Source organism: Rhododendron vialii, chromosome 8a (genome assembly GCF_030253575.1).
Source record: "Rhododendron vialii isolate Sample 1 chromosome 8a, ASM3025357v1".
In the NCBI taxonomy this organism is placed as follows: domain Eukaryota; kingdom Viridiplantae; phylum Streptophyta; class Magnoliopsida; order Ericales; family Ericaceae; genus Rhododendron; species Rhododendron vialii.
The window spans coordinates 23982731-24126909 of record NC_080564.1 but is presented as its reverse complement, the minus strand read 5'-3'; the positions used below and the strand labels follow the sequence as shown (position 1 = coordinate 24126909).

The 144179-nt window shown below is 37.8% G+C and overlaps 8 protein-coding genes and 1 pseudogene across 15 annotated transcripts; 5 read left to right on the top strand and 4 right to left on the bottom strand.

Annotated features, from left to right (window-relative positions):
• Positions 1 to 5702: 5702 nt before the first annotated feature.
• On the bottom strand, positions 5703 to 16690 carry LOC131299199 (diacylglycerol kinase 1-like). Of its 3 annotated transcripts, XM_058324813.1 has the most exons (8): positions 16353 to 16687; positions 13419 to 14885; positions 12588 to 12954; positions 11194 to 11270; positions 9219 to 9338; positions 8589 to 8753; positions 8015 to 8152; positions 5703 to 6808 (listed from the first exon to the last, which is right to left on the bottom strand). In XM_058324813.1, exons 2-8 carry the CDS (start codon positions 14724 to 14726, stop codon positions 6659 to 6661), a joined length of 2325 nt encoding a protein of 774 aa, XP_058180796.1. In that variant the 5' UTR covers positions 14727 to 14885; positions 16353 to 16687; the 3' UTR covers positions 5703 to 6658. The 3 variants fall into 3 exon arrangements, with proteins under 3 accessions (XP_058180796.1, XP_058180798.1, XP_058180797.1); XM_058324815.1 differs by lacking the exons at positions 11194 to 11270; positions 12588 to 12954 and having other exon boundaries at positions 16353 to 16688; XM_058324814.1 differs by lacking the exons at positions 5703 to 6808; positions 8015 to 8152 and having other exon boundaries at positions 8611 to 8753; positions 9179 to 9338; positions 16353 to 16690.
• A 7539-nt stretch (positions 16691 to 24229) lies between these two features.
• LOC131299198 (small ribosomal subunit protein eS19x-like) lies at positions 24230 to 27343 on the bottom strand. Its single transcript, XM_058324812.1, has 4 exons — positions 27092 to 27343; positions 25447 to 25537; positions 25148 to 25331; positions 24230 to 24527 (listed from the first exon to the last, which is right to left on the bottom strand). The coding sequence occupies exons 1-4, from the start codon at positions 27197 to 27199 to the stop codon at positions 24452 to 24454; spliced, it is 459 nt and encodes a 152-aa protein (XP_058180795.1). The 5' UTR covers positions 27200 to 27343; the 3' UTR covers positions 24230 to 24451.
• A 3594-nt stretch (positions 27344 to 30937) lies between these two features.
• On the top strand, positions 30938 to 36332 carry LOC131299197 (biotin carboxyl carrier protein of acetyl-CoA carboxylase 1, chloroplastic-like). Of its 3 annotated transcripts, none has more exons than XM_058324809.1 (7): positions 30938 to 31284; positions 33870 to 33923; positions 34036 to 34175; positions 34266 to 34596; positions 35395 to 35466; positions 35943 to 36008; positions 36115 to 36332. In XM_058324809.1, the coding sequence occupies exons 1-7, from the start codon at positions 31138 to 31140 to the stop codon at positions 36136 to 36138; spliced, it is 834 nt and encodes a 277-aa protein (XP_058180792.1). In that variant the 5' UTR covers positions 30938 to 31137; the 3' UTR covers positions 36139 to 36332. The 3 variants fall into 3 exon arrangements, with proteins under 3 accessions (XP_058180792.1, XP_058180791.1, XP_058180793.1); XM_058324810.1 differs by having other exon boundaries at positions 30964 to 31284; positions 33873 to 33923; XM_058324808.1 differs by having other exon boundaries at positions 30940 to 31284; positions 35943 to 36266.
• Positions 36333 to 44025: 7693 nt separating this feature from the next.
• Positions 44026 to 45617, top strand: LOC131298681 (expansin-A23-like). Its single transcript, XM_058324157.1, has 2 exons — positions 44026 to 44146; positions 44976 to 45617. The coding sequence occupies exons 1-2, from the start codon at positions 44026 to 44028 to the stop codon at positions 45596 to 45598; spliced, it is 744 nt and encodes a 247-aa protein (XP_058180140.1). The 3' UTR covers positions 45599 to 45617.
• A 13258-nt stretch (positions 45618 to 58875) lies between these two features.
• Positions 58876 to 137207, top strand: LOC131299194 (flavonoid 3'-monooxygenase-like). Of its 2 annotated transcripts, XM_058324807.1 has the most exons (4): positions 58876 to 58885; positions 131601 to 132092; positions 134326 to 134784; positions 136334 to 137207. In XM_058324807.1, the coding sequence occupies exons 2-4, from the start codon at positions 131637 to 131639 to the stop codon at positions 136973 to 136975; spliced, it is 1557 nt and encodes a 518-aa protein (XP_058180790.1). In that variant the 5' UTR covers positions 58876 to 58885; positions 131601 to 131636; the 3' UTR covers positions 136976 to 137207. The 2 variants fall into 2 exon arrangements, with proteins under 2 accessions (XP_058180790.1, XP_058180789.1); XM_058324806.1 differs by lacking the exon at positions 58876 to 58885 and having other exon boundaries at positions 131313 to 132092.
• Positions 74435 to 75124, top strand: LOC131299196 (expansin-A23-like; annotated as a pseudogene).
• On the bottom strand, positions 76424 to 78517 carry LOC131298680 (double-stranded RNA-binding protein 4-like). Its single transcript, XM_058324156.1, has 5 exons — positions 78119 to 78517; positions 77198 to 77408; positions 76793 to 76864; positions 76660 to 76700; positions 76424 to 76543 (listed from the first exon to the last, which is right to left on the bottom strand). Exons 1-5 carry the CDS (start codon positions 78467 to 78469, stop codon positions 76424 to 76426), a joined length of 795 nt encoding a protein of 264 aa, XP_058180139.1. The 5' UTR covers positions 78470 to 78517.
• On the bottom strand, positions 83666 to 95852 carry LOC131299191 (uncharacterized). 2 transcript variants are annotated; one of them, XM_058324803.1, is made up of 9 exons: positions 95697 to 95852; positions 93232 to 93613; positions 90692 to 93033; positions 90467 to 90597; positions 86797 to 88173; positions 86074 to 86122; positions 85735 to 85982; positions 85424 to 85588; positions 83666 to 84267 (listed from the first exon to the last, which is right to left on the bottom strand). In XM_058324803.1, the coding sequence occupies exons 2-9, from the start codon at positions 93416 to 93418 to the stop codon at positions 84033 to 84035; spliced, it is 4734 nt and encodes a 1577-aa protein (XP_058180786.1). In that variant the 5' UTR covers positions 93419 to 93613; positions 95697 to 95852; the 3' UTR covers positions 83666 to 84032. The 2 variants fall into 2 exon arrangements, with proteins under 2 accessions (XP_058180786.1, XP_058180785.1); XM_058324802.1 differs by having other exon boundaries at positions 90467 to 90609; positions 95697 to 95848.
• LOC131299193 (chaperone protein ClpB1) lies at positions 118778 to 123496 on the top strand. Of its 2 annotated transcripts, none has more exons than XM_058324804.1 (7): positions 118778 to 119021; positions 119736 to 120904; positions 121022 to 121203; positions 121537 to 122159; positions 122255 to 122534; positions 122651 to 122848; positions 122929 to 123496. In XM_058324804.1, exons 2-7 carry the CDS (start codon positions 119752 to 119754, stop codon positions 123229 to 123231), a joined length of 2739 nt encoding a protein of 912 aa, XP_058180787.1. In that variant the 5' UTR covers positions 118778 to 119021; positions 119736 to 119751; the 3' UTR covers positions 123232 to 123496. The 2 variants fall into 2 exon arrangements, with proteins under 2 accessions (XP_058180787.1, XP_058180788.1); XM_058324805.1 differs by having other exon boundaries at positions 118796 to 119021; positions 119722 to 120904.
• Positions 137208 to 144179: the final 6972 nt, after the last annotated feature.

Genomic DNA, 144179 nt, shown 5'->3' with positions numbered 1-144179 from the left:
ATTTAAAAAGTGAAGTCTACAGTTAGAGACCTCGATTAGAAGGAACATATATACTATGTGAGATTAACGTGTTGTTACCCGATTAAATGGCGCCCATTTTGCAATAGAAGGGTTGTCAAGACGCGTAAAGTGTACACTACCAAAGGATCAGGATCAGGAGGGCGAGCGCATTTCCTTGGATTCATCTATTGGTCTAATCTTTTAAAATAACACGCGCTTTCGGTCTCGATCCTCGTATTATAATTATACTTTCATTTCAATACTTGCTCCGGTGAATATTACTAGTAATTTGATATGTGATTCAAAGATGTTTTTATGCGGGTGAGGTGTGATTCAAATATGTTTTCACGTGGACGCGAATTATGGTTTAAAAAAAAAATTTGGTTCTTGTTTAGATGGTTTACACTGAAAATAGTTTTAACTATACTTTATTTTTCCATTAAAACAGAGCTAAATATTTTTGAATATATTCATTTTCTAGCTTTTTTTTTTTTATCCGCAATATTCATTTTCTAGCTGCTAAATAACAAATTGACCATCGGAAATACCCAAAGTACATTTGATAACTTGCCTCCTAAAAAGATCACTCGGAGTAATTTGCTCCTTGAATTGAATTGAAAGTTGCCAAAGGGCTTGTAACTCAATGACATTTCCTTACCTCCTCTATATGAAAGGTGATGGTTCAATTCTCGTCAGGAGCGCGAGTGCTTAGTGTAGTGGTTGTGCGGTTGATGTCGTTTGGACTTATCTCATTCGTACGCTGCTTAGCAACTCCCCTTCTCCATTCATTAGGAGTAGGCTAGATATCTATCGAGTGGAAAAAAATATTGAATAGAAAGTTAGCATTGTGCCCCTTTTATTAAATATGGCATAACTATTACACATCGCATGGTTGATTGAGTTCACATCTATATATAGAGGCACCTTTTGCAACAATTTAACTCAGAGGTAGTTCCTATTGATCTTTATAGCCAAAGTGCTCTTATTTTAGTCTTTTTGGGAGTAAAAGGGTCACAACTCCTAGAGATTGATAATCATGTCCAATGTAACGACTAAGAAAAAATTTTAATACATTGACTTTTATCATCTCACCTCAATTTTTTTATCCTACGTACCTTGATGGTACCAGGGCTTTTGGTGCCTTTGGTGATGAGAAAAGAATACTTGACCAAAAAAGATCTCACTTTTAACGATTGAACTTCACTTTTGTATCCGGATTGAACGTGTCTTGTTTTTCCACTAATAGGATTCTAATTTTACTTAAACTGAAGGTAAAAAAAATTAAGAGGAAAACTAAAGGTAACACTTGAATATTGCCAAAGTACCACACCAATTCTTACTTTGTTATGATTCCTTTTTCTCTTATCAAGCATATGCAATGTTTTTGAGAAAATTGAGCGTGCAATGTCTTGAAATTTTTGTATCACCATGTGATGGTATTAATGAGGCACAGTTTCAAGGGATGCTGGATGATTGGAACTGTTCAGTTTTTATCGAAGTACTAGCTGTGATTGAAGATATCTATTACTGGGAAAAGCATTGGAAGACTAGTGCTCAATTGAGAATGCAGAAACCTTATTTGGGACTTATAATGTAAACTGTGAGTTGATTGGCCTGGACATTCTGATCCCTATATGCCATGCCAATTAAAGGGAAATTCAAGAAACTTCCTTGTGGCACATAACATGATTTCGTTAACATGCAATTCCAGGAAAAATAACTTGAACATCTTGTGTAAATTACCATCTGCAATTGTTTCTCAATTGTCTTATCTCGATAATTAATGGTCCAAATTCTAAAAAGTCTCTTTGGATAAGATTTTGTTACCCAGCTTGAGGCTGTGTCTCCGTCGATCGGCAAGGTCCTCTCGTCGGCGTGCCCGGCGGTTGGTGGTGCCCAAGCCTGTATCACGTCCGCCGTCTTCAGATGATGTTCTTGGGTTGGCAGTGAGTAGTAAATAAGGTGTGCGGTTGGGTTCATGAGTTTTTCGTTTCTTTGTTTTTGTTTTTCCAATGGGTTCCCGTTGGCTTCTATCGGCTGTTTTGGGTTTCCCTCAAATTAGTCCGGTCTTGTACTAGTTTGGTTGTTTCCCCAAATCTGGTGTGGAAGAGGAGGTGGGCAAATAATTCTAGCGCCTATTGAGGAATAGTCTGATGGTGGTGGGTTGATGGTGGTCATGATTTTGCTCTGTGCGCGTTTCTAGATGGGTTTCAACGGAGAAACTGCCTTTCCGGTCGTGGTGGTCTTCGTCTGGTTGTTGTTTGTTGTTAGCCAACCTCGCTCCGGTGGCTGATTTTGGAGTTAAGATTGGTTTGAGGAAGAGGGATCCCTCATTTTGTCCTGCTTATTCAGTGATTATGTTCCTTTCCCGTAGATGCTTAGTCTCTATTACGGTGAACGACTCTATTGGTCGAATTTCGTGTGTCGGCTCTGCTTTGCAGTATGTGCTTATTTCTCGGTGATAGAGTTTAGGTTCCTACTTGTTGTTCATGTTTAGCCTTGATCACTATATTTTCGGTGGATTCCCTGGATCGGGCTCTTTGTTATGAAATGAAACTTGTGACTTATCCACAAAAAAAGAAGAAGAGAAAGAGGGTGAATTTTACAAATGGTCCATTTAGTTTGCATGAATTCTTGTTTTCGTCCCTCTAGTACTAATTGTGTCAATTTCAATCCTGTAGTTTATATTTCATCTCCATTTCGTCCCTCTTGCTTATGCATTAGTGAAGCAAATGGAATTGAAGGGTAACATTATCATTTCTCATTACAGAAGGACTAAATTGAGATTTCATGCAAACTAGAGGGACTGTTTTTAGAATTTTACTTTTTATTTTTATTTTTACAACTAAAATTAAAAGACACCATACGTAATATATTTTTCACCTTATTTTTATATTGAATAATCAAAATATGTTGAAAATTTTAAATCTTTCATTATATTCCATATCACAAAAATATTAGGAAATTCAAAAAGCAATCCCTATGTTAAATTTCTTTGTATCGTATTTTTTCAATCTCGTTATTTTCTTTGTCACGTGATTAAAAAAAAGTTGTTCAGTAGTATTTAGGTATCTTGTAATTTTGTTTGATTAAGCTATGAAACACTATTGAATATTAAGTGATCAAATGCATTAAAATATGGGGATATTATGTTTATGTTGATCGGGACTTACTAATAAAATCACTTGTATAACAAATAAACCCTAATTGAATATTGATAGCTAAATAATTAGTCTATATTAGTCTTCAAATAATTTAATGACTAATAGCTACATAATGAAATATGAAGATACCTTCTTTAGATCAATATAATTTAGCAATATCAAAGTTGAGAATTTGACTTACAACATCACCTCCAAATCGAAAATTCACTTCATGATTTTACTAAGATAAAGTCAAAAATATGATACAAAGACATTTAACTAAGGGGTTGATTTTTGAATTTTCTCATATATTTGTAATATGTAATGAAATATAAATATAAATTTTCTCAACATATTTTGTTTACCCAATAAAAACTAATTGAGGTGTCAACTACATTACATATGGTGTCTTTTAATTTTATTTGTAAAAAAACAAAAGTAAAAAGTAAAATTCTAGAAATAGTCCATCTAGTTTGCAAGAAATCTCAATTTAGTCTCACTATAAGGAGAAATGAAAATTTTTCCCTACAATTCCGTTTGCTTCACTGATGCCATAAGCGAGAGGGATGAAATGGAGACGAAATGTAAATTATAGGTTAAAATTGACACAATTAGTATTACAGGAACGAAAATGAAAATTCATGCAAACTAGAGAGACCATTTGTAAAATTTACCAAAGAATCTATGATCCATAATTTCTTACGGAGCATTTTTTTGCATGGCCGAGAATAACAAACGACTCTCTATGGCCCAAACGTAGAATGTTGAGAAGCTAGACTCTAATGTAACATACGCAAGCAATAATATTTTCTATTGCATTTTTCTTAGGGCTATGATCCTGATATCCTTCAATAATCTCTCGTAAATAAGCTCCATTACAGTCTCATATTGATAATTCAAATTATTTATTTTGTAAGCTCCGATATGCCAATATTCTAAGCAAAATTAAATAAGTTGATCATCTATTGGTAGGCACCTAATCAAATGAAAGAGAGAATTCCAACCTTTATATTTTAAGATAAGATAAGATAAAAGACTACTGTAATTTTTTTTTTTTGGGGGTCATATTTTACAGTTAGTAAAGGTTAGCGGGAAGTTAGTCAACAAGGGGGCTCGGAGGTTATCCATAGTCCTGAAACCGCAAACCCCGCCCCTCTTGGGACTCAAACTTTGGTCTCCAGAGGGGACATGAGCAAACCATCGGTTTGGGTTTTGAGGGAGTTTTTTTTGACAGGAATGATATATATATATATATATATATATATATATATATATATATATATATATATATATATATATATGAGAGAGAGAGAGAGAATTTATTAAAAATCATGCATGGAAATTTTGAGACCGAAAACGAACAAGTCTGAGATCCCAAAAGTTTGTGACCTCACGCAATGGGAAACTCAGATTGCAGCCACCCAATTGATTGATTAGACTATAGCAAGCAGGAATCTTGTGTAATATCATCTATGGCTGGAAAGCCCAATGAGAAAAAGTAAGGTTAGTTAATAAGTGACAGCATGCATATATGCATGACATCGATGCTTTAATGCCATACAAAAACAGCTAGCACACTAAAACCAACCACAAAATACACTCCAACTTTACATGTGAGAAAATGTCAATGCGCCTAGAATACAAAGCTCATTTTGGATGGGATGGCCGGCCAGAATGAATTAAAAAAGAAAAATAACTATTACTGCGACTTTTTTGGTAGAATGATACTCTACTAGTAGTACTATAGAAGACGATATATATATATATATATATATATATATATATATATATATATATATATATATATATATATATATATATATATATATATATATGGACAACGGTCAGATATTTTATAGTATATCCGGGTGTTTGTATCCATTGTCTGTCTGCATTTCAACACCCTAATAAGTTTTGGCCTCTGGCCCGATTAGTTGTTTAACAACCAAGGGCAAAATAAGAAACTCATACAATTATACATTATTCACCTTTTATATTTCCCTTCTAAAAAAACGAAGTAGAGTGATTTTTAAACCTCTGTTCTAAAATAATCCTTCCTCCAACCACATCCGGCCACCTCTTTATTCCCCTCGTATTATATCCCACTTTTTTCCTCCAAAACACATCTCACCAGCAAACAAACCGTTGGGAATCAAAATTCCTAGTAATGTAATACGTGAAATATTTTCATTTCAGTGTTTGGATTAGTTCGGTAATCTTATTCAAGAAACATTTATTTTAAAAAATTTATTGGAGTCTAATATTTTATTTTCTTATGGATCGAGCCATGAATCCAAGATTACTAAGAGGTAAGGGAGAAATCAAATTCTCATTTAATATGAGAATATATGATTCTTGATTGAATATGTCAATAGAACCTATTATAGTAGGGCGTAGAAATTATGGTAGGTGATATCACATTCGTATTCCTCCTCTGATTCCCGCCGTCCAAATTGAGTCAATGTAATTTTCCTTGTTAAGCCTGTAGTCAAACCAGCGTTAATTACAAAGCAAATTTCTGTATACCCAAAATCCCATCTCTAAGCCCAAAATCAAAACTAACTCAACTCAAGCAATCTCTATATACTCAAAATCCCATCTCTAAACCCAAAATCAAAACCAACTCAACTCACGAATTTCTGCAACCTCCATAAACAAACCTCCATAAAGATGAATGACGGTTTAAACAAAAAAGAACAAGCAAAAGGCAGCTCATTCTTCAGCTGGTGTCCAGAGGCCTATATGGAAAGTGAGAACAAACCACAATGGAAGTACCCCATATGACTCGTTTGAGCTCCAAGCCGTAATGAAGCAACTCAACAAAGCCATTCAAGGGTCAAATGGCCCTTTGTCGCCCTATTGGGAGTCTTTGGGCAGCTGAATCTTGTTTAGCAATCCAACCAACCGTTGGGGACTTTCCAAAGTCCCCAGCCAAGCCCGTGACCGGATTTACAGAAGGCGGCGCAAAGACTCCCAGGAGAATCACGTCCAGGTGGGTCGTGGACACTGCTTCGGCTGATGCAAGGTGTCCCAGAGGATTTGCGATATGGCTTTGGGAAAAGATCAAACGCTGGCTTCTGTTGTTGAACAAGTAGAGAGGCCATAAGGTAGTGCTCGCTCTGTGTTGTTCATAAAATGTGTCCTCAACATTAACAGTAAACCCTTCTTTCGTTGGTGTAAGTAGCACCGGATTTCAACCTTGAAAAACCTCAAAAGCTGCGTCAAAACTCCCTCTTGATTATTCTATTAATCATGATCCACATACAACCCGCTTGGGCTTGCAGCACTGCCACTGAGTATTATTCAAAAGATACACATGAAATAGATAGGAACGGCTCTAATGATCTCATTCTTTTATCTTTATGATAATAAGATTTTATTTGCTGTTCAAAAAAAAAAAAAACAAAACAGAGAGGAACAGTAATATAAATGATGAAAGGATAAGAAACTCTCCCAATAAGCGCTGCAGCTCAATCCCTGAATGCTATCCAGTGATGGTGTTGATAGGCATGACGTTAGGACAGTTTCAGGGCCATTTCTTGAAGAAGAGATCGTTTTTGTGATGCAGTAATCACACGGTTTGTTTCAGCATTCTCAAGTACATCAGTTATAATGGCTGCCGCATGACCAAGGGGCTCCTCTTCTGCTCTCTTTAACATGAAGGCCTGTGCAACAAGTGAAAGGAAATAATGAATTTCACATCATAGGAACCGCAGAGAGTTTCACAGCAAATATATAAAATTCGGAAATCAGCATAGGATGCCCGATAGAGTTCTAGGCCCTGATAGCAATTGTAAAATCACTCAGCTTAATATGATAGTTTAACATATATCGTGATTATATGTGTATTTATTAACATATGCAACACAAAAGATAGGAGCTGAAGTCTATAGTTAATGAAGGTGCCACAGCATAACATGGACTATTGGAAGAGCTCAAACAAACTATTTCAGCAGATGGTCCCGACCAAGAGTACAGAAATTCGAGTTTCTACGTCAGAAGTATGATTCGCATGGGTTTCACTTTCCAATGATATACAACTAAACATTAGGGTATAATGAGGTTTATCAATCCCAATCATGATCCATGACTTAAAAGTTAATACTAGTGAGAAGCCAATAAAAGAGTAGTCCCGAGAAATATTACGCTATCACACAATGCAACTAATCATCAATTTGACTGTGAACAGAAAGAGAATACAAGAAACAAAATAAAAAATGTGAAATAGGTTGTAGCAGTGACTTGCCCGATCAAAGACGTCCATTGCTTTGTTTTTTGTTTTTTGATCGGCAAAGAAACTTCATTCATCACAACGAGATGGCCATTTCTTTGTTACAATTATACTGACGGTAAATTTTCATTACACATCAGCAAATAATCCTAAAGTCTGCTGCAATGACAATCAGGTGTCTAGCTCGTTAGTAAAATATGCGTGGTATCTTTACCAACCAGCTAGACACTTCTAAGCCCTTAGTCCCATGACTTTTTGAAGCTCTAACACAATGTCAAGATCTGGATATCTCAAAAGATCTCACTTTCTAAGGACCGAATGCTAGTCATTAAAGAGAGAAAGGGTGGAGGATGCTCCATATTACTAGTGGTCTCAATTTCTTTTTATTAGTTCCAGTAGCAGCAGTCAATATGAAGAACCACAATAAAGCACCATTGTAAATTGGTTTCTCAGACTAACAAGTTCCTAGAACATCACTGATATAAAGGCTCACAAGCAAAATTTGCATGTTAACATTTATGTATTTCGTTAAGATTCGTTACACAAAAAAAATACTTCAACATAGAAAGATTTTTTTAAGCAAAAACCCATAAATAACGCATAATTAGGTTGCGTGTTGTGTCAGGGAGAGAGAGAGAACCTGCCCATGGTGAGAAATGGTCAGTTTACATGGCTGATGAAACCAAGGTTCCCCATCTATTTGAACAGGCAATGCAGCGAAAAGCTGAATCTTAATTGACTGCCCTTGGGCAAGCCTTTGAGCCCGTGAAAGCCCCACCTATTGACACAGAAAACAGAAGCCCTGAGAATTGCAAGAAGCAATAGCTGAAAAGTGCATTGATGGCTCAATTGTAACAAATTTTCCCAAGTTTGAGTTGAGACAAGTAACTACATGTCTATCAAAATCAACATACTAGGGATAAAGACTATTTCAAATGTAGATTATTCAGAGCAAAGATAGACCTCGAATATTTTAACCAAGTTAAACTCCTAAAAAAAAAGTGTGACACATGGTTTCTGCGCCACGTCATGCCATGCTATGCTCTTTGAAATATTTTTCTGAAGGTTTCAAGGCCAATTTACTGGAGTATGAGTTAGGTAAAAATGTAGTAGCATATAATTCTGAAGCACCATGCAAAAGAGTTCAAACTTCAACAACAAAGAATTAGACAGGAACAAACGAGTTGAAAAAAAGAAACTAGTAGCCAGAGAACCTGAAGTTTTCCAAGATGCCACGTCCCTGATATGCTTACAACCTCCAGCACCTTATCATGCATAGACTGCGGATCAAAATTATCATGAGTTTCATCCTCATTATGCCACAAATCTACTCCACCCATATAGCTTCCAATATTAGCTACAAGAACACCTTCTGCATCCTGCAGAGCACATGAACACTATTTAGTTGAAGCACAAAATTCAATCTACAAAAACATCAGTGAATAAACTGTTAACTACCGCACAAGATCAAAAACAAAAAAACTGGTAACTACCGCAATCATTATGAAATACCAAACCGTAGAGAAAGAAAAATTTTAAACAGACAAAAAAATTATTACGGAACCAGCACCACTAAACCTAGTTGCACCTGAAAAAGGGGGAAAAAATGCATAATGTAAACACACACAAGTAAATTTGGGAGTTAAACAGGGGACAAACACTCTCACTTTGGAACAAATTGTTAAAAACAATTTGTAGATGTCTTGAAACTACTTGATGACCAATTCATCCACAAAAGAAGTGAAAGAACGCATAATATAGCTCAGCCAGCATAAGATTTGATTTCTGAAGCATTTGCAAGAACCTTAGATCTTCACAGACAATTAAGCAGCTTGCAAACCCACCTCAGGGACTTCTATCTCCACTCCATCCACCTCCAACCTAATTTGCCAAGGAAAATCTTCAAATGTCCTGTCCATTATAGTCTTAGCGCCTTCTCTTGCATAAAGAACTTTGTTCATAAACTGCAGTAAAATCACTCATAAAAATCAACAAGATTAAGGAATAAGAGCTAGTAAGCAACTTGCAATCCTCATAAAAATGTAGCCAACCCAGGCAAAGAGGCAAACACCTACCAACACCAACACAAAAAAAGACCATAAAGAAGAGAAAAGTGAAAAAAGGTAAAATGAAAAAACAGAAGCTTGTCAACTACTACTGAAATTATTGTAATTGTGCTCCATATTGGGGGAAATGTAACTGTAGCAGACTAAAAAGGACAAAACTCAAGCAAGTATTTCTCTCAGATAATTAGGTGAAGCCTTGCAGCTACATCAAATATTAAACGACAACCAAAGCTATTCAAACATTCATTAATTTGGTGATGTCATCTCTCTAGTAGAAGACTCCATTTTCCCACAAAACCAGGTACCAGAAGTGGTGGAGGACATAGTTTAAACAACTTAGTGACATAATACTCAATCCAGTAGGATTGCGACTACATGTTGTCAGACCAAGAGGATGAGAGTTGGCAAAACAGAGAAACTAAGGTAAGAACGTGGGTTTGAAATGCAGTTTACATTTACTGGAGTCTGAAATGCCAAATTTAGCCCATCACTCCCAACCATGCAATGTTGCATTGCCCAATCCAATATCTTGAGGCATCCACACAATGGCCTTTGAAAAGATCTGAAGCCTCTATCAGCAACTCAACTAACTATCCCATAGCTGCATGAAGCCAAAACAGAAGCCGGGCAGGGATGGGAACGGGAGTGAGCCGGGGGCAAGGAAGCCAGGGCACATAGAAGAGTCTGCGGTTGGAGCCTAAGGGAGGGGCTTCAAGTTATCCATCTATCCAACATATATGGTCCGAAAGTTGTCTTTTTCTCAATTCTAATATCTATACCAATATAAAGGGAGCACATCCGTTTAGCAGCTTCTTATCATTGACAGCTGCAAAATAAGATCATTGCTTTTTTTTTACTGCAATCCATTCCCAAAAACTGAACCAGCAACTGCCAGTTGATTAATAACATAATGGCTTAACGGACGAACAACCCAGAGACCCGGACAAAACTTCAATAACTGCTGAATGCAATGTAAATGCAACATCTCAAGGTATGTAAGTCCTTCTGATATTCTTCATTATGCTTAAAAAAAAAATCCATCAACAAATTTCATCCATCTAGTTAAACTGCAACTCTGCAAGGTACGCAACTCTGCACACGCATCACACGTGCCACAACATCTAAGTTAAAATGTGAATAAATATTGGTGATAGGTGTCATCTGCAAGTTGATTTAAGATGTATATTTTGTGAATAAGACAACTAAAATAAATTTGAGCATGTTTTTTTTCCCTATAATATGATGACTAAAGCCTAAATCCTAACTTCTGTTTTTCTTTGCAGCTTTTCTTTTGTTAATCTGGGAATTGCATGTTGGATAGCTCCTATCCTGGTCAGGACCCAAGTGGTAGCCAGTGCACCATTGGTTTCCCATCTCCTTCGGCCCCAACTAGCAACCAGAGGGGGAGTAAAGGTATCTATAGGTTAAAGGCAGTAGGAGTGCTCGCAAAATGGGGTATCTAAGACCTTTGGAAGCCGAACCGTCCAATTGTATCTGGTCCTGAACATTGAACTAGAGAACTTGAATTAAGCTCCCTGTAACGAAGAGAAAGTTCTTTCTCAATGAAAGCGAGGCTTTAACTAGATTCTTTAATGAATCATCGGCTGAGGTGCTAGAGAGGTTTCACCATATCCCATAAGAGGTTCTGCAACAAAGAACTATCCCCTGTTTTGAGTCTCCATAGAACCTTACACAATCAACTAGAACATTCTAAGTTTAGTTTATATCACTTTTGTAAGTAATTTTTCATTACCTGGTTATAGAACTTTTCCGGGTTCTCCTCCCTTAAATTATGGATTTCCAGGGCAACCTTTGCATCACACCCAACGCCTGCAACAATAATTATGTGCTTCTCACCATATTGCACAAGATAGTCCTTGACAAAATAAGAAAATTTTAAAATGAAATGAAACACCAAAAAATAGAAAATGAAAGAAGGCAAGATGGAGGAAGCACAATTCCCTATCATAGAGCAACATACTACTGGGTACTGCCGTATGGAAACTCATTCAAGTCTCACTAGAAGACCAATAATGGGTCAAATGTAAAACCTCATTTGCCAAACCCATATTGTTGCTATACATAAGGGAAAAAAGAATGTAAATTGAAGGAAAACGGTGGCAGTTGATAGTTGCCATGATCTCAAGTCCATGGAACCACTATGTAATCTCTGACTGTTAGTGGTAGCGATAATTTCACTGCCAGTTATATTTATACTTCCTTTGTAGTGGATCTAGAAGTAGTTGCGAAAGCAAGACTTCTCAAGAAAAAGAAAAGGTGAAAGCAAGAGTAGTAGTAGAAGAAGTTAAGATCCTGCAAAAAATCGAAGGATTTTGTATTCTCTCTAATTCAATTTCCAATGGTGAGATGTCCTACAAACATGCATTATTATCATTGGAACCATCATACTTGACTACCATCGATGCATACATTGAGGTCTTCTGATGGTCTGCTACTAAGCACGTGTCGTCCAAGGTAAGGACATATAACTATGTCTAATTTTTGTAGTACAAATACTTGGGTGAGGTTTTGCATCCAGATATGTGAATGATCCTGTCTTCTTGTAACTCTCATCTCCATGGGTACTAAGATACTGCTATATTCCATGTTTCGTAGACAATTAGGTTTAGGCTTTACAGTTAACCTAGCACATTTTATACTTAAAAACGGATTCTATGCATTGTTTCCAAAGCAAACTCAACGGGAAACAACATCTCTATACCCTTGCGTAAGTGACGAGTGTCCAACATAGGTAACTTCACAAGTTTGTTGGAATCTATGTAACCTAGATGTAAAGATGGTCACATACTTCCGCAAAAGGAGCATTCACAGAAAAAGAAAAAAGTATTTCACCATTTATCTAAACCCAGCAGACAGTTCCACCTCAAACGAAAACAGCAAAGTTATGCTGAAAGACTGTTTGGATGAGTCTTTATTATTTTCGAGAAATAAGATATGATACCACTTGACAATCTAGATGCTAGACATTCTCCTTGGTTATCGAAACTTAAAATTTTAAAATCAGAACCCTGTTACACTTGCGTGTCGGGCATGCGTGTTTGTCATCATAGAAACCAATTTCTAACCTACATCGCAATATACTCCACACTACCATGAGTGGTCAGAAAATTAAATGTATGGAGTTACCAAGGTAGTTGTTCATAAATTTGGGTGGTTGAAGCTTTTTTCCCTGCTGATTTAGAATTGCAATCTTCCATCTATCAAGAATCGTTACCGCAGCATGATCTATGTGGTGTAACATTGCGCAAAGGCCACCTTGTCTTTCTACTGAACCCAAACCACCTCCCCAAGAAAGAACTCTGGCCAAGTCATTTCCTGTTCCCGCAGGAAGAATCGCAACTGGAGGAGGAGATACAAACTTTTGTTTGTCTATGGCATTCAGAACCCAGCCAACTGTACCATCTCCTCCGCATACAAGAATTCTGAAGTGGGGCACTCGCTTGAATAAGTAGAGACCAACTTCAGGCCCTTCAGACGAACTCAACTCAAAAACCTATAAGAAGGAATATTAATGAAAGAACATAGTAAAGAAAACTACGCGGATCCAGTTTTCGTCGCGACTACATTCAAGATTATTGTTGAGAATATCAATAATAAAGTTGCCCTTGTCTCTAATAGCTTAAGCTTTTAGATGAGTTGATGGTTAAAAATCCAATATGGTATCAGCGCAGGCAATACCGCAATAGATATTGTGTTCGAACCTCACTGCCTACCTAATGATTAAACTTCACATGTGTTTAGCCCGCTTATGGAGGAGAGCCTAGCTACACATGAAGGGACATGTTGAGAATATGAATAATAAACCCCTTTCTCTAATAGCTTAAGCTTTTAGATGAGTTGGTGGTTAACAATCTAATAATTATTAACTAATGATAACAGAGGGAACACATACTCTGGTACCATATGTATTCACTCAGGGGGAGAGGGAACAAATCAAAGCCGTTGAAGAAATCTGACCTGAACAGGATTCAATAGCATGTTCAAATATTGCCTGAGTGAATCTGCTCGCTGAGCCCCGCTCTTCTTGTTAATGAAAACTAACAAGGGTCTTGCATCTGGTAGCAAATCAATCAACTCGTATCTGTGTTTTGATCCGGCAATCTGAGACTCACCCTTTTGGCTGACTGATGAACTTCTTTTCAAAATAGTCTTAGAATCCAATATTTTCACAGTATCACCATCTTGTTGCTGATCTGCACTATTAATATTTGTGTTGATATTTTTACTTTCCTCCTTTCTAGGAGAACCACCGACTGTGTAATGGGTTTCAGCTGTACTTTCTGCGGATGTAGGGCTGACTGCATCTGAAAAAACTTCATTTACCCATGTATGCTTCTTGCTTTGACTCCTAATAGTAGCATGCACAGAAGATGCAATTTCACTAGCTCCAAATGTGATTGACCTCAAAATTTTACCAGAGGAAGTACGTTTCAACTGTTTAACAAAAAGTGGGGATAAAACCAGCCTTTTTAATGGACCCAAATTGCAGATATCACCTGTTTCTGCGGACATGCTACTGTGGCAGTCAACATGTACAAGCCGTTGACACCACAAGCAACACCATATGGGAGATGCCCCGAGGAAAGACCCACTGCAAGGCTCTTCACAATATATACAAAAAGAAGATTCATCAGCTTGATCTGTGCCCTCAGTCTGCCGGACAGCCCATTGGTGCATCACATGCCCATACCCAACCATGGACACACGCTTGCAATTCTTGTTTACATTCGCAGAGCAGCCCAGGTGCGCTACCACACCACATATGCTACAGGAGTGTAGAAAAGTGTCTGAGGCCACATTTGGTCCGTCAGCTTGAGAGGGAGACACTGACACAAAGCATACACAGCAGTTTAAACTTTTTCCTCTAGACATGGATTCTGACATCCATGAATGAGGAGCAACAGGAACCTTATTGTTTGCATTGGGGGTTTCCTTTGACCTGGCTATGGCTTTCATCCAACTCAAGTTGAGGTTTCTTCTCCATTGGAAGGCAGTGTAGGCAATGGTCAGGATCCCAATTAAGCCAGTAAGAAGGCAAGAGACCATAAAGAGAATAGATTTTGTCATCTCAAAGGGACTCTTGCTAACCCAACTCGGAAGCAATGCCTCGGGTTCTATATCGTCATTCATTCTCCAAAATCGAAATTTTGCATTTACTTGCAAAAAATGGAGAGAGAAATAACATTTGAGAACCCATATAAAAACCCTCTGCCGTGCTCCCATACTCAACCTTGACCACACAAAAAATGGGCTATTAGCCTGCATGCAATCATAGACTTACTAAAAGTGCGACAAACTTCAGAAACGCCAAAACTCAGACCCTGCTATCTTTGCTTTCAGAAGAAACCAGAATTAAGAGGACTTGTTATTCATTCATTCCCCGAAGACCAAAACATCAGCCTTGAAGCTGTCATCCTCGTAAATCTAGAACAATTACCAGCCAAAAAGTAAGAGTTATGAATAGAAGGAGAATTACAATATACTGTTTAATACCTCGAACAGATGATGATGTGGTGTCAATATCAATTACATATTCACACATGAATATAGGAGAAACACAAATACAGAGACTCTCTGAAATTGCTGGTAAATGAAGTTGGTTGAAATCAAATTTTTATCGCACTAGTGCGTAGTAGCCCACGTTGATACAAGCTCAACAGTGCTAATGGCTTGAAGAACACATCAAAAGCGAAGCTCCTCTAACAAAGACAGTAAACTTATGACATGCAATTGAGGTTCAAGTTTCCAAGATACCTACCCAATATTTAGAACGAACATTGCATCAACTCCAACAAAATTTACCACAACCTCAAATGTTTCTTATGCACCACATTTACAAAATTCACGCGTAAAGATCATACAAAATCCACAACAGTATTACAGAATCTGGCATAAAGTAACTTTTAAACTTTTGAATTTTTGGTTTGGGGTAAGAAATCAGAAAGTTTGACAAGGGTGGTGAAATTAGTAACGTTCAACACTTTTTTTATTTTTTTCGCTCAGAACCGTTCAACACTTTTTTCCATCTATATAATGACCCCGCATGTCTTTCATCACTGAAATTTTTTATTTTTTATTGATTGGCAATCACTGTAAATTTTAGGATGACATTTCAAATAAATAATGTTCCTGAGATACTTCAAGAGTACACCCTGTAATGGATCCTTGATAAGGAATTTAGATTGTGCTCATTCCAATTACCAGACTCCATCAACCCGGTATTGTTATTTATTGTGCCTTGTGTGCTCATTCCAATTACCAGACTCCATCAACCCGGTATTGTTATTTATTGTGCCTTGTGACACACCATGCCGTGCCATGGCATGGCATGAAATTACATACCCGTTACATGTCCTTCACTTAGGGCATGTTACATGTCATTCATTTTGGGGTGTGCGTGCTGGATGGGGAACAGATTTTTTAAATTTTTTTTTGATCCGCAATGGGGAACAGATTAGGAATGCAGGGCCTTCCCTGGCACGAAAACTATGATACCAACACAATCACCAAACACTATATAACGCATTTAGACAATTTTCCTTTCCCAATAATCTGTGTACCTGCCCTTTAAGCATTATAAGATGTATCAAAGTTGGACGTTTTGCCCACTAATTTCGTTGACACTCAACCTCCTTCGAAGAAACTAAAATTCTTAACTAGAGAATGGTTATTCCTCACCAACAAAAATCTTGGATATGTTCAGGCAATGATTCAATACATACAGAGATGAGAGATATGCAAATATCAAGTACCAATATAACAAACCAACTAAACCTAGAATTGATTAAAAACAACTGTGATTAAATAGATCAGTGTTTACAAATTAGCATTTGCTCTGCAACCTCAAAACAATGTGATCAAAATGAAGAGAGAGAAAAGATCAAACAACACCTGCAGTGGCACTTGGCGGCTCGAGACTGTTCGTTTTTTTGGAGGGTTCTGACCTAAAACCAATCGTGGATGAAATAACCTCTAGATTATTTAACCACGCTTTGGTGACTCGGGTGAGCGATGAGAAAATGAAAACAAATTACAGAGAGAGAGAGAGAGAGAGAGAGAGAGAGAGGAATTCGAATGAAGAATCAAAGCAAAAACTGGAAGGCACGAATCAAAGATTTTGTTTGGGAGGTGGTGTTCTTCTCACTCGTCTTGTCTCCTTTATTTACTTGTTCAAAGATTACTCTGTCGCTCTCTCTGTACTGTGGGCATCACCATTCACCAAATGGGTGTCAATTGTGGGTGGCAAAAATACAAGTAAAGTGGTGAGTACAAAATAATGGAAGTTTGGGTCCCGCGTTCCCTGGTATGGCTACCGGACATTGGACAGCTAAACTCGTACATTGAAAGTCAACGGGCTTGTAACCTAATGCATTTATTCGCCTCTTTCACATGGAAATTGACACGTCGATTGCTGCCAAGAACACGAGCACTTGGTGTAGTAGTTGTCAAGTTGATACCTTTGGGCTTACTTAACTTGTACCCGCTTTGCGATATCTTTTTCTCATTCCATTCTCGTTCTCCTTTTAATTCTTAAAAAATAAGTACTCATTTATAATTTTTAAACTTAAAAATAGTAGGCTTAGTTGAATAAAAAAATATGTAATATGAATCTTGTTTGAACCTGAAAAAAATTTAAAAATTATTTTTATAAGTCCATTAATTTTAAACTTAAAAATAAATTTTTATTTTTTAAGTACTTATTTGAGAAAATGAAAAAGAAATATGCTAGACATCTGAGTGATTAAAAAAAAAAATTCTTACATTGATGGAGTGTTTGTTAAAAGAAAAACTCGTGCATTGATACGCGAAGACAACGTGACAGGGCGGTGTTGAGATGTCAATCCCAAGCACTTCTAATCTCCATGCAGTCTTATTAGCTACATAGGTGCCATTCCGGTTTCTAAAAAAAAAAATTTGAAGAAAAAGAAAGTAGTTTTAAGGTCAAAAATTACGTGTTTACGTAAATAATTTTCTTACCAATATGGATCTTGTTTGATAGATCTCATTAAGATCTTTTAAACGATGCAAAAAAAATTAAATTATTTTTTTTCATTTTCGTTATATTTGAGTTTAAAATTACCTTTTTAAAAAAAAAGAAGGTTTTGAGAGAAAGCGGAGCGGGGCCGTATTACTTCTGACAATCCCTACCACTTTAGGTTAAGTTTTAAACAAATTAGTTAGAGGTTAAAACTGGTTTAAAAAAAAGAGTCAAACGTCTTTCTTTGTTTTGTCCTTATTCAAAATTTTTATGTATTTATTAATTTTACGTCAAATTTTTATAAATTATTGATTCGTTTCGATAAGAGGAATAAAAAATTATAACTTTTACCCAATTTTTTTGAAAAAATATCCAAAATTTAGCCCCAAAAGCTAGGGTTTTTTTGGTCTAAATAACGGATACTTTCAAAAAAAATTAGGTAAAGTTATAATTTAAATACAGTGTTGATACGGTGTGAGGCATACGTATACATGGATCCATCTCATGGTAGTGTGGGCAACGTGCCCTAAAAACATAAGGCGGATCAAGGGAGCACTGTGTAGACGAGCGCTCAATTCAGAGTCGCCACTTGGGTTTGAAAGTTCGACACCCAAGGAACCGAACTTGAAACGCTTTCTACGTTGTTTGATTTGAAAAAGTGAAGGCACCAGTCCGTCATAATCATATATGGGTTCGGAAGCCAGATTACGAGAGATGAAGGATTTTAAGGCACCCCTCTCGTTCAACCTGGAGATCGGTTTTTACTTAGGCATTTGCAAAAATATTTGCAACTGTTTGATTAATCAATTATTTAGCTATTTAGGGGCGGAGAACAGTTTAATGTGAATTAAAGCTGTAACACGATTTGCAGGATGTGAATGGATAACATGCTTGAACAGTTAGTGTAGGATGAAAATAGACTCATGTGGGAGTTTTAAGCAGACTAGAAGGCAACTGTTTTGGAGTGTCGCATGTAGGAAGAAACCAGCATGCACTGATCAAGTCACTGCATGCTGACCAGACCTGTGCGCGCTACTAAAAGACATGCGCGCGCCCGTAAGCTTAAGCCCACAGCTCTTAATTCTCAATCCTCTGGGCTCTGAAAATGACCAGTGCAAACCGAAGACAAACCAAACAGTTCATAGGCAGTTATAATACGGTTTAAAGGCTGAAAAGCCTAACAAATGAACAAAACACCCCATAAACAATGTGGGGGACAAAACAGTGGCCTAAGGCCAAGTTACTCATGCAAAGGCCAACCACTGGTCAGAGGAGAACCTGCATGCGCGGGGGTCGTCCACTGTCGCACGCATGTGTCAGCCTGCAAACCAGTGTTTAGTTCTACACTTTTCTGGGTTCTAGGACATGTCTAGAAAGATCTCAGGGGTACTTTAAAGCAGCAGGTATGAATATTGAACTACAACTAACAGTTTTAACAAGAGAAAGCAGTAAACTGGTTTTAGCATGCTTGCAGTAGTGTATATAGAAAGAAAGGCATAAAACAACAAGACCCCATGCCCCACGCAAGATCTGCTCCGCAGCCATAGAGTGGCACGCGCGTACTACTGACCAGCGCGCGTTGGTCCTTGCCACAATGATTTTTGAAATCTTACCAGCTTTAGGGCCAGAACTGATATTGATTACCAGCATTGACCCTGTCAGCCCCCCCTCAAAGATCAGAACAGTAAGTAAAACAAAGGTGTTATATCTTTGATTTTTTGGTTTGAATGGTATTTGAGCTTTGAAGTTTGAGGTGTTTGAGTGATGGTTGAGGAAGAACAAGCTGTATTCTTGGGTGCCCTTGTATCTCTTTGGTTTGCAAAGAAGAAGCAAAGTTGGTAGCTAAATGTGGTAACTCTAGGTGTGAAAAATTTGTAACCCTTTGAAAGAGAAACAATATGGTGTATATATAGGAGAAGATGAAGTGAGAGAGAGGAGTTCAGCCAATCAAAGGGCTGGCCTTGCTTCCCTCCGAAGGCTTCCCTCTCATTGGATGAGAGGAAAAGGTAAAATAAAGGTGATATGGATAGACTTGACCAGTGCGCGTGGGTCTCATACTGGCGCTCGCTCGTTAAACCAATATGCGCGTGGATCAACTATCAAGCTTTGACTATTGATCAACACATGTCCATTTGACTCGTGTGCGCTGGTTCTCAACCAGTTCGTTCTAGTAGGGTTTTTGGCTAAGGTTAAGGGTTCCTTCTGCAAGAAGACTCAAGGAAAAAGGAATTTTTGGAACTTGTGCCCTTTTTTTTCCTTGTAATAAAAGACCAAGCAGGCCTAAGTAAATTGCTTGTACTGTGGGCCTGATTGAGCTGCTTATGCCATATGGGCTGCATGAATGTCATGTGTCCTTGCTTCATGTTGAAGGATGACGGCCATTGTTGCTTCTCAAACATGACTAAGCAGCTTATGACCTTCTTGACTTGGTTACCCTTGAGCTGCTTGTGCAGGCCTGATTGAGTAGCTTCAACCCTTCCTAAAGAAGGCAATTACGTGAAGGTCATTTTGTTGACTTTGTCAACCTTGAGTGGTGGGGCCCTCTAGGTCTGAGACAGTTATTCCCTACTTCTCATTCCACCATATGACGACCTCCTTATTGGGCCAAAATAATTCTAGACTTGATTAATCTAGGCCTTAACAAAATAGGCCCAAACCTAAAAAACGAATTTGGGCCTTTAATGAAAGCGGACCTTTATTGATTTGGGCTTGGGCTTTAACTAATTAAGCCATGCTTCAAAATATGCGGCCCAATCAATTTTCAAACTCTATTTAGCCCTTCTAAATTCAATTCGGCCTAATTGTGGCCCACTACAAATTTGGCCTAATTCTTTTTTAGAATTTGGCCAAAATTGGGTGTAAACACAAAGTCTTCGCATTTCTTTCATTTTATGAGTATCTCAATAATAATACTGACATGTGTGGATTTATGTGTTACACGCTAGGTTCGGAGGTGGCGATGAGTACCAGACTCCACGTAGGGTGTGAGCTTGTGTTGATATTTTTTTGCTGGGCTTCGAGGTGGGTTTAGCTATTTTTAATAGTGGAAGATGAGACATTGTGTAAAAGTTATGTTCATATTGAAATTGTTATTGTTTGGCTGGAGCCGATGTTTTTATATATATCCTAAGAGAGAATATGATCGTAGCCTTAGTGAAGTTATAAATATGGCCTTAGTGGCATGGGTATAGCCTTAGTGGCGTGATTATGAATATTGCCTTAGTGGTGTTACAAGTACTATGTTGGTGCTGTTATAGCCATGGCTGAGAGCATATAAATTTACCAGTGTATTAATGAAGTTGTTATTTGTCGAGCTGAATATTGTTATTCAATTCATTTTATAGCGTTTTTCAAAATTGCTTCCTTTATTATGGATAAGAACATTCAATTGACATGTTGATAGCTCACACCCCCACAGTGTTTTCTTTTCAAGTGTGTGATAGACACCTGGGTCCACTGCAGAGTCTAGACAAAAGTTGTGAATAGAGTACTCTAGTTTTTTTTTTTACTCTATTGGTTATGTGCCTATTTTTGGAGCTTATATATGTTGTGAATACCTATGGGTACGTATTATATGACAGAATTCTCCATATATATGCAAGTTAAGATTTCATGTGTTCGACACCTAACTGGTGTATTTCATTTACAGTTTGAATAGGGCCCAGAGGGGGTGAGGGTCCATCTCATTTGGAAAATAATTAAACGTGGTATTTTTTGGGATGAAGTGTGACAGTCTGGCTAGCACTTTTAAGAATGTTACAAGATCTGATAGAACTCTTTGTCGTCAATGCCCAGCTTATGAGCTTCCACATCGTGCCTGTTTATATTGCTATCTGACGTAGATCTAGAGTAATGATTCATTTAGTGTCCAAAGCGTTGCAGTCTTTAAAATACTGTTGTATGCAATTGCAGGCTTGCAGCCCCTTTTTTTGTTTTTTTTTGAGGAATTACCATTTATTCTCACTCTTTTGGCATGATTTGTACTAGAAGCCTTTTAAGTCTTGTTTATTTAGCCCTTTTGGGTTATTTGAATTGGTCTGTAAAACAAATTTAGTTGGAATATACATATGGTATTTGTATCATTGTCTCGTCGTCCTAACAGATGGTACTGCTGAATCACCTTGTCTGTACAAATGCGTTTTGGACAGATATCACATGCCTCGCTGTTATACAGGTCTTGAAGAGTTGATATATCATATACGCATTCGGTGGGCCTTGGTTTTTTGGCTTTCTTCTTCTTGTCCTCCTCGTCCTGTTAGCTCTTGTGCTAATTGTTGCACGGATGAAATTCGTTCGTGTGGATGAATTACCAGGGCCGGCTCCCAGTCCCACTGAACTGAATGAGGTTTTCCTCCTACCATTCCTGTGTTGCATGCATGTACTCATTGCGAGCAGTTACTTAAGTTTTGTTGCCTCCGACCTGCCTATGCTCGTCCTCGTTTTTTTCATTTTTTTTGTTATTGTTATTTAAAACATATATTTTGTGAAGTTGGTCTCTACTTAAACTTTTTCCTCGAGACACGGATTCTGACATCCATGAATGAGGCGCAACAGGAAGCTTATTTGTTGCATTGGGATATTTCTTTGAACTGGCTATGGCTTTCATCCAACTCAAGTTGATGCTTCTTCTCCATTTGAGATGACAGAATCTCATCCCTTTATCGTCTTTTGCGACCCGAAATTCCTATGGGTACATCATCTTGTCCGGGACCCATTTTGAGGCCTCACACAAATATTTCGAGTCTGTCAATTTGTTCAAAACATTTTTTGAAGAGTTCGTTTAAAAAATCAATTCAAGCTGATATCGGTAAGTACTTGATACATACGTTATTTTTTTGGTTCGTACGATTAGACATCAAAACAAAGATTGTACAGATCAAGTACTTACCGATATCCTTTTGAACTGTTTTAGATTCTAAAGGGGTCCTTTAAAAAAATATTCTGAACAAATTGAATGGCTAAGATTATTTTTGTGGGACCTCGAAATGGTTCCACACTAAGTGGTGTACAAGTATTATACACAAAAGTGTTGTACTCATAGCAGGGCTCCGTGCGACCATCCATTTTTTCGTGTGAAGTAATTTCTCTGATACTCAACCTTCATTACAGACACTAATTCAATCCATACATGCAACTGCATGTTTGTACAAAGAGATGCAACAAATATCAAAAACAACTGTGACTAATATGAACAGTGATTAGAAATTAGCATTTACGCACTCTGCAACCTGCATTAGAAAAGCGCATTTAGTTTCAAACAGGATCAAAACGAAGAGAGGGAAAAGATCAAAGAACACCTGCAATGGCACTTCGCGACAAATGTGCAATCACTGAGAGAGTACAATCACTAAGAAGGGAGGAGATCACACAACACACAAGAGAATATTATTGCTCAAGTTTGAGTAGAATACGACGAGGGCCTTCCGAGGCATCTACAACATGGAAAGTGACATCACCTACACCTAGCACATGCCCATGTCTTTCACTAAGACTTGAATATATTCTTGGGTACAATTATATCTTACACTCCAGACTACATTATGAGATTCCCCATCAATATTTTACATTAGGGAACCTATGTCATGCAAGCTAGCAAACAAACTACATTACTATTCTCCCTAAGTGAAAGCAAAACAACAATTATTCTTGCCACTTTTACTTTATTTTACTTCACACTTATTGCGCATAACACTCCAAACTTAAAAGTAGCGCAAAAGGTCGAGACGATCAAAACAAAATGAGAGAGAGAGAGAGAGAGAGAGAGAGAGAGAGAGAGGGGTCCAAAGCAAAAGCTAAGGGTGTGTTTGATAACCTTTTTCAGTTTTCAATTTTTAAGAAACTAGAAGTAGAAACATGTTTGGTAATATTTGTGTTTCTCAAAAAAAAAAAAAGAAAAGGAAAAAACTCTTTTGTAGTTTTCATAGTTTACAAAAGAGAAATGATATTGGCACTCTAAAAATTTATGCAAACACTTCAAAAAAACAAAGAAAAGTGGCTATGGAATTACATTGATTTTGAAGTGCATGCATCAATTTTTGTAGTGTCAATATCATTTCCCTTTACAAAAACTCTAAAAAAGTTTATAGAAAACATAAAAGTAGAAACTTGTTACCAAACAAGTTTTCTTCATTAATTTTCAAAAAAGTAAAAACAAAAACCAAAAGGGTTAATAAACACCCCCTAAGGTTTTTGTGAGGTTTTGTCACTTGTCTTGTCTACTTTATTTGTTCAAGGTTTTTGTGGGTCTCTCGCTCTCAAATTTCCGTGGGATCACCAATATGAACGCAGTGAGTTATGGGAAGACTGGGAGTTTAGGTCCGCCGCTTTCCCCTGTATGGGTACCAGACATTGGACAGCTAATGGTTGGCCTAGCAATTCAAATATGCAACCTCATAGTCAAACACTTATGTAATCTGTCGTTTATTGTTTCGTCTCATTGATTAGGCGATCCAAATAAAATTGCAAGTTGATAAGACATCAACCATGAAATCAAAACAAGTTGACTTCCATTACACGGCTACAGATGTCTGATCGAACTTTAGTTTCCTACCGTAATACACTTCATTATCAGTATGTGGGTCACGTAGTGAGGACAGAAACGAAAAAGGCCGATTCAGATCAAATATCGAAGCACTACCCGGATATTTGACTGTGATACCAAACCAATTACGTCTGTCATGCCATACAATGAGTTTACCTGACAAATTGGCCTCCAGAGGTCGATTGATGAACACAGTCGCTTCTCATGTTCAGAACTAGGCGAGCATCAAATAGGATGGTAAACAGGAACTAATCCACAACAAAACGGTTTCAGGAACTTAATAACACTAAAACCAAAGTTCACGAATTTTTAGATTTTAAAGAAAAAAACACGTCCATTATGGTGAAATTATGCAACCAAGTGCAAAATTGATTGACAATACGCTAAATCTACTCCCAATCAAAATGTCTAAGAGGGTTCTAACTCCAAAGCAATCAAAGTGTATGCATAGATTCCTGAATCCCCCATCTCTCAAGGAGCAGCAACCACAATCCTCCCAGCAACTTGATCAAGATCACGCTGCCCACTTGATGTGATTCTCCTTCCACTGATATGCACAAGAACATGGCATTTCAGTAACAAATATACAAATTGTAATGGCATAAAAAACATTGTACACAACACTGATCACCATAAAACGATTCAAGACAAAACCTTCCAATTGAATTTAAAAAAGGACCTTTATTGTTTCATGAGTAAATCAACTACCTTTCACCATCTACGACTACTCTTGAAAGAGATGCTTCTTTTTCTCACAGTTAGGGTGTACAAAGGTAGTACTTTCTAAACATTAATCTACTTGAATAGAGAAGACCAGACACCTTAACAATGTCAATTTCTCATCATCCCATGAAATATTAAACGAATGTGGCAACTAGATTCAATTATCTAGCAAGTTTTCATTACCATATATCTTACGTTCATTTCTTGCACCTACAATGTTCCATATCCTAAGCGTGCGGATTGCCGTGTTGGTGCACAACAAGAAACACCAAGGGAATGCTAGCGCCAACTTCTCAAACTTTCCTAGGGCCCCATAGCCCGCAAGTGAAATCCTTTCCCCTTACTCATGCACATGCTTAGCAGAAAACGATGCAGTGTCCAACATTCATGACCCACAATGAATCATAAATCATGCAAGTCAAAAGACGGGTGAAACAAACTCACCCCTTGGGGTCGAAGTCAACGATGTTCATGTTCTGCAATTGCTGAAGGATGTGTCGGGCAACTGAACCACTGCTCTTGCAGAAGTGGGGTGGGCGACTCCCGTTCCTCTTGCTCCCACCATAGATCCTCCGGAAAGCACCAACACCAAGACCACCCCTCAGATAAATTTTCCTAGCCATAGAAGCTGCCGGGCAAATTAATTAGTACAAGTCCTTCATTTAGTAAAGTTTGGGCATGTGCATGCATACAGCAAGTAGTTGAATGAAAGACATAGAAAAAATAAAAAAAGAATCACACACCAGCTCTGATGTAGTACCAATCAGGGTCATATGGGGCAAGCTCCTTGAATGTACCGGTTTTCACAATGTCAGTCCATTGAGGAAGCTCCATCTATCAGGAAACGAGAACATATCAAAAGGTGACACAAGAAGGCACCAAATCAAACTGAACAATCATTCATCTAGCACACCGTAGCCTAGTCACCAATTTCCAACTTATAGAATGATAATGAGATGTTAATAGAAATTATATCCTCCTAACAACCACATAGAGCCAAAACACGCACAAATATCAAAATGAGAAATTTTAAGCAATGCAAAGACAAGATAGACAAGATAAAATCAGTTCAATTCATTAACACTACCATGAACAATATAATGGTATACGATCTCATCACATTAGTGCCATATATTTGTATACTGGTGGACTATTACAAAGAAAGAGAACAAAATTACAGTGATAATCTACCCCACAAAATCAACCACCAAAAATCCCCGAGTTTTTGGACGGAAAAATATCCATATTAGATGTTCAAATTGTTAATGAGGAACATTGACTCGTGCAATTAAAATGACTGAAGAAAGTATACAGAGGATGAGCAAGTGAGATGTAGATCCATTGCAATTTGCACCACAGACGTACACACACTGATACACTACACCATAGATGTAGACAAACTGCACAAACATAACTCCTACCAAAAAAAATTGTAATTGTATCTGTCATAAACTTCTTTTATTGTTCTGCGACAGTTAACCATTATACTAGTTTCGGATAACACTTGCATGACTACAAATATCTATTCTGGAAACGCACAAAGCATCTTAAAATCACTAAGTTCATATACTTGCACAAGGAAGCATTCTTTTCCTTCTCTATAGGGTATCCATCTCCCACCCATAATCCACAACCCAAGACACGGTGGGAAATGAGAATCCATCCTTGGTACCACCCCCAGGATTTTCCAGCCAAACTAGCAACGACCACCTTCACCGCATAAACATTTTCCATACCTAGTATAAACGATAGTACACTGCTCTAACATATGATTCCTTCCCGAACATGCAATACTCTAGCACCATTGTTTAATTTCAATTTGGGGTCTAGGAGGCATAATTGCATTCCAATATGCAACTGAGGTTGTTCTTAACGGAGCATTAGCGGAAATGCATAAAGCATGGAATCGCAGACCAAAGACGTATGAAAATTGCCACCCTATAACAAGAGTAGGGTAAACGCGTAGTGGTGTTAGTAGCTCCTGTGATAATCCCCGCATGAAGGTAAAGAAACGCTAATAATAATTAAAACGATAAAGATGTGCATACATCATGTTCAAATCATGCACTATACTGTTACGAGGTAGGAGCTTGATACCCATTTTGGTTGGTTGGATTGGGGCTATGGTAAAAGCAAGTTCTTCAACAAAAATACCCCCAAAAAAACCTCAAAATATAGATCACTGAAATCTCATGAGCGCCTTTACCACCCCACCAATCCGTTACGGTCATGATCCGGCAACCTCCAACCCCAAATCAAGCTTCCAGACAAAATCGTTGACTACACAGGGGACCATAAACGTACGTGCAACTATATATAGTTTCATAAACAGATATGTATATGTTTGCGTATGTAGAGAGAGAGAGAGAGAGAGAGAGAGAGAGAGACCTTGCCGGAGCGTTTGAGGTGAGCGGAGTAGGCCTTGACGAACTCGTGGGGAGAGACATCTTTCACAGTCCTCGAGACTTCTTTCACACCAGTCCTCGCTGTCTCCATTTTCTGCTGCTGCTGCTGCTGGGGCGCGCAGATCTCCCTGAGATGCAGCAAGGGTTTGTGTGTGCAAGCAAGAGAAATGACCAAGGTCACGGCTAGGGTTTATAGTAGCGTAGTTTGTGTGGCCTAGGGCCATAATTAGGGCTTCAACCAAGGTGGGCCGACTCATGCTCAAAGCCCTATAATGGGAAGGCCAGCCCAATCCATTCTATAGGCCCATGTGAATTTTCTTTGTTTTCTTTCACTGTGTACCTTTTTGGGTCAACGAGGTGCGTTTCCGTCAAGCTAAAGGGACTAAATAGGCTAAAACCCGTCATTCAACATAAATAATTTGACTATTGCTATTACCATGTAGTCCATTTAGATTAACGGAAATGCAACCTTAATAATACGAGCTCAGTATCCTGTGGGCACGGGAGTGTAGAAAAAGTTATGTTATATTTAATGGTATTTATCATTCATCTATTTACAATTTTGACATAAAATATGGAATGTTTGTTAAGAGAGAGTTTGAACACAGGGAATGAGGGGAAGTTTGAGAACCTTTTTTTTTCCCCTATTAAGTGGAAAATTTTGTTTTTGTTTTTTGCCAATATTGTATAATTAGCGGAGGTTAGTGAGATGTTAGTCAACGGGGGGCTCAGAGGCTATCCAGAGCTTTTGAAAACCCCCAAACTCTGCCCCTCGTGGGGCTCGAAACTAAGCAACCACGGAGGGGGATATGAACTTACCAACTGTGATAGCCTGGCACTTTGGAAAATTTTGGTTGATCAGGAGGATTTTTTGTGATTTTTTTCTTTTTATGTGATTATTTAAAAAAATTCAAAATATTTTTTTCGGATGATTTTTTTTTTTTTTTTAAATTGTCGTTTGTCATACACGTGCGTTATATATATGATGAAATGATGGAGGATAGGTAGGTAGGTAGTTACCAAAAGGGGCCGGTTAGCCTTCTTTTATGGTTTTTGGTTAGCAAAGGGGTTACTGAAGTGCGAAATAACAAAACTAAAGTTTTAAGGATAAGTTGGTACTTAATGACTTCCTTAATGTACATCCCCATCACAGACAAATGATCAGTTGTAAACCAATACTAAATAAATGTTTACGGATATAACATAACAAGGATTGAGATTTTTCTTCATTGATAACTTGGAATGTTCGGACCAGTTTATGCGCAGTACTTCAATTCAATCCATCTTTGAGTTTATTTTTCTTGTATGTGCTCGTTCTATTGCTGAGACAGTTTACATAAAAGAGATAACTTAGTTAACTTGAGTCTAGTGGTGTTGTAGCTATAACAGATTTTGGCTACTAATCAGTTGGGCTCGAACATAATTCTAAATTAGCTAGATGGACGCCTTTGCCACTGCGTTGACCACCACCTTAAACAAATAGTCCTAAAACAACCACTTAAACCCAAAATTATACTGTACTGTAGTATTTTGATTCGCGGCCGTTCTGCAGCTCTGATTACCCAACGAGTTATTGGTTCCCAAACGTTTATTTCCCGCCACAACGAACATTCTCGGTAAGTTAAAACGTCATAGAAATCAACACTCTTGTGCTTCATTTACCGATGTACTAATTTTTTTGTATAAATTTATAGATGTTAAAACACGTCATTTGATTTAGGCTTACCTAATTAAATTGTGGCCATGTGAGTTGTGAGCCCCTAATACCATCGGAATTGCTAACGTGTGATTTTGTGAGTTTACGTTTACTTTCATTTCATGAGTTTTATAAAGGGCAAATTGACTTATGAAACCAACACTTTTGCCTAATTCCCCAATTCCATAATTCTGAATATATATATATATATATTGATGTTAAACGCGTCATTTGATTTGGGTTAATTTGCATAAATTGCGGGCCCTAGTCTGGTCGGAATTGTTGACGCATGATTTGGTGAGTTTACGTATACTTTAATTTCATGAGTTTTATCAATGTTTATTTGCATAAATTGATGTCGACCTTTGACTATAAAAATGCTTAATTGATGATTTTTACGCCTTCCATATGTTATGATAATTGAATAACATTTTTAAATGATTTTGTGACATATTAAAACTATGATGTTGTGAGACTTGATATGACAATTTTGGTTGAGAGGTTTCAACTGGGAATTCATAAGAGAACTTGTCATTTAGGCTGGCGAGTTTTTCTCTTCATGATAGTTTACGTTGTCAACATTGCAACTCTTTGGAGCATTAATCTATTTGCATTAGTAGAATCGCTTTATTTTCTATTTGCCGTATGTGTAGGTTTACGTCAAATATAAGTCAAACCACGTATACATCGGTCTCTCTGTGATTTTGCTTGTGATTTAGTTTCTCCACAATATGTTTTGATTTGTTTTTCTTTTCATTATCATAGTAGCAATCAGCGATTCATATTGTAGTACAGTTGAATCTTTTGGGGCCTATTGCACGCAATTGTTGAAGTTGACCTAGATCCAAAAGTGACTTTCCATCGATATCATAAACCCTTGATTTGCACACTACGAGCATCTCCAATCCTACCTTTTTTTTTGTTTGTTGCTCGAATCCAAATTGGAGCAAAAAAACCTTGAAACTCTCTCAAATTCTTGACTTCAACCTATACCATATTGACTTTTGCTTAAATAGAGGGAGACGAGCCCGATTATTTATTCAAATTTTCAAAAGTCATTTCGTTCCCTCAAATTTAAAATTATGCCATTAAGGTTTTATTCAATTTTATACTACTTAATAAAATGAACTGCTTCATTTCAAAATAAAGTTCTTACACAAGATTATATACAAAATAAAAAGTAAAAGTATGAATCATGACTAGAGATGCCGAGTCTCTCATAAACTGTTGCTTTGTCTCTCAACTAATAAAACCTTAAATCTCCAACCTGCTTCAAATGTGGGGATATTAAATTTGTTGAAGGCCTATATATTTGGCAATTTGACATGTTGGCATACTCAATCGAACCAATATGCCAAATTTCTTATTTAGGTATGTTTTCAAATTAATTTTAAGTTTTGGGGAGTAAAGTAATTGTCTAGTTGAAAAGAAAAACATTTGACATCACATGTCAAATTTGATATGAGAGGAAAACTGCCAAGTGACACCTAGACAATTAACATTTTCAAATGAGTTGTCTTAAATGCCAATTCATTCACTTGGATGCCATGCCAATTTTGACATCATTGATTGGAGATGCTCATAAACTCTAATTACACAAGAAATGGGGTCACTTTGATTAATTATTTTTATCATTAAAACCCACAACTCAACACCGAATTTAAGCAAAATAGAGGGACAACCAAGTGATAGACGGTTATTGTTCAAAAAAACAAAATGTGATAGGCTGCTAATACTCCTGAAGGTTCAAACCTCACCAGTCTCATCCCCTTCCGCCTCGGTGGGGCTGCAAATGAACTGAGCTACTTACTCGCCAGCAGCTCATGGTTCGGTTCATTTAGTAATCGAGCCGAACTCAAATTTTAGGCTGGTTTACAAGATAAGTCGAGCTCGACTAGCAAAAACTTGGCTTGCACGTACCCCTAGATTAGTAGCAGAATATGGTTTGTTGAAAAAGAAAATTCAAAAAATGCTGATACCACTCTATTACCTCAGTGATAAAAAAATGTGTTGAACATTGATTAATTAGTTGTACTTGCATATATAGTGAAAAGGGCAACAGTTTAAACTCCCAACTGTCTCATAGTGGGTGCAGTTCGTTAAACCACCAACCAACTGTAGGAAACTAGCAACACAATGAAACCTCCCCCTGGCCCCCCTCCTCCCCATCTCTCTTTCTCTCTCTCTCTAAAAAACATCCATCGTTTGTATCGCCTCAATACATACCACTACCAGTATACCTCTCTCTCTCTCTCTCTCTCTCTCGGTTCTCTATTCTTCCCCAAATCTCAGTGTTATATCGACTGGGAATTGGGAAGAAATCGATTTGAGCCATGGCCTCTCCCTCCGTCCCTTGCCCTAAAACCGCTTCCCTATTCGTCTCTTCTACACATCCGATCCCAAAGCAACACCAACACCGTTTGGTTTCCTTCCAATCGAGCTCTCCGGCATTGCTCACAGGATCCTCCCTCAAATTTCAGGTTCACTTCCACCATCTCCATTTTGTCTCCTCCACTATGCTTAATTTGTATCCAATTGGTCTTTCTTTTTTATTTGTTTCTCTCATTTTTTCGGTGGGGTCAACATCACGAACCCATATTAATCTTCCAAACCATTGATCTCGAACATTTCGTGGAAGAACATTCTGGTAAAAAAATAGCTTAATTGAACATCGATAAATACGTGAATTACTTGTATGGAGGGAAGACAAAATACAACTTTTAAAGGTGATGTTATGCCAACTAAAATAAGTATTGTTAGAGAATGACCTATCTCATAAAGCGGAAAATAAGTACGTGAAAAACAATAACCTTAGCGGAACAGAGCCTTAAGCTTGTCATTTTGTATGAGTTATTCACATATCCATCAATGTCCAATAAAGTTGATGTTTTACTCGATTGTTCTTTTCTGGGGAATGTTGGAGATCTGCGGTTTGGATTACTAAAGTGGATACGAGATGGGCCTGCAAAAGGGATGGAAAAGTACGATGGATTGAGGTCCGGAGGGGAGCGGACCCTTTTTTAGGTAGATTGTGGAGGCATTTTGTTACCCGTGCCTACATAGATATGTATAGGTTTTGGCTTGGTTGATGGTCTCTACGAGTTTTTTTTTTTAAAACTGTTTTGAACATCGAAGTGGGTAGGAAAAGACTCACAGGGCTAGGAGCATCCAGTCCCACAAGGGGATCTGAAGGATCCTATTCCAGTTAAAGAAATATTTACCCAACTTGAAAAAAAAAATCAGAATTATAAAAATTAGACTAAGAATATTTGTTTTCACAGATTTGTTTCTTTAGTGAGCTTTTATTATATTTTTGGGCATATTTTTAAATTATTTTAATTCAAAATGGCAACTGGTTGGTCGAGATTTATAGTTATGGCTAACAGAATTTTCTGTCAAGGATTATGTTGTGGTTCTATTTCTCAGATTGAAAAATGGGCATTCATGGTCCTTTTCTTTTTTCCCCTCTGAAGAAATTCGTTTCCTGTGGCGGTTTCAGGATTTTAGTTCTACGGTTTTTATATAGATAACTTTGGATTAAATAAATAAAGATATTTATTTTGGTTGACAATCGAATTGGGCCTGATTTATTTTGTTTTGTCTTGTTTAATTTTATTTACTTTGGCTTAATACGAATGATCAGACAATTAAAGAAAGCCAATTACAGGATGCGGAAAAAATCACAAAATTTTAGAGCATTTTTTGGACCCAGAACCCCTTCATAACAGAGTAGAGCAGCCTGTTCGTTTCAACTTTCAATTGGGCAACATGCCAACATCAGTTTGTATGATTTTTTTGTTTGTTTGTTTGTGCATTACTCTTTTCTGATTGGGCTGTAAGTAGTAGGTTCTTACTAAATGGTTTTTGTACTTCGAATGTTATCAAGGCAGGGAACTTGGGTTTAAGAAGTACTTTCAAACACTTTAACTTCATCAAATAGAAGTATTAACCAACGTTATCATTGTTCTTGCTGAACATACATCAAAACTGATTATATAATGAGCTGAATGGGGGCAGAGAGGTTACATATGTAGGATGGTTTACCTTTTTAAATGAACAATACCATATGGTAATTGCTGGTGCAAAGTATTTCAAATTCCTAGAAAGTTGTGTTCATGCGGAGGTTCTGTCAGACTAACAAAAAATGAGATGCCATGAAACAAGAACAAAGAGTAGAGGAATTGAAGTTGTATTTACCATTTATATCACATGGTTTCTTCTAAGTAGATCAAGAAGACAAGAACTATTGTTCACACTTGACACCTTGAAAAGAGTGGGATATGTGTCAATTCCTTCCTTCGGATACTTGTTATCTTATCGTATTTAACACTCATAACATGTATATCCGGTTGCATATTTGCTACAAATGCCGTTATATCCAGCAAAACATACTCGACTTAAAAATGTGATCTTTTTTTCAGAATCCTGAATCCACGTAGCTTTTAATTAGAGGCTTGATGGGTCCAACCCTTAGAAACACACGCACCCGACGACATGCCACCATACCGAGTCCATATAAATTAATGTAGCTTGTTAATAACTTTGTGTAAAAATGTAACTTTTAATTTGCAAAAGTGAACAATTGTAATAGAAGGGTTAATAGTTGGAATTGTTTTCTTATCCTTTTCTTTCACCTAACCTATTGTAGCAAGGGAGAACAGAAATGCAGTTCTCCCTTGAAATGAGTTTGTATTTTTACTCTCTAAAAAACTTTCCTCATAAAGCATCCAATCGAAAACCAATTGGCCATCCATGAGTATGGAGAGGCCACCAATATACTAGTTTTTGAAGGTGATAATTAATCAATGTGGGACAAAACTCTAATAGTCCCTAGGTTACCAATAATGTAGATTAACCACTTTTGATCCATCAAAAGAAGGAAAATGAGCTATTTGGAAATTTGTGCAGTTGCAGTGAGTGCCACTCCACCCCTCTTGTTGTCGATCCAATTCTCTTTATCCATTAGTTCCTGCCAGTTCCTTATTCCCCTCTTTCCAGACCAGCATGTGCCATCCAGTTTTTTCTAAGACTGTTGTCACAATGCTTTTTTTATCTTCTGTGGCAGGGGTCAAGGCACAACAAATCTAATGCTTCAAAGGTGTTTGCCCAGCTTAATGAGGTAAGCTGTGCATTCTTATACAGTTTTTACACTTAATCCCCACACTTCTATCTGTGATTTCCTTTCGTATATTGATGTCTGCCCTATCTGATACCTAACCCCCACATCCAAGGTTGCTGTCATGGAATCTTCAAATTCTGCACCAATTCCTGAGACAGAGTTGGAACTTGCAATAAAATCTGCTGCTCTACTTACTGTTCCAGATGCATCATCCATTTCAGTTTTTATGACCCAAGTGGCAGACCTTGTAAGGTGCATTAAAAGGAACCCTTCATTTTCTCCCAGGGTGTTTGTTTGCTGGATATATTTCCTCATTCACTTAAATATTATTTTCCTTATTAGGCTTGTGGATTCAAGAGACATCGTGGAGCTGCAGCTGAAGCAACTGGATTGTGAACTCATTATAAGAAAAAAGGAAGCTTTGGAACAGAATACTGCTACAGCTCCTGTTGTTATGATGCAACCGCATTATCCCCAAGCTATGGCTCCATATCATCCACTGCAACCTAGTGCTCCTGCTCCTGCTTCCGCTGGTCCTGCTCCTTCACCTCCAGCTTTGTTACCAGCACCACCTGCCCCTGCTAAGCCAAAATCATCCCATCCTCCATTCAAATGTCCAATGGCTGGAACTTTTTACCGTGCTCCTGCACCAGGAGCTCCTCCTTTTGTAAAGGTAAATTTCTTTATTCGTTTCAACGGTTTGTGCATCCAGGTGCACACAAACTGATTCCCATGCTTGAAGAATTATTTGCAGATGTTAGTTCCAATTCTTGAAGAAATTATATTGGTCTAGTCTATGTAGCACCGGCATGGACATGCTATACAACACCGATTCTCCTGAACATATTTGGACACAACACAGCATGCTGGGTGACACGTTAATTTTGATATATTCTCATGATGTAACAGATGTTTTAATAGGAATCATGGAAAACACACCAAAAATGAAGGGAAAAAGAATTTGTTAAAATACGACGCAAGTTTAATCTTACCATAATGAAGTAAATGTTTTCATAGGAATAGTGAAAAATACACACAAAGAATCATTAAAATACAAGCTAAGTGTTCGAAAAGTGTCATGTGCGTGTCCTTGGAGTGTCTGAGTGTTAGGAGAGTGTCCAACAGAAAATTTTGGGACACTTTGAAATCAAGTGTTGGACACCTGTCTGGAGCCCAGACATTTCTATGTCTGGAGAGTGTCAGACACTGGTACGTTGCTTTTGGTGAAGTGCCTGTACTGCATAGGTGTCAGAGTGTCCGTGTTGTGTCCAGTGCCGGTGTCGGTGCTACATAGGTTCAGTCAACCAGAAGTCCTTTCTCTAGGAATGCAAGTATTCGCCTCTCTAGCATGTATGAAATTGCAGCATCCATGTCGATTAGTACTTGTAACAAAATATGTGGTAGCTTTTTTTCTCAAGTTGAAGTACAATCATAGTTTACCTGTCTCTGGTTCCTGGTTGTGCTTCTGCAGGTAGGAGACACGGTCCAGAAAGGTCAAGTTCTTTGCATCGTTGAGGCCATGAAATTGATGAACGAAATTGAAGTAAGTCTCTTGTTTATGTAACCATTTTCTTATGGATCTTAGTTTCAATCTTTATACTAATGTATGCTTGCCGAGAAGGGAAAACAGATATAACATATTGAGATACCTAATTGTCTGGTTTGCAAAGGTTTCTCCATGTGTAACATAGCTCGAGACCATATGATTAGATTTCTTGGGGGAAATGAAACTGGAAAGCTCCAGTTGGGACCCTTTATGAGATGAGACACTATTCTGATATAGGCCGTCCATTTTAAAATTTTGACCTCCTTTGTAAATGTGACAGAAAGTAACTTTGATTACATTGTTTAAGTGTGAAGGCTTGATCTTACATTCTGTATATGGGTTGAATCCTTTTTAATTAGCCAAATAATTCCCATTAGCCACTTCACCGAAAATTTGCACAGTAGCGCAGACTGTTTTTCCTAGATGGTTTTTTGATAATCAATTGATTTTGACTTCATGATGCTTTGTATCAGGCTGATCGATCTGGAACTATAGTTGAGATAATTGCAATTGATGGGAAACCAGTTAGTGTGGACACGGTTTGTATTTCTCTCGTCTCTCAAATCAATTTTTTCCTTGACCTTTTTAGTTGATTATAATTTTCAGAGTCTATGATTGCCTAAAACATTCCTATTCCATTTGCAGCCCCTGTTTAGTATTGAGCCATGAAGAACTAAGCAAAATCTTCTTTTGTGGATACTTAAATGCAAGAATGGCACGATAAGTTTGGGCTTTCGTCATTTCTGTTGTTACCAGTTTGAACTTAATTAGTAGATTGATGTGCTCTTACACCTGAAGTGGATAGAACATTTTTGGACAACAACAAAAATTATGCTGGAATGTCGTGTTCATCGAATTCGATCTTTGTCTCTCCCTGAAAAAAGGGTCTTTCATATGCTACACGATTTTTCTTTTGGGAGAAATACGTGAAGCTCTGTTCTCTTTTCATCTTTGGCACCAAATTTCATGTTCTTGTTTCAATGCTTGGCGATTAACGTCATAAGGAAGTGTGACAAGCTTGAAGCTTTGATTGACTCAAGGGCGTGCATGTATTTTTCTTCACTAATGCTTTGGTGACAACATTTTGGATACCATGCGATATGTCACTGTTGTATCAGTAGAGTACACCTCACTTGTCGTGTACTCTATCAATACAGTAATGACACATCACATGCTATCTAAAATGTGGTGACCAGAGATCGATGCTATCTAAAATGTGGTGACCAAAGATCGATGGTCACCATAGTATTGCTCATTTTTTTCCTTTACTAGTTGCATGGATGACTTGGTTTTGTGAAGAGGGGGAAAATGGGAACGACATTTTGTTTTGCAGCTTTGGAAGTTTTAGCTTAAAGCCTTCCAACCTGGAGATTTTGAAACATGCTCATGCTTTTGGAAAATGTCATGGTTTAAATATCCATCCTCTTTATCCATGCCATGTAAAAATTCATCCCGCCCTTTTTCATGCTTATGTTTTCATCCTTTCAGTGTGTGAATTATTTTTCTTACCCTTTTCACTATGATATACAAATATTATGTTATATTGCTTTCCTAATTTAGTGGGATTGGATTGGAATGTTTTCCCAATTTAGTGGGATCGGATTGGATTGTTTTCCTAATTAAGTGGGATTTGGTAAATTTAAATATGATTGATTACTTTTATTTTTTATCCTATTACTTTTATATTTCAAATTGAATCGCATCAAAACAATCATAGTTCATATTTTTTGGTAATTTTAATATGATTGATTACTTTTATATTTCAATGATAATATTTTGGGAGTATGTCATGTTTATTAAATCGGTTTCAAGCTAGATTACGAATGGTCATGAAATGTTGAAATCGACATGGTAATTTAACCATAAAACGCTGATCACGATAACACTTGTTTTGATGGTAATTTAACCATATTTCATAGAATAAGATCAATTAAAAATATGACCTTTTTTGGTTAATACATGAGCATTTTAACATTATCAATACATTCAAAAATGTGGTCAACTTATTATGTTAATTTCATAAAACATTGTCACTTTGTCATGTCTGGTTGGCCAATACCGATAATCCACAAACCTGATGGCCAAAGGCCTTCATCATGAACCGTTCCGATCTTTCCATGAAATCGAATAAAACTAAATAAACCAAAATTATGTTTTCTCGAAAAAAACCCAAATCTTTTCTTTAATTTCATCACTATTTCAAAACAAACATATTTCATGATAAATAAAGTAAATAATTTATCATGAAATCGCATAAAACTAAATAAATCAAAATCATGTTTTCTCGGCAAAAATCCAGATCTTTCCAAATACAACAATAGATCCAAAACCAAATACAACAGTAGATCCATTAGCACAATCAAAAAATTGAAATATTTGACCAACGTAGTAAATGAAAAAAGGGTAAATTTCACTGACCTCCCCTGAGGTTTCTGACAAATGCAGAAACCTCCCCTGAGGTTTCTGAAATGTCACTGCCCTCCCTTGCTTTTGAAAATATTCTATAGATTCCCCCCTACAACTAACTTGACTTAAACGGTGTCAACTTTTGGAAGCAAAAGTCCTCAATGCCCTCTCCTTTATTCTACTCTTCCTTTCCTGTATCTTTCTCATTCTCTTTAACCTTTGTTCATTTTTTCCCCGTGTCGGAAGTGGAAAGAAGCCACCATACACTTTTACGAGAGAAAGAAAAATAAAATAAATCATAAAATCATACTTGGTTTTATTTTGAAAAATGAGTTTTTAATATTAAAAAGTTATATAAGGTTAATTACGCGTTTTTTTTTTTGAATTTTTAGTCTAATTTTTTAATTTTCAAACTTTCTTACTTTTGGGTATATCTAGTTTAACCACACTTGAAAAGTAAAAGAATGGATAAAATTTGATGAACAATGAAAAAATAGTCATCTCTGACTTGACATTTTGAAGTAATTACTGTATTTTTTCTTTCAATTTTAGTAATTTCTTTTTTTTAGAAATTCCTTTACTTTTAAGAATGAGATAGATGACATATAATCACACAATTTCGAAAACATAATAAATTGGAGTCTTATAAAATATTTGGAGTTTAGGCATGTTAATATTATGAAAAATTATTGGCAGTTTTTTGGATTTATTTGATTTTTAAGTACGACAAATTTTTTCACAGTTTAGTTAAATCTTTTGACTTTTTTGGTCCATCTTGTGAGAAGAAAAAAAAGATTGTGAAAGACTTAATTTAATCAAGGGGGTTGCAATTTTTTTCACTTGCTAAAAAAGTAGGTGGATGATACTCACTTTAGGTGAGTATGGGATAATTAAGTAAAAATAAATAAGCTCAAGTCCATACCTTGAACTGAATGCAGATTGGGTGTGGTTGTGGGAAGTTGATGATTGGGTTTTGGGTATGATTGTTAACATTGCATCCCCAAAGTATCAATTTTGTCTTTAAATAGTTACTGCGGCTCACGCCGTTCCTTCCCTACGTCAAAAACAAGGGCAAGCTTGGTATTTCACCTCTCTCAACACGCCAAACCCCTCTCTCCCTCAAAACGGTGTCGTTTGGTTGGAAAGATTGATTTTTCTCTTCCATGGTTCTCTTAGGGTTCTCATTGAAAGCCTTAAAGTCAAAAAAATAATTATGACTCTTTAGGATAAAATGATCAAAAAATTAAGATCTTCACACATGTTCAAACAGATTGAAAATTTGAACATTTAATTTTTTTACCATATTTTTTAATATATAAATAGCCTAAAAAAAAATCAAGTGTTTCAATCATTTTATCCTAAAAGGTCATAATTAATTTTTTTATATATAAATAGCCTAAAAATATATAAGATTGATTTTTCTCTTCCATGGTTCTCTTAGAGTTCTAAGTCAAAAAATTAATTATGACCCTTTAGGATAAAATGATCAGAAAATTAAGACCTTCGCATCGGTTCAAACAGGTTGAAAATTAAAACACTTGATTTTTTAAGCTATTTATATATTCAAAAATATGGTGAAAAAAATTAAGTGTTCAAATTTTCAATCTGTTTAAGCCTATGCAAAGATCTTAATTTTTTGATCATTTTATATATTCTAAAGAGTCATAATTTTTTTTTTTGATTTTAAAGCTTTCAATGAGAACCCTAAGAGAATCATGGAAGAGAAAAATCAATCTTTCCAACCAAACGACACTATTTTGAGGGAGAGAGGGGGTTTGGCGTGCTAGGAGAGGTGAAATATCAAGCTTGCCCTTGGTTTTGACAGAGGGAAGGAATGGCATGAGCTGCAGGGACCATTTAAAGACAAAATTGATACTTTGGGGATGCAATGTTAACTATTGGAATGATATTACACTTTACCGTTAAAGACAAAATATCGAATGATATAAAAGACTCTATGCAATTGCATTAAAAACAGACTTGCAGTGCAATATCGAATGATATAAAAGACTAAATTAAAACCCTCCTTAACACCAATTAGTTTGTTTTCCTTTATCTTAGTTATTGTCATTCTTGGTTAAAATGTCGATATATCTATTTTGTGAATGTATATACGGTGAAACTTTAAAAAAAATTGTTGACAAAGCCGAACTAAACTCGGTGGCTCCTCAGATAAGAAAATACGTTGTCTTTGGACATTGAAAACATATTCACTGGAGAAAGAGATAGACAATGAAAAAACAAAGTAGCGTGAAAACTATTACTACTAATTTTTAGTACATAAACCAATTAAAGTTTCCTGAAACTATACAATTTCACAAAGTTTTCAAAAAACAGAAGTTAGGCTATTTCTTTTCGCTGTACATAAAAAGAAGGTATAGATCTAGAATAATTTTATGGAAAGTATGGCATACTACATGGGAAGAGAAAAAAGAGAAATGAAAAAAAAAAAAAAAAACGTGATTTGGTTGGTGAATGTAATTGGTTTGTTTTCAAGGGTACTCTTGGCATAAAACAAAGAAGCAATGCTTATGTCACACTTTACCGTTAATGATTTAACGTTATGTTGACAGAAGGGGAAGTGTGGACAATAATTCAAAAAGTAAGGGAGGCCAGTGACATTTCAGAAACCTCAAGGGAGGTTTTTGCATTTGTCAGAAACCTCAGGGGAGGTCAGTGAAATTTTCCCATGAAAAAATTGGAAAAAAACCATATCTTTGCACTGCCATAGTTGGATCAGTGGCGGAGCCACTTGAGGACGAGCGGGGTCATGCGCCCCCACTGAATACTCTTTTTTTTTTTTTTTTTTCAGATTTTGTATTTTTTCCCTGTAATTGGCTTCTTAAATTATTCTTTGTTTAATTACTTTAATACATTTTGTATATATTTCATTCGCAACTTTTTGTTTCCAATATTACAACAATTCTACTACACTTGCGAAGTGAGATGTTTAATGAATAAAAAGAGTCACCACTCACCATTTGAAACTCCTCAATACATAATGTCCAAATTTGTAAGTGGCTAAGCCATGGGTTATATGCATTGTACTTCATTAATTATTCACTATTTTGAAAGTAATATTGTCTTTGTCGATAGAACTCACAACGCGTGACGAAATTAGAGGTTTAAGCATAAAATTTGAAAAGAAAAGCACATTTTTTCTGATTGGATCAAGATTGCTAAATATTACTAACATTTTAGTTATTGTGTATCTAACTGCTATTAGACTTAGTCCATTAAGACAATTCAAACAATTGATTATTTTGATAGTTTATGAAATTACTACCTTCCTTACTAAATGTGTTAGCTTTTTTTTAAATTATTTTTAGCACAAGCATTCTTTTATTATTTTGGTGTTGCTAATTATGAAATTTTTTTTTTTGTTAAAGTGTGTTTAAAAAGTGCCCCCACTATCGTTAATTCCTGGCTACGCCATTGAGTTGGATCTTCGTTGGCTTTGGCTTCAAATCAGCGCAGGCCTGGAGAAGGGGATGGCGGCCGCTGGAAGACTCTCCATCGTTGATTTCGTCCTTGAGAAGGGGACGGTGGTCGTTGGTCTCCTCTCGGACGGTGGCCGCCAGATTCCAATGAAGGAAAGATACATGGAATGCGTGGTTTTGTAATTGGAAAGCTTGTATTATGGGACTTGATATCCCATAATAACAGACAGACAGGACCATGAACTTTAAGATTTCATCCAAAAAATCTGTGATATATATATATATATATATATATATATATATATATATATATATATATGATACCCAACGTATTATATAAGGGTACTATTGGGATTAAAAAAAAGAGAGGATGGAAACTTAAATGTTTAAACTGACTAGGATGAAAACATAAGTAAGTAAGAGAGTAAGGATGAATATTTAAGTCTCCCGTTGGGCATTTACCCGAACACATACAGTAGAACGAAGAATAAAAGTATTAAAAGATCAACAAAATTTGAGAACCAACAAATTTGTTTGTCAAAGCACAGAGATAGGTGTCTTCTTCTTTTTTTTTTAGATTTCGTCGAGAACGTTTGTCATATCAACGCATGTACGATGCAAAAACAAATTTTGATCATTCAGTGCTTTATAATTTATTTGTTCTATTTTTGGCAATTAAATATATTTCGAGGACATATCAATGCGGTTTGTGATGAACACAATTTTTGACAACTCATATATCTCCACGAGGTCTAAATAGTGGACAAGTCCGACTGTTGAAGTGAGCTCGATCGGAAAGAGTTCACAAATGTATGCACCTATCCAATTTAGTTACTCAAAGGGACCGGAGAGAAGCCCAGCCCTTTCTAGGAGGAGTTTTCAGAAGGGGTCCTGTGACTGTGGTGTGTGGTCCGCCAATATGGATCCCTTTCATCTTTTAAACCTCGAAGTGTAACCAAATGAAAATTACGATGTTTTATTTTTTTCAAGATGGATATGATTTATGAAAGAGAGAAACTTATTCACGGTTCCGCACAATCTCAGCCGTCGAAAAGTAATTTGGACAAAAAACAATTTTGGACAGCCGAGATTGAGTGCCGTAAACTTTATTTATGGCTCCTCCGTAAATAAGATTTTCTCTTTATTAAAACATCAATCGATAAACTCAATTTACCTTTGTAAATTTTTATTAGTTAGTGAACCAAATAAAATGGTGTCAATTTCGCACTTAATAGGCAAGCCTCGTTCTTTATCAATTATACGTTAAGCTTTTCAATTTTGGCCATCCACTTAACCTTTTTAAAATAATATAAGTCATATGCATGCTTTTGTGCAACTTTTTACAAACTAGAATAAAAGGTTTAAAGTTCAAACTGTTTGATTAAATAAGTTATAAAATAGCTTATTGTAAATTCCAAGCAAGTCTAGATTGACCTTCATAGTTTTGTGGAGCCACCCTTGAATTATGTGTTTCTACGCCAACGCATTTTCTTTTTTTTAGAATCGGATGTTCGAGCTAGCTTACATTTACCTCGACTAATTGCGGAGCCCTGAAGGTAACGACCAGACATATCCCCCAGTGGCCCTAAGGTTTGGAATATTTGACCTCTATGGGAATGGAACATATAACCTCATGGAAGAATACTTATTGCTTTCTTAACTTTATACAAGAAAAAAGCTACAAATTGGAGCTTTAAATTATTTTTTTTATTTTTTTTCAAATGAGCTAGAAAATCTATATAAGTGACTTTCTATAATTGCTACTTCTCGGTCCCTAAATAAGTTTCCGACGCGCAAACCTAAGTCTTTCAAAAGATGCATTTGTTTTGTTAAAAAGATTAAATTTTTTTCACAAATCAATAGATAGCAATGAGTTTGATCTATTAGATTGTGAAAAAAAATTAGATTTTTTAACCAAAAATATACATCTTTTGTAAGGCTTAGATTTGCGCGTCGGATACTTTTTTAAAGACGGAGGGAGTAACAAACACCATTCACTAACTTTTTTTTACAATAATAATAAGCTACGTACATAACTTAGATTATATTATATATATAAATGCTAACAAACGGGGCCTTATTTCTTTTGACTGTACACGCCAAATCATTTGATTAGAAATCATGGAACTCAAAATTGAAAGTGAACGTACTAACCAATATTTTTTATGTTGTATATATGAAAATGATTGCAACAAATTAAGCATATTAATTGTGGTCATCCATGCATCGATCAGGATCATCAATGGTTAATTAATTAGACAAATGCACTGTAACTTATTTAAATAGAAAAAAATTTACCCTATGGTTTGCCATTAAATAAATGTCTATATACTGCCATAACATATTTGGAATTAAATTTTTTTTGTTCTAGAATTGGATTCTCTTAAAACTTCGAATTTACCACTAGATCCGGCATTCTAATTAATTTCTTGGTTTATTTACAAAAATTCTGATTAAATTTCCATTCTATATTTGAATTACAGATACCATAATTTGGTTACATTAACAGGATAAGAATCTACCAAGACTATATATATTTTGTAAATATTGTTACCTTATTGGAAAGAAAATTAAATATGTTGTCTTATCCGCTATTGACAAACAATTTTTTCTTGTGCCTATAAATATTGACGTGAAGCCCCTGGTTTTAGCTTTGAGCCAAAAAGAAAAAAAAAACACTTGTATTCTGCATTGATTGTTAGAGCCAGACATGGCAAACCCTAAGTTTGTGCTGGTGTGTGTAATGGCAATGGCTATGATTTATGTAGTGGCTGGGTGGGAACCTGCGCGCGCAACATTTTATGGTGGCCCTAATGGTGAAGAGACTCTGCGTAAGTCTTTTCCTTTTTAAATATTTTTTTTTTGTTTTTCCTTATTTAAGTAGAAGTTCTGTCTATTTTGAAAAAATGTGAGGTTTTTGTTTAAAAAAAAATTTGTCCTTTTTTGAATGGTTATAGTTTTGGATATTTTTTTTCTTTTTCGATTTGTCTCATAGGGAGGAATTGAGAAACTTAAAAACACGTAATTGGGCTTACATTTTGATTTTTTGATGTAATTCAAGCTGAAAGCACAGTGTTAGCCTTAAAATTTTTTTTTGACTTGTACATATTTTTATTTTTTATAACTCAATAGTAAGTGGACAACCAAACTTGAGATCGGGCTTGGGCACCTCAACTCAACTCAAACATAGGAGTTGGCACTGCTAGTTTTGTCCTTGGATGAAAGGGTCAAGTGGGTAGACACGATTGTCCTACGCAAATTTATTTTGCAATTATAGTTGTTTTTTTTCAAAGTTCTAAATTATAGTTTTTAGATATTAACTTTTGTGTAAATAATTAAACACCAGATCGATGCTCTGCTTAACTAAAATGATGCACAAGATTATGCAAAATATATCTATCTTGCGTGCACTTCGATTAATTCTGGGGCTTGAAGGTAACCGGGCATAATCCCGGCTCCAAGGTTCGGAATGTTTGGCCTTCGTGGGAATGAAACTGTGATTTCATGGAAGCGCGCTTATTATTTTCTCACAACTACTTGGCCAAACCCCTTCGGGTTATGTATCTATACCATTTTTAATCGTATAGCTTGATTAAAATTTTTGTAACAATTACATGAACAAACTTCAATACCCTGCATCTGCTTTTCTGTTTTGTGCAGAGGGAGCTTGCGGATACGGAGACACAATCAAGCAAGGTTACGGCCTCCAAACAGCAGCACTCAGCACAGCCCTCTTCAACCACGGCGCCGCCTGCGGCGCTTGTTTTGAGATTTACTGTGTGAACGACCCCCAGTGGTGCAAAACACCCGCCGTCTCAATCAAAATCACCGCCACCAACTTCTGCCCGCCAAACTACACAAAAACAGTAGACGTATGGTGCAACCCTCCCCAGAAGCACTTCGACCTCACCTTACCGATGTTCCTCCAAATCGCCTACTACAAGGCCGGAGTCGTCCCGGTCTCTTACCAGAGAATCCCCTGCGTTAAGCAGGGGGGAATGAGGTTTTATATGAGTCCGAGTGGGAATCCGTATTTTATCCTCGTGCTGATTTATAACGTGGGAGGGGTTGGCGACGTCGTTGCCGTGAGGGTGAAGGGATCGAGGACGGGTTGGATTCCCATGCAGAGGAACTGGGGACAGAATTGGTTTACGTCGACGCAGCTGAAGGGGGAGGCGCTGTCGTTTCAGGTGACCACCAGCGACGGGAGGACGGTGGACTCGGATAATGTCGTTCCGGCAAATTGGAATTTTGGACAGACTTTTGAAGGGAAGAATTTTTAAACATGCATGGGGTAGTGTAAGAAGTGGCGGAGCCATGAATGAAAATTTCATTCAGGAGAAGCACCTCTCTATAATGAACTTAAAAGTCTCTACAATTAAATCTAATAAAGAAATACTTCCTCCGTCCCATTTTCTTTGACCAAAATTCTTCTTTTTTGTGTACCAAAAAAATTGTCTATTTGAAAAGACAAAGGCACAAAAATTCTTTATTTTTTCCATTTTACCCTTCTCTCAAATTGGTCAGATCCAATACAACTACCAGAATTATTTAAAAAACAGGACAATGAAAAGATAATTTGTGTAACACCTCGATTTTCCACGGAATTTCGGAAGCATTAACCCTAAAATATACTAAATTTTACAAACTACTAGGCCCCTATTTGTCGTTGTACAAAATTTACATTTACAAAAAAAAATACAAAAATTCTAACATTTATTTAAACATCTTCAGAGCGACTTTAGTCTTGATATAGATCTCAAGCGTACTCGGTCTTCGCCCTTGTTATTCATCTTGTGTCAAACAGCTCCACCATTGAACCCTGCACCCTCTGGCAACTTGATTACCGAAGCAACAAATCTACTAGGATACATATGTATTCGTGAGTGATATTTCACTCAGTAGAATAATCTCAATCCTACCAACCCCTTACTCTACAATTAGCATTCAATAATAACAATAATATCACAATTGATAATACACAAGAGGTACAGAATAATAGCACATCGTCTTTTTCTTTACTATCCATCATCTTACATGAAATCTAAGGATCCTCTCCACGAGATCTTTTCCTCCCACATCCACTAACTACAACCGTCTCATGGGTCCACCATTCCTCTTGTTTATCCTGTACCAAGGTCCTAGGTGAGCGCACCTAAGTTATGTACCTAGCATGTTCTCACTTAAGACCATAACATGAGGATCGAGTCATCACATGACGTATCGTACATTAGGGTCGGACATCCACTAACCACGCTAACTATAACCTTCTCATGGGACCTATTCCCTTCTCCAAAGAGAAACTTCCCATGACGTATCATACATTAACGTCTCACTAATTATAACCGTCTCATGGGACCCATTCCTTTCCTCGAAAAGAAACTTCCCATAACGTATCATACGTTAATTAGTGTCACAACATATCTCATCACTGGGCCCCGTAGGTAACCCATTTCAACACAGGGCCCCATTGGTTACCCTTGCTATAACCATGGCCCAAATCACGTCCACAACCTCACAGTTTACCATTTTCTATTTACTTAACATCGTCTACATGAGTTACTACTCGTAACCACCTAGTGAACTTAAGTCCAGTCTAGCACATACAACAATAATACATCCAATGACAGCTCAATTCATAGTGTGATACATTTCAATGAGATAACAAGTATAACAATTAATATTTGAACGAACAAGTAAATTAAAGTACGTAGTGTTTTATGATTGAACTGATACCTTTAGATATTTAAGTTTTGTTGAATCAGTAAACTAGTCACAGTTTATTAACTACAGTATTTATCAATTTATTTGATAAGCATACGGACTGTCTTACTTAGTAATCATTCTACAGAACAATAATCATAATGGACTATCAAATAATTTAATTAAAGGTATTTGGCTGTTCGTTACACGAAAATAATTTTATTCTTCTATATACTTTGTTGTATCAAAGAATATCCAAATGATTCTTTAAAGTATTTATATACATTGTTCTTTTCTCAAATAATTAAGATTTCTATCTTCTATAACCATTATTTTCAATTTAAACCAAAGCAATATGATTATGAACTTATTTATCATTTGCATGTATGAGTACAAATTAAAATCACAAGTGGACAAAACATGTCATTTTGGGCTAAAATTATAAACTGAAGAAACCCAGGGGAATAAGTGTAATATCAACATCATTTTTTTCAAAATTCAATGTCTATTGTACAGTAACTATTTGAAAAAAAAACAGGGGAATACCGTGCGACACGGTGCGACGTCGGGCTCGATTTCTCTTGCTCCAAAACGTTAAATACCAATACGTAAACACTTAGTATACTTAGGAGAAAGTAGGAAAGCGATTTATCTACCTCGGTTCTGGCCCAAAAAAACGGTTAACGTGTTTGGACGGTTTCAAAAAAATCGGTGAAGATGACAGAGCAACGGGATGCCAAGGCTGGCTTCGGATAATTGGGAATAGGTTCGGAGGTGCTCGGGATCGTGCTAGAGTTGGTGTAGCCTTGATTTGTGTTCGGATGAGTGCAGAACTGGAACCCACTTTGTATTCTCTCTCTAGACCACCATTGTTGGACCTTAGAAACTTTTCTTTCTCTTCTATTCTTCTCTGACTTTTCAGTGGTGTGTGGTGTGTTTATAATCTGATTTTCGGAGAGCAAGAGAGGGTATTATGAAAGAGTGGAGGGAAGGTGGGCAGGGACGGAGCTAAGAATTTTATTACACGGGGGAGATCATGTATGCGAGACAAAAAAAGAGGAATTTCTCAAAAAGTAGGTTCGAACTTAATTTAGTCCTAACAAAAATATTCTTTTTTTATTTCAGTCATTTTTCTAGACTTTTCATGCATTTTTACTATTTTTTCATTTCTTCTTAATTTTTTGTGTACATGTCTATTTTTAGTAAAATTTATATTTATAGAATCAACTCCTGACCCATATTATTTCGGACAAAAATACCCCTGACTATATGAACTGGCTATGAGAACTGCCAATTCTCATAGCTAGTTAACATAATATTTCGGACAAAAATATCTCCGCTAATTCACATAGCCCGAGTTAATATATTATTTTGGACAAAAATACCCCTGAACTATGGCTATGAGAACTGGGGCTATAAGAGCTACTCCCTCCGTCCTTTTTTTTGTGTCCAGTATTTCATTTTGGGCTGTCCCTTAATAAGTGTCCATTTTGTAAAGTTAAGGGGGTAAAAGTTGGTGTATTGTCTATTTTGTCCCTAAAAGTAGATTTTATTTTGAAAAGTTAGTGAGTAAAAGTGTAATGATGATGGGTAAGTAGGGAAAGTGGAGGAAAAAGTTGATGTGAAAGGTGTAATGATGATGTCTTTTTAATAAGTTGGAGTTACGAAGCAGAACACTTAAAAATGGACGGAAGGAATATATTTTTAGAATCAATTCTTGAATTATATTATTCGGACAAAAATACCCTTGGCTATGTGAACTGAGTTATTAGAACTGGCTATGTGAACTGCCAATTCTCATAGTCAATTCTATGATAATTGCCAGTTTTCATAGTCAACTCTATGAGAATTGGTTATGAGAAATGACTGTTCTTATAGAGAACTAGCTTTGTGAACTGGTTATGAGAACTGTATTATGTGAACTGAAAAATAATCAGTTCACATAGTCTTACCACACACTAAAATACACAGTTCTCATAAAAAAGAAATAGTTCTCATAGAAAATACACGGTTCTAATAGACGGTTCTCATGGACAATACACAGCTCTCATAGAAAAATACGTAGTTCTCATAGAAAAATACACAGTTCTCATAGACAATTCTCATGAACAATACAAAGTTCTCATAGAAAATACACACACGAACAAAAATTGAACAAAAAAAAAGGTAATCAAAATCAAATATAGTTATAAATGTTCTCACCACCATGTCTTAAAAAAGTAATCAAAATAAAAAAGTAATAATTCACATAGAAAATAAATTGATTTAGAATTGAATTTTTAACTGTCAAATATCATAGTCAATTCTATGAGAACCGCTCAGTTCTCATAGAGAACTGACTATATGAACTAAGGTGTGAGAACTGGTTATGTGAATTGGCAATTCTCATAGTTAGTTCTATGAGAACTACCAGTTCTCTATGCTATGTGAACAGGCTATGAAAACTGGGCTATGTGAACTAGAAAATACACAATTCAAATAGCCTCACCACACACTAAAATACACAGTTCTCAAAAGCATTAACGACTTACCTTAGCCTATCTAGTAAAACGAGTCATTTTCAATTGCACTCGGCGCTCTTTTATGTCATTAAAAGCATCGATGATAGAATTGAAATCAAACATTTTCGCAATATCCTTCTCTATGTAAGGGATTTAGAAATTTGTTAAAAGTTCATCCTCATCCTGTTGCAGAGTCTAGTATTCACATATTTCATAAACTTAAATTTCACCAAGATTACTTAAGATTCCCGAAATCTCTTCTCCTAAATTCTTATTTTCTTGAAACTGTCTTCAAAGTCTTGACGATTTGAGATTCTTGTGCCGAGAGAGAGAGAGAGAGGGGTCTAGTGTCCCATGGAGATTTTTTAGGCAGAGAAAAAAAGGTGTGATTCCCTCTTAACGATTGAGGATTTTTGTGGGTAAAACTAGAAGTTAAATAATTGAGTATTCACTATGTTAACCCTCAAATTTTATGTTTTGTTATATTTAACCGTAGTGTTTAGAAATTAATGTTGGTATCCTTGTATTTCAAAGATTACTAACTACTTACTACCATTTGATTTTAATTTTTTCCTAAATACTAGAGTGGGGCTAGCCTCTATACTTTGATAGGAAAATTTTATTTTACATATAATAAGTATAATTTTTTTTCTTCTTGCAGGGGCGACCGCCTCTACTGGCCTCTCACTGACTCCATCCCTGAAGGTGGGCAAGTATGGGAGTAAATGGGGGAGGTAGGAGATGATGATGGCTGCTGAAATTAAAGAGTAGGAGGAAGAGTTGGTTTGGCCAAGGGGTGTGAGAGAGAGAATCGGCTGGGAAAGGGAGAGGATAAACCAATACCCTTATTTCTAGGAAAAGATACATATACATATGTATTCATAGGTATATCAATTAAATTATCGGGACAATATAATTATTAAACTAATTAGTTTAACTAAATTAATACAATTCGGAATAGCAATATAAATTTTATTTGAAAAATTTAGGGCCAAAATTAGGGTCGTTACAATTTGACTCCAATCTGAAGTGCATGAGCAACAAATTCAAAATGGGGCCAAATGGCGCCAAAATTTTTTCCCATCAACTCAAAAAAGTTACTCAAGGGTGTTATTGGAAATGTGAAGTTTTGAAAAGATAATCATGATTTTTCCTTAAATTTTTAGTATTTCGATATTGAACAAAGAAAATGGGATGGAGGGAGTACTAAACACAGAAATTCAAACGTTCTGCATTAGGCACAAATGTTTGTAAACATTAGTGCAAAAATCTAAATATTAGTTATATAGTAATTGATTTTACAATTGCCATAGACGAGTTTTCATCTTTTGAAAGTTCTGCATGATTGCTTCGTTAGTAATCCCATTAAAAACATCTTGCTCTATCTATGTATACCACCAAATCGTTGTTCAACCGCCGATCATTCATGAGGTTTCGCAATTGATTGTTTGACATTTATTTTGAAAAGCTAGAAAATGAGTCAGATGGACTACACATGTCAAAAAAATTAGCAATTTGCTACTTAATTGGACCCGACTGTGTAACCCAAACTTTTGGGGGAGCTACTGCTGCTACACCAGTCACGACCCTCCACTTACTTCAGGATACTCAACCGGTAGAGAATCGAACTCCAGACCTTAAGGAGAACTCCAGACCTTAAGGAATACTCCCAAAGCCTGGACATTTGCCTGAACCACTGGAGCAACTCCTGAGTGTATCACATTCAAGCAAACTTGTTTGGGCTTTTTATGCGTTACAGGAATGTTTGGAATGTCCTTAATGTTTACTGTTCATCTTTTTGTCAAACACACCATGGAAGCCCAGGAAAAAAAACTCTTCATTACCGCACAAAAAAAAAAATCAAGAAAAACAAGAACGAGTTATTTTTACGGATTCATGCAAGCAACAAGCTACAAATTGGAGCTTCAAACAATTTTTTTATTTTTTCTGCCAAACAAGTTATGAAATCTAAATGAGCGATTATTCATAATTACTCTTTACCAAACACCATTAGCTTTTTTATATTAATATATAAGCTACATAAATTCTAGTAACAAACGAGACCTTATTCCTTTCGACTGTCCACGCCAAATCATTTCATTGGAAATCATGGAATACAAATTTTAAAGTCAACGTAATAAGTGATTTTTTTACTAAAAATTAATGTTTTAGGATTATAATTTGTCCAAAGCATTACCATGCAGAATCAAGTTACTTAATTTTTTTTGGGATTAAAACTATTTACACTGCCAATATTGTAACCATTTGTTTCCTCCAAATCAATTACATTGCGCCACGCACCGTCTCTAATTCACTATGCATCTCATATTTGTACATCCATGCATTAGAGTCATCAATGGTTAATTAGATGACTTATTAAGTAGTGTAACTTATTTAGATAGAAAAAAAAATTCCCTATGGTTAATTTGCCATTAAATAAATGTCTACACACTGCCATAACATATTTGGAGTTAGATTTTGTTCTATAATTGGATTCCCTTAAAACTACGAATTTACCACTAGATCCGGCATTCTAATTTATTTCTATGTTTCTTATTCTGGTCATGTACCATTACTTATGCCACAACCTTGCCTTCAAATATAAGGTGGAAAACCCCAAGCATAGGGCTAGATCGTTGACAGCATAATAAACCGGTAAGACCGGGATCGTACCATAGGAAATTAGAGATAGCTTAATTGGATTGTAGGATTTATGTAAGGTTCTTGGCGTTTCAGACGGCCAACTGTCTGTTTTGCTTTAGTAAATGGAAATCTATTGTAAAAGACTAGAAAATAGGTTTAAACTTAGATAAAACAAGCGGCAAGGTCTAGGGGCTAAAACAGCCCGATGACTTAGCCGATCTAACCGTTTCTTTCTAAAAACTCCAAGCCTGTAGACAATCTTAACCCGAAGCACTCAACGTTAAAAGCCGAGCATAATCATGACATTAACTTAGAAATGACTTAATCTCATTTTGGAAGACCTAAATCAAACGCCGGGAGCATTGAAAGCCCCAAGCCCCATGTGCAAACCGAAGGTAAAACTCCGAGCAACACACGGTCAAAGAAGGTATTAGCCCTTTGGTTTGGCCGAAAATTAGAGATTAAGCCTTCTCCTTACTAAGGCCTTAATCAAGTCATAGAAAAACCATCCAAACAACTAAGCCATGGGAAGGATATCACCCCGGCCATGACCAAGCCTAGAAGACTACTCAACCATTACGCAAGAGTTAAACATGCTAGGAAATTGAGACATTAAATTTTACCCATAAAAATGGAAATAAACTTGAGTTTAGTAAGGATCTAGTCCTTAGCTACAACTTTAATAAATGGAAAAACAACAAAAACTTACTTGAGTTCTTGAAGAAATTAGCTAAAAAGCTTGGAAAGCATTAATGGAGTTTTGCTAGGAAAGTGAAAGACTTAAAGCTAGGTAGGTGAGATACAACTTAAAGGGAGGAAAGGGGTATTTATATTGAACCACCTTTCTCTCTCTGAAAATATCCAAAACATGCCAAAAATGGCAAGTATGCCATAAAAGGAAAGTTGGAAAAAGAGATAAAAACGTAGATATTTTCTCCAAGCAATACCGGTACTAGCCAACTCTCAGTACCGGTACTGGGTCTTCAAATGATGGAAAATCAAAACTCTGTCAAGCGGGTACCGATACTGGCCTCTTCCCAGTACCGGTACTGGGTCTCCAGAAAACAGTTTTTGGACTGCCCTTGGTTCGAATGGCCCGACGACAATCCGACCACCTCTCGCCACTCAATTAATCACCCGATGGGACTTGGTGGGGAGCCGCCAAGCGGCCTTGGATACTTGGATGCTTCCGAGAGCAATTCATGGCAACAAAAACCGTCTTAGTTCCATGTTTTACCTGAAACTATCAAAAAGTAACATTTTGTAGACACCTCCCGAAAGTGGGGCATCGCCATACAGATTGATCATCGCTGTTTGTTTGGTTGTTTGCTTCATAAACCAAGATCGTGGATATTCCCATGGCTAGGAACATCGCCACACGATAGCGGTTATCATCAAAACAGAGTCGCCACCTAGTTTATAAAAACTAGGAAAACAGATAGAGATTCCGAGTACGGGAGCCAAAGGTACAATGAGGGGAAGGTGTTAGGCACCCCTTTCTGCCTAGTCGTTAGACTGGCCCATGGTTGTTCGACATAAGATTAATACATGCACTATTTAATTCTAACACATAATCTGTTTATTAGCTTTTAAACAGTTAATGGTGAGCCAAGACAGCAATTGAAACATGCATCAGAAGAAGCAAAATAAAACAAACTGTCCCAGAGAAATGGATCTCGTGGCTGGTGAATAGATGTCACGGCTGAGAGATCCTCCTAGTTTGATGTACTAGTCGATGGATTATGACTAACAGAAGATCAGAAAGCTATGATTAAACATAAAAATAGAAAATAAATTGGACCAAAGGCCCAGGGCCTCACCACCTTAATCCCTCAGTGGCATGATTGCTTCGGATTGAGGGTGATTAATTGATTGCTTCTTAAAACCCTAGGTTTAGGGTTTGAACTTCGGGGTTTGATCGTTGGATCGTGGCTGCCTTTGGGAGGTTGGGGCTTTTGTAGTGGGGGTATGAGAGAATATATGTGCAGAGTTTTGTGGCTAGAGAGAGCGATTGAACATATTAATTTCGAAACCCTAAGGGCCCTTTATATAGGCAATTTGTGACTCATTCCGGCCAATCAAATGGCATGAATCAAAAAGGAATTCTAGGGTAATAAGATCTCTAGTCACGATCTGATGCGTAGCCTGAACGCATCGGAGTTTGGCTGTTAGGGTTTGAGGATCGGATCAAATGATTGACAAAACGTTCCAAAATCTGGAAAATAGACGATCTGGCGGCCGGTTGATGGATTTGGCGGCCGAGTGAACGATTGAGCGGCCGAAGGATAGACCTAGCGGCTGAAAGATCAATTTCTCGGAGAGATTTTCAAGCAATAGGTTTCAAGGGTGAAGAAATGATGTTGAGGCCATGAGATCGATGTTACGGCCGAACGAAAGATTCTCCTAGGATTCTGTATTTCTGTCTGAAAGGCTATTTGGCTCTGGATTGGGTCCTCTAAATGGCTAGAAGTACTCACCAAAAGTCCACGGGTTTACGAGAAGTCAATCAGCAATCACTATATCCATATCATCATCGGGATGGTCCCCAAGGTGGGACTTGAAATAATCGTTAGGCCAAATTGGGATGTCTACAGATGCCCCTCTTTGACTGAACTTAGATGGATCGCGAGACATGTTTAAGTAAGAATCAAAGCTGTAAAAGCAACTCAATTTGGTCCAACCACTATTCCAAGGGTTTTTTGGAAAAATGTTTTAGTTATGGTTGGGCCGGGAGGCTGCCTACGTATTCCACAGGAGAAATTCAGACCAACCATAGTTCAGAGGCAATAAAGAAAAATAAAAAGTTTGGAGGGTTAGAAACAGAAGACGTACCTTTCGGGCTTAAAAAGCCGTAGTGCAACGTACCTGGGCAATGCCAGGATTTTGGCGGAGAATAGTTGAAGGAGTGTGGGGCTGCCCGAGGAAATTTTGCGGAGAGCGTCCTTAGTATTTTGGGGTAGATCAATACACAGCGGGTGAGTCATTTGCTTTTCTTGATCATCCTTACTTTGACTGAAGGGAGCTCGGTAGAGTAGCCTATCCTTGCAAATAAGCTTGATGGAATAGATGTAATTAGGTGGAATCCAAACCATCTGCTGGGGATGAATCAGAAGTTGATTTTGAGATATAGGGTGGAACCTAAGCCATCTTTTGGAGACAAGTTAGATGCTGATTGTTAAGCTATGGGGGCACAAGGCCAGTAATTGAAGCACAAAGCGTTGAGATGAAGGAACAGAGGCGTGGAGCCGGTTGCAGTCATGAGGCGAGAGCCTGAGGAAATAGAGCTTAGAGTTTAAGGTGATAGAACCGAGGCGCGGAGCCGGTTGCATTCTGAAGGTCTATGCACGGAGCTTTCCCATCATAAATTTTTGGCGTAGAGCCAAAGGATCGAGGCGTTGGACCGATCAATAAAACCAAGACATAGAGTCGGTTGCATTCGTAAGGCAAGAGCCTGAGGAGTCGGAGCTTAGAGTTTGTAAAGATAGAACCGATGAGTATAGCCGGTTGCATTCTGAAGGTCTGTACACTGAGCTTTCCTATCATAAATTTTTGGCATAGAGCCAAAGGATCGAGGCGCTTGAGTGATCAATAAAATCGAGGTGTAGAGCCAGTTGACTACAGGATTGACCTGTTTCATGAGTGAGAGAGAGATACAAAATAGGTATGTGTGATGATGATTGGTTAGGTATGAGCAGATATGTTGTTAGTGATGATGGTTATGCAGACTCGATGTGATTGATGGTGATGCAATATGTGCATGGGCCCATTCGTGTGTGTTTGCTTTAAGCGTAGAGCTGTTTTCAAGTTCAGGACTTGAGCATTCAGAGCGTAGAGCTCGAGCATTCGGAGGGTAGAATCCGAACATTCAAAGTATAGGCTTTGAGTATCTAGTACGTAGTGGTTGGGCATTCAAGCGTAGAGCTTGAGTATTCAAGAGTATAACTTGAGCATCCAGTACACAGTGGTTGGGCATTTGAAGAGCGTCGAGCATTCAAAATGTTGGATTTTGAGCATTCAAGCGTAGAGCTTGAGAACAGATGATATCTTGTTGGTTGGGGTGGCATAGAACCTGTTGAGAATTGTTATGGCGTAGAGCCTGTTGAGATAGTGGACTTAGGGCCGCTGAGATAATGGGCTTGGAGCCGCTGAGTAGTGGGCGTGGAGCCGCTGAGATGATGGGCTTGGAGCCGCTGAGATGATGGGCTTGGAGCCGCTGAGTAGTGGGCGTAGAGCCGATGAGTAGTGGGTGTAGAGCCGCTGAGATGATGGGCTTGGAGCCGCTGAGTATAAAACTGTTGAGATAGCGAGCGTAGAGCTGCTGAGTAGATATAGGCGTAGAGCCATAGAGTTACTGAGATGGTTAGCTTGGAGCTGTGGGGATTGCCGGGCGAGCTTAAAGCTGCTTAAGTGAGCATAGAGCTGCTAAGGTGGAACTGTTGAAATGGTGAGGGTAGAGCTACTGAGTGATAGAGAGCACGGGCGTTAGAGCCGCTGAAGTAGCAAGCTTAGAGCCGTTGAATGTAATGGGTATGAGCATGAAGCTACTAAGCGTAGAGCTGTAGGGTTGTTGGGTGAACAAAGTTGTTGAGATGGTGAGCTGTTGACAGTGAGCTTGCGAGCTTAGAGTTACTGAGTAGCTGGGCTGTCAGGATAATAGTGAGCACGGGCGTAGAGCCACTGATAGAATTGTATGGGCGCAGAGCCACTGAATTTACTTGATAGTGATGAGCTCAGAGCTGGTGAGTGGGCTTGAGCACAGGGCTATTCGAATGATAGAACCGCTGGGTGATGGTGAGTGCGGGCATAGAGCTACTAAGTGACAAAGATAATGATCATGGGGCTGTGGAGCTTGAAATGGTTGAGAGCTTTATGATAGTGAATTTGGGGCTCAAAGCAATAGAGCCTACAGAACTGCTTGAGATGGTAAGCCTGATGGCAATGAGCATGGGGCTTGGAGTTGCTAAGTAGTGATTATTTGCACAGGACCGCTGAGACGATTACATGCATAGAGTTGTTGTGATAGCTGCTGCTGATGATGAGTTCATGGGCCTAGAGCCGCTGAGTTGTTGGCTTAGAGTCGTTGAGTTGATAAACTGTTGGGGATGGTAACTTTGAAAGCTCGAGGCTGACAATCCTTGACGGTTAAGCAACCAGTAATTGTGAGCTTTGTTGTGATAGAGAGAGGGTTTTGATGGTGCTTGATCTTTCTCGTGCTTGGGTATGGCCCCAAGGTTAGTTCTGATTGCATTGTATTTGTTCGGGGGTGCCCCTAAGGCTATTCTGTTGGTTGAGAACCCAAAATATTTGAATTTGGTGCACTGAGCAAAATCTGATGTGGCTGAAGGAAATTGATTAAAGGGCTAGGAGATTGATTCAGCAGCTGAATGATCGATGTTTCGGCCGAGTAATCGATGACTCGACTGTGAGAACGCCAACAGTCAGGAAATCGATTTAAGTTCGGTTTAATCGATTTCACGGCTCATTTGATCTTTTCCCTTTCTCTCTTCTCCTCTCATTCGAGATTTCTCCGTCTCCCCATTCCTCCGACCACCGTCATCCGGCCACAGTTCGTTGGCCACCGTGATTCTTGGTCACCACCACCGTCGTTTTCCTCCTTTCTCCCTTGCTTTTTGGTTACCATGGCTTCTACCATTTTGCCACCGTCTTCTTCTACAGACATTGCGGGTTCTTCTTCACACCCTCCATGCAGGTGTGAGTATCCTTCTTCCGACGAGGAAGTAGTTGAGGTGTTTGTCCCATTCGATGTTTCTATATACATGCTTCCTTCGCATAGGTTAGGTTTTGGCGGATTCTTGCAGTACTGTCCTCCTGTTGGTGGCCCAGACGCCGAGTGGTTCGTAGAGAGCCTGAGCAGCACTTGAGCGTCCTCAATATACCAGTAAGTCTCTTGAAAAGTAAAAAGTTTACTTTAGTTTGGAGTTTAATTTCATATGATCAAAGATGAATTTTATTCTCGGGATGAAATCCCTTTTAGCTAGGGGCATGAATGAGAAGGACTCGTTGTTTGAGTCGAATTTGTTTTGCTAAAATAATCGTGCCCCCCTTTTTAGGCAATGCATGCTTTTAAACGTTTAATCTGATGCCCCTAGCTTTTTATTTGTTTATGTAATCATGAGATTAATCCCTGTTTGGATCTATGCGGAGAAATAGGAGATTGGAGGCTCGTGGTGGAGGCTGGGAGGTGCACAAGTGGTTTTTGACGTTGCCAAAGCAGGCTCAGGAATTGGTATGTGCTGCTGGTTTCGAGACATTTGCTCAGGGCCTCAATCTTCCGAAGATTGATTGGTGTTTGATGACTTCACTGGTTGAGAGGTGGTGGGATACCACTAACACGTTCCACTTTCCTTCTGCCGGTGAGATAACAGTCACACAAGGTGATTTCTCTCTTCTGACTGGCCTGCGAGTAGGTGGAGTCCCCCTTCGGATTGATCCGAAGATTTGGTAGCAGGAAGGATCTTTGGAGCGGTTCTTGGGCAAGGTGCCCCCTCTTCACTCACGCGGTCATCTTTATGTCTCTTGGCTGAGCAAAACCCTTATGAAAGCCGATATTCTGACACAGGTGAGTGTCGAGCAATTGCCATGGGCCTTTCTCCTCTATCTCCTTGGGCAAACGTTGTTTGCCAACAAAGATGGTTCGGTGCATATGCAGTTCTTGGCCCCTTTGCAACATTTGGAGACCGTTTGGGAGTTTGACTGGGGGGCATCCGCTTTGGCCACTTTGTATGGCAATCTTGGAGCTTGTTCGCGGGACAAGAGTTTCATTCTCGGTGGTTGTTACAGAGTGCTCGAGGTATATTCTTCTTTCCCTTTCTCCTTTCTTGTTTCGGTTTCTCCTGATACTGATCCTGTTTGTTTATCCCATTTTTCAGTTCTGGGCTTTAAAGCATCTCCTCCAATTTCCTCCTAACACTAAGCATGAGGATGCGCACTATGTTCCTCGCTAAGAGCGATGGTTGGCGGGCCAACGGAAGCAGCGATCGCCAGTTTTGAGCCTTTTTAAGTGGCGGCGAGTTTTGGACAGATTGACGGTCGATCAGGTACGTCTCTTCTCCCTTTGCATTCCTTGTCTTTAGATCTCCATATCCTTGTGTCATGGTTGTTTTGACTTTGTTTGTAGGTGAGGTTTGACCCGTGGAGTGATGTACCAGAGGACGCTCCTCTCGCACGCTCCTGAGTTTTGGACTATACTCGCAGCTTGCTTGAGGGTCCCTTTTGCCGTGCCTGGTACTTAGGTGATCGAGTGGCTAGACAGTGGTGCCCACGCGCTAAGGCGCTTCAGTTTGTTCCTCCTCCACCTCTGACGTCAATGAGATCTACTTCCTCAATGTCCAAGGAAGATTTGAAGAATGCTCAGATCAGAGATTGGGCGGGCTTGCTTCTCCAGGCAGGTGACTACACAGAGTACTGCCGTCTTTTCTTGGCTCCAGCTGCTGCAGCTCCTCATGTTGCTCTTGTTTGGCCACAGGCCCCTTCCTTTGTCTCTTTCCACTCTGATGATGGAGAAAAGGAGCGCTTGATGCTTGCCCTTTGTTCGACCCAGCTTTACACACTACCAGCTGGAGTTCCCTAAGTATCACTTTATTTTTTATTTTGCTTTGTCATTGTATCCATTGTTCCAGTGTTTTGAAATACTTGGTTATTTGCACAAGTGCCTGCTGAGATTGTACAGGAATGGTTAGGTGTCTATCAGAGTGCAGAGGTTTTGATTCGGAGACAGCGTCGTCGAATCATTGAGGTATGATCATTTCATAGGTTCCTTTGCTTTGTATCCCTTCTTGAATCTGAGTATTTGTGTCCTTTTCCTTGTAGCTAGAGGCTGAGCGGGTTCCAACTGCTAGTGGAGAGGATGTGGGAGCCAGTGAGCAATTCTTGTCCTCATCTCGGAGATTGTCTCGGAGACACTGTTGTGATTAGCTTTAGGAGTTTCTCTTTTCATGTTCATAGCTAGCAAAGAGACAAGCAAAAACATGTATTTTGTATAGTGAAAGCAACCAGAATGATGATTTTGTAACCAAGTTTTTATTGAAATGAGAAATGTCCTTCAAATGTTTTGGGTATGCATGTGATAGTCAGAACATGGCTTTTTGAACAAGTAATTGTTGTTTTCTGAATATTCAACTAGAGTTTGGAGACATATAGAAATTCCTGTGAATATGAACTGTCGGCCGAGGAATTGATCACACGGCTGAAGATTTTATGTTGCGGCCGATTCATCCAATCTACGGTCGTTACTTCCATTTTTCGAAGGGAGCTGGATTTTGTTTTAGCCAAGTGGCATCCTCTTTTTTCTGCCTTCTTATGTTTCGTTTTGATTTTCTGCCTTTTGCTTTTGTCATGTCCTATAGCCTCATTGCCAAACTTGGGAATCTTTTGAGATATCTTGTTATTGTGTAAATGACCTTCAGGTTAGAGGGGATGAACAATAATTCTCATGTCTTTTGCCGTTGCCAATTCCTTGAGAAAAGCATACTCATCTTTTGCGAGCTCAATACGCAGGGTTAGCTATGCCTATCATTGAGTACAAATCTATTGATGCTTTTCTTTCTCTCCAAATGCTTGGGCCGCATCTCAGTGTGAGATTGCCTACATATCTCAATCAGGGAATCAGGCTTTTTACGTAATTCCAAAATCACCACCTTTGAGGTTGGGTTTCCACTCTTGTTTTTTTCTTCTTACATGCTTTAAATTTTGCCTACGTTACCTAATGGAGTTGAGTCCCTAGCGAGCTTTTGAATGCCTTAACTTTTGCCTAGGTTGTGCTTTTGCAGTTTCTTGTCCTAGCAGGCTTTGCTCTTACTTTTGCTTGGGTTCTTGGATTACCCAACGAGCATTTCTCACAATAGGGTTTCTGTGTTTTGGAGAGGAATTTTGGGGAGATATTTTTCTGAGTCTCCTATGTGTTTGTACTTTCATGATGGGCAAACTTACTCTAAGTGTTCTCACGGAGATAACGTCTTCTTTCTAAGTTTTGACAAAAACCTAGTTTCTTAAGCAACTAAAGTTCATCATTTCTTTCATTTTGTCGGTGACACAAAGAACTTGATTCCTTGAAGTTTCCCTTATTTGGCAAAGAGACTGTAGCGCATGGCAATTGCAATTAGATTATTAAATAAGCATAGTTTAGAAGATGAAATAGGAATTCACTTGGCAGAAATAAAATGCCCAAATAAGGGTCCAAAATATGTCCTAGTTTGACTTAGAAAATAAAAAGCAATGTTTAATGTTCTTTGCCATGTTATGACTTCTCAGCTACTGCAGCATTTCGGGGCCGTTTCCTTTGCCTTTTGCAACTTTATACTCTTTTCCACCCTCTTCTTTGCCAAATAGAGCCTTTAAACTTGATCCATTTTTGAAGTTCGCATGGTGGCTACCTTTTTGAGACATGAACAGTCCCCAGATGGAAATATCTGCTCGGGTTACTTCTCTATTGGTTGCGCAGTCATTAGCTAATTCCATTTGATCAAATAGCGACGCCAAAGAGATCCCATCAAGCGGATCATATTCTCCTTCCATTTCGTCAAAGCTACCTTATTCTGTTTTGTATGGATCTGTGCATATGAAGTCTAGATCTTCTTCTTCTGCCCATTGACTATAGTCGCACTCGTCGTATGGATTGACCCATGTCTGCATTTGGAACTCCTCCACTTCTTCTATAAGGTTGATTGTTTCCTAGACAACTGGAGGTGTTGGGATTCTCGGGCGATTGATGGGTACCACTATTTGGGCAGGTTCGAAGCGGGCAAGCCTTCTCATCATGATGACCCTCTCCTTTTCCTTCTTCCTGTTTTCAAACCAGATACGCAACCAATCATCATCCTCCACGAACGGAATGTCGGGATCCTCCAAATTGTGTTTTGCCCAGGAATGCTCTTTCAATTTCCTTAGCTTTGCTTCCTTTGCTTATTCTTCTCCGTCACTATTGTTAGACATGTCGAGATCGATCACTTCCGATTGATCAGACTCATTATTTTCTTCTTCCTCCATCATAAAACATCCATCCTCCTCTGGAAAGGTCAGGGTTGGCTTGGCTTGGGTGCTTTGGACAATGTATTGGCTGGGATTGTATATGAGGTTGTGAGACAAAGTTATGAGATTGATATTTTAAGGTGGTTCGGTATTGTGGGGTGGTTTGGTTTATGCATCAGGCTGTAGGGGTTTTATGGTTCGACTATCAATGAGATCTTGAATGTCATAGCGAAGTCGCATGCAATTGTTTGTTGGGGTCATGGTTTGGGCCATAAGGTGGCTGAGGAGGTGGTTTGTTCAAAGGTTTAAGATGCCCCTGACGGCTAAGAATAGTTAAGGCTTGGGAGAGAGTCATGTAGAGAGGATTAAAGTTGTGGCGAGGCCAATTTGAATTTCGGGAAGGATTGGCTTGGAAAGGGTCTTGTGGCAAGGTCGAATCAATAGTGTTTATAGAGGCATGAGATGCGCGAGTTGGGAAGGTTTTCTTGGATGGAGAAGCTTCTTCCTTCCCAATGAGTCCCAGTTTGATCCCTTCTTCAATCTGTAGCCCAGTAGCATGTAAGCACTTGAACTCAATTATAGCTTAAGTGTAGTTGTGCTTTAGATACTTAGGCTACAGATTCTTGACAACTATTCTTACTTGATCTTCCTCGGAGGGACGGTTCTTCATCTTGGCAGCCTTTTTCTCTCCATCTAGCCACAAAGGTAACAAAGGCTTCGTTCGACTCCTGCTTGGTCATCTCCAAATCTTGGGTGGTTAACTCAATTTGGACATTGTATGCGTACTGCTTGACAAAAGCATTGGCAATTTCGGGCCAAGTTTGATAATGCACAAATTCCAAAGTGAGGAACCAATCAAGGGCGCTTCCAGTGAGAGTTCGCTGGAATAGTTGAGCAATGAGCTCGTCATTCAAGCCCATTGGCTTCAAGGTGTTGATAACATGGCGGACATGGCTGGTAGGATTGCCTGTTCCATTGAACTTCTCAATGTTTGACATTTTGAATCTTTCAGGCAATTGAGAATCTGGGAAGAGGCAGAGTCCCTCAAAGTCTAGAATTTGGTCCCCCTGTGAACGGACTAAAGCGTGTTTGATCTCCTTAACTTGTTTGGCCAATTTAGGGTTCCCTGTTGTTATTACTCTAAGAGGATTCTCATCTTTTATCGATTTTTCTTCGTCCTTAACACATAGTTATTGATATCGTTCCGTACCAGCTGGTACGTACCGTTTTGACGAAGAACCGGTACCCTAACCCCCCAATTTCGTTCCGGTCCCAATACCGGTCGGTACCGGACTTTTCGGTAAATACCGACCGGTATCGGGATACCGGAAATTCCGGCCGAAATTTTGCATTTTTTTTTTTTTAAACTTTTTCTGGTCCCAAAAAAACAAAAAAAAAAAACGTTTTAGGCCTGTTAAAAAACGTTTTTAAAAATTTTAGCAAAACATGGGCTTAACCATAGTACATGCGCGAGGCTTAAATCCCGGATTTACACCCCCATGCTCACGAATAACCCGTGACGTGCACCTGGTTAATTGGTTTCCGAATCAGTTTTTTCAAATTGCCTTCGGCCACGGCACATTTTCCCGAGCGCGCGAGACCTCTTATTGGGTTCTCATTCACAAGATCACTAGTGTGCAAAGTTATTTAAAGTGGAAAAGAGTTTTGTAACTAAGCAATGTGGGACTAGAGAATCTCTAGTAGAAATATTTTATGATGAATTGTATGATATGGGGGATTTTTTTGAATTATAATTATATATAATTATTATATATATTGTAGTTGCGATAAATCCGAAACGGTACCCGGTACCTAACCGGTACCGATACGTACCGTACCAGTAGGAAAACCGGTACCCTGTCCGAAACGGTATGCAGAACTATGCCTTAACATCTCTTGCTGCTTTCTCTCCTAGCAAAGTAGCGATTTGAGCTTGGAGATCGGCAATAGTGGCGTCATTGTCTGCCATGAAAGTGAGAGGATTGCTTGGTGAAGCTTGGGATTTGATAGACGATTGGGTTTGTTGAGAAGATGACCGCGAAGTCCCCGGAAGTGATTGAGATTGTTGCGGTGAAAGTGTTTTGACAGCCGAAGGTGACAAACGATATGCCTGCAAAGACCTCTATGTGGCGTGACTTCGGGTGTTGTAAGAATATAAAATTGGCTGTGGTTGCTTTCTTGGCTTACCTATCGTGTCTGCTTTAAAGTAAAATACCTGTAAGTCAGTACTTGGCTGTATAGGGTTAGGATTTGGGCTGAAAATCCCAACCTTTCTGCACAGAAAAAGATGTTACAACAGCAGTTTACATAGGGTGTGAGGAAGAACTTCAAAGCAAAATGCAGCAAAAATTCTTAACCTGTGGGTTCCTGCCTTATTTTGATAAGTTTTATGGCTCTCTAACACATGTAAGGTTTGGGTAGTCTCCAGGGTGCTCCGTTGTCAAAGAGCACCAGTCCTTTCGCCAGCCCATCATAGGCGGTGATTGGGTGATTTCCTTTTTGATTTACCACTAGTTACAATTGACTGTGGAGTTTGCTAAAACCCCTAACATAGTCCGTGTCATGCCAGGATATTAGGTGAACGCAACAAGGTTGCCGGCTCGATGCAAACGTTAAATGAATCAAATAAAGTATGCATTAGTCCCATGTCAAACTTTCTGGTTATGGCTCTCAATTCTCCAGCAGAGTCGCCAAAAATTGTAGACACCTCCCGAAAGTGGAGTATCGCCATACAGATTGATCATCGCTGTTTGTTTGGTTGTTTGCTTCATAAACCAAAATCGTGGATATTCACATGGTTAGGAACATCGCCAAACTCATCAAAACAGAGTCGGCACCTATTTTATAAAAACTAGGAAAAACAGATAGAGATTCCGGATACGGGAGCCAAAGGTACAATGAGGGGAAGGTGTTAGGCACCCCTCTCTGCCCAGTCGTGAGACTGGCCCATGGTTGTTCGACATAAGATTAATACATGCACTATTTAATTCTAATACATAGTCTGTTTATTAGCCTTTAAACAGTTAATGGTGAGCCAAGACAACAATTAAAATATGCATCAGAATAAGCAGAATAAAACAAACTGTCCCAGGGAAATGGATCTAGCGGCCGGTGAATAGATGTCACGGCCGAGAGATCCTCATGGTTGATGTACCGGCCGATGGATCGAAGACCCAACTGATGTTCTTCCTCACACCAGACTTTATGACTAACAGAAGATCAGAGAGCTATGATTAAACATAAAAACAAAAAATAAATTGGACCAGAGGCCCAAGGCCTCACTACCTTAATCCCTCAGTGGCTTGATTGTTTCGGATTGAAGGTGATTGACAGATTGCTTCTCGAAACCCTAGGTTTAGGGTTTGAACTTCGGGGTTTGATAATGGATCGCGGCTGCCTTCGGGAGGTTGGGGCTTTTGCAGTGGGTGTATGAGAGAATATATGTGCAGAGTTTCGTGGCTAGAAAGAGCGATTGGACATATTAATTTCGGAACCCTAAGGGCCCTTTATATAGGCAATTGGTGACTCACTCTGGCCAATCAAATGGCGTGAATCAAAAAGAAATTATAGGGTAATAAGATCTCTAGTCACGATCTGCTGCGTAGACCGAACGCATTGGAGTATGGCTGCTAGGGTTTGAGGATCGGATCAAATTTTTTTACAAAACGTTTCAGAATCTGGAAAATAGATGATCTGGCGGCCGAGTGAACGATTGATCGGCTGAAGGATAGACCTGGCGAGTGAAAGATCAATCTCTCAGGGAGATTTTCAAGCAACAAGTTTCACGAGTGAAGAAATGATGTTGAGGCCACGAGATCGATGTTACGGCCGAAAGAAAGATTCTCCTAGGATTCTGTATTTCTGTCTGAAAGGCTATTTGGCTCTAGATTGGGTCCTCTAAATGGCTAGAAGTACCTACCAAAAGTCTACAGGTTTACGAGAAGTCAATCAGCAATCACTGTATCCATATCATCATCAGGATGGTCCCTAAGGTGGAACTTGAAATAATCGTTAGGTCAAATTGGGGTGTCTACACATTTCGTGCAATATCAAATAAAAAACGCTACAAAGTGGAGGACATTAAGCACCAAGATTATACAATCTTGGGCGCTTATCAACCATAACTCGGTTACTTTCTTGGTTTATTTACAAATATTCTGATTAAATTTTGTTTCAAGGCAAATTGAATTTCCCCTCTTCCATATTTGAGCAATAGATACCATAATTTGGTTACTTTCTAGGGATGAGAATTTACCTAGACCATATTTTCACTTTCCATATCTGGGTTTTGAATATAGTTACCTTATTGGGATGACACAATTTTTAAATACTGATGGGAAGCCACTGGTTTTAGCATTGAGCAAAAAACACTTGTTTTCTACTTTGATAAGTTGAACCTAACATGGTAAACCCGAAGTTTGTGATTGTGTGGGTAATGGCAATGGCTATGGTTTATGTAGTGGTTGGGTGGGAACCAGCACGTGCAACATTTTATGGTTTCCCTAATGGTGAAGAGACTTTGCGTACGTCTTTTTCTTTTTAAGTATCTTTGTTTTTCCGTATTTTAAGTAGGAGTTCTGTCTCTTTTGAAAAAGCGTTCAATTTTTGTTAAAAATAATTTTTTTCCCTTTTTTGCATGGTTTTAAATTTGGATGTTATTTACTTTTTGATTCTTCCCTGATTCTTCCCGAAGGGAGAAATCGAAGAACTTAAAAACACATATACGTACTGTCACATAGATAAGGTACAAAAGAATCCACTAAAAAAATTTAAAGGCCAGCCCCAAAAAGTAAATTTTGACTTAATTTAGTCTTGACAAAAATATTTCTTCTTAATTTCAGTCATTTTTCTTGACTTTTCATGTATTTTTACTATTTTGCTCATTCTTCTTAACTTTTTGTGTACATATCAATTTTTAGTAAAATTTATAATTTTAGAATCAACTCTAGACCCATATTATTTTGGACAAAACTACCCTTGACTATGTGACCTGTCAATTCTCATAGCAAATTAACATAATATTTCAAACAAAAATATCCCCGCCAGTTCACATAGCCTGAGTTAACATATAATTTTGGACAAAAAATACCCCTAAACTAAGGCTATGAGAGCTATATTTTTGGAATCAATTCCTAAATCATATTATTTTGGACAAAAATAACCTTGGCTATGTAAACTAGCCATGAGAATTGCCAAGTCTCATAGTCAGTTCTATGAGAGAGCTGCTCAGTTCTCATAGAAAACTAGTTGTGTGAACTAAGTTATGAAAACTGGTTATGTGAACTGTCAATTTTCATAGTCAGTTCTATGAGAATTGTTAGTTTTCATAGTCAATTCTATGAAAATTGGTTATGAAAAGTGACTGTTCTCATAGAGAACTAGCTTTGTGAACTGGTTATGAGAATTGAACTATGTGAACTGAAAAATGCATAGTTCACATAATCTTACCACACACTAAAATACACAGTTCTCATAAAAAATATATAATTCTCATAGAAAATACACGGTTCTAATAGACAGTTCTCATGGATAATACACAGTTTTCACAGAAAAATACGCAGTTTTCATAGAAAAATATACAGTTTTCATAGAAAAATACACACACGAACAAAAATTGAACAAAAATAAAAAAGTAATCAAAATCAAATATAGTTATAAATGTTCTCACCGCCATATCTTAAAAAAATAATCAAAGTAAAAAATTAATAATTCACATAGGAAATAAATTGATTTAGAATTGAATTTTTAACTGCCAAGTCTCATAGTCAGTTCTATGAAAACTGCTCAGTTCTCATAGAGATTTGGCTTGTGAACTGACTATGTAAACTGAAAAGTACACAGTTCACATAGTCTTACCACATACTAAAATACACAATTCTCATAAAAAATATATAATTCTCATAGATAATACACGGTTCTAATAGACAGCTCTCATGGGCAGTATACAGTTCTCATAAAAAATACGCAGCTCTCATAGATCCCAACCCTTTGTTTTAGCTTAGGTTTTAAAATAGTCCTCTACATATTATTTTTACCCAATCTTTTTAAAATAGTCTGACCCATATTAATTCAAACAAAAATACCCTTGGCAATGAGAACTATCTCTATGAGAACTGTCTATGAGAATTATCTCTATAAAAACTGTCAATTTTCATAGTCATTTCTACGAGAACTCCCAATTCTCATAGTCGGCAGTTCTCATAGAAAAATTGGCTATATGAATTAGGCTATAAGAACTTGCTATGTGAACAAATGCACATAGCCTTAACACACACTGTTCACATATGTGAACTGCGTAGCTCAGATAGCCAACTGCACTGTTTGTTGACATTCGCAGTTCTCATATACAATTCAGAATTCGCATACACGGTTCACATACGATTTGCATATACATTTCAACTATATACAGTTTTTCATTTACACTACCGAAAACGAATCTTATAGCGGGCAAGGAGTAGAGGTGAAGCTTCTACCTGTACATCTTGCCCCAAACTGTTATCATTGAATCATCTGGACTCAGAAATCTTTCTTATTCTAACTCTAAATAAGAAGTTTTTCTCATAGGATAGGTACAGATTGGTTGGATTTTCAAAAATTGAGAGAATACAAAACTGCTCCCCCATTCAATTTTGCCCGAAATTGTTTTTCTCATAAGATGATTCGTTGACTCGAAGGCCGCGGACTCGGAGGAGAGAAAAGATCGCGTTGAGGACGAGCCGTTAGAGTCGCCGGAGATGGACGTCATCGGGGAAAAAACGGTTCATGATTTGAATATCAACGGCGACGTTGAAAGGATGATTAGTCCTCATTCGATGCTGCTAAAGCCCGAGGCACCACTGGGGTGACGTGCTCTTCGCCGAAGGCCGCCGCCGTCGATCAGGATGTTCATACGGGAGAAGAGCAATGGAAGAGGCATGTTAGGAGTGGAACCGGCTGTCGTGGGGGAAGTCCCCGGTGGGATCTGAGGGGTTCTCACCCGGCCTCGTCACCGACGGCATGATCGTCAGGAACATTGGATGAGGCGGTGCAGAGGGGGTTCCAGAGTGAGATAGGAGAGAGAGGATTTGTTCATGACCGCGAGATGGAATTGGCGAGCGAGCGGAATAAAAAGGGCAAAAAAGCCATGACATAACATATTCGAATCTAGACAGGTTCGGGAATAATATTCAAGTTGAGATCAAACCATACATAAAAAATAGGGCCAGCCTCTAATTTTGTATTAGAGATGCTACATACACTATCATCCATTCACTACACCATCCACTACATTTTGTGTGGGGCTCATCTTGGGTCCCAAAAAAATACAGAAAAATATCCATAAATTTTAGACTAATATTTTATGAGGCTCTGTAAAAAATCAGCTCCAACGGATACTGATAAGTATTATTTCTTGATTTGTAAGGCGAAACTGTTCAACTGTTCAGTTGCGCCCCTACGAATCAAGAAATAATACTTATCGATATTTGTTGGAGCTGATTTTTTTACATGGCCCCATAATATATTATTTTAAAACTTATGAAAAAAAATTCTGTATTTTTTTGAAACTCGAGGTGAGCCCTACAAAAAATGTAGTGGATGGTGTAGTGGTCGGATGTAGTGTACCTAGACTTATTGATTTTGTATTTTCTTCACTGACTTTTTTCAATTTTTTTTTTTTTGCCAACCATAATTGGAATTTCTTTTAAAATAAGTTTTAAAAAAAATTACCAAAAACTGCTAGCTAAGAGCTTCCAGAAAAACAGTGAGCTTTGAAGGGTGTACTAGTTGTGACTTTTCCCTAAGATATAAGGGTGAATTGGGTAGGGGCCATTGTCCTACCCAAATTCAAACTTATTTTGCAATTTAGTTGCTAATTTTTCAAAGTCCTAAATTAAGCTCATTTACTCAAGATCTTTTTGCTATAAATATATATTTTGTTTCATGAAAGTGTCTCAAGCCCAGCTTAATTTAGGTACTAACTTTTGTGTAAAGAATCTGTAACGCCCCAAATTTTGGAAACGTTAAATAGATATTTTCATTGAAAATCTAAATAGAGTCTGGCTCAATATTACATCATAATTCTCACAATAGTACTTTTATTCAACAAAAGGAGGGGAAACTAGGGTTCCTATCTACTGCTCCGCCTGCTCCTCCATCCTAGCCAACTCCTCGGCTCTGAAAGTCTCCAAGGTGTAGAGTTCTCCCTGTTCATTTACAAAGTCTGACACATTATACCAGCGTCGCCACCAGTATAATATGTCAGGGTCTCCAAAGGTAACACCATGAGCTATGAAAGCTCAGAAGAATAATCTCATACCCGCTAACTCATAACTTACACATAATATGGCATAGAATCAGTGAGATCCACATAGTACTTGCGTATTTAACAAAACAATTAATAATGACACATCCACATTCACTATTCAACTAACATTGGTGTCCGTGATTTTTGAGTTTCTCCTACGCAATATCTCGTAAACTGTGTCTCCATTTTCCACTTTTCATTTTCCAAATCAACATTTTCAAAATCATTTTTTTACACACCCAACCTCGGTTCTGCTGCTCCGGGTTCCCGAGTATCCGCACAATGGTACCGCCACTTCGAGGTTCCCATTGGCACATAATTGGCATTGGCACCTCTCCGCGGTAACCAAGCAACACACCCTACCTCGGTTCCACCGCTCCGAGTTTCCCGGTATTCGCATAATGGTTCCGCTGCTCCAGGTTCTCATTGGCACACAAAACACACACTACACAATGGGCTACCACGTCCGGCCACATTGCGATTTCCAAAATATTTCACCTTTTCAAAACACATCTTTTCATTAACCACACCTTAGGTGTCATGTTTCTACTTTCTCGATTTTTGTGTCTCGTATTCATGCAACGGCTCCGCGGTAGGACTTTTCACATACGTAATCATAAATCATTCATTGTAATCTTGAAAGTAAACTAGCAAGATCATCCAACTCTATATTACTAATCATACTCAAACCACTACTTGAAGCATAACGCCACATGTACGAACGCCTTTGAAGTGAAAATCACTTATACTTTACAACAAGACAAGTAATACAAATAATTCATAACACATGCACATAACCATCTAAAGATTAAAATATTAAGGGCATATTTTCGTAGTCGTCTCTTTAGTTTTACGGTTGTCTCAATTTCGTCCCTCTAGTTTCAATAGTCTCAATTTCGTCCCTGTAGTTTGTTTTACGTTCCAAATTGGTAAAATCGTTAACACCGTTAATAAAACTAACGAAAAAAATATGATTAAAAAATTAAGTGCTCTAATTTTCAATCCGGATGAACTGGTGCGAAGATCTTATTTTTCTGATCATTTTATCTTAAATAGTCATAATGAATTTTTGGCTCTAAGGCATTTCAATGAGCACCCTAAGAGAGCCCTGAAACTAAATAAGGAGTCTTCGGGTGCTCGTTAAAAGGCTTTAGAGCCAAAAAAAATTTACAACCATCTATGATAAAATGATCAAAAAAATAAGATCTTCGCACCGATTCAATCGGAATGAAAATTGGAGCACTTAATTTTTCAATTATATTTTTTCCGTCAGTTTCGTTAACGGTGTTAACGATTTTACCAATTTGGAACGTAAAACAAACTACAGGGACGAAATTGAGACAATTGAAATTAGAGGGACGAAAATGAGACAACCGTAAAACTAGAGGGATGACTACAAAAATTTGCCCAAATATTAATACTTCTATCAATGATAAAGTCTTGTCTTTTGAAAAACCGTTCCTTCTTCCTTTGTGGAAAATTTAAAACAATACATGTTTATTAGAGTAGAAGTCGATTATTCCAACATGCTCATACTTCCATTAGCGCGAATAAGTTTACTAACTATCATGCATTTCAAACCTCATAGGCGATAGATAATCTTATATACTTAAAGATAGGGTATAAAAAGATTCTACGTTATACTTTCCAACATATGGTTCTATGTTATACGTAAAATTAGTGGACAAAGGGACTCTACCTTACTTCTTGACAATTGGTCGATTTTGAGAGTTAGTCGTCGGTTTTGCAAATCGGCGGCGTAACGGCTCCGAAGTGCTTCTAAAGGAAGAGAGATGGGTTTTCTCTTCCTAGAAACAACTTTGCTAACTAAACTAGACTACTTTAAAGATCTAGGGGTGGTTTTTGGAGGTTGTTTGGTGGTAGCTCTCAAGAACTTCAAGAAACTTAAAGAAACTTGAACTTTGGAACTAAAAAAGTTTAAAAATTCTAGAGAGAAGTGAGAGCAAACAGTGAAGGTGTGAAAATGACTTGTAATGAGCTTGCTATTTATATGCTAAAGCTCCCTCTCTCCTCTCCCTCACCCGAATCTCTCTCTCTCTCTCTCATATCTTTGATTTTTTTTTTCTTCCTTTTGTCATGTCAAGGCATGGCTTGATGGGTAGGTTGAAGGGTAGTGTACAAGTAACCATCAATGGAAGACTAGATTTTGTACTTTGGGTAGATTTTAGGAAGATTTGATGAAGGAAGGAAGGGATGGTTCAAGATTTGGTCTAGTAAGTTATGTATAAAAGGACAATGGTGGATAGATTTGACTTAAAGAAATGCATAAGTAAATCATAACAAGGTACTCTCCCAATCTTCCCCATATCTCTCCATATCTTTCACTAGTACAAGGTACCTATACATATATAACTATGCATATTTAAGTATATTTAAGTACATAGGAAATCTAGTCTAAATATTTTATTGGCATGACTATCTTTTTATTACCTAAGGGATAAAACTTTCCCTAGTAGTTATTAACCAATGGTTAAGACTTTCCTAGAAAATCTATATGTCCTTTAGACATATATAGGCATGCCTAAAATAATCTATGAGGTACATATATCTACATATAAGTACCTAGAAATATCTAGAGAAGATATGGTCAAGATTCCTAGAAATAAAATAAGCTAAGAAGTACTCATATCTATATATAACCATATATGTGTACCTAAAAATCTTAGTACAATATTTTTGGAGGTCAATGGCAAGTCTAGGTTTTCTATTATCCATGGGGTAAAAATTTTCCTAGTATTTATTATCCAATGGGCAAATGTTAGGAGTATGGTCTAAGATTCCTTTAGAAATATAATAATGACTATGAGGTACATGTACCTATATATAATTTAGGTGTACATAGCAAATCTAGGAAAAATAACTTTATAAGGTTATTTGTGTACCTAGGAAATCTAGTAAAATATCGTATAAGGTACATATATCTATATATGTCCAAGTATATATAGAAGTACACAAGGTACTATGTAATCTAATAGAATTTTCAAGTATCCAATAAAAAATTATAAGGTCGAGATTTTCTAATAAACTAATCTAATAAGCACATGTTCCTATTACATTATTATATTAGAGTACTTTAGTACACATATTTATATATAACAATATCTTTAGAAAATCTAGGGCAATAGATTTATAAGGTACATATACATATTTAAAATATATATATAATCACATGGAAAATCTAGGAAATGACTATTTAATAAAATCCTAATACTTGTTGGTAGACTAACCTTATTATCCAAGGGGTAAAGTTTACCCTAGCATGTATTGACCAACGGTTAAAGGAATGAGGTATTATATACTAGAATAATACTTGAGATGACTATGCTTATAATAATCTATGAAGTATATAGGAATAATCTTATATGTGTACCTTAATAAATCTAGAATGGTACCTTAGGTGGAAAATCTAGGTTTCATATTGTACAATGGATAAAAGTTTTCCTAACTTTTATTGTCCAATGGGTAAAGGTTCATCTAGGGTTAGGTTTCTCCAACTAATTGGTTAGAATCTAACTATACTTGCCAAATAGAATCTTTAGCCAAGAAATATAATTTAGGAGTCTCAAACCTAATTATGAAGGATTATTAGAAACTAAAAAGGAATTTCAAAAGCAATCCAAGTAATTTAAATAAAATTCAAATATTTAACGAAATTTTTATTTACCAAAAATCAGGGTCGTTACAGAATCAAACACCAAACCTGTTTGAAAAACTAATATGAATCCACAAGATTATGTAGTATATGTTAATCTCTATGTCTATTACTATCTGTAATCGTATAGCATTGAAAATATCTGTGAATTTTTTCACAGTATCTTAACAATTCGTATGAACTTTTTCTCTCTTTTCTTGATTTACCCATATCAAGTTTATATTTTAATATTTTTTTTGACGATAAAAAAAAAAGTTCATATGAACGACATCAATAAGTTCATCTTTTATATTTTATACATAAAACTTTTCAAATAATATTTCTTCAATTCAATGGTGATACCATGCATCATGCATGTTTCCATTATGCCCACAAAATAGTGAAAATACCTTCTTATTATTTGTTTTGTGCAGAGGGAGCTTGTGGATATGGAGACACAATCAACTGATCAAGGTTACGGCCTCCAAACAGCAGCCCTAAGCACAGCCCTTTTCAACAACGGCGCCGCGTGCGGTACTTGTTTCGAGATTTACTGCGCAAACGACCTCCAGTGGTGAAAAAACCCGCCGTCTCAATCAAAATCACCGCCACCAATTTCTGCCCACCAAACTACTCAAAAACAGTAGACGTATGGTGCAACCCTCCCCAGAAGCACTTCGACCTCACTTTACCAATGTTCCTCCGAATCGCCTACTACAAGGCCGGAGTCGTCCCGGTCTCTTACCGGAGGATCTCGTGCGTTAAGCAGGGGGAAATGAGGTTTTACATGAATCCGAGAGGGAATCCGAATTTCATTCTCGTGTTGATTTGTAACGTGGGAGGAGTTGGCGACGTCGTTGCCGTGAGGGTGAAGGGATCGAGGAGGACGAATTGGATTCCCATGCAGAGGAATTGGGGGCAGAATTGGTTTACGTCGACGCCTCTGAAGGGGCAGGGGTGTCGTTTCAGGTGACCACTAGCGATGGGAGGACAGTGGAGTCGGATAATGTTGTTCCTCCGTTTTGAAATTTCGGACAGACTTTTGAGGGGAAGAAGGCCCTGCAAAGCACCCTGTAAGGCGCACAAGTCATCGATTGGCAATGAATGGTTTGATATAATTTGAGCTTCTACAAATCCTACTCATCCATTGTTTGAATGAAAATCCAAGCAGTTCATTGCCGAAATGGACGGCCGGATTGGCCGGACTACACGTGTAATACGGAAGGTGCACTATAGAACCTCGGGTCCGTGTAAAGGGAGAGAATTTTCATACTCCGCCCCCCTTTTTGTGTCCTTTTTTTATGTTCGTTTTAGTTTTCAATTGTTTATATCTTTTAATAGGAATCTCCAAAAATATGCAATATGGATCTTGTTTAATAATTTTCGATTAGGTCTATAATACAAAATTTTCAAAATTCTAAAAAACATTATAGATTGCTAGCAGTTAAAGAATGACACGAATAACGAAAATGGACAAATAAAATGGAACGAAGAGAGTATCTGGTTTGACTTTGGTAACTGATTGTAATGCTCTGCTTCATTTCGTATAAGCTTCAATATATCTAACCACATTCAAGCAAACTTGTTTGGGCTTTTTACGCATTACAGGAATGGGAACCGGGGGTGTACTGTGCAATCTCAACCGTCCAAATGTGTTTTGGATTGTTCAGATTTAAATGAAACTTTTTCGGACCCCAGAAAATTTCAATTAAATATGGACTATTGATTGTCGAGATAAACAGTTCGGATGCTGCACAGCAAAGTCCCTGCTTCCACGGGAATGTTTGGAATGTCTTACTGTTCATTTTTTTGTCAAACACACCATGGAAGCCCTGGAAAAAAGTTTTCATTACCACATCACACAACAACAATAACAATAGCAGAATTCATACAGTCCCCAATTATTGGGGGTATGGGCTGGGCCGCAGGAGAAGATTGGAAAAAAAAAATTCAAGAAAAACAGGAGGACACGGCACCAATGAAGAAGAAAGATCGCGGAAAGACAAGAACTAGGTCTTCATTACCGAAAGAAGAAGAAGATGGTAAATTGGAAATCTAAAGTGAATAGTGATTTGCGTAATATTATACGGTAATATACTTAATTATCCTTTACCATCAATATTCCTTGAAAATTTTGCCCATAAATTCATTCATGATCCAAACACACTTCTTCGAATTACTAAATACTACTACTGTAAATTACTAGCCCTGAGTGCACAATCAATAATTGATATCATTCCTTGAGATGCATGTTTATCCCTACAAATCCATGATCCAATTAAGTACTACAATATTCGTAACATGCACGTACGTTACTGAATGCTAAACGCGCGACTAGCTAATTGCGAATAATGCGCACCCTCTTTTGTTCCCCATGCTTGATTAATTCAAGTCTGCGTTTCGCAAGACAGCTAGGTAAATTAGTTTTCCCTTCGGAGTTGAAGCCAACAGCTGGATCCTATAGCGACAAAAGAGGGGGAAAAAATATATAGATACTTATTAGTTTCGACGACATAAAGTTCCATGTCCAGGTTTATGATGAAATTCTTAAGAGAGAGAGCATGCATGCATTACCCGCAGAGTGTTAGCGGTTCGCTGTTGAGAAGAAGAGCCATCTGAAATGAAGGAACCATTTTAATTAAACTTGTTAGTTACTATTTTGTACAATTCAACCAAATGCACCTTCATGAACAGGTATAGATTATACCTCTATCCAATGAGTCATGAAGTTTTCTCTTCGCCTTTATCATATCACTTACAACAGTTTTGGCATCAGATCCTGCAAAACAGACTCCAAATTTTTCGACGATCAGAGAGAGATAGAGAGATTATTGGGCATGCCAATCTATGGAATAATAACATGAATCTGGCCTACATTATGCAAAATGGCTTAAGTTTGTTGTCTCTACAGTATTTCTTTGGTTAATAGCTTTTATGGCTTCCCCCCCCCCCCTTGTTTCTGAACTATTTTCGAGCGCGCGTTTCCATAAACTTTTTTCTTTTTCGATTCATCTGACGAAAAACTAGAAAATGATCCCTAAAAAGCGAAAATAAGCCGAGTTGGAAAAGATGAGTGAAAACGTTTCAAAATAAGCCTTTTTTAGGGTAATACCGAGAAGTGATTGAATGGCAGAACGCGCTGCCAGCTGCTCAGCCACTTTTTTGCTTTTGGCCACTTCACCGGTATAGGTTTTACCATCAAAAACCAATGAAGAGACAAAAACTGGTTGCGGATTTTCTGACGGGGGAGTTGTATATATGGGAGGAGTCAAGTTCATCTTGGTAGCAAATTCAAGCAGTATAGACTTGCAGAAGACGGTGTCCTGTCAAAACCAAAGAGGATTCCATAAAATAGTATCTGCCAAATAGCTAGAAACAAGCAAACACGCAAACGAACCGGAACATCATTTTAATGAAGAAATTGAATAAGCTACAATCATAATTCTAGCAAGTATGGTAATGATCACAGGACACATTTGCTAGCTCACTGGCGATTAAGAATTTAGGATTTTCACCTAATATAAATTCGTGACGCAAGTACTATCTATTCCTTCCAAACTTTGAATTCAACTTTAATACCAACAACAAAAAAAACTTCACATTCAACTCATTATTCTACACGCCAATTGCCTAGTTTATGATTTGCCGTTATAGCTTGCAAATGTTACAAAATAACCTCAGCTATTTAGATGTGCAGAAAAGTCACCAGATTTACTTCATAGAAATAAAAAACCTGCAGTATCCCAACCAAATGTGGATGATTTGGTGCCTATAGATCTATATTCAAATCAGATGCTTTAATCTAGATAAGCAAACTAAGTAAACGGGGCCTTAGTACTGAATGGCAACGCAGAGGGAAGGTGCGGATCAATTATAATGCAACTAGACTCAAAAGGGTAAAAGTAGCAAAACAGAGAACTGAGCTTTCGCGAGCAATACCCCATGAAAGAGCAATCATAGTACAAATAGGCTCGCCACGAAAGCCAATTAAGTTGAACTGATACCTAAGTTTTATGAGAAATCAAACACAAACCTGATGAATAAGCTTGCATCTTTCGTCCTTTATCCTTCTCATTATGCAATCAAATGCATATTTCGCCACCTCCTGCTCGGCTTCCTTTTTATGCGAGTACATTTGCTTAGACACATACTCTTTCCCATCAACCAACACGGCTGATCTGAACTTTGGTGCATGAGGAAATCCTTCGTTGGTACTTTGATAAACTGGAGCCGGTAAGCCTAATTTCTGAGTGTGTTCTTGTAATTGGTTCTTATGCATCAAGTGATCTGGGAGGTCTAAACAAACTAGGCATAAGTTCTTGTCATCAACGAGAAAAGAATCAGAAAGGCAATCTATTTGTATGACAAATACAGTGAGCCTCATGCTATACAAATGAAAAGCAAGCTGACTTTTCAATTTTGAGCCACTATCAAAGGAAAGAAATTTTTGCAATTGTAATAGCAAACAAGAGCGAAGAAATATAAAGAACAACGTGTCTGGTGTAGAGAATGAGCTGCTATAATTAGTTGGCTAGTCTGATTCATCGATGAAGTGAATGTCGCTAAGACTGTTTCGTACCAGACAACCACACGCATATGTTGTTGAATCCAATGCCTGTAGTAGTAAGAACCATATACATCTTCGATTTCATCTATTCGCCGTCCATTTCCTTGACAGAAAGTAGAACTTCCAAAGTTACTCTAAAAGCAGAACTTCCAAAAGTACTCTAAAAGCATGGTTCTCTAAAAGTACTCTGCCAACTTGAATTCAAGATTCATAATGAGTCTTGCTTCCACTCATGGAAAAATGTCTTAGTAAGGCTCATGTACTTCTTTCAAGTCCACGTAGTTCTTCTATTAATTATCAACTTCCAATCAGACCCAATAAGAACCCATGTGTGACATGTCTTATATTTTCTCACAACCCGAAAGCCAGCAACAAGTAACGAGGAAAGTAAGATAAAATCACGAGACCGAAAAGAACGGAAAATTTGCATTTCGAAGGCCAAGATTGTATCTGAAAAGCCTCTCATGTATATTCAATTAAGGCTTATGATCTCATCTCCTTTGCGTTCTATCTGATTTAGCAAATTATTCAGAACCCAATAGATAACTTAAAATTCCAAGTTATAAGTCCCTCTCATCAGGTTTGAGGAGTTTATATGACAAAAGTCCAATTAGGGCCTAATCTGATATTCCCACTTTTCGCCTTAAGGGCCCAATTGATGGGGGGGACTTAAAAAGCTCTGTTTGATTTGGTTTGGTGTCCTTCTGGGGGATGTTGCTGCCAAGCAACACCGAGCAATTGACGGCTCGGATCTTAACTGAGCAACGGACGATTCAAATTTGTATGCGCTCAAACTCGATCCGAGCCGTCTGTGCTGAGATGAACGGCCGGATCGGCCTCTTTGCACCCACTCAGCAGCATTGGGCCACTAGCCTAATACACATTAACTCATGAATGGACTAATGCTCAGAAAATTTTACCATGTGTAACGAGTCCCACACTCTCCCACTGCACATCCATCCTAAATTACAAAGCATATTGTCACCAAACCAGCTCTCAAAGGCTCTATCATGCAATCTGGGACTGTTTACACTTTTGCAGCATAGCTTCTTTCTCTCAAATGGAAAATTTTGTTAGGATAGGTATGGAACGGGGTCGGCTTCTCTCCGTAACCCATCGGTCAAAACCCCTCTGTATTCAGATTTTTTGGGGCCTACAAACAATATCCGAACGGTTCATTTAGCAGGACTTTGTGATAAAGAACATGTCTCAGTTGGATCAGATATCAAAGGATATGTCAATAAGTTGCATTTTTAATAAGCAAATTATAAGGTTTAAGTTTAAAATGTGTTTGCCGTTCATTTTACGTAACAAAACGCAAATTGTTCTTATGTCTATTGACATCCGATCAAACCGGCTTTTTGCAGGCATATATGTTATTTTCCACTTGTTCTACGAGAGGATGGTTCGGATCATAGTTGTGTGCCGGGAGTTGGCTCATAAAATAAGAGTACTGAGGAGTATGGAGAGGAGATGCTCCCGCACGGATACACCACGCGTTTTGGTATTGCAAAGATCAATGGGCTGCGACAAAACGATTTATTATTGACAGTCTAACCAAACCAAACTGAGCCTTAATTCCCAATCAATTGGGGTCGGCTACTATTATTGACCATCTCTAGCGGCAAGATTAATCTCAAAAAAAAAAAAGTTACCATTCTTTAGTCCAATGAATCCCTACTCTTTAAAAATGCATATGCATCGCATTTCTATCAGAAAAAAAAGATCTTATTCCCTCTGTTTCACGAACACTTTCAGGAACGTTATTTCTAGTAACTGCCTAATGAAATGTGAACGTTGGAATTTTTAACACAAGAAAGTTCAAATCCTAGTAATGAGAGAAGAAAGTTTGTGGGGGTAGTAAATAAAAACTTACCGTTTTTGGATATATATTGAGGAGGAGTCATTTTAGTGGAGCAAATTAATAAAAATTGCACCAACCAACGTCCCTTGGCAAGAAACTACAAACAAATCACGAAGCCTCTGTTTGTGAGCTTACCAAGAAGCTACAAACAAAGGAAGGAGAGAGAGAGAGAGAGAGAGAGAGAGAGAGAGAGAGAGAGAGAGAGAGAGAGAGAGTTTTAACTGATAGGCATGTAAAAATTGTGAGCCCATTATCAAAAAAAGAGTACAGAAAGGGAATTGACTTTGTTCCCAAAACATCTGAATAGTTCCGGTAGTTTCTTCTCTTTAACCGGCCTCTCGTAAATAAAGTTTACGGTGGCCAGTCTTGGCCGTTTAAAAAGTGTTTTGGACAATTTAGATTAAAGACAAATTATTAACGATAAGAAATATTTTTTACCCGTAATAGTTTAAAAACGTATCTTAATCGTTGATTGCCGAAATGGACCGGTGACATTGCGCGGAGCTATTCACGGCTAAGTTCCCCTCTTCTTTTTGTTTTGGGTAATTGCATGACAATAGAAGCGTGAACTTGTATGCACAAGGTATTAATTACTACATCGAACATAAAGTTCGTTTTTTGGGGTAAATTATTTTATAGAAATGGCCCTCTACAAGTCACTTGACAGGGAGAAAAATCCCAAAATTTTTAATCTAAGAAAAACTCCTCAAATTCCAAGTCATCAACTGATTTTGGGTCTGTATGAATAATTTTAAATGAAAATAGCTCATCGTATATATACACAATTTCGTATCTCTTGAAACCTAGAAATTAATAATATATCCTAATGGAATCTATTTTTCACACATGTATGTCTTCTTGTATGAGAATGAAAATATTACTCCCTCCGTCCCTAAATAAGTGTCCGGCGCGCAAAACTAGGCGTTCAAAAAAATGCATTTGTTTCGTTAAAAAAATTAATTTTTTTTCACAAATCAATAGATAGCAATGAGTTCTATTAGATTGTGGAAAAAAAATTAATTTTTTTAATAAAAAATATGCCTGTTTTGTAAAGCTTAGTTTTGCGCGCCGGACACTTATTTAGGGACGGAGGGAGTATTATAGAGGCTGGAATACATGTGTGATTCAAGCCACCGCAAAGTATAAATCATGTGTCTGTCACTAACCAACCCATAGAATAAGAAGATAACATCGAGAATGTACATCCTCAAAGTGAACCTAAAGATAACCAACTGTGACTCAGTTGGTCAGGGCTCTTACATCTTCACTAGAATGTTAAAAGTTTGAATCTTCCCACTTACGTGTGAGTGTTCTTTTATTTGCATTTGTTGAAATTATTTCTTCCCCTAATGTGACTGGTAGTTGGATTAGGCTTCTAGTGATTGTGGAGTTTTTTCAATTTTATGTAATTCTTATACTTGTATCCTCCCACAGCTTGAAAAAGAAAACTAAAGATACTCATCGATTCCCAAGACAGGGGTGGTCTTATAACTTTTATTAGCAAGAAAAAAAATAACAGAGAATTAATACACAATAATTTGAAAAGATAATTTTCAAAATGGGAATCACGAATGAAGTGAAACCTAAGGTCTCGTTCAATTGCATGGAAAGCATGCGAAATGATAGGAAAATTACCTTTCCATTAATTCTATGTGTGATCAGTTACCAAAAAAGTTATAGAACCCACAACTTCAACTTTCTTACTAAGAAACACTTTCCTTCAAAATAGGTCTTGTCAAAAGAAATGAATTTTAGTTTTCCTGTAAGATTTCTAGTCAAAAGAACACACACACAAAAATAAATTTCATCTTCCTATGCTTCACCTCACTCTACTTTTCCTGAAAATTCATTTTCTGCACAACATTCTCAACAACTGAACGCAGATGATTAGAGATTCCCGAGCTAGGGTGGTTTTCTTGGGAGGGGGAAAAAAGAACAGAGAATAGTTAAACAAGCAAGTATTAATTTGAAAAGATAATTTTCAAAATGGGGATCGCAGATGAAAGTGATGTACAGAATTTGAGGAGTTTGGGTTAGCAAATGATCAAAAGGCAGAGAAGTCAGATCGAGTATTTAGAAGCCATTAGGATATTACGTGGAAGAGATCCGAAGGAAGGAGTGGTGAAATTAAATAAACGTAGATTCAGCAGCATAATTTATGGGCATTGATAATGCCTCTCCAAATTTATAATGTCACTCCTCAGAGAGTGGCAAAATCAATTAATTTCATATAGGAATTGATAATGCCACTCTTCAAATTGATAACTGCACTCCCCTTTGAGAGTGGTATTATAAATTCGAGAAGTGACATTATAATTTCCTAATTTAAATCATATGTGCACCGAAGAAAAACAAGATTCTCTCACTAGTTATATTTTATTTTTAATTCATAGTTCTTGTTCCTGATTCGCTTGTTAGTTGTCAATGCTTTAATGGGATTGAATTCTTACACGCATCGAGCTCTATAAAATGAACAGTATGAATCACATTTTTAAACTCAGAACAAGACCCTATAAAATGAACAGTATGAATCACATTTTCAAGCTCAGAATAAGGCCCGAACAGAGGGCATGGCATCCGGCTGTCCCACTCCGGTTTTCTCAACTCATATCAAAGCATATCCCATGATTTGCCATGACACCAAATTGACCTCCTCTTTCATTTCACATAATCTGCTACTCCCTCCGTTCCTTTCAAAATGTCTCACTTCGTAACTTCAACTTATTAAAGAAACATCGTCATTACACTTTAAAAGTTACAAAGTTCGATGCTTGGAGACATAATCAATATATTTTTACCCACTAATTTTTCAAAATGAAATAGGAGTATACTTTTAGGGAAAAGTAGAAAATATACCGGTTTTTACCCACTAACTTTACAAAATAGATACTTATTAAAATACAACACAAAATAGAATAGTGAACTCTAAAAAAAGGGGACGGAGGGAGAACAACTTTTTCCTTTCCATTTTGAGTGATTTCCGACAAGGTTTACAGAACACAACAAAATAAAACCACCAGAATATCTCCGAAAGAAGGCTTTTCTCTTCTTTTCTTTTCTTTTTTTTTTTTTTTTTGAGAAGCAAAAGTAGGTTGGACGTTGGACAAAAGAAACTGACCTTTCAATCTGTGAATCCAAAACCATGATCATGAAGGGAAACCCACAAGAAAATAGATACAAACTTGTATACATCAGAGGGAAATATTTTGCTTGTGCACATCTTCAGTATATCAGACTGCAATTCTAAAGAATATTCTGCCCATTTACTGCAAAATTGACGGGGCACCCCAACCATCTTTTTAAATTTCGCAGAGATTTACAAAGGACTGAACTTATATTTCTCAAAAAAAGAAAACAATGGCCTACATTGTTGAATACTACATCAGAGATTCAGAAGGCCTCCATTCCTTCAAAGGAGAGAAATTTTAGTATCCTCTCTTTGCTTGCAAATTCGGCTTTGTATGTTCTAGGGCTTTGGTGCAGTGCCAAGGAGGGGCCCAATAAATTAATTAAAGATCAAAGAGAGAGACATTGTACCCTTTCAGGGAGATTTCGAGGCACTGGAACTGCAGTGACGTATCTCTGGGGGAAAGGTCTGTGAGCATTCGCAGCTGTATCCGAAGAAGACGAGGTGTCGGTCACGTCAGCTTGTCCCCGGCCATGGAACTTAGCAAATCGATTGATTATGGAGAACTTCTCAATTTCTTGGGTTTCAAGTCTCAAATCTAATATTGATGCTCTCTTGTCCAAACTGCACCATATGAAAGCATTTGAAACAAGGAGATGAATGACTAGATGCCATATAATAACACAGCAGCAATCAACATAAAGAAACTCGAGATTTCTGAAAATAGAGATATTATAGAATGAGGGAAAGCATGGACTATTATAGACATTACAACTTTAGTTACTATGATTACAGTTTAGATTGTTGCCAAACTTGGTTCTGCAGAGGTAATGATCAATTCAAAGAAAGATTTCAAGTCCTGTTCGTTGGAAGTATATAGGGTGGATATAAGGGATGGACGATTTTTTACATGTAGGGCCTTTGTGTTTTTGTTGTGCCCTAGTGATGTGGCCGTTTGGGCAAACAGAGACAGATATATAAGAGGGACCAGATGTGATATCATAGCCACCAAACCATGGTATAACTCTTTTCCCATTCAATCGCCATGACTGCTCCCTTGTACATAGTATATCTGGACCCATAGAAATATAGAATATAGTCACCTGATCCCTTGTACCAAGTATTTCACATCCCATAGTACATCCATGGCATTACATCTCTCTTACGCCTTCAAATCCCCCAATTTTACATACCGACAATCACCCAAGGCCTTAAGGTAAGAGCCAACGCTTCCCAACTCCTCCAGCCAGATAAGGGATTTCATGGTCCAAAATTGCCGTAAGCACAGTCAAGAAAGCAAAATCAAAATAGAAATGAAGACGTTACTTGGTATTATTTTTTCCAATCCATGTTCCCCTCTAAAATTGTACTCTTTTCATTCTTCTTATACAGCTAGGACTGATATCAAAACCTCAAATATCTTAAGTACACCTTTCCGTGTGGGGGTAGGTGAAAGAAGAGAAGCAATGCACTCCCCAAAGTCTAATCTCAACTATTTAACATTGGCAAGAGAAATCCTTAATCCATTTCTTCATCAAGTGCCATAACTTTCTTAATTTGACAAGCATAATTTTATGTTAGACGCAACACAATATGATTGAAAAACCAACAATGACCACTCAAACATTGGACTGCAGAATACCCAAATTGAAATATACTAAATTATAACGAGGCCAAGTAATGGTCAAGCAACTCACTAGAATAGCCAAATTCAAGATGTCAGCGACCAATAGATTTTAAATATCGAAGAATAGCACAACTTTTAGATCTGGACGGTTACCTCATGAATTCATTTTCTAGCTTCCTCGCTCTATCAATGAAGGCTTCCACAACTTTAGAAAGATGCTGACAACAAATTCTCTCAGATAGTTTACACTTGTCATGCAAACCACTAGACTTACCATCGACGTCTGCCACAACTTCAGAAAGACTCTGATCACCAATTCTACATGGCAATTTTCACAGAAAAATATAATTATGGACAGGATGATAACCCTCTGCTGGAACTACAACTATTAAAAAACATGATCTAGCATGGACAAGGACTGACAAATTCCACATTTTCACATAACACAAATAGAAGATTCTTACAGTTTTGATCTGCCAAGAGGCACACAAGAATCCCTTCCAGAGCAAGAATTTAAGCTGCATGCATCCCCTAATGCTCGTCTAGCGACAAAATAAGCCATAGTCTCATACTTTGAACTGGCATTTGCAGAGAGAATAGCTGCTGGGGGAGGAAGAAACAATTGCTGCATTAGCTGTGTTGTCAAGATAAGCCGTCTCCTAGGTCTAAGCACCAGTTGTCCATCATCAATTATGTCAGCTTCAACTTCCACCTGTCATTTCAAATGAAGCCTTAAGGAACAATGAAAAGTATAGGAGGACTCGAACAAAATACATAAAGCATCAAGTAAGGGATCACCAAACCTTGTCAATTATCCGGTTAGTTGCTTTGGCCCAATCAACTTCTGCCAAGCTGCGAGAAATAACAAACCAACATTAAACAAACTAATCAATCAGAATTATTGCAGGGAACACAATGCTGAAAAAAGAAAACTTTAGTCCATTCAGTGGCGGCATTGATATACCATGTCAAAGAAGACATAATGGCAACAAGGAAAAAATTTCCATTTGTTTCCATCAAAAAAGCCAAAACATTTCTGTTTCCAAAGAGACCAAAACAAAACACCAGTGGAATAATGGAATTCGAGTTTTTGCGACAAGAGATGACAAAATATAGCCAAAAACATCAAAGCAATAATGCAACATAGCAAAACAACTTGTGTCCATAAGAACTCCATATTTATTTTAACAATACCTATGAAATTTAGTTTCATGGTACCTCTTACTTTTTGATCTTACAGTTGTTCTTTTTCATGAACAAGTGAACTGATTTACGAATCTACATATGTTTGATTATCACTTACTAGGCTTCTACGCAGTTAGATAAGTTTTAATACATGTTTAAATTCCTCATATTGTCAATTCCCTTGTCCTCTAGAAACGTTTCCGTATCGAAATGTTTCTGTTTCTATTCTTGCCGAACCAGAACACACCGAAATGAAAATTTGATCCTTGCGTTGCAAATAACAAGACAGGAGGGGAAGGGGAACATTAAATGACATGTGGTACAGCTGATTAGATAATGACCTTATGGTCAGAAGACTATTGGAACCCTCTGTCACTTCTTTGTGCCAAGCAAGAAGCTCTGATGTAGCACTTTTCCGCTTCTTTGGACTTACGACGACCAAACTCTGATCAGCGACATTCTGAACAAGTGACTGGCCGGAAGAAAAATGCTCAATCGCTACAGAAGTGGGTGTTGAACTTTGCCAGATCTTGCCTACCTGATTTGAATCAGCAGCATCATTAACTAGCTCTAATGACTTAGATGCAAGCAAATTGTCAGAATACTTCCCAAATGCGAACGGTTGTTCCACATTATTTGCGGTGCCATCTTTTCGTGCATTGTACATAGGCAACATCTGCCCATTTTTAAAGGTTCCAAACTGATTAAACCAGGAAGGCGCCATCTGGGGACTAATCAGAGAATGTTCAGCTTTAACAGATGCTGCACTATTACTAAGAGAGTAATTTTCAGAATCCTTCCGACCAAGGGGAAGTACATCCTGAGAAGGTACATTACTCCCAAGTTGAGAAGCTGCATTTCCATCTCCCCAAAAGCTTAGCATTTTTGAGTCTCCAGATCCCAGCCCACTATCTGCTCTTTTTAATCTCTTCAAGCTCTTATTACTTGGTTCAACCTCTGTACTATTCATGGCCTGCATTTGCTGCAATAAGGAGTAATTTTGATGCGAAAGACCATTCGGCTTCAAGGAACGACCAAAGGCTTCGATATCTCTCTGAGTTGAAGCAGAATCTGAAGGAGAGGAGTCAGACTGATTATTGACACCAGATTCTTTCCCTTGGGATGCAGTCATCCTGTCAGCCAATTCAGGGTTCCCGGAAGATACTAGCTGACGAAGGCTTTCCTTTTCAGGTTGACAAACAAAACCTTGCAACTCCGTGGAATTTAAGCCATACTCGGATGGTCCATTCACTACTTTTCGCGAAATTCGATCCTCTTGATCCTGCGGTGTGGATGAATTTGATAACACATAATTACTTGAGTGACTGGGCTGCAACCTATTCTGATAGAACTTGTGATTTTCAGTGATTCTAGTTGGTCCTGGCATTCCAATTCCACTAAACTTGAATTCTCCTTGAGATGTTTCAAGGGGAAAAGGCAAAGATTGCACTTGATCTTCATCAGAAGCCAGCCATGTATGACCCTTTTCTCTCATCTCAGGAGTGATGCAAAACAAAGTTTGAGAACTGTTTGTCGGTTCAGAGCTATGAGAAGGTAATGCATGGTTTTGGATGGGCAGCCTTTGTGATGGAGGTGCAAGTTGTAAACTAAAACCTTGAGAAGAAGACTGATTTTGCCGAAGGGGACCCACAGATCCATCAGAACTACCGCGTTCCTGGGATTCATCCACCTTGTGAAGAAGCTCAAGCATATTTTGACTGCAGTGGACATTTATGAGCTTTCAAATGCAAATAACAACATCTGAACACTATACGGGCGAGAAAGGGAAACATTAACATTTGAAAACTAAACCAGACCAGTCAAAGTTGCCAATTCATGGCGTACCGCATGTTCCCATTTCCTTGACATGTTTCTTTCGGGTGTTTCATGATTTTTAGGGCCTTTTTTCCCTTGGCCATCTTTCATAATGGGTGATATCCCCTAATGCCTTTTCTTAAAGATTTTACCATTTATCAGAAAAACAAAACAAATACAAACGACATGTTAGAAAGCATAACTCAATGCCCTAAAAACATGCATCAATTAATATTCGTCGTGTCCAATGTCCATGAAATGAATACGAACTATGAATCTGAACAAGTACAACAAAAGAATATACATGACATTGCTTTGCATGAGAAGAATAGTACATCTTAAAAACAGCATGGGATGCTTTGAGCTCCTCAGATCCTGAAGTCTAAGGCTCTCCGTTCTTGCAAACTTTTTTTTGGTAGTTTTTTACTTTTCGTAACTTTTTGTCGTAATTTTTGGGATTAATCATTTGTCTCGACGAGAGAAATCAGAAAAGTATAAAAAAAAAAAAGGGGGTCGATGTTGGTAAAAATTCATATAAGACAACACTTTAGATAAAAAAAGACAGCAGTTTGGTATTTTTTTTCGTCTTTAGTGTAGACTACTCTCGTCGAGACGGATGATTAATCCAAAAAATATTATGCAAATCTAACAAAAATTTCAGAAAAGACGAACAAAACGAAGAAACACAACTGTTCTTTGCTTGTGATTTTTCATCTCAAGTTTGGCAAATGGTGCTAAGTAAATGAGGCTCTGATAGAACTCCTAATATCTGGATTCTGACTTGGTGTGGGCATGCCAGTTTGGTAGAGGTAAGGCCTCGAAAAAAATTAGTCTTTAGACTTCACGGGAAGATTTCCAACACAAAAGGCTTGAAGAGGATGGACTTCTAGCCAAGATTGCTACTTATATAGACCTTGCATGACAGCATGGAGACAAATTGCAGGTAATGAAGGGAATAAAGCTTAGGCTCAATTTTGGGAAATTTCCAATGAAATTATTAGGGCGTGATATTTTGTCTTTTTGATGTCTTAATGTGGTAGTTTTCTGGAGTTTGTGGGAATGTTTCTGTTTTCATGTTCCTATGATAGTCCTTTTCCTTAGAGTTCTGGTTTTGGTCTATGTTTTGTAGGATTTCAAGGGTATGCCCTTTGGTCTGTTTCTTTGTGGTTTGTTTGGTTCTTAATGAATTAACTTAACCAAAAAAAAATAAGTACAACCTAAGATACATGAATTCTCAAAACCTCCAACCATATAGCATACACCAAAGAAGCATTGGGATAGATATAGCATCCAAGTTCCACCCGCAGAACCTGTACCACAAACAGAGTAAAGCACTAAAAGTAGTACTTAACCCAAATTCATTCAAGTACTATCCTGCTTAACCCAAAGTTCTAGACCTTTTCCACTATGGGTAATACTTTTGAATGTGAGCAAGGAGGCAGTTTATTATATCTCAACCCATCAAGTCTTGCTGCAATAAATACACCTTTGTTCAATGTAGTTTTATCGTATTCACAACCCACTTGGTCAGCAACATCAAACATGTGCAAATTACCCCAAATAAGATTCAAAGCATTTTCTAAGTACAGCAAACTTTCCCCAGGGGTAGGGACATGAGTGATTGAACATGCACCCAAAAAGCTTGAACATGACTTCTCTGCCATTGGGGTTGAAACTGTAGGGGGTGCAGTTCACCCCTTTGCGTCCCAATATCAGCATCAATATAATAATCCAAACCATTCATACTTAGATTTCGTCGAGATGCTTGTCGTCACCGAAAACCATTTTAATCAGGCATCTATAAGTACATGATTTTTTCGGATTATGTACTTAGAGATGTCTAATTGAACTAATTAACAAGATCTAAAATATGAAAAGCTTGGATTATGAATCAGGGCCGATATTGGGATGCAAAGGGGTGAACTGCATCCCCTGCAGTTTCACCCCCAATGGCAGAGAAGCCATATTCAAAAGCCTATCTAGGAGTTCGAGTTTGCAAAGTAACAATGCCTTAACTGCTATATTATGCACAAAATAATTAATTGCACCATGTAATAAACCAACCACCATATTACCCAAGCAAAACAATAAGCCCTGAAATCTCCAGATTAATATTAGCAATTCTCCGTTGTCGTAAAAAATGAATTGACATCACAGTTACTCTAGAAAAGAAATAAAAATTTACTGATTAACTACCTTGATTGAGTAGCCTTGCTTTGTTCATGTATCCTAACAGATCTGTCGAAGGGAGCAGAAGAAGGTGCAAAACCTGGAAGAGTTCTTCTGGAAGGTGTGTCATCTGCCCCATTTTTGTTTCTTTGTATATCCTGGGAATGCAACTGTAGACTAAGTAATTTTTTAAATTCTAGCTGCAATAAGAACTAGAATACATTAAAAAGAACAAATAACACACAAATTCACCTTTTCCGTTTCAGAGGAAGTTTTGGGGAAATGACCAAAAAAATTGGAGTGCCCAAAATAACCCTGATTGGGACCGTATGATGCACTAGGAATCAGCTGGGACATGGTCTGCGAGTGGCTAGCATGTTCCATTCCACAAGAAGGTTCAACATCTTCATCCACGTTTCCCAGTGGATGGTGCTGAAATTTTCGATGACCAGGAGTTCTTCGGCCAGCTTGACCAGACGACTTCTCCTTGCCTCCAGGAAAATTCTGAGACTCAATTCCATCTGACCAATTACCTTCCCTTACATCACTAGTGGTAGTGTGCTGGCATATGTTGGAGCTACGGCTGTCGCTAGAATTCTCTTTTCTATCACACTTCTCTGTCTCGTGCATTTTAACTGAATCCTTATCAGATTTCTTTATGGACAACTCCAAAACCTGAGGGCCCTTGCTATGATGATGATGGAATTTCCCTGATTCCGCAGGTCCTTTGCTTTTCAGTGAAGAATCAGCATGTTTCCAGTAACTAAAATGCTGGGTGTTTTCCTGGCTGGATGTTGCAGTGCTAGAATATGCTATCGCAGCAAGATTATTTAAACTTGAGTCCTCTCTGGAAAACACTGCATGCTCCAATCCAATGCTGGAATCCGGACCTGAATCAGCTTTCCACAAATGACCACCACAATCACTACTCTGCAAATGTTGCAATTTGTTCTCATTCCCATGCTGTATTGACAATGCATCACGACTAGCTGTTACAGCCTCACCAACGTTGTGACCATTCGGCTTACTCTGTTGCTGGCCAGAGTTGAAAGAGGAAACTTTCTGTTGGTTGGGCCAAGAACCCGAAACGTTCTTGGCATTCATTTCTGCATCTACAGAATGAGCAGCATTTCCATAAATCTGAATCCCTTCAGCAAGTGGTTTTTGTAGAGGACCACGACTTAACAATTTACTTCCTTCTTCTGAGGATTGCTGAATTGATCGATGAGAAGAATTCCTCTGCAGCCTCTCACTATGTTCATATGAAAATCTATGTCCAGATTGCTGCAATCCTGGGAAACCCTGATAGCTATTGTTGACATTGGCATCATTAGGGAGGGAAGTCGTAACATTAGTATTGTGAGAACTCAGACCACTCCACTCTTCATGGAGCCCAATGTCATTGCTACTAGTTTCTGCAACAGCAGACTGCATCAGAGCACTCCAACTCCCACTTTGTAAAGAAGGAAATCCATCCGAAAATCCTGTACCGTTCAACAAATTAGAACCTCCAAGCCCCATGATCGCGCTACCTCCAAAGGCATCCCATGTATTGTCATCCCCAAACAAAATCTTCTCTTCAGTAGGATCTAGGGAAGCCACATTATGCAAAGAAGAAACCTGATTTCCAATTTTTCCGTGCATTGTTTCCGAATTCATCCCACTATCTAGACCCTGATCGTAAGAATGACTCAACAAATTTTCCCCAAGAAATCCATGTCTAGAATCCAAAGACCCATCCTGCATATTAACCTGACCTGAGAATCCAGCGAACTGATTACTTGGAAAAGAATTGCTGAACATTGTCATTTGCCGAGTTGGAGGCTTATCTGATGGGACATGAGAATACTGCATCGAAGTGCCCCTAGAACTAGAACCAGGAACCCCATATGGAGATTGATCAACCCTTTGTTGAGGAAATGAACCCATTAAGCTCAGTGACTGACCTTGCTCCGGCGAAAATCCAAATCCATTAACTGCCGGAGAAGCCCAAGGATAATTTGATGCTTCAGTAATTTGAGCGACGGGAGTGCCATTTATTAGGGTAGGTGAATTGCTGCCAGATACCTGCTCTGTGATGGAGGAAATCTGGTTCGGTGTACTCTGTCTGATTGCTTCTAGTTGTTGAATCTGTTGCTGCCTCTGAAGCTCTTGCATTTTCCTCAACATACCCTGTTGTTGCAGCAGCTGCATGTCATTAAACCCAGATTGATGTGGTGGTAAAGATTGCATAATGCCAGTTTGTTGTCTGTTCATCTGTTGTTGGCTACCAAAAAAATCAAAACTAACCGGCGATTCACATGATTCCGACCTAACTAAAGTTGTATGATTTTCAGGGTCATCCCGTTGTTTGGATTCATAAATAGATAAGCCTTTTGGCGTTATATTACGGTTCTGAGATTCTAAATCCACTCCCAAAAATTTTGGCGCATTCTGTCTCGTCTGTAAAATGTGATGTCCATGGATATAGCCATTCAAGTTTGGATGTTGACTTTGAGGCCTACTTTTAGCAAGCTCCGGCCTCACTGCTGGCTGCGTAAACCTTCCTCCATGAGACACCGGAATAGAGTAACTGCTATGTCCTCTCTCAATATCTGTTTAAGCCCAACGAAAATAGTGATTTGCATATGAGAAGCGCAGAATTCATTTTTAAACAATTGGTATTAAACCTTCTTCATTTAACTAAAAGAACCACACACAAAATAGTTCAGCTGCCATGGGATGACTGATCAAAACGTTACAAAGCATCTGTAACTACTCAGATAGAAAGCCAAAATACTAACAAGTAATACCTGATAGCCCTAGATTGTAGTTTTTTGAATTGGAATTTGGTAAACCATTGTGTGTTTGACTTCCAGCCCTAAAATTGATACTTCCCGGCCAACTTCCGTCAACAGCCTGTGATTGATGCTGGCCCTGGGACAAGTTGTCTTGAGCAAAGAAATTGTGGACCCTGTCTCCAGCTTCGTTGCCAGGCATAGATAATTCAACACAAACGACTAAGGAACTTAACAGATGAACAAGTCAGCATATCATCACTCCAATTCGAGATCCAGTTATTGAGGCTCAAACCGAAATTAATTTTGAGAAAGCTTTAACATAATGAAAGTAAACTTCTCCGTGGATGATTAAGCATCACTCCAAGAAGCAAATTGCCAACCTCAAAACCTCAATCTGCATAATGATGGGAGAAGAAACTAAAAATGTTGAGTTGAACAATAGAAAAATAGGACTCTTACGGGCAAGAAGTCATGTCAAGAGACTCCAGACGCTTCAAGCATTACAAAAACTTTTAAACTAAGTAGACCTTTTATTATTCTCTCTCAAAAAAATAACACAATAAATTCTTCAAATGTCTAACCAAGCACTCGGTGATACATGAATGACTATGTGATTCAGACAATTTTACTAAAGGGAGGAACCTAATGAACTAACAAATAATTACTGTGTTCATAACATCAGAGGTGGTAGCTTGCTGGGCAGTGGGTTACTCTGGCAGGGTTTGGGCCTGAAGAGGTGACAAGTCCGAGTCATACTAACGACGGCCCCCGACCCTGCTCTCTAGGTCCCGCCTACTGGCTGCTTGCCTCAAGTGGGGCGGTAGTTGCTATGGCCCTTCGATCCCTTTTGGAATCCCCTACGGGTCTGGAATTACTCTGGTCACACTCAAAGGAGGGTTGCTACACCTCATCGCCCCTTACTCTACGCTTTTTGACTTAGCAAAAAAAATTTACAATTTTCTTTTAAATCTGACCCGGGTCAAGCTATTTTATATCCTCAACTTGAATGGAACTTTTAAACCAAATAGAGAACAGAAAAAAAAATGAAGAAGAAGAAGGAATGTCTACGGATAGAATGCAAATTTAAACAACACAAATCCCATTCCATCCGCCACAGAGGCTCAGAAGAGAGGATAAAAAACTTGTACATTTTAAATAATTTCCGAGGCTTTGCTCACTCCTCCCCTTTTGACTTAACCACCACCTCTATCCCTTAAAAGGAACTTCTAAAAAAAAGAATAAAAAACTCTATGCAAATTAATGCCATAAAACCAGTTTCAAGTGTAAATCACCAATAAGGAACTTCTACTGGCATGATAGATTCCTGCATAACTGATTTTTAATAATCTCCAAGGGAAGTAGCAAAACAAAAACTAAACTACATTTGAAGAGCCACATAAACAAACACTGTCATAGGGAGAAAGCAAACTTGCTACACTGTCTTGGTGTAGCTCTCTCTCTCTCTCTCTCTTCAACTTTGAAGAGAGAGAAAGCACTCTTCAAATTGCCACCTCATTAGATTTAATGCTTATTATTGGTGAAGTGTTGATTTTATGGGCAAATGAGGTCCTTTAGAGTTTTAAAAAAAAAAAAACAAAAAGACTTGGCCAAAAATCCCTCATATTACATTCTTTGAGCTCAAGGACAAGCACCATGTGCAATCAAACATAAGGACAAATGTGCCTATGAAAGTACCTAAAACGGTAGGGTACCCTAGGAAAGTGCACCCACTAAAACCCTATACTAGGAAAGTGCACCCTAAAACCCTAAGAAAGTGCCTAAACATATTTTGGCTTTATGACTAAAAAACTCAAAAAGTTGAAACCTCCACCGAAAACTATTTTGTTGGCGTCCTTCCACTAAATGAAAACTATTTTACCATCCTTATGGCTAATTTTCCCAAAAAAAAGTGATAAAAGAATCAAAATTTGAAGAGTCCCTAGGAGTGCATAATAACACTTCAACTTGCCACTGCCACATAGGTCACGAAAGTACTCATTTGATGTAAAATTTTGCTTCTTCCCTTGAAGATGCTCTAACCCACATTTAATAAGCCACAAACAATAGCAACAAAAAAATAAAATTACCATGGATGGGTACAAATCAAGTCTTACATATATAGAAAGTACTCCAAAGTGAAATGAAACGCACTCTTGCCCCTCACTGAATGGGCATAAAACCAACCAATGCCTACCATACCCGAGTCATTCAACTAATCTTATCTGTATAGACACACACACACACAGATATATATATATATATATATATATATATAGAGAGAGAGAGAGAGAGAGAGAGAGACGACAATTGAAGTATAACATCCAAGACGCAAGCAGACTAATGATACAAGCTGAGATGCGACCATGGCAGACGAAGCAAACCTTTAACCCAAGCAAAAATTCGATCTTGGCCTACGAATGGCGGGTAGATAGATAAAATTAGGGTTTGTGAGTATTGATAAAGAGGCGTGAACTTACACAGGTGTTGTGGGACCCACCAGCGAAATCTCGGATACAATCGTTCAGTGATTTTCGTCGATTTCTAGGGTTTGAATCGGTGAGGGAAATGGGAGGTCTCGCGAGCTCACAGAGAGAGAGAGACAGAGAGAGAAAGTGATCAAAAATAGTGCGAAATTTTCAACGAACTGTTGAACGAGCTAGGGCTGAGTCTGAAGCTGAGGCTCGCAAACCGAGGCTATTGGTTCGGATTCGAGGCTGAGGCTCGAAGCCTTGGTTGGCGGGTGTTTTGAGGCGTTTGCAATGAGAACGAGACATGTGGCAGAATATTTTTGTGGGCCCACATTTTTCGAAGTTACTCATCCGGTGGCCTTGTTCGATTAGCATATTTACTTTATTTTTCAATCATTATCTTATATTTTTCTTCAATCATTTCTCTATTTCTTTAATTATTAATTTTATTTCTCTCTCTATCTCTCTCCACTCATTATTCTTCTCTTCAATTATTATCCTATTTCTCTCTCCACCCACCACCAAAACTAAAATACTCAAAATGTGTTAAACGAAGAAGACCAATTTTTTGGGCAAATTTCACTTACCTCCCTGAGGTTTTTGATAATTACAAATACCTCCCCTCATGTTTCTAAAATTGTACTTATCTCCCTTCTGCTTTAGTTGTGTGCTTCAAATTCCTCTATCCGTTAGTTGACCGTCACTAAGTATGAAGGAAATTGCTGACATCATCCATTTCATCTATAATACTACCCATTTTACCCTTGAGTCAACAATTTTGCTTAAGCCATTTCAAAATATAATTTAATATAAAATTACTTTTATCTTCAAACTAACCAATACTAAGTTTTGATGAAGTTTTAGGAAAAATTTAAATTTTTTTTTTAAGCCATTACATTTGTATAATGTAAAAAAGAATTAGTTTCCCTTTCTCTTTAATGAAACTTCAAGATTTTTGTAAATACTCATATCTTTATTTGTATTTACTTATAAATATCATGACATATATATATTATATTATACACTTTATATCTAATGAGGGATCCCGCACGGGTTATCATGTGGGACTTCTCTTTTCCGATTGAATTATGACGATTCGAGCCGCTTAATGTGTTCAGAACGTGATTTTAAGAGTACCCGCGAGAAAATCAACAAAAAAAATGATTGGAAAGGGCTTGATCTGAATAGTTTTTTACTGAATTGTTCAATAAAAAACTGCTTGGATCAAGCCCTTTCCGATCATTTTTTTTTGCTGATTTCTAACGGGTACCCTTAAAATTACGTTCTGATCACTTTGACCGACTCGGATCGTCTCAATTCGACCGGAAAAGGGGAGCCCCGTGCGGGATCCCTTATGGGAATTGGACTCTTATATTTTATATATATATGTTAATTGAAATTCTTGTCCTATAAATGTCTCCCCTTATAAATTAAATAAGGGGAGATATTTATAAGAATTAGACCAACGATTCATCAATAAAATAAATCTCCCCTTATATATATCTCGCCAAATGAACAATATCACTCAAAAATTCTCTATCTTTATGCAAGACGCAAGACTCAACGACACATATAAACTCTCCCCCTTTTTGTCACGGAAAAACAAAGCAAAAAATATATATATCCGAGTGAGACACATGCAACCTGAAAGCATACGAGAGAATCATACGATATGCAATAACAAGAATCACATAGGCAAGATGGCTATAAGAGAAATGCATCGAATGAATATTTAAGACCATATCAACTCATGGAAGCAGAATGATGCAGATCAAAGAATGGACAGAATGCCATGCTCAAGCTTATGAATGTGAAGCATAAACGTCGTGCATGAGGAGCAAGAAAACTTATCAAGGATTAAGTGGGCACTACAATCTTATCTCAAGAAAGGTTTAAACAAGACTATCACGAGAAAGTCAAACCAGAAACGCTCGAACCTAAGAACTTAAGCACAAACCTCATCGGTTGTTTTAGACTCAAGATTAGCGACTTACACCCAGCCTTGTGGGGCAAAGGACCAGGCAGCTATAACCTCTAAGGCGAAGAGACAAATATAAATAAACCCCCTTTTTTTTTGTTTTTCTGCTTCCCTTTTTTTATTTTTTATTTTTTATTTTTTATAGAGGTATTGTTCTTTTTTTTTTTCGTTTTGTTTTTCAAACAAGAGACAAGAAATAAAAGAAAGTCTCAATTGATTTTTCCAAACCTTAGAGGTGCATTACACACCAATCCATAGGCGGCCCATCTCATAAGGAGTCAAATGAGGGAAAGCATCCCTAGGTAAACAACAAACATGTGGTCAATCAAAGTGATTAGTTAAGATAAACCCAATTGAGACTCAATAGAGACCACTTAAACAATGCAAGTTTACGAGCTCTAAGTGAGATTGTGTGCATAGAAACGTGAGCATGGGATTCTAATACCAATACAGAGACCAACATCACTATGTAACAGATTGATATGATCGAGAAAATTTGATTTGATACATTACTCTCAAAGGCATAAGCATATGTAAAACTGATATCAAGACAGCACATGATTCCCAAGCACGCAAAAATATTGCAAGCATGCACACGATTAAAAAAAAATTTGACTCAAAACAATATACCAAAAAAAAACTACTAAGTACATAACAACACATGACAACTCAAAATTAAAAACATTCAAAGCAAACATATGAGATGACATGTGACCCCACACACAACCTAATCTAGAGAAATTAAACCAAGAGATTTCCTAAGGTACTCAAACCTAAGAGAATTTAAAGGCTTAGTGAAAATATCCGCTTTTTGATCTTGTGTGGGTATAAACTCAAGTGCCACGACACCATCTTCAACCAAATCAAGAATAAAATGATGACGGATGTCGATATGTTTAGTCCTAGAATGTTGGACTGGATTTTTAGAAATATTAATGGCATTTGTGTTATCGCAAAACACAGTCATTACACCTTGAGATAGATCGTAGTCTTGAAGCATTTGCTTCATCCATAAAAATTGGGTGCAACAACTACCAGCGGCAATATATTCTGCCTCTGCGGTGGACAACGAAACACAATTCTGCTTCTTGCTATGCCAAGCAACCAAGCAGTTTCCCAAATAGAAACAACCACTGGAGGTACTCTTCCTATCATCCGAGCTTCCGGCCCAATCGGCATCGGAAAATGCAGCTAAGTCCACATTAGTACCCTTAGGATACCAAAGACCAAGCGTGGAGGTGCCCTTAACGTAACGAATAATTCGCTTGACAGCGATCAAGTGAGACTCTTTAGGGTTAGATTGATAACGGGCACACACTCCAACACTAAACGAAATATTAGGACGACTAGCAGTAAGATATAATAAGCTTCCTATCATACTACGATAAAGTGTGGAGTCAACACTAGCGCCCTCAATATCTTTAGCAATTTTAACGGTGGAACCCATGGGAGTACGAGTACTCTTGGAATCTTCCAAACCAAATTTTTTGACCAATTCTTTCGCATATGTGGATTGGGACAAAAATATCTCATCATTCAACTGACGAATTTGAAAGCCTAGAAAGTAAGTCAATTCTCCCATTAGGCTCATTTGAAACTCATGGGACATCTGTGCCCCAAATTTTTTCGCATGCCGCTCATTTGTGGAACCGAACACAATATCATCAACATATATTTGAGCAATTAAAAGGTCGCTCTCAATTTTCTTCAGAAATAAAGTTCGATCTACTCCCCCTTTCACAAAGCCGGTATTTAAAAGATGATCAGTTAAACGTTCATACCAAGCTCGAGGAGCTTGTTTAAGGTCTAAAGGGCCTTACGAAGGCGGTACACATGATTAGGGAATGAGGGATCAATAAACCGTTTGGGTTGTTCCACATACACCTCCTCCTTAAGGTCACCATTCAAAAAAGCACTTTTAACATCCATTTTAAAATGAGATGCAATGCCAAAAAGTAACCTTATTGACTCCATTCTTGCTACGGGGGCAAATGTATCATCAAAATCAATTCCCTCAATTTGGGTGTACCCGTGGGCAACTAACCTAGCCTTATTACGTACCACTATGCCATCTACATCCTTCTTATTTTTAAATATCCATTTAGTGCCTATGACGTTAGTGTGAGAGGGTCTCGGTACTAAGTACCAAACGTCATTCCTAACAAATTGTTGTAGTTCTTCTTGCATGGCTCCTATCCAATGATCATCTCCCAAGGCCTCTTTTACCCTTTTTGGCTCTAATGTGGATGTGAAACACACATAATTGATCTCATTCCTAATTTGCCTCCTAGTTTTCATCTCATCATTGGGTTCTCCTATGACTTGGCTAATGGGATGGTTAAGCTTTACTATAGCTAAAGGTTCTTTGGTGGAAAAAGGAACTAAGTTGTGTTGACCTAACTCCTCATCTTCTAGAGGCTCATCTACCTCAACCTCACTATCATTTTCAACTTTCTCATCCACACTCGTAGGAATGTCAACAACCTCTTCAGAAGAAACTCCCTCATCTAAACCATTGGATTGAAACTCCCCCTCAAAAATTTCCCAACTCCCCTCATCATCATCATTAACCTGAGGGACTGACTCATCAAGTGTGGTATCGTCAACAACTATATTGGCTAACTCAACTAGGGTAAAGGTGCGTAGATTATATACTCTAAATGCTCTACTCGTGTTGGAATAGCCTAAAAAGATACCATCGTCACTCTTTGAGTCAAATTTGCCTAAGGACTCACTATCTCTTAAAATATGACATTTACTACCGAACACCCTAAAATACTTCACTGAAGGCCTCTTACTATTCCAAATTTCGTAGGGTGTAAGGGTATTCCCTGGTCTAACATATACTCTATTTATAGTATAACACGCAGTATTAATAGCTTCAGCCCAAAGGTTTCTAGGGACACGCTTGGCATGAAGCATAATTCTCGCCATCTCTTGAAGGGTTCTATTCTTTCTTTCAACAACCCCATTTTGTTAGGGTGTGCGAGGTGCGGAGAACTCATGCTTAATGCGCTTTTAATCACAATATTTTTCAATGTCGGAGTTCTCAAACTCACGACCATGATCACTGCGGACTCGTGTGATAGGGTACCCTTTCTCATTTTGAATACGTTGACAAATAGTTTTGAAACAAGCATAAGCATCAAATTTTTCTCTTAGAAAACCAATCCATGAGAAGCGAGAAAAATCGTCAACTATAACCAGAATATATCGCTTGCCCCCTAAATTTTCAGTACGTAAGGGTCCCATCAAGTCCATATGAAGTAACTTTAAACATTTTGTCGTTGCAACTAAATTTGCCTTTTTATGAGGGCTTTTTATTTGTTTTCCCTTCAGGCAACCACCACACACAAGCCCTTGCCCATTGGCAAGTTTGGGCACTCCCCTCACAATCTCGTTCTTGGTTATTCGATGCAATTCTGGAAAATTTACGTGTCCTAAACGTTGGTGCCAAATTTCTACATCGTCAAGCAAGACTCAATGACACACATTAGACCTTGCAGTTTCAACACAATAACAATTATCCAAAGATCGAATACATTTAACCACACACACACCCGAAGCATCTATAATAGAGCAATTATTTTTAGAGAAATTGACTTCATACATATTATCATAGAATTGCCCAATACTTAACAGGTTAGCTTTTAAACCCTCAACATATAACACATTTTCTATCGGAGGGATTCTGGGTGCGTTTACGGTGCCTTGTCCTACGATTTTACCCGTATTACTATCACCGAATGTGACAAAACCACCATTATACTTCTCTAGCTTAGCAAACAAAGATTTATTTCTGGTCATGTGTCTAGAACATCCACTGTCTAAGTATCAAGCACAAGCATCATGTGCCCGAAAAGCAGTGTGTGCTACATGACAAACAACATCGACTCTCTTCCATGTTTGCTTCGGTTTGGTGTTCACATGCGAGGTGTGACCGTGTCTAGTACGTCTTTCAACAATCCTATCAGTCTCTCCATTATTATTAGCCAAATTTGACAACTTTTTGATTTCCTCGACGAGGTGAGAAGTTTGATTTGCCAACTGACTCAATGTCTTTTAAAATTTTCATTCTTACGGTTTATGGGAGACTGACGCATAACTTGAGGTCTTCCCATATTGGGTTGACCATACCGAACACTTTTATTAACTGGGGCTACAAACAATTTCCCCTTTGTTCTTTGATTGTCCCTTCTAAGTGTATAACAAAAAGGTCGAATGTGACCTTGACCACCACAGTAGTGACAAATAAACAAAATTTTCTTTTCAGGAGCATGATTACTATTGCAAGCATTTTTAATGATGGTGGGAGATTTAATAGAAGATTCAAGTTTATCGCTCACTACCTCATTCTCTACAATTTCAGATTTCACAAACTTGATTTTCCTTTTTGTGAACTCGTTAGCCTTATGTATCAGTGAAGGTGGATCAACAAACCCTAAGCCGCTTCTATTTCTAAACGTATGTGTCATCTCAGCAATACGAGTTGTGCCACCCTCATTACGCTTTATGGCCTCAGTGGCCTCCCTAAGGTCATGCTCCAATTCAAAAATCCTATCCTTAGACCTTTCAAGAGCCTTCAAGGCATCCACATGCTCTCTCTCAAGTTTGGCAAACTTGTCTTTCAAATTAGTGGTATAGGTTTTTAATTCTTTAAGCTCGGTGTTCTTAGATTCAATGTCATCACTAAGTTTGTTCCTCTCACCACTAATTTTCTCGATGACACTCATGAGTTCCTTCTTTTTCTTTTTCAGTTTGACACCCTCTTTAAACAATTGATTATAGGCCGCATGAATAGAATCTATATCATCATCACTATTCTCACAGTCTTCGTCAGTCGAGACATACTTACCATCATCGCTAAGAGTTGTAGAAAGTTCGACCGATTTGGGGGACGTGGGGGACTTAATGTTGGCAACAAGCACAGAATATCTAGGAGCTTCAAAACCCTCATCACTACTGTCATCACTGTCGTCATCCCACGTAGCCTTATAACCATTGGCCACTTTCTTTTTAAGAGTGTTTGCACACTCTGCTTGAACATGCCCGAAACCGTGACACTTGTGACATTGTATACCTTGGGGTTTCTTGGATTTATCAATAGAAGATTTCTTTTCATTATCCCCAGAAATAAAATTCTTGCCCCCATTAGTCGAAGAAGAAACATTTTCAGAATTATTATTTTTACGGAATTTAACAAATTTTTTGAATTTTTTAGCAAAGAAAGCAAGTTCTTCTTCGTCAAGGTCATTCACTCTCTTGTGTCACAAAGGATTCTTCTTTAGAAGATTTAAAAGCAATGCTTTTATTAGGCTTTAATGTAGGTTTCTTTGAGAGATGATTCAATTCAAACGTTTGAAGTTTACCTACAAGTTCCTCAAAAAGAATGTCATCAACTTTATCACTTTCTTCGATCGCAACTACCTTAGCCCTAAACCTCTCAGGAAGCGACCTAAGCACTTTTTGACAAACTTTAAGATTAGGGATTGGTTCTCCTAATGCGTGGAAGGAATTAACGATGTCACTCAACTTAGTGATGAAACTATCAAATGTCTCATCTTCCTGCATTCTCAAATCTTCGAAACGTGTAGTAAGCATTTGGAGTTTTGAAGTTTTAACAGTCTTAGTACCCTCGTGGGTGACTCGGAGAATATCCCAAGCCTCTTTTGCAGTAGTGCACGCAGAAATACGACTAAATTCAGTTTTACTTAATGCTCCATAGATGGCTCCTAAAGCTTTAGAGTTTGCCTCAAAACTATCATTGTCAGCAGAATTCCACTCAGTGTCCTCCTTAGCCCTCATTTGTTTAATCGTAGTGTCTTCAATGGTAGGAGCCTCGTAGTCATACCTAACAGATCTCCAAACCCTAACTCCTAGGGAACTCAAATGCGTAGTCGTACGGGCTTTCCAGTATGGATAATCATTACCGTCAAAAAAAGGTGGCCTCGAGTTTGAGGCTCCCTCTCGTGGTGCATTCATGTCCATTATAATCAGAATTAAACTCAGGTGGTTGAACCTAAATAGAGCAACCTACTCTGATACCAATTGAAATTATGCGGAAGCGTTCAATCTACTCCTAGAGGGGGTGAATAGGAGTTTTTTAAAAAAAATCACCAATTTTTTGATTTAAAAATTAATATAGAGGAACGGGTTGATTATCTCGATTAATCCAAACCAAAAATCAAGTAGTGCAGTAGAATAAAAATAGAGACAGGATACGCACGATTTACGTGGAAAAACTTAGGGTCCTAAATAACCCTAAGCCAAAACCACGGCCTAACACTACTGATATATTCTATTAATCAAAAAGAAGTACAAATTGTAAAATAGTAAAAATCTTACCCAAGCCTTTACCTATTCTCGCCAATCTCCGATGCTCCCAAAGCTGCTTCAAGATCCAATAGATGCACCACGGACTTCATGCCCAATCTCCGGATTCAACCGGCTCCGAATCAATCTCCCAAAGATTCGGCCACAACAGCAAACGACATAAAGAACCACGAACAGTGAATGGATGAATGGTATGATGTAAACGTGACCCGAAAACCAAACCAAATGTTGGAAGAAGAAGAACAAATAAAAAGAACGTGGGCTGCCAGAAAACTATCAACTCGCCTGTAACAAAAACAAAATCGTGCAACCCTTCTTTTTCTTTTTATAACCAAAATACTCTTGCCTCTGCCGAGAGAAAACAAAACAAAAACAATAGTGATGCACTCCTTTGAATTCTTTCCTTCACTGTATTCAAAATCTCTTACCCCTAAAAAAAATGTCGTCCACCCCTTTATAAAGAAAAAGACAATCTTTTCTTTTGATATATATTTCCTTTTTTCAAAACATATTTTCTGGAGTCAATGATATGTAAACACGGAAAACGTGTTTTGTCCGGAGAAAGCAAATCACGTAATTAATAAAGGAAACTAAAAGATTAAGGTAGTGTGTGTGTGTGTGTATATATATATATAAAAGAATATGAGTAAGGAAAGCACCCTAATCAGTAAAGGAGAAAAATAATTTTGAACTCAATAATGCAATGCATGAAATGTCGTGCAATACTTTTACCTCTCACGCAATCGGATCAATTTCATAGCGGTCATCTTGATGCAGATAATGGGAGGAGCATTGTGCGAGAAACTACCCCATAAGAACCTACCCATTACAATCAAACGGAGTGGATAAAACAAAGATACCAATAGAGGTTTTGAACAACCCCGGAAAGTGCCAAAATATCTAACAAAATGCCCCATTCTACCACACTTGAAGCATATCCCTGTAACATTGACCCTTGTGCATCCTTCCACATTTGAGACATGGCTGGGACTCCCTACTGTTGCTACTACTTCCACCATTGTGCATTCTCACTAAAATATTATCATAAAAAAATTCTTTAGGCAAATGTTGTCATAAATATTCTATCAAAACCAACTTTTGTGCAGGTAAATGTTATCATAAAAAATTTCCTCACTAAAATATTTATTTGCAACAAAAATATGTCAACATTGAATTTTTGTAATAAACTTTTCTTAACCCAGACACCCAGTTTTTTTGCAATACATTAAGTGATTTCAATTTGAACACTTGTCAATAATTTTGGGTCAAGCAAATAAAATCCAAGTCTGTGCTGAAAAATCAATCTTAAAAAGTGTGAGTTAATGGTATAAAATGTGACAAATTAATAACATATATTTTTTGTGAGTTTGTGTGAAATGAGTTTCTCCCTTATTTCTCATCAGTTTAAACTAATAAATATTTCATTTTCTTTATAATTGAATTAGGGAACTACAATTGGAACTTTTACTATGGACTCTTGGTTAAAGGGCATCCTACGCAAGCGAGTTATGGAAAGTCTTAAGAAACAAATAGATTCGGGCAATTGAAAAAATTTCAGAGGATATCTTTAGAACAAGTGAGCATTGTGTTACCGCTTGCAGAATTCTCTGGAAGAATCTAGACATGGAGGATATATGGAAGGTTCTAGACTTGGCTAGAGAATTCTTGAATTGTGTATACTTACGTAGAATAATCTAGAGATGATGTATTTAGAGAATTCTTGTAAGTGTACACATATAGTCTAGAAGGCTCCAATTAAGGAGGTGGGATGATTCTAGAGTTTTTTCTAGAACTCTCCCTAGATGCCCTATAAATAGAGATGGCCTCATTTGGCCAATGCACCAAGCAACTCTTGTACAATTCTCTCTATAGCAACACAATCTACATTTTTCGAAATCAAGTGTTCTAAATTATCTAGCCTTACTCTTCATACACATGCAAAGGCTTACTTAGCACTACAAGAAAAGGTGTAGGCGTCGAAGTGCTGCACAGTTAACTTGTAAAGAATTAAGTCTGCGACAATTGGGTAACTATTGTTGAAGGTGATACCGGTCTTAAATAATTAAGACAATATATTGAAAACTAAGATTTGCAGGAGTTCCAATTATATCTGAACCTTTCGTGCTGAGACAAATGGTCGGATCGGCAGCAGCTCCCATTTCAGGGCAAAGCATGGAATATTTACTTGGTTAAGAACAAAAAATTGTGCGGTGGTTGAAAATGCTTTTCATTGATCTCAAATCGAGAGAAGTTGCATGGCATAGGTTAAAGACATCCAATTGCCTCCTCCTCGTGGGTAGTACTTTCGATGGATCCTCGTATATAAATGGTGGATGAAAACTTGTCTATCCCTGAGCAGCCTCCAGAAGTATTCATAGCTAAAAGAGTAGGCGTTTCCATGTTAGAATGTTCAAAGTTAGTATATGGATTTGGAGAAACATCGAGGAAGGATAGTAGGATCAAATTTCGAGGAAAAAATATGCTGATGCTGGAAGTTAACAAAATTATTTTAGCCTATTCGAAAGAGACATGGAATGCAATCCCCTGTTGAATTGCTCTTCCTTTATATAGCAACAATTTTGATCTTGTACCAACAATTAAGAGTTACAAATTTGGAATGACATGTCCAATCTCGAAGTCGGGAGCCTTGGTTGTTGGGTACCTCTTCCAAAATAGTGACATGTTCCAAATTATGGAGGAAAGAAAGATCGGTTTGTTTGTGGATGCTAATAAGGCTTTTGTAGCTGTAGTGGTGTCACGTCCTCGATTTTTAACATAAATAATAATAACTTTAGATAATTAAAATCCGCACGATAGTATGGGTAATACCTCAAAAGACATTACAATTTCCAAATTCGGATAAACTTGATTAGCAGTTACAACATTCTAAAAAATAAATGATACAGTGTAGTACGGTTTTCTTTATAATGATACTAGGATAACTTCTGAAAATAGCTTTTGATGGTGATATTGGCATGCACTCGAAGCACTCCATGACAGTAACCTGCAACGCACCTGAAAATGATAGGTTGAGCTATACTAGCCAGTAGGAAGATCTACTATAATATTATGTATATAAGAGAAGACAAGTGTAAAGGAAAAAGATCACATCGTTAGAAAATGGCAATTTGAACCAACCATGAGCGTACTACATAGTCAAGACGTTTAAGAACTCAAAGGACTCCCTCGTGCCAGTCTTCTCACTATTATGTCACGTATCGTCGTCTATCTTATCCCTACAATCAGATTCCGTTCATAAGCCTAATGTGTGAATGCCTATACCGGTTTTCCTCAACGTGTCACACTATGGTGGTCATCTATGCCTCTTTGGCAAACACTCTACCAAATGAAAAATCGAACGACAGATAATAATAAGAATAACGTAGTTAAAATCCCACACGAAACCCATTATTACAAGTCACCATACACTACAATGATATCCCAAATTCTTAGTTCAATACAACCAACATCGCCCTTAGAGTCACCACGGCCTTCCCTGGGTCTTTTCCCTAAGTCGAACCAGAACAGTCACCATGGTTTTACCCAGGCCTATTCTCAAATCCGCAGAGCAGTTGGGTCACCATGGCTTTACCCGAGTCTATTCCCTCTTTCACAGTGTAATAGGGTCACCACAGCTTTACCCGGGTCTATTCCCGCATTCACGAGGCACTTTGGTCACCACGGCTTTACCCAAGTCTATTCTCATATTCAACATATACTCACGATGCAAACCTATCAATACGACTTCATAACAGGGTCTAATGTATTACAATCATTAAGAGGGCAACACCCACATACCAACGAATATAACAATCACACCCATCTCGCATTAACATAACTCATATCAATAATAAGTCATCACATCACCATTTCTAACGTTAGTTTACCGATTAACCATTTCACCTCGCCTTTTCCATGATCGTCATCATTTCACAATTATTGATCATGCGTCCTCGTACCACATTTCAACCAACACTCATCATAAATTCATAACTCAACCTTTGTGCAATATTTTAGGTCTATCAAACTCATTCTTAAGTTGTGGCAACTAACCACCTTCCACTTCTAAAGTCCTAACTTTTTGTACACTTAACATGTCAACGTAATTTCAGTGGCAATTAAAAGATGACTTTAAAACCTCGAAATTGATATATCATATGCTTGAATTGGACATCAGACGAGGAAGTTATGGCCATTCGAAGTTGGGCAAAAATCCAGAAAATGACAGCAACAACAGAAAACGAGGCAGCTGACACGCCTTCACTCCTATGATCATAACTTTTTGTATATTTAGAGTTTTAAGGTGATTCCGGTGGCCTTGGAAATCTGACTTCAAGATCTCGAATTCAATATATAATTTGAATGTTTTCGATATCGTACGAGGAAGTTATGACTGTTTGAAGTTGGGGAAAAAAACTCAGAAAAACAGGCAGCAGCAGAAAACGGGACACCAAGAGAATTTTGGGAATTTCCAAGGAATTGAACAACAAATCTCAATACAATGATCAATTGCAAGTCTCAAACACTATATCAACTCATAAACACATAAAAGTAGTTAGATTTTCCTACCACAATGGTTTTTGAGCAAAACCCTAAGTGACCCAAGCTTGAAACCACCAAGATCTACCTCCTCCCAAGCTACAATATGAGACCTAGGTCCAAGATTCTCTAATATCAAGAGGAATAAGTGAGGTTCAACAAGTGATTGAGAGGAGAGAGAGAAATTCAAAAATGATGGAGTTCTTATCTCTTTGAGTGTTTGATTTTGAATGAGGTTAGGATGAACAACCCATAGATCTTGAAGATTTTGAAGTGTTTGATGTGCAAATCCAAGGATTTGAGGGAGAGATTGAAGAGAGAAGGGAGAGAGCCGATTTTAGGGCTTGGTTCGTGGTCTTGGAATGAGAAAATAACATAAGGGGTCTATTTATAGTGTCTGAATCGCGTGTTGAAAATTCAGAATTTTTGCAAGGTGTATCAGTACTGGAAAAATGAAGTACCTGTACAGCTACCCAGAAGGTTTAGCTTTGCACAATTTCTAGTCGAGGTGTACCTGTACAGGAAATTGTTGTACCTGTACACCATGGACAGATTTGAAATTTTTTGCCAACTTTCATCGAATCAAACCCCGATTGCTACCAACACTTTCAAATATCATTTCAACACCAAAATTCAAAGCTTAACTATCAACTGGATGTCTCATATATAACAACACGTCAATCCGTGCGATCACATCGATTAAATAACCAAAGTAAATCAAAGCACAATTTTACAAAAAAAGAATAATTGCACAGGTCTTTACAAGTGGAATACTTCAATTATGAAATCCAAATACTGGGCATTCTATGCCACTTATGGTATGGGGCATGATTCGCATTATTTTGATTACTTATTAGTCTAATTCTCAAAGTTCTTGCAAAGGGTGGTGTGAAGGCAATTACTATGGACGTTGCAAAGAAATTGGTTACTTTTTTTGCCATATATGGAAGGATTACTTAGTTTGAAGGACCGGATTTTATTGCAAATAAAATTGGTATTCTCTTTAATGCTCATACTATTGCCATAGGTGCTGCAGCATACTGCTGCTTGAAGCTCAAACACCCTGGTAATATAAGAGGCCAAGTGGATGTGGTAAAGATCAAAATTCCCTTTCTTGTTTTTGTTTTGTTTTAATTCCTTCTACAGTTTTAAAAATTCTCACTAACGTAATGTGTTATTCATTCAGGATGGGGTATTGAAGATTTATAATGTTCTTGCATGCAAAGAAATTGTTTACATGTTGTGCATGGAACCTAGGATGCCACTAGGTGCAAAATTCTACTCGGACTTGGGGAAGCTTCATGTTCAAAACTATTTCTATAATGATGGTGGTTTTCTTGGAGATCTGGCTTTAGCAAAACATGGAGTTTATGGTGAGGCTGATGGCAATGGGGATGATGTTGAGTATGATGAGGCTAGAAGCAATGGGGAGGATGAGAAGGATAACGATTGAGAGGAGATGCTAGTAGAGGTTGAATGAAAGACCTTAAATCGAGCCATGATGAAGTTCGACGTGACTACCGTCATTAGGGGGTCAACTCTATGTGTCCTGTGGTTCGCATATTGTTATCGTACATGACAACAATATATGATAAAGTTCTAAATTTAAAAGGGAGTAAATGACCATAGTATTTCCATAGCATTAGATTATCTTGTATAGAAAGATTCAATATCATTTTATTGTAATTGACTATATCCGGCTTTTCTGTTGTGTCTGCACAAAACATGTGCAATAAAATGGCCAAAGGATATGTTACCATGTAGCGAATCTGGGTTTGGTTAGGTATATTTGGGACTCTTTTAATTGAATGCCTCATTGTGAAATGGTTTCTTATGATCGAAGGTTTTCCAATAGTACCTGGGGTTTTTTATTAGAATGCAGAAGGAAGGATTTGAACTGACCTAGTATACATTTGAGAGCGTGTTTGATGCGTATAAAAGCAATTGAGATTTTCTTGAATGTTTTTTTTTTAACAATCTTGAATGGATTGACAGGAGTCACAAGAAGGTGGACTGACGTAGGGGTGTTCCAGTTTACCTTCTTTTTTTAAAAGTTCTTTTTATCAATTTTTAAACTCAAATATAATGAAAATGAAAAATAATTTTTTACACTGTATAAAAAATCTCAATGGAATCTATCAAACAATATTCATATTGGTAGAAAAATTATTTGCGTAAATACATTATTTTTGAGCTTGAAATTACTTTCTTTTTAAAAAAAAACTTTTTGGAGAAACCGAAACACCCCGATGTGGGAAAAATATCACATACTCCCATATGGAAATTTACACTTTCCAAATATTTAAGTCTTGTAATTTTGATTTTATCAATTTAAACTCTGAGTTTCTTTCACAATGTAGACCATCCGAAAACCATTAATAAACTATGAACTCTTAGGCTCCGTTCAGTTGCCAGGAATATTGTACGGAAAAGTTATTCTCAGGAAAAGTCAAGTAAAGTGAAGTAAAGGAAAAAGAAAATTATTTTCCTGTGAGTGTTCATTTGACAAAAGAATTTTGCAAGAATAATTAAGGTTTAGTTGTTCATTTGTCAAGAAAAAGAAACTTTCGGGAAAATTTTGTGAGTGTTCACTCATTTTCCTTTTCCCGCGACGCAAAATCCTATGTTTTTTGCAGGATCACTTTTGCAGGAAAGTAATTCCTGCAGGAAAACTTAAAAACATGTTTCCCATTACTTTCCTACCAACTGAACACTACAAAAATCATGGAAAAGTTGATTTTCCCATCCTTTTTTGTACTTTCCTGGCAACTGAACGGAGCCTTATAGTACTTTGGAATTATCAATATTACTGGTAAACTATATATGGAATCATCATTAGTACTCTTTAATTATTATTATTTTTAACTCGGCTCTTTAATTGTTGTTCGTTGTGATTTTCTAAACACTTGGATGTAAAAAGATTTTCCAAAAGATACTTTGGAATTCTATAGGTAAATATGATTTATTAAATTTTTTTTTTTGCTTTGAACATCAGTAAATATAATGGTTGAGTCAATTGCTTTTTTCTTCAAACAAAAAGATAGAATTTGGCCTCCCCATTTTTTGCTCCTTTGTGAAGTTTTTATCATTTAACTTCATTATTAGATAACGTGTTTCGCTTGCTGCAATATATACCTCTCTTTTTTGTGAATCTAAATGTGGGTTATGTAAATTGGCCGCAATTTTAAGCTCTACTGTAGTATCACAATCTTGCAACTCCTTAATACTCTTGCATCTTAAGATTTTTTCCCTGGTACATCTTGTTAAGGTGTTGGAGTTTCTTTTCCCAAACCATTTTTCTTTTTCCAAACCGCTCTGCAATAGTTGTCCAATACCCCTGTGTAGACACCCCAATCTGGATCTCGAAATAATCTTTAAGTTCTCTAATGATGAAATAAGGAAAAATATACCTTCAAGGCTTCGATTGTTGCTTCTTTGCTACTCCTTCTCTAAACCTCAAGAAAACCCCTTTTCTAAACATATAGGGTGGCCCCCAGTTCAATTGCAAAGAGAAAAATGCATTTGCTTAGTCTAAAACAACTTTTTCCATGACACACTGATGGTAAAATGGGCACACATTTCAATGTATAAAATGTCTTTGAGTAAAACCAATTGGGTTAAAAAGAGGACTTAACAAGCTTTCCAACGCTTCGAACCGCGCCCAAAGAGTTCGGGAGTGTCCGGAGCGCCCTCGTGAAGTTCAGTGTGCTGAGCTGTCTTGAAAAACCGCGCGGCATTTCAAAACGCAGCGCGGCATTTCAGAAAATTCCAAAAAATTTCTCCAACGCACGGGATTTCAATATGCAGCACAGCATTTCTCATTGTGTTGCGCGGCATTTCGGAAAAAGTTCTGACAGTTGCAAAAAGTTATCGGCCACGCCTGCAGGTGCAGAGAATAAGTTTTATCTGGCCTAGAAGCCACCTCCCCTCTTTGTATTGATCATCCTTGGCCCTCTTGCCTATAAATACCACCCCCCCCCCCCCCCCCCCCTCCAGTTGAGAAGTACCCCTTCAACTCCAAATAAAGTTACTCTGCCATTTACTAGACTCTCATTCTCTCTTTCTAAAAATACCCCCATTCTTCTTCTCTACTTAAGTTTAGTAAACTACTGACTTAGAAGGATATCCACCTTAAAGCATCCAAACAACCTCAAATCCTTCAATCCCCCATTCAAGTATTTCAAGTCCAAATCAACTTTCATTCCTTCATCTTTAAGCACATCCAAGCTTCAATCAAAATGTATAAATAAATTCATTGGGCTAAACCACGTTTAGCTTTGAGGGGGAGCCGATCGAGGCCCTTCTCGGTCTTTCTATACCGAGTTTGGGTCTCAAGCGAGCTTTATATTCAAAAAGCACAAAAAAATAGTTCTGTACCGGATACGCTGCACCGTGCAGTCTTTTATTTCTTGTACATATTCCTTCTTATGTTATTCTGTTTAGTCTGTTTACTGCTTTTCTGTGCGGGTACATTCCAGAATCAAGTTTCATGTTAAAAGTCATTTTTGACTTTATTAAATCTTTCAACATTTCAAAAAAAATTTAACATTGTTTTACATGATAAGATGAACAAAATGGTCTCGTAAATCATTCTTCAGAGATTCAAAAAAAGTATAAAAAACTATTTTGCGGACCTATGTTTGTTTTGTCATGTAAAAGCGAACTGATTCTGGAAAGCGTTGACAGGTACACCGCACGGTGGTTTAGTCACACCGTGCGATGTATCTGGTCCGTCACGCGGTATTCCATATGATACTGGCAGACTGCTGTAATGTTGTTATTCCATTTTTTTGTACATTGTTCATCCATTTCATATTGTACAGTTCGCACCACAATGCACGTCAATGTGTTATATTAAACCCCATATCCCTTTCCCATACGTGTTTTAATCAAAGTTAAGTTTTTCAAACGATATTAAATCCTCCATTGAAAATGTTTAGTAGAGACCGGTCTTTACCGGGCGAGCGGGGTGCTTTTCAACAAAACCTTCTCCATTCGTAATGTGGCTCCTAAACCCAAAGTCTCAACGTTTTCGCTAGATCAAAAGCCTTTTTCTCTCAAACAAACTCTCGGTTTCTTGAATCATCTATCTCAAAAATCCGGGTGGTGACTCTTCGATCGCACCTGGCCGGGGAGCCCACACCCTGGCTTATAGATTCAAAAATATTAAGTAATTTACAAATGACTATGTTAAAAGCTTACGAAATGGGATATGTATCCTATGATTACTTACTGACAAAAAAGTCACATCATCTTTTAAGAACGTGTTCTATTCGTTTGATCTAATATTACATCATTCAAAAGATTAAAAGAAATTTAAACTCTATCAATTAGAGCTCGAATAGAAGAAAGAACATGTTCAAATCATATTTTGCGTGAATTAGATAAGGGCTTTTTTTTCCTTCCCTTACCAAGGCATGAGAACGTTTTAATGTGATAGACCCCACTTAGAAGACTTGAAATATTTCTTCATCTTAGAAAATTTATTTATTTGTCATGAATACAACGTATGTTTAGATTGTAAATATGTAAAAACTAACTTTCAATTGTATAATTAGGTTTTGTTAACGTATCATACGAGATGTGACACGAACTTCAATACTATTCAAAATGAGAAGAACAATATGCAGTATGCCATTTGGAAACATAGCAAATGACATGCGTGCGGGAAAATGAAAAGTAAATTTGGGATTGAGAGAGTATTCTTTAACGAGGAATACAAACCGGTACCCAATACTATATCAGTACTGCTACGTATAACGACAACATGTCCGATAGAATATTCAGAGAATTGGTCAAGATGAATAATTAATTCAAAACAATCATGCGAATCAAACCAACAATTTAGTAAAAGCACCAAAAAGATAGTTAGCTTGATTAATATTTAGCCGCACTGCGTCTTAATCAATACACTTGTAAATAAAAGAACCAAGGTTGGTAAGCCAAGACGTGCATTGAAATTACATTATTGCCCTCCAAAAATTTTCCTTCTGTTTGGTCCTTGCATGTGTAAGTCTTGGGATAGGTTAGGTATTTTGCGTTGTCCTTGCTTTTGCTCCAGAGCGACGGTCCTCCGGCTTTCACTCTCAAAATTTGTACTCAGTTTCCGAATTTCAATGAAATTTTGTTCAGCGCAGTACAACGAACGGAGCACTTTCGGTGGAAGGTATGGTCTATTCACGGATTTCACGGCTTTCTCCCTATTTTCTATTGCTTTGTCCACACGTTTTGAAAAATCATACTCCAAAAAAAATTGACCTGGCCAAATAGGTTTCTTCCTCTCTCGAGTACATTTCTCACTCTCTCTCCGGATACCATGAGGCATGAATAACACAACAAGTGAGATAGCAAGCACGATTCGTGGATTCTGCCAAGACATTCACTCTCCTCTAATCCACGTCAAGGATCTCCGGAAGCACAGCGGTACTCTTTACTTCCTCATCGACAAGGACCGCAAGCCCATTCACGACGTCCCCGCAGTCTACTTCGTCCAACCCACTCAGCCCAACGTGCACCTCATCGCCGCCGCCGCCTCCCAATCTCTCTACGATTCGTTCCAACTCAATTTCTCGTCCTCTATTTCTGTGCTTCATGTCATTGTCGGCATGTTGTAGAAGAGAAGAGGAGATCGGCGTCTTCCTCTTCCTGGTCTTCTGTGAGGTGATTTTACAAACATTTGAGTGCTTTCTTCCAATTTTGCGTAAACCATAATGATTTGTGTAGTATAAATTTAGAACCCTAGAAAAGAATCGAGATGGTGGATCTAAGTAGAGTGCCGCTCAGATATGGAAAGCTCGTAATCAGCAAAACTTTATCAGAGATACTGGATTTTCGTTGCTCATGAGGTTAGCTTTGTTAAACGAATAAGCCCTTAAACCCCTGCAGTGTGTTTAAAAGAATACTAATATTAATAATAAGATGTCATTCTTTACATTTCTCACTGAATCAATTATTTGGATTGGGTGAGAAGCTCTGATCCAAATTTTTTGTCCGACTAAATCATTCAATCCGAAGGTGTTGTGACTAAGATAAAGCATATGTATCTCCTAGCAGTGCCTTTGGATTTTGCCTGGTTAATGCCTCTGAATATAGCCTGGTTTTGTGTTTCTTTGACAGGATATGTTAGAAGTCAAATACTCTGACTAGCGACGTCACCGGCATTTGTTTTCCTGTGAGTTTTTGGTTTTTAATCCCTCAAAATTTGGAAGCTTTCAACTTCAATTCTGTCAACATACTTTATTTCCATTATTTCGCAATTGGAACGTTTTGGTAAGTGTTGTTTAACTTAAATTAGATATGAAACGAGTTCCAATCCAATTTTAAGATTAGATATGAACAAAGACAAGAAATGAAGGGATTCAAGGAAATCGCTGTTTAAAGGGTAGAGGATTTCCTTTTTCTATCTGGATATGATGAAAATGAGAGAGTTATTCCTTTTGGAGTAATTGATGTCCCCATACATGGATAAAAATGGGTGTTGCTTGTCCTTTGCTTCAATTGATGTTCCTCATTTCACTCTAATTTCCTTTTCTCTTGGCATTCCTTGAATGCATGTTTCTTATTTCTTTCTGGACAGGATTTGGGCTTGGAAGACTCTCATTCTATTGGTGTATCAAGCATGTCCAATTGTTTTTACCTGTTTTCAACATTGTACATTGATTGTCTTATTCTATAGTTATCAAGTTTTTTATGCTATCTAATTGATACGTATATTGCTATATGTGGTACTGTAACCTTGACTCAGTGCTTACAAGTCACAAACATAATGAGGTGTAATCTCGTCTGCTATCAATCCAAGTAGATAACTTTGCTGTTAAATTACTGTTTACAGAGTTTATCTTACTGTATCCAATGTGACAATATGAATCACTCCTTGCACCATTATGCAAGAGGATGAGAATTTATAAGTTTTGTAAATAAAAAATAGGGAAATTACTATGAGAACAAACAAAATACGTATATTAACTTTCTGACTACCAATTAACTTCAGCAGATAAAAATTCATTGTAATGTTTGTTTTGGATTGTCGTCTCTGTGGTGAATCTAGATTAATTTCATTGACAAAGTATGTGTTTACTCCTCTATATTTAGATCCATTTTTCCTGATTCATTGATGGAACCGATTGGATTGCTATGTTTTGAGTTATGCAGCTGAGACTGTGGGTAGAGCTTTGCTGTATCTCAATTTTGAAGGAGAGGAGAGCGCCATTGGATTCGACGTAAGATTTCTCACTAGAGCATTCTTATTGTGTTTCATATTCTTTAGGGACTTTTTCAGTTGTGGGCATTGACTGCTTAACCTCCAAGCAGATTTAAGGCTCGTAGACATACACTAAGATGCACTCTACCGCTAAAATACACCAATTTGCAAAGATTGGTAAGGCTCTTCTCTCTCTCTCTCTCTCTCTCTCTCTCTCTCTCTCTCTCTCTCTCTCTCTCTCTCTCTCTTTCCTTTGTATCTATATTACTGTTATTCCTTTAAAATTGACAATTGTATCTCTGAAGTTGGACGCTTCTCATTGTTAAGTCTAGCATATTAGCCTTTAATTTTATGCAAGATTACGCCCATCGCTTCATTTATTTTCTTCTTGTGCTTTGTGTTAAGTAGTGATGTTGAATTAGTGATGCATGCATTGTAGTATGGCTGAAATGATTTCCTTTATTAACCCGGAAAAAACAGAAATAAAAACAAATGAATGAAGCCTCTGGGTATATAAAGCAACCTATGCGCTCTTTTCTTCCTTAAAATTGCACCCTTTTCAAAATTCCTCCGTGACATTGGTGTTCATGAATTTTTGAGGTATAACTTTTAAATTGGAACTAGAGAGCAGTTTACTTAATCCATTTGTTTTGGTCCACGTGCTTGTTCTTGTTGCATAATTAAATCTGAAGGAAGTTCATATTCTCTTTTTTTATTTTTGTGTGGTGACATCTATTCGTTTGACTATCTATTCTTCCTAGCTTGTCCAGCATCTGGATTTCCAGTTCAACTTTTATAAGTTTTTGAGGAGTAAGTTATGTGAAATTCCTTTAGTTTCCCCATGTGTGTTTCAGGTATTAGAAACAATACTAAACAAGGGGTTAGAATTTTACAAATGGAGCGGTGACCTTTCTCAACTACTGTAGAATGTGAGAGAGAAGCTGAATAGAGTTGTTGTGGTAAATAAATATGCTGGAGTGTTGGTGCTTTTATTAGTATAATTAGATAGGCACGTAGATGAACTTGTACAAATAAAGATATACAGAGAGAGGAAGCAAGTCAAAAACATGAAAAAGAGAGGGAGATGGCAGTGGCGTTGGATTCCACAGTAGGGGGTGGCAGCCACTTTGGTGGATTGATGATTGCTAGAGGAGATGTGTGTACACATGAGTTGCAACAAGTTTTCGTTATCCCGATAAACCATATAGAAAGTCAATGGTGGGCAAGCTGTATGTAGTATAAATTTTGTGCGCTTGAATCAATTGCTACCACTACGGACTTTTTCCAACTGTTCTCATTAGTTACCTCCTTTTCTACTTCCACTTGTTCCTTTGTTTTTTTCCTACCAAGGCTAAAACTGAACACTCTGCTTCTTTGCCCAAACATCATTCCTGCTACTTGATAGCTCCAGATTTTAGTATAAATTTATGTTATGCCATGTTATTCTTTCAATTTGCTAGACATTTGAAAATTGTACACCAAGTTGCCAACATATGAAAACGCTACGGCTAAACTTTCCATGTATAAGTTGTATCGATGATGACATCAACAATTCAAACGTATTTCCCGAAGTATAAATCATAAGCTCCAAACACAACAATTTGACTAGTTATCCTGTCCATGAACTGCAATCCATTGACCACACAATTTGGCAAAAACAATAGTTGTACAACACACAAAATGTGCCTAAAAAACGAATGCTTTCTATTTCAAAAACTAAAACTCATTCTGGTTTAATAACATCTTATTATTTCTCTATGACCATCACTACAAAAACCAAAAACACTTCCTGATACCAATTCATCCAACGAGGACGCAAAAACGTGCGAAGCACGGGCATTAGACTAGTAGGAGGAAAAAGAGATGGTACTAGAAGGATGATCTAATTTATTTGTACCCGGCTTAAAAGTTGGAGTCTAAAATCAAAAGTAGTAAAAAACTATAGGCTGAAATGGGAATTGCGCTAAGTTTTGGGGTTTAAAATACGATTTTCCGAAAAGGGAGTATAAAAGGGGAAAACCAAAATACTAGGAGTATGTAGTAACAAATAGATGGAGGGAGAAGAGTCTAGTAGTTTCCAGTCCCACCCACAGAAATCCAGAGGCCTCACTCGCTGTCTCTCTCTCCTCCTATATTACCGTACCACTTCTCCTTCCAAACTCAAACACGGAAGAAGAAGAACAAAGAATCAAGCAACAGAGGTCACTATTGCACGGTGTTAACCTAAGTCTGCGATCGCAATTCCTACAGTTTCCGTTCAGTCATTCGTTGCATTCGTTGAAAGGTAACCCAACAATCTCTCTCTCTCTCTCTCTCTCTCTCTCTCTGCAATCGGTTTGTTGCATGTTTATATTCTCAATCAGTTGGCTTGTTCGCATTAATGTACTACTATCATCATCAACTATGCACGAAGCGCACATTCGATTGACATTGGTTCCACATTCGTCGCATAATGTTACAATTTCCGTCCAATTTTTTATGATGGGTTTCGATATTGGAACTTGGTGGGAATGCACAGCACGCTGCTGTGCTTTGAATGTGAAGTTCGGTTTTGTAGTCGTGAAAGGTCATGAAGTCTCGGAGTTTCTGCAATTTTGATCTCTGTTTTTGTTTTTCCTTTTTTGGCTTTTGTATAAAATTGATTCTGATTAGTCGAACCATATGTCATTCATGGTTCGAATCCACTTTCTTAGACCAGATTATTGAGAAAATGATTTGTGGCACTACTTATCTCATCAAGAAAATCTGCGAAAATAACAGAATCCTTTTCCAGCTTTCTCTAATTGAACTGGATATATGATTTTCATTTACCATGCTCATTCCAATTTTTGTTTTCATAATAATGGTCCACTTTCTTGAATTCTGGCCGTGTGTGGATTTTTTCCCCAAGTATACTATCACTATCATTTCGGGAATTTGTTTTTTGAAATTAGAAAGGAATTGTTGGGAAGTTTGAGGTATAGCACTGGATTATGATGTTACAGTTATCTGTTTTCAGGTTTAAAATATAAACAATGAATCCTGACAAGTTCACCCACAAGACAAATGAGACCCTTGCCGGAGCTCATGAACTGGCTGTGAATGCCGGACACGCACAGTTTACCCCTCTCCACATCGCCGCGGCTTTAATCACCGAAACAAACGGTATTTTCCGACAAGCAATTGTCAATGCTGGGGGCGGTGAAGAAGCTGCAAACTCGGTTGAAAGGGTCTTCAAACAGGCAATGAAGAAGCTCCCCTCCCAGACCCCTCCACCGGACGAAATCCCCGCAAGCACTACCCTCATTAAGGTGATCCGACGGGCTCAGTCCTCACAGAAGTCCCGAGGCGACACCCATCTGGCCGTTGATCAACTGATCCTTGGCCTTTTGGAAGATTCCCAAATTGGAGATCTGCTCAAAGAGGCAGGGGTTAGTACTTCACGTGTGAAATCGGAAGTCGATAAGCTTCGGGGAAAGGAAGGAAAAAAAGTGGAAAGTGCTTCTGGGGATACTAATTTTCAGGCTTTGAAGACTTACGGCCGGGACCTTGTAGAACAAGCTGGAAAACTTGATCCAGTCATAGGTAGAGACGAAGAGATTCGGAGGGTTATTAGGATTTTATCAAGGAGAACTAAGAACAATCCGGTTCTTATTGGAGAGCCTGGTGTGGGTAAAACTGCAGTAGTTGAAGGGTTGGCTCAGAGAATTGTTAGAGGTGATGTTCCTAGTAATCTTAACGATGTGAGGCTTATAGCGTTGGATATGGGGGCATTGGTTGCGGGAGCGAAGTATAGGGGAGAGTTTGAAGAAAGATTGAAAGCTGTTTTGAAAGAAGTAGAGGAGGCTGAAGGGAAAGTGATTCTTTTCATTGATGAGATTCACCTTGTCCTGGGAGCCGGTCGAACCGAGGGGTCAATGGATGCTGCCAACTTGTTGAAGCCGATGCTTGCTAGGGGACAACTCAGATGCATTGGGGCAACAACTCTTGAGGAGTACAGGAAGTATGTTGAGAAAGATGCTGCTTTCGAGAGGCGGTTCCAACAGGTTTATGTTGCTGAACCGAGCGTTCCTGATACAATTAGTATTCTTCGAGGGTTGAAAGAGAGGTATGAAGGTCATCATGGTGTGCGAATTCAGGACCGAGCTCTTGTGGTTGCTGCACAGTTATCATCTCGATATATTACTGGTATTTAATGTTTACTCCATATTGTTAGCTGTTGTATCTTATTTTTCAAGTTTTACATGCATTATCTGAGACTTAAATTGCAACACTGATTGATGCAATTTTATCTTGTATATTCAGGGCGTCATTTGCCGGATAAAGCGATTGATCTTGTCGATGAAGCTTGTGCAAATGTACGGGTCCAGCTTGATAGTCAACCTGAAGAGATTGACACCCTTGAAAGGAAAAGGCTTCAATTAGAGGTTGAACTTCATGCTCTTGAGAAGGAGAAAGACAAAGCTAGTAAAGCCCGACTTGTGGAAGTGAGTGTCTCGTACTTAATGTATTGGTTATTGTCTTTTCGTATGTACTCATATGCATATAATTATGTATGTCTGATCTTGGTTAAATGAGATGCCATTGAAAGAAAATACTCCTATATGAAACAATAACTAAGAAAGGGGGGAAGAGAAAAAAACTTACGGGTGAGAACAAAATATCTGATGGAGAACACGCCTAAGTTGACGAGTTTGGATACTAAGGGGGACATATCCACATAAAAAAATTGAGAATCTTTACTTTTAGCATCAAAACTAATTGATAAATCTTGAGAATTTGATCAAGCTTGATGATTGAAACTTTAACTGCTTTTGCAGGTGAGAAAAGAGCTTGATGATTTAAGGGACAAGCTTCAACCATTGATGATGAAGTACAAAAAAGAGAAGGAAAGGATTGATGGGCTCCGCAAACTCAAACAGAAACGTGAAGGGCTCCTCTTTGCATTACAAGAAGCAGAAAGGAGATACGATTTGGCCAGGGTTGCTGATTTAAAATACGGTGCAATTCAAGACATTGAGGCTGCAATAGCAAGGCTAGAAGGGACCTCAGAAGAGAATATGATGCTCACAGAGACCGTTGGACCAGAACAAATCGCAGAGGTAGTGAGCCGCTGGACCGGAATCCCAGTAACCAGGCTAGGTCAAAATGAGAAAGAAAGATTGATTGGACTTGCTGATAGATTGCATGAGAGAGTTGTGGGACAAGATCAAGCAGTTATTGCAGTTGCAGAAGCGGTGTTAAGGTCTAGGGCTGGGTTGGGAAGGCCGCAACAACCGACAGGTTCGTTCCTTTTCTTGGGTCCCACCGGTGTTGGGAAGACCGAGCTTGCCAAGGCTCTTGCGGAACAATTGTTTGATAATGATAATTTGTTGATTCGGATTGATATGTCTGAGTATATGGAGCAGCACTCGGTTGCTCGATTAATTGGTGCTCCACCTGGGTAAGTACTCCATTCAACATTTATTAATTTTACAGTAAATGATGAAACATGGATAAGATCGCTGGTTACTTATTGTGGTATATTTCTGATTTTAGGTATGTTGGCCATGAGGAAGGTGGGCAACTCACAGAAGCTGTGAGGAGGCGGCCATATAGTGTGGTACTTTTTGATGAAGTAGAGAAAGCTCATCCCACCGTGTTCAATACCTTGCTCCAAGTTCTGGATGATGGGAGGTTGACAGATGGCCAAGGCCGCACAGTTGATTTCACCAACACCGTGATCATTATGACATCGAACCTTGGAGCCGAGTATCTCTTGGCCGGATTAATGGGCAAATGTACTATGGAAAAAGCTCGGGACATGGTGATGCAAGAGGTAAATTGGTGAATTTCATTAGCAACTCAAAAGATCGTATTTTCATGTCTTTCTTTCATATACATTTAGAATAGCTTTGGTATCAGGATATAAATTTTAATTTTGATCCATAACAGGTTAGGAAGCACTTTAAGCCCGAGTTGCTCAACCGGCTTGATGAGGTTGTGGTGTTCGATCCTCTATCTCATGACCAATTGAGGAAGGTTGCGAGGCTTCAATTGAAAGATGTTGCAAGCCGCCTTGCGGAGAGGGGTATTGCCTTAGGTGTGACTGAAGCAGCATTAGATGTCATATTAGCAGAGAGTTATGATCCGGTAAGTACTCCATCTCTGTTCTACCGTTTTCATGTTTGGTTTTCTGTTAGTGCTGAATTGTTTGCAATAATCGGTTCCAGGTTTACGGTGCGAGGCCAATCAGGAGATGGCTGGAGAAGAGGGTTGTGACTGAGCTGTCGAAAATGCTTGTGAGGGAAGAGATTGATGAGAACTCGACTGTTTATATCGATGCTGCATACAACAAAAAGGAGTTGACATATCGGGTTGAGAAGAATGGAGGGCTTGTGAATGCTGCGACCGGGCAGAAATCGGACATGCTAATTCAAATCCCTAATGTACCGAGAAGTACCGAAGCTGCCCAGGCGGTTAAGAAGATGAAGATTGAAGAAATAGATGACGATGACGATGAGATGAATGAATAAATATTTTGGTCTATAGTATGAGAGATATGGTGGAGTGATTTTCAAAGCTTAAGAAAACTGCTAATTCTAGTGGCTTCATTCAGCTTTGGGCTGTGTATATTGATGCTGTCTTTTTGCTCTTGATGAATTGTTGAACTGTTGATGGGTGTGTACTCTTTGTTGTATTCTAGTATGAAGGCCGTGTAATTGGCCATTTTCTCTGTCAAGTGTGTGTTGATTTTGTATGTGTTCTTTTTGAGAAGAAGAATTTCCATTTTTCTTTTTACCTTACATAAATCTTTTTATCTACTAGTACATACTCAACATCTTGTAAACCTGTTGTTGCCAACTGGCTATGAATGTTTGGTGAGGACTGGTAGAAATTATCAACCCTGCAGAAGCATTAGATTTGACTTGTCTTGGAAAACTGTGGTTGCTTAGATTTGATGGTTTTCACTCATTAAATTATGGTGTTTTGGTGCTATTTAGCCACTTGAAAAGAAGAAAAAAAAAAACCTGAATAGGGGTGAAAATGGAAAGGTAAATGAGAGCTCAGATTCATTCTTCATGGAAAGCTGAACAAATAAGAGAATAATCTGAATTCTAGCTTGAGAAATGATGGTGATTTTGATTGCCCTAAAGTTTACATAGCGATTAATAAGAGCCAGTAATTTTGCAGGAAAAGAACTTTTCTACGTGCTGTATTATGTGAAAAATAAGTTTAAGCCAATAATTTAGGTTCTGTTTCGCTGAGGTTTTTATTTTTTAAATATTTTTTTCTCGCTTTATAAGATAAGTCATTTTTCTACCATACATCACTTTTAATTCTAAAAATACTCCGTACTACCTTGCTCTTGATTTCTCGTTAAGTAATTTTATAGCACATAGCAAAACTTAAGTATGCGATCAAGTTTGCTAGAACAAGTCAACGGACTCTAGTTCAGTTGACATCTCCTAATTCTCTCCATGTGGAAGGTCAGGATTCGAGTTTCGTCGTTTGAGATTCAGGTTTATGAATAACCTCTAAAATCCTTTATGGACTAACCTACTAACACCCGCTAACCTCACTGATATATGCATTATTGGGGTAAAAAATGCTAGTAACAAAAGAAAGAACACAATAAACTCAGTTTATCACTAGGAAACGGAACACGTATTCCATCCATCCCAGAATTTAGTAAATTGCTGAAAAGTTGCGTAAATTTTCCAGATCAAAAAGTCCAGTACTTACAGCATAAGTTTTTAAACAAGTCAATTGGCCTTTTTTTCTTTGGTCTTTATTTATTTATTTTTTTCATTTGTTAGTTTTACGTCAATTTTTGGTGAATTATTGCTTCATCATGACGAGAGGAATTTAAAAAGTAAAAAATTATGATCGAAACCCAATTTTTTTGAAGAAAACAAAAATAAGCGAATAAGCTAATTTTGTGAATTATTACTTTGTCAGGAATCTAAAAAGTAAAAAATTACGATTGAAACTCAAAAATTTTGAATAAAAATAAAAATAAGCCAATAAGTCAATCTTTTTGTCTTTATTAAAAAAATAGGTTTGGATCATAATTTTTTATTTTTCAGATTTTTCTCGTCGAGTTGAACCAATAATCCACAAAAATTTAATGTGAAACTAACAAATGCAAAAAAAAAAAAAAAGAACAAAGACAAAAAAATAAGCCAATTAACTTATTTTTAGTAAAAAAAAAAAATCCACAATTGGCAGTAAACTCTTTCTCGCTCTCGAATGAAGAGATTCTGACTCCACCCTCTTTCTAGAGGTCAAATGACGTTGGGTTTAGGGGTAGGAATTTTTGACACGACACCAATTTGATACGAAATTAGTAGGTTAGGATCAGTTATTTCTGATACGGAATACAAATATAACACGACACAATAACACAAACAGTTTAATAGGTCGAGTTAGGGTTGAAAGAATTCTAACCCAAACACGACACAACGTGGGTTGAGAATTTATGAAAGGATGCGATAACACGACACGGAGTTAGCGGGTTAAAGTCGGCTATTTCTAACACAGAACACGAATATAACACAATAAGATAACACGAAAATCAAATAAATTGAGTTAGAGTTGAGAGAATTCTAACCCGAACACGACAAGATGCCCACCTTAATTGGGTTCACTTCGGTTTACTTCATTCCTGTGCAGAACAGAAAGTCTATTACAGTACTTTCGTAGAAAGCTCTGGGGACAGTTTGAAGGTATTTCTAGAAAGGAAGAGGATTCTTGGCAGTCCCCGCTCCCCACGCACCGAACAGTTTGGGTTTCACTGGCACGAGCAGTGTTGATTTTAATGATTGAAACTGTTGAATTGGTAGTGATTGTCGAGAACATAAACCGTGCCAAAAATTATAAAAAACGGACGCCAAATAATACTTGTTCGCAGGGCCGGTTCATATATTTTAGAAGCCTGAAGCGAATTTATTATATTGAGCCTTTTATATATTCATGATTTTTTTTTAAAAATGATAAAAGTTCAAAAATAACAAAAAAAAATCAAACTAAAAGGATAAAATTATGACAATATAAATGTAAAAAGATATGATTGCAAGAGTTTTTGAAGAAAATATACAATTGTGTTTTTATTTGGAAACATTTTAATATTAATATGTAAGTTACATTACAGTGGGGCCTCAATGTTGGACCAAAATTCAGGTGCCGGAAGCGGTCGCTTCTCTCACCTCCCCTATGAGCCGGCCCTGCTTGTTCGGAATGCAATTAGCTATTTGTAGTCAAATTGTTTCCACTAAACTAAAAATTATAGAAAATGTATTGAGTTAGTGGAACAAAATGTGTTGAATGTTTAGTACAACTTAACTTTTGACAAAAAATTTAGTTTATTATGGACAGTAATTTTTGGATGTCAGTTTTGATTAGAATTTTTGAGATAAAAAAATTCTATATATTTGCGTATTTTTCCGTCTTTAGTCAATTGTTTTAAAATTTTAACAAATTATGACAATATAAATGTAAAAAGATATGATTGCAAGAGTTTTTGAAGAAAATATACAATTGTGTTTTTATTTGAAAATATTTTAATATTAATATGTAAGTTACATTACAGTGGGGCCTCAATGTTAGACCAAAATTCAGGGGCCGAAAGCGGTCACTTCTCTTGCCTCCCCTATGAGCCGGCCCTGCTTGTTCGGAATGCAATTAGCTATTTGGAGTCAAATTGTTTCCACTAAACTAAAAATTATAGAGAATGTATTGAGTTAGTGGAACAAAATGTGTTGAATGTTTAGTTTAGTGGAAACAACTTAACTTTTGACAAAAAATTTCGTTTATTATGGACAGTAATTTTTGGATGTCAGTTTTGATATAAATTTTTGAGATAAAAAAATTCTATATGTTTGCGTATTTTTTCGTCTTTAGTCAATTGTTTTAAAATTTTAACAAATTATTTTACTTTTTGAATAAAAGTACGCTATATACATCTAAAAAGTAAAAAAAAATTGATAAAAAATTAGTAAAGACGAAAAAACACGGATGACGAAACCATGCATATAAAATTTTGAAAAGAATATTTCTGAGAGGAGAACCAAACAAAGTGTTAACTAAAGCCAAAAAATTATAGTGGAAATGTGGCATGAATCAAAATATCAATCCCATTTTACAAGAAGTAAATTCATTTCAAACAGGTATTAATAGGTATCCAATTTACATAAGGAAAATGATAATATCAAAACTGTTTTTGTATGCGCTAAAATTGTAGTGCATAATAGTCTTGTATGATGTGCAAGATACAAGGCTTTTTTGCACTATAATTTTGGCACAAATAGAAACAGTTTTAGCATTAACAACACCCTTATATAATCTTTGACTCTTTGACACGATTAACGTTCTCGATAAGTTTTACAAAATAAACACTTTCGATCATTAAAATGTTTCCTGTTCGTGCCTGAAATATCAAAGCTACACCGTACAATCTCCAAAAGGGAACTGAAATATCAAAGCTACACCGTACAATCTCCAAAAGGGGACTGATTGCCGAGCAGCGTCTTCCTTAAAAGCGGCAAGATCTTTTGTATCAAACATTCTTGTGTCAAGGGATTTTCTAGCCGTTAGATTTAGAACATAAAAAAAAAACACACACACACACAATTTCACGCCTAAAAAATTCCTCGACATAGAGGCACAGAAATTTTCGGGACGGAGAAAATCGGACCATCCCTAAGAGCCCTATCCTAGGAGACTGCGGAGTTGTAGGTACTACCGTAAATGGGAGTATATATGAATTCATTTAGTTCCCAACTAGAGAACTATATCAGTGGGGTCTCAAAATTAAAGAGGTTGACATACACCAAGTCCACTTGAATTAAGGTGAGGTGGTCAATCGTGAACCAATTGTAATTGTGTGAACCAGTGCAATTTAACACATTTTGGGAATTTTTTTTAAAAATTTCGTAGTACTTAAAAAAGGTTGAACACAGTGTCGGCACGTCTATGCATTCGAAGGGGAGGGGGGGAAGTTGACAGAAAAGTGTAAATTGTAAACACAAACAAGGGCACAAAACACACTCACAAATAGGGCTGTAGCCTCGCCTAGCTTTGTCGATTTCGAGCTTGGCTTGAGCCTTTAACGAGTCGAACTTAGGCTCCGTTTCGGAAACCTTTTTAAAAAATAAGTACTTATTTTGTCACTTCTCATTCAAAAATAAGAAGGGACATTCCACAAAACCCATATCAAAAGTTCCTTTCACATTTTCAAACTCAAAAATAATGTAAATGAAAAAAAAATTCAAATTTTTTTGCACCGTATTAAAGATCTCAATGAGATCTATCAAACAAGATCCATAGTTATAGGAAAATTATTTGCGTAAACACATAATTTTTGAGCTTGAAGTTGCCTTATACAAAAAATAAGACTGTTGCTATGATAATGGGCGCCGGCGGAGGGAAATCGTACCGACGAAAAAGGGGTGCTCGGATCAAGCACCCTAAACACCTCGGATGCTGTTGATTCCTGCTGGGGCTCCCTCGGTTTTTTTTTTAGAATTTTTGGACGGCTCGGATCGGCAGTCCGATGGCCGGAGATGGCCCGGCGCGGCCGTTAGTACGATTTCCCTCATCGGCGCCTATTGGTACCTATATAATTTTTAAAAAAATAAGCACCTCCTTCTTATCTTTGTGGAACAAGCCTTATTATTGAACAAAAAATAAGTTCTTAGAGCCCGTTCCAGAACACCTTCTTAAAAAATAAGTACTTATTTCACATTTTCAAACTCAAAAATAATGTAAATGAAAAATAATTTTTCAAATTTTTTTTTGCACCGTATTAAAGATCTCAATGAAATCTTTCAAACAAGATCCATAATGCATATTTTTATATTTCAATAAGCCCATCATTTTTTAGCTTGAAATTGTCTTCTTAAAAAATAAGTACTTATTTCGCGTTCCGGAATGGGGCCTTATTCTATTTTTGGAACGGAGCCTTAGTTATTTACTAAACGAGTCTTTTTAATCGAGTCGAGCCTCCCTTAACAAGCCGAGCTTTTATCGAACGAGCCCAGCTCCCGAACCGCTCCATTCGGTTACAGCCCTACTCACAATCACCAAAGACAAGTGTACAAACACACTCTTGGATGTCAAACTACCAAGTGCCAACAACCTAAATATTAAGAGTTGTTTATCTTATAACCTTCAAGCATTTCCATTTGGCTCTTTAGAATTGAGTGTGTTATTGTAATACGACAAGTGATAAAGTGATAAAAGTGGGACACAATAAAACCTTTTTTTGATAAGTGAGTTAAAGGGTGGGATAGGATTATTAATTCTGTGGGCCTCTAATCCTATGTTTGATTGCACAAATGGAAGGGGATTAATAATCACATGGGATAGGCAATCCCCTCACTAGGGAGGAATAGTAATACTTTGGGGGACTAGGTATTAATAATCTTATCCCATGAAATTAAATTACATTGACCCAATTACCTTTGGTCATTTGGATAAATTATGCAATTACCCTTGAGATCTCACCCGTGCACCAAAAAACCACTGAGAAATACCAGTGATATAATGGGTATGATATTAGCGGTGTAAAAACTAGATTATCAATGCATCAGCCCATTTTTTAAGAGTGAGTTAAAAACACTCATTATTTTCCTACATTTTTTGCGCAATAATTTTAAAACATTTTTTTTCATGTTTTATAATTTTTTGTTGTTTTGCTCCACTTTTTTTTTTTTGCTTCGTGATATTTTTGGAACTTGTAAAACCCGCAAAGAAAAACGAAAATGAAAAAAAAGAAAGGAAAAATAGATTTAATTAGCAACTCGAATCATTTGTGTGGATTCCACAAACCCAGTTGTGCACCATCGGTGCATGGTGTTGGGTAGCCATAATTGTGTTGGACCTGAATGTAGAATAAAAATGTTAGTAGTTGTATTCCAGGTTAATTGTCTTTTTACAAAATGTTGAGTACAGTTAAAAAAAAAAGAAATAATAATAAAATAGAACATTTTAATTGTATTTTCTCGTTTACCTAATCGAGGGCAAAAATTAAAGGAAACTATTGTTTTAATCCAATCTAATCGTGTCCTAAACAAACATATATGGTATTAACAATTTCATCATTCTATGTTTTTTTTGGTAAGTATTCCATTGTTTATTGCCTAAAAAAATAAATTAGGTAAAGTTTTAGAAATTACGCATGAACAAATGTATTGTTGGAAATCTTTCAATCCTATCCTACGTGTGGGAAACAAACATAATATTACTAATTTCATCTCCTTACGAATCTCACTCCATAATCTCTATCTCTTTACGATTGCCATCCAAATCTCATGCATCTCTTTACGATTCCCATCTCAATCTCATCTCCTTACTAATCATATCTAATCCAACACGGTTTATCAAATAAGGCTGTTAGCTAAAACGAAGTTAAGTGCTTCAATTGAGTGTTTTAGATGTGTATTAAAGTAAAAAAGTCTCCCTTTCACATATGTAAATATAAATAAATAAACAGTACTCCATCATTCTCTACCACTACGTGATGCTCCAATACCTTTATATACACATTTTTATAGAGTCTGTAACTTTTGTACTAGGCTCTACGAAATTATGTTGGGGTAAAGACCCAAAAAAAAGTTTCTTATGAAACGGGTTATATACACCACCATGGTATCCCTTCTCAATCCAAAGGTAGTGGTTGTTTTAGTTCTCTTTGACATCTAGCTACAGTAAATTACCCATGACATACTCATATTATTCAAAAAGGATACACAGATAGTAGCGTGGGGTCTACTTTAGGTTCTAAAAAATGATCGAAGTTATTCATTAATTTAAAATGAGATTCATGTCATAGTTTTCATCACCCATTGTAGGCTTTACTGTGTATTCATTGAAATAATCTAAATCGTCTATCGTATAGGTCGACCCTGAAATAGTATATTTGCGCTAAAAATCAGCTTGATCAGACGTTGATAAGTATAACGAAAATTAAATTGTCACCCATTGTAGGCCTTGTCGTGGACAGTTTTGCTTTGTTTGGTTTGCTTTTTGAAAAAACAATTCCAACTCAAAAAAGAGAATAAATTATATCCACCGCTGGTGTAAAATCCCAATTTTTAACCACCACCTATTATGGGCCCCATCAAGTGTCTATTGTTGTGATTTAAACCGTTCATATTTTAAGACTCGTTATATAGTATTGACATGCAAAAAATCAACTTGATCAGAAGTCAATAGATATATCAAAATTTGAATTTTGGTTTATAAAATAGATGATCTGATTTCTATCACTATTAATAAAGATAAACTATCCATTTTACAAAGCAAAGTTCAATTTTTGATACTCCTATCGATACCCGATCAAGTATATTGTTTGCATCGATACATTATTATGTGGAGTTTACAAGATGAACGGTTCAGATCAATAATAAACACACGATAGAATCAAAAAAAGTGGTGGTGGAAAAGTAGAGTTTTCCATATCCGGTGGAAAGAATTTAATCTCTTCAAAAAAAAACGCATTACCCATACTTTTAATCATTAATCAATACTCTGATTTCTCTTTCCACTCAGTATCTATATATATCTCCGATCAAGAGGGCGTAGAAACCAATTTCCATAGTCTTGTAGTCAAGTTGTCTAAATTAAAGAATCAAATGGCCGGGGATGCTGCTTGCTTGTGATCATACCTAGCTAACTCTCCTCACCCACCATTCCCTCTCGTGCTTATCAAAAATTTGCACAAATCAAAATCACTAAACAAACGAACTTCTTTCAAGTGGTAGGTTTCATTCATTCTACCCACCCACTCCCCCATCTACCCCTCCTCTCATTCTCACTCTATCTATTTATATAATCCAATCCAAATATGCAATGTATATACATACATACATACATGTTCAGAGGGATCTTCTGGCTCTTGCTCTCTTGTTATCATATTATTCGTTACTAAAGACCAAAGATGACTTCTTCTTTGGCTCTTGTTCTCTACTCCCTAGTTATTGCCTTCTTTCTGTACTGTCTTCTTAACCTGCGCACCCTCCTTAACCGCCACCCGCGGCCGCTCCCGCCGGGGCCGAAGCCGTGGCCGGTGATCGGGAACCTGCCCCACCTGGGCACGATGCCCCACCACTCCATCGCGGCCTTGGCGCGGGAGTACGGCCCGCTGATGCACCTCTGGATGGGGTCGGTGCACGTGGTGGTGGCCGCGTCGGCCTCTGTTGCCGCGCAGTTCTTGAAGACGCACGACGCCAACTTCTCGAGCCGGCCGCCCAACTCGGGGGCCAAGCACATCGCTTATAACTACCAGGACCTTGTGTTTGCGCCGTATGGGCCGCGGTGGCGGATGCTTAGAAAGATTTGTTCGGTTCACTTGTTCTCTGCTAAGGCTTTAGATGACTTCCGCCATGTCCGCCAGGTGCACGTTCTCTCTCTCTCTCTCTCTCTCTCTCTCTCTCTCTCTCTCTCTCTCTCTCGTTTTCCCTGTGCCAAAAATCCACTAAGGAGTTTTCTGGTCATTAAATTTAACTTATAAAAAAAAATTACAAGTCATTGGTGAAAAATTTTAAAAATAATACTCACACAACAATTCCTCGGCGTAGAAAGCAAAGTTCTTTTTGGGACACAGGTAATTGGACCCTTTTGAAATAAGCTTTTGCTTATCTCTAACTGGTGATAATAATCAAAGGTTGAGGGCCAAATTTGAAAGCCAAGTAAAATCGAAGGAATCGAATGAAATCTTTCAATTATTGTTCTACTCCTTCCGTCCCATTTTGTTCTCCGTCCCATTTTGTTCTGCCTGTTTCTTTTTTGGAACATTTCAAAAAATTGTTTATATATCACAATCTATAATGTTTTTTATGATTTCAAAAACTTTGTTTAATAAAATAAATTAAGATCTATCAAACAAGATCCATATTGAATATATAAAATATTATAAATTGTGATATATAAACAATTTTTTGAGACGTCCAAAAAAAAAACAGGCGGAACAAAATGGAAGTTAAAAGCCGATTTCATTGTCGGTCTTTGGATCATGTCATGTGACCTAATAATTATATTACTTCCAAATAAAAAATAGTCAATTTCACTGTCAGTCTTGGGCTACGTGACCTAATAATAACTACTACTTCCAAAAAAATTCTAATAGTAAAGAGATACTCCCCCTTTTTTAAAGTCCACTATTTTTATTTTGAATTGTCTATTAATAAGTATTTATTTTATAATTTTAGTGAATAAAAGTTTGTATATTTTTTATTTTATCCATAAAAATATATACTATTTTAAAAAGTTAAAAAGTAAAAATATAATAATGATGTCTCCATAGAGAGTAAATAGGGAAAGTAAAGATAAAAGTTGATGTGAAATATATAATGATGATGTTTTCTTAATAAGTTGGAGTTATGAAACAGAGCACTTAAAAAGAGACGGAGGAAATAGCAAACAGTAAGATTCCTTTGGCTTCTTCTCGGAGACTTGGAGTCTGTTTCCGACAGGCATTCTAAAAATTTGTTGAGTAGATTTTTTTTTATTGTCATTCAGAGAAAATTATTTTTATTGATTTTGTGTTAATTTTTCATAAATTATTGTTTGATACTCACTTGTCTCGGTAATTGAAAGTTTTTTAGTAGAGGTTAAATTCTTTTTAGATGAGGTGGAAATCTCATGATTTCTGCCACCCATTGTGAGCTCTACTGAGCATTCACTGCAGTAAATTAAATTGTTTATCTTATAGGGCATGAAAAATTACAAGTCCACGTAAAAAATCAATTTGATCGGACATCAAAAATTATATCAAAATTTAAATTTATAAAATCGATAGTCATGGACAGTTTAACTAAAAATATTAGTGACAGAATCAGGCCGTGCGTTTCATAAACTAAAATTTAATTTTTGATATAGTTATTGATGTCAGATCAAGCTGATTTTTTGCGTAAACACATTAATTTGCGTGCCCTACGTAATGAACTGTTCGAATTATTACAAAAAACTACTCGATAGGATCCACAATAAGCCATGGCGAAAACCGTGGATTTTCCGCCGCATTCAGACATAGCACATTCTCTATAGTATTGGTTCATACTCACGTGTCTCGGTAATTGAAAGTTTCTTCTTCTTTTTTAGAGATGGTAAAAATGTTTTGGCAAATTATCAAAATCACCCTTGAGGTTTTGCAAATTATAGATTACTACCTCACGTTTGAGAAATTACAAATGACTCCTTATTACCAAATTATCCTTTGTCGTAATGGAGTCGTTGGGAAATTCTACGAAATGTGTTTGACATCATGAAATTCTAATCCATTAATTACAATGGACCATACTCTTTTTTTTTTAATTTGTGAAAGGCTGTTGATGTGTGAAAATAGTCTTACATAGGCTATTAAAAGACAGTTTGATTCATCGTAATAATAACGTGATATTGTCAGATAGATTCCGATGAATTTCCTAATGGCCACGTCACGGTAAGAGAATAATTTGTTTTATGACATGGATATTTTGAAATTTACCCCACGTGAGGGAAAAAATGTAAATTTGAAAAACCTTGGGGCGGTTTTGTTAATTTATCCTCTTCGGTGGGCGAAGATTGAACGCAACTGCTCTATTTTTACGATTAGTACTTTGACAACCTGTTCACATTTCACACCGCAGGAGGAGGTAGCCATCCTCACGCGCGCCTTAGCGCATGCGGGGAAATCAACGACCGTAAATCTCGGACAACTCCTCAACCTGTGCACCACAAACGCCATCGGGCGCGTGATGCTGGGGCGCCGCGTGTTCGGCGACGGCAGCGGCTGCGGCGACGCGAAGGCCGATGAGTTCAAGTCCATGGTGGTGGAGCTGATGGTGCTCGCGGGAGTCTTCAACATCGGAGACTTCGTACCCTCGCTCGAGTGGCTCGATTTACAAGGAGTGGCCAAAAAAATGAAGAGGCTGCACTCGCGGTTCGATGCGTTCCTAAGTGAGATTCTTGAGGAGCATAAGGTGGGGTCACTTGGTGGTGGGGCCCAGAGCCACACTGATCTGTTGAGTACTTTGATTTCTCTGAAGGAGGATGCTGATGGTGAGGGAGGGAAGTTGACTGATACAGAGATCAAAGCCTTGCTCCTGGTAACTACCATTCTCTCTCTCTCCCTAAACAAACGGTCCATCAACTCAAATACTCGATTTTATAACAAAATTCGGGATATATGTGTTCAAAATTGTTTGATATACGTAGACTCGCATGCATCGAACAATATTAAACACAATTGTGTCTGAACTTTCATTTTGAAATTATGTTCATAATACTACTCATAAAAAAATTGATAATAACAGTACAATGAGCTGTTAATGAGGCAGGTAATTAAATGGGGAAAAAAAGACGAACACAATTTTCTTTGTGTTTGAATGTCTTAAAAAGTATAAAAGTGTATCGAAAACTGGATTTTTATATAGTATATATATTCTTTTTGTGTTATTGAAAACTTAGTAGGCTGTTAATAGTATTACCTTAAAAAAAAAAATTGGTTGTGACACATGAAGGCCCCGTTCGGACAAATAAGCCACAGTGGCTTATTTTTTGTCCTTATTCAAATTTTTTTCGTATCACTTGGCTTATTATCATTTTTTGGGGGATTATTGTATCATCACGACAAGAGGAATCTAAAAAGTAAAAAAAATTTGACCGAAATCCAATTTTTTTTAATAAAGACGAAAAAATTGGCTTATTGATTTGCTTTCGTCTTTATTCAAAAAAAATTGGATTTCGGTCAAAATTTTTTACTTTTTAGATTCCTCTTGTCGTGAGGATGCAATAATCCCCAAAAAAATGATAATAAGCCAAGTGATACGAAAAAAATTTGAATAAGGACAAAAAATAAGCCAAAATGGCTTATTTGTCCGAACACCCCCGAAATTATACACATCTACACACTGTGTAAAGGCCAACGGAGCCCCACACTGTACTTGTCCGTTGTCTGTTTCCCTGATAAATTCAGTGTGTCAGACTGTTTAGTTGTGTGGTAGCAGAACAAACAATTGCTGTTTGTCTCTCTCTCTCTCTCTCTCTCTCTCTCTCTCTCTCATTCAATGACTGTTTGTCTCTTTGCATTGAGGGAGGTTGGAACAGTTGAAGCCTTGAAGGATGAAGACTTTTTCAGTGGCGGGTGGGATAGCACGCGGTGCCTGTTCGGCACATCCCGGGCCGTTTATTGTGGTTTTGGACGGGTCAGATTTGAAGAGAGAGAGAGAGCGGTGGGGTGAGAGGAGTGGAGAGAGAGAGTTTTAATCTGCCCCGTCCAAAATTGCATTGGACAGTCCGAATGTACCGAGCAGACACCACGTGGAATATATCCACCCGGCACCGAAAAATTTCTCCTTGAAGGATATGCCTATATCTAAATTTTCTGTTCTTGAATTTTAAATTCAATTTTGCTTTCGAAGTCTCAAAAAAAACTTCAATTTGGGGAAACTAAGAAATAGGCAAATGTAGTAAAAGATCTTATATGTATTTGATGTTGTACTAATTTTTCACTAAATTTGGCAATTTTTTTCTCCAGCGCCCTTTAATATCCATTTTTAGAATTCTGAAGAAGTTATCCACAAAGCCCTGAAAATGATTAAACCATTTGGGGACCATATACTGTACTTGCTTACATAAATGAGGCTATTATTGCAGGACTTGTTCACAGCAGGAACTGACACCTCATCCAGCACAGTGGAGTGGGCCGTAGCAGAACTCCTCAGACACCCAAAAGTCCTAGCCAAAGCCCAACAAGAGCTGGACTCAATTGTTGGCCCGGGCCGACTCGTAACGGAGTCCGACTTGCCCCAGTTAACCTACATCCAAGCCATCATCAAGGAGACCTTCCGGCTCCACCCATCGACCCCGCTCTCTCTCCCACGGATGGCGGCCGAGAGCTGCGAAATCAACGGCTACTTCATCCCGAAGGGCTCAACTCTTCTCGTCAACGTGTGGGCCATAGCCCGTGATCCAGACGCATGGGCCAATCCCTTGGAGTTCCTGCCAGAGCGGTTCCTTCCCGGCGGGGAAAAGCCCAATGCTGATATCAGAGGGAACGATTTTGAGGTCATTCCGTTTGGGGCGGGCCGGAGGATATGTGCCGGGATGAGCCTTGGGCTTCGGATGGTCCAGCTATTAACCGCTACATTGGTCCAGGCCTTCAACTGGGAATTGCCCGAGGGGAAATTGGCCGAGAAGCTTAATATGGATGAAGCGTACGGGCTGACCTTACAGCGGGCCGATCCCCTCATGGTCCACCCAAGGCCGAGGCTCGCAGCCCATCTGTATCAGGGCTGAGAGGTTGTTATGAGTACTGGGCTATGGGTTTCGTGGGCCTCTGTAGATGAAAGTGGAATAATTGAGCACTACTGTTTTTTTGTTCCTGCAGCTTATTTGGATTTGTTGGCTATTTTGGACCTTTCTTTATCAGTTTGCTCTACTTGTTTTCTTAGTTTTCTTCAAAATAGGAGTATTCATTTGTGTAAGCGTGTTCTATATCCAGGTTCAAAATTAGACGATTTGGTAGTAATCCTGCACATGCTTTTTATAAAAGAAGAAAAAAACCACGAGAAAAGAAATGCTAAATTTAAACAAGGAGATCGATTTTTGGTGCACCTTGAAACAAATCTGCGTAAAGAAAGATCATACGTAATTCACATGGACAAATCTATGTAATGATCATGCAACTGATGCAAGATGATTTTACAGACACCAAGTGAGTACAAACACTAAGTAAGTTAGGATCGTAGAGAGAACACAACAAAGAATTATAAGAATACGAGAGACTGGAATATTATTGCAAACACTGACTAACTCCAACTGACTTGGTTATTTACAGGGGGGATGCTCTCCTTTTATAGGCGTAAGGAGGCAACCAGATGCGTCATGCATGACATAAAGACAGACTACTATTACACTTTAGACTTTTATCAAACCTAATCGTACACTAGCATTATTACAACAACAGTACTTACTAATAATTTACACCAACAGTACTCAATAGTAAACACTAATAATTTCACCATCTCTGAAAAAGAGGACAATACTATCACACTTTATGTTACATCACACAAAAGATACAGCTGGCATGAGCACGTGATTGTCACTCTGGATTATCTGAACCAGTGCTTCCAGAAGAGTCTTCAGTTCTGTCAGTCAAGTAATACTGTTCCAAAAGATAGCGGATATTTTGACGCCATTCTTCCGAATAAGTATCATTAAATTTCCAGTTTGCAGACTCATAATGGAGGAGAGATGAGGGAACGTCGGCAGGTGTTAATCCATTGAGTGAACACATTGTTTGAGTCATGACCAGATAATTTCCACTGTGGATCTTAATGCTTGGAGACTCTTGATATGCTGAAAGGAATATAGTGTGATACTCCTTTCTCTAAGTGATAGAACCATCAGGATTAGGAAGACATCTGTTGTTGCGAGATGTCCAAAAAGTAAATTGGAGATCTTCGTCCGGACCTGTGGGAACTTGTCTGATCATTTGTTGCCAGTAAGGTATGTTGCCAAAGAGCAAGAGAAATTTCAGAAAGAAATCTTCTGGAGGTTGAACTTGATTGAACGCCGCATGAGCCAGATAGACCAAGACTGCTGATTTATTAAAACAGACACTTATAGTATACACATCGACTAGATACCATAAGAGGAGATAGACTTCTTTTTTAAAATAAAAGACATTATGGTAGGACACTTCAAACTGGGTGAGAAATGGATAAACAGGATGGAATGGTAGACCTTTTATGGGACCTTCATCAAGATCATACTTGAAAATACAGAGATGTTGAAGGTTTTGACACATTTGAACACACCTAGAAAGAATGGTTAACTCTATAAGATGACACTGAAGGTGGACAGGAAGATTGACTGGGTGGAAACAGGAAATCATGGGAAAACAACCAGGAACAAAGAAATGTGGTTTTGTTTTTGAAAACTGGTTGATTTCTTTTTTGAGTCTTGACAGAAAATCAGGAAGGACATTTATTTTTCCTTTTATATGAACAGCATCAAAACTCCAATTGGAAAACCAATTTGCCCATCTGAGTAACTGTGCTTTTGGGAGGTGCTTCTGTTTGAATTTGAGCATGCTAAAGAAACTCATCATATCAGTCTCAATTAGAAAATGATGACCGATTAGATGAAATTCAAACTTCTCAATGCTCCTTTTGATTGCCAGAATTTCTTTGTAGTTAGAGTGGTAATGAAGTTCTGCTGGAGAGAAAGCATCACTCTTGTATCCACAAATTCTGCGCTTTTGATCTGTGTTTTCTTCCAAAAGAATTGCTCCCCAATATAGATCAGAGGCGTCAGTCTGAAGTACTCTCTTTCCGTCTGAAGGTATGGTTAATGGAGGAAGGGTTTTGGTTATGGCTTTGAGGTCTTTTATAGCTTTGGTACAAAGGGCTGACCAAGGAAGAGGGTTTTTTTTTAGTAGAGCTGAGAAAGGAGTTCGATATTGGGCCAGGTTAGGTATGAAAGCAGCCATATAGTTAACAATTCCAAGGAACTGTTGAACTTGTTTGATTGTGAGATTTTCATCTGAAAAATGATCAAGTTGGGAGGCTATATGAGGCTGGAGAGTATATTGACCTTTAGAGATATGCATCCCTAAAAAATCAATTTCTGGTTGAGCAAGACACATTTTTTTCTCTGAGAGCATGATACCATGGGTTTGGATTATGGAATGGAAAATTTGTAGTAGGACAACATGAGACTCAATATCTGGAGAAAAAAGTAGGATATCATCTATATAGACAAGGGTTGAGGATAGAATAGGAGCAAAAACCCGAATCATGGCCTTTTGAAATAAGGATGGGGCTGTTTTCAATCCAAAAGGCATGACTGACCACTGGAAGTGGTGATCTGGAATGCAAAAATCAGTTTTAGGACGATCATCTGGATGGATGCCTAGCTGCCAAAAACCTATTTTTAGATCAAATTTTGAGAAAATTTGAGCTTTAGGCAAGTTTGCAAAAAGAACACTTCTTCGAGGAAGAGGGAATTTGTTATCCTGCAAAAAATGATTAAGAGGCTTGTAGTTGATAACCAGGCGAAGCTTTCCTCTTATCTGCTCTGTTCTTTTGTTGACATAAAATGCTTCACATGCCCACTGAGAAATTGTGAGTTCAATCAAACCTTCTGATTGAAGTTGTTGGAGTTCTTGAAGAGCAAGCTGGTAGTGATCTGGGTTCATTCCATGATGGGTAGCTTTGGTGGGGTTGATATCTTCATTTTTCTTAAAGGGAAGAGAAATGAAGAAATCTGGATTTTTCCAAAGTGAGTTTGAGCATTTGGTGAGAAACTGGGAATGGGATTCAGCACATGAAGTTTGAATTATGGCTTCTTTGATGGAGGAGAAATTTTCTATGGAAAAGAGATTTGGCTGGGTGGTCCAGGGTAACAAGTAGTTTTTGTATTTCAAACCTTTTTTGAGCTAGGAAACTTTACTGAGATTTTAGAGAATATCAAAGCCTAACAATAAATCTTTTTCTGGGAGATCAGAACCATAGACTTGGTGTTTTATGGTGTATCCAGGAAAAAGTTGAATAGTAATAGGCTTACTGATCAAGGTGATGACAAAAGTTTCTCCATTAGCTGTTGTAAAGGGTCTAAAACACGATTGCCAAAAGGACCTGGGAAGGATTGCTGGGTTGAGAATGGAGGCCGCTGCACCAGTATCAAAGAAAGCGATAACTGGTATGGGTTTCTCATATTTTCCAAGCAAGCTTTTGACCTTGGCTAAAGGTTAAGCCAGCATGATGTTGGAAAACCCAATTGTTTGGACTTCATAAGGGAATGAGTCAGGATCATCAGAAGAGTCACTTGATTCTGATGAATCGTCTGAATCATCAAAAGTGAATGCAAGGACTGTTTCATCTGTTGCTTCATCATCAATGGAAAATAGGGATTCGACATCAGCATCTTCAAGATCATCAATGAGAGCCAAAGAGTTCACCATTTTGTCTTTTGCTGCTTTATTTGGACACGGTTTTGCATAGTGCCCTTTCTTTCCACATATGTAGCAGCGATCAGATTTTCGCTGCCCTCTGAACTTTTTCTTCTTGAAAAATTTCCATTTTTTCCGGTGTGAAAACCTGCCAGATTTTGGAAATTTTGAAAACTTGCTAGGAGATTGAAACTTCCATTTCTGAAAGTGTTTGGACTTTCGGTATGAAGGACGGCAAGTGCACTTCTTGTCTTTGCACTTTATGGATAAGTCTGGTCGGTCACATGCTTTGCCAAGAAGTTTTCCTTGTTCTTCAAGAGTTCTGAGGAATTTCTGGTGATTGCACAATTTTTCCAAAGCAATCAAAGAATGCTGGTAAATACCACCAAGAGATGTTGCATTCAGCGTCAATCCTTTTGTCTGAAGTAATCTTGCTGTCTCATTTTCCAATGGTTCAGGAAGGGAATTGAGAAAAGCTTGCTTGAGATTGACATCATTCATGCCGTTGAGAAGATAAAATCTTTGAGACATACGGTCATAATGAATCTCGAGATCTTTCCTTTTGAATGAACAACACTTCATGCTGAGATATTCTTCTCGAACAAACTCTTTTGTGTTGTTGTGATCACCAAGAAACTCAGTATGTAGGACTGAGATGAACTGATCAAGGGTTGGCAATTGTTTAAGCTGTAGCTGTCGGTACTCACCCAGAGCTAAGTACCATTGACGGAGATGGCCAAAGAATTTCGCTGTGCACTTAGTAATGACATCACTGAGTGTAGCGTTTGGGGAAAGCATAGCAGCGGTGCACCAAGCATGAATTTCATAAAGTTTATCCAACCATTTTGATGAGGGAATGTTATCAAAGGAAAAACCTTGGGTATGGATATTGGAATGTGAGAAAGAATCAAAGGTTGGAATTTCTGGAGGTGGAGGTGTATCAAACTCAGGGTCTTCTTCAATAATAGGATTCTCAACATGTTCCTTTGGAGTATTTTCTGGATTCATCATGAAAACATGAGGAATGGGTCTCGAGTCAATGGATTCAGTATCCGATTCAGACTCAATAGTTGGTTCAGGAGATGGGGCTTCTGGTATAGTGGCTAAGGTATGTAGAAGAGTGGAGATTGGATTTTTGGAAGGGTTAGGAGTTGGCTGAACCATTAACTGGGGCGACTTGGAATTTGGGTCAGATGGTTTAGAAGAAGTGGAAGTAGTTGGAATAGAGGTTGTTATAGATGGTGGAGACGGAATTGGTGGAGGCTGGACAGGTTTTATCTGGGTCTTTGGGAAAGGAAGTTTTGGTAGAGATGGTCTTTTTGGTGAAGGAAGAAAAGCTGATGAGCTCCCAAAGATATTGGACTCACTAAATCCTGAAGTAGGACTTATAGGTAAAGGTTGAGACATTTGAGGATACCCAAACAAACTTTGTTGAGAGGAAGAAGGAAACACGTCAAATGAGCTTTTTTGTTGAGAATACTGCTGAGCTTGGAGTGAGTGAAGCTGGTTTTTTAGGTACTTCATTTCAGCATCCTTTTGAGAGAAAGCTGCTGAAAATGCTTGGTTGGTATAAGCCATCTGAAGAAGTTCCTGGTGAACAGTTTGAATTTTCTGCTGCAGATCTCTGATAAGAAGTTCTAAAGTTGATAACTTCTTATGGACAACATTCTCCAAATTTTGCTGGGAGTTAGCAATTCTCTGAAGAATTTTGTTCTGAGCCAAAGAATTTGCTGACTGCCAATTTATTGCTGCTTCTGCTGTTGAAACGGCTTTGGTACTACCATCAAGGAGAATGGTAGTAGAGTCTAAGATTTTATGCCGGTGGGTTGTCCTCTCTTAGGAATTATAAAATTCCAAAGGAGGAAAATCTGATTCAGTCCAGGAAGAAGATCTGAAGCAGATGAAGTGAACATAAAACATCCACTCGGATGAGCAGAAAAACCATCATCAGATGGGGGTTGAGGAGGAGGTGGAGATTTACACGGAGTGGGAGCTGATGAAGGACATTTGGAACATGGACATGGATCTTCAAAGTCCTCGTCATCGTCTAGGAGACTGTCTTCTAGACACTCATCACAGTCACATGCATCAAAATAACAATGACCTGTTTCTGGATTTTTGAAGTAGAAGACTGGAAGGCCACTGGGATCAAAATATTTAATTGGAGGGTCAGGCCTAGAACCATCCACAAACATGTTAATTCTTGAGGGAAAAATAACAGGATGGGTGCAGGCTGAGGCAGAGGTTTCTTTTGGGAAAGAAATCTCCACTGTACCATCAGATTTGGTGATGAAAGTAGGGTTAGATGTTTGGACAGGTATGGGCTTGTTTTGATTTTTCTCATAAGCTGTAACCCAAGATTCTGGGAGAAGCTTGAGAAACTCAGGATGGGAAATCTGTCTTGGAACATGGACACAAGAGGCTTGGTGAGGTGCATTTATAGTGAGGAAAAGGGCTTCATCTGTGGAGGAAGGTAAGGACATGTCAAAAGCATGGTTTTGAAGACGATAGGCCATTTGGTAGTGAAGTGTTGCTGCATATGTGGAGGAGATTTAGGAGGCACCACCAATTTGAACTTGGACCTTCAAGGCGGATAGCAGATGAGGATCTGCTAATGGCATGTTAAAATTGGGGTAGAAGGTAAATATCACAGTTTCGGCATTTAGGGTGGTTTGGACTGTAGCGATACATGCGTGCTGATATTGTAGAAACTTGGTATCGACCAGAGCAAGTCTGGAAGTAACAGGTAAACCTTTTCTGCCATGGAAAGTGATAGCCAAGCAAATTGCACCAAAGTGAAGATGGGTAAATCCTTGTTGTTGCCAAAGACGAGGCAAATCAACCGGGATTTCCAAAGGTAAAAGTTGTTCAGCTTCTGTAGCTGCTATGAAGCACTGATCAAATTTAGAGACTTGAACATACTCTTTTACGGAGGTTGGGCGTTTTGTGGAGAAAAGTTGGGTGACAGACTTTTTTACAGAAATTTGTGGTCTGACAAAAGCATTATAGGGATTTAAGAAAGGGAGATCAGTAAGAGGAACTTTACTATCATCAGGAAGGTACTCAAACTCATACAAATATTCAAGATTAGAAGAAGAAGATAAGGAATTTCTACTGGTGGAAGAAGATGAAGGGACTAAGGATGACGTAGCAGAGGAGTGGGTAGTAAACAGATGGTTCATCTTTAGGAGTAGAATTCTGGGTTCTCCTTTTCCTGAGTACAACAATTCTTTTCTTTTTTCAACATAAAGATCTTCAACCAATTTTGATTAATAAAATTCTGTACATTAGGGAAGATAAACCGAGACACACCGCTCAATAGCCAAAAGTCTCAAGGTACTTTATCCCACTGATACAAATTTTTTTTAACCAAAATAGTTGTTGATGAAGTTTCTGATGTGGAGGATCCTTAGAAGGCAACCACAGAGCATACGCTTCAAGTTTTTCTTTTAGAAAAGATTTGAAGTAGGTGTGGAAAAGAAGTTCCCAGAAGAGGGTTTAAGCTAGAATGGAAGACATGGCTCTGATACCAATTTTACAGACACC

Coding starts and splice junctions, on each gene's coding strand:
- LOC131299199 (XM_058324813.1), bottom strand. CDS start 14,726: ATGCAGGCTAATAGCCCATTTTTTGTGTGGTCAAGGTTGAGTATGGGA. Junction 11,271..12,587: donor ATTTATGAACAACTACCTTG/GTAACTCCATAC, acceptor TTATTGTTGCAG/GCGTTGGGTGTGATGCAAAG. Junction 8,153..8,588: donor GGCATCTTGGAAAACTTCAG/GTTCTCTGGCTA, acceptor CTGTGTCAATAG/GTGGGGCTTTCACGGGCTCA.
- LOC131299198 (XM_058324812.1), bottom strand. CDS start 27,199: ATGGAGACAGCGAGGACTGGTGTGAAAGAAGTCTCGAGGACTGTGAAA. Junction 25,538..27,091: donor ACCTCAAACGCTCCGGCAAG/GTCTCTCTCTCT, acceptor GTTTCCTGATAG/ATGGAGCTTCCTCAATGGAC. Junction 24,528..25,147: donor GTTGACTTCGACCCCAAGGG/GTGAGTTTGTTT, acceptor TGTGCATATCAG/TGGAAGGAGAATCACATCAA.
- LOC131299197 (XM_058324808.1), top strand. CDS start 31,138: ATGGCCTCTCCCTCCGTCCCTTGCCCTAAAACCGCTTCCCTATTCGTC. Junction 33,924..34,035: donor TGTTTGCCCAGCTTAATGAG/GTAAGCTGTGCA, acceptor CCCACATCCAAG/GTTGCTGTCATGGAATCTTC. Junction 35,467..35,942: donor AATTGATGAACGAAATTGAA/GTAAGTCTCTTG, acceptor GCTTTGTATCAG/GCTGATCGATCTGGAACTAT.
- LOC131298681 (XM_058324157.1), top strand. CDS start 44,026: ATGGCAAACCCTAAGTTTGTGCTGGTGTGTGTAATGGCAATGGCTATG. Junction 44,147..44,975: donor TAATGGTGAAGAGACTCTGC/GTAAGTCTTTTC, acceptor TGTTTTGTGCAG/AGGGAGCTTGCGGATACGGA.
- LOC131298680 (XM_058324156.1), bottom strand. CDS start 78,469: ATGAGGCTCACTGTATTTGTCATACAAATAGATTGCCTTTCTGATTCT. Junction 77,409..78,118: donor GATGCAAGCTTATTCATCAG/GTTTGTGTTTGA, acceptor TGGTTTTGACAG/GACACCGTCTTCTGCAAGTC. Junction 76,544..76,659: donor GAACCGCTAACACTCTGCGG/GTAATGCATGCA, acceptor TTGTCGCTATAG/GATCCAGCTGTTGGCTTCAA.
- LOC131299191 (XM_058324802.1), bottom strand. CDS start 93,418: ATGCCTGGCAACGAAGCTGGAGACAGGGTCCACAATTTCTTTGCTCAA. Junction 93,034..93,231: donor CTACAATCTAGGGCTATCAG/GTATTACTTGTT, acceptor GGGCTTAAACAG/ATATTGAGAGAGGACATAGC. Junction 88,174..90,466: donor AGCAAGGCTACTCAATCAAG/GTAGTTAATCAG, acceptor TGTCCACTGCAG/TCAAAATATGCTTGAGCTTC.
- LOC131299193 (XM_058324804.1), top strand. CDS start 119,752: ATGAATCCTGACAAGTTCACCCACAAGACAAATGAGACCCTTGCCGGA. Junction 121,204..121,536: donor GTAAAGCCCGACTTGTGGAA/GTGAGTGTCTCG, acceptor CTGCTTTTGCAG/GTGAGAAAAGAGCTTGATGA. Junction 122,160..122,254: donor TTAATTGGTGCTCCACCTGG/GTAAGTACTCCA, acceptor TTCTGATTTTAG/GTATGTTGGCCATGAGGAAG.
- LOC131299194 (XM_058324807.1), top strand. CDS start 131,637: ATGACTTCTTCTTTGGCTCTTGTTCTCTACTCCCTAGTTATTGCCTTC. Junction 132,093..134,325: donor ACTTCCGCCATGTCCGCCAG/GTGCACGTTCTC, acceptor TTCACACCGCAG/GAGGAGGTAGCCATCCTCAC. Junction 134,785..136,333: donor AGATCAAAGCCTTGCTCCTG/GTAACTACCATT, acceptor CTATTATTGCAG/GACTTGTTCACAGCAGGAAC.